The sequence below is a fragment of the Malus sylvestris genome, chromosome 10, assembly GCF_916048215.2.
Source record: "Malus sylvestris chromosome 10, drMalSylv7.2, whole genome shotgun sequence".
In the NCBI taxonomy this organism is placed as follows: domain Eukaryota; kingdom Viridiplantae; phylum Streptophyta; class Magnoliopsida; order Rosales; family Rosaceae; genus Malus; species Malus sylvestris.
The window spans coordinates 4,985,613-5,127,028 of record NC_062269.1 but is presented as its reverse complement, the minus strand read 5'-3'; the positions used below and the strand labels follow the sequence as shown (position 1 = coordinate 5,127,028).

At 38.9% G+C, this 141,416-nt stretch overlaps 10 protein-coding genes, 1 long non-coding RNA gene and 2 pseudogenes across 23 annotated transcripts; 8 read left to right on the top strand and 5 right to left on the bottom strand.

The window, feature by feature from the left end:
- Positions 1-4,256: 4,256 nt before the first annotated feature.
- Positions 4,257-5,423, bottom strand: LOC126587444 (uncharacterized oxidoreductase At4g09670-like; annotated as a pseudogene).
- Positions 5,424-32,782: 27,359 nt separating this feature from the next.
- On the top strand, positions 32,783-43,347 carry LOC126584171 (laccase-15-like). Its single transcript, XM_050248638.1, has 6 exons — positions 32,783-32,904; positions 33,015-33,166; positions 33,304-33,551; positions 33,883-34,011; positions 34,175-35,119; positions 42,855-43,347. Exons 1-6 carry the CDS (start codon positions 32,797-32,799, stop codon positions 42,980-42,982), a joined length of 1,710 nt encoding a protein of 569 aa, XP_050104595.1. The 5' UTR covers positions 32,783-32,796; the 3' UTR covers positions 42,983-43,347.
- Positions 43,348-50,989: 7,642 nt separating this feature from the next.
- Positions 50,990-54,641, bottom strand: LOC126586764 (uncharacterized oxidoreductase At4g09670). The gene is made up of 2 exons (XM_050251706.1): positions 54,044-54,641; positions 50,990-51,803 (listed from the first exon to the last, which is right to left on the bottom strand). Exons 1-2 carry the CDS (start codon positions 54,506-54,508, stop codon positions 51,186-51,188), a joined length of 1,083 nt encoding a protein of 360 aa, XP_050107663.1. The 5' UTR covers positions 54,509-54,641; the 3' UTR covers positions 50,990-51,185.
- Positions 54,642-55,323: 682 nt separating this feature from the next.
- Positions 55,324-73,455, top strand: LOC126586642 (uncharacterized aarF domain-containing protein kinase At1g71810, chloroplastic). 5 transcript variants are annotated; one of them, XM_050251554.1, is made up of 21 exons: positions 55,329-55,900; positions 55,986-56,030; positions 56,213-56,251; positions 57,086-57,256; positions 57,373-57,525; positions 57,764-57,799; positions 58,003-58,046; positions 63,850-63,940; positions 64,442-64,483; positions 64,596-64,704; positions 65,271-65,385; positions 65,474-65,523; positions 65,656-65,734; positions 66,349-66,399; positions 67,196-67,337; positions 67,478-67,522; positions 68,035-68,139; positions 68,252-68,293; positions 70,677-70,847; positions 71,762-71,881; positions 73,046-73,455. In XM_050251554.1, the coding sequence occupies exons 1-21, from the start codon at positions 55,529-55,531 to the stop codon at positions 73,148-73,150; spliced, it is 2,127 nt and encodes a 708-aa protein (XP_050107511.1). In that variant the 5' UTR covers positions 55,329-55,528; the 3' UTR covers positions 73,151-73,455. The 5 variants fall into 5 exon arrangements, 4 of the variants coding, with proteins under 4 accessions (XP_050107514.1, XP_050107513.1, XP_050107512.1 ...); XR_007610868.1 differs by lacking the exon at positions 73,046-73,455 and having other exon boundaries at positions 55,324-55,900; positions 70,677-70,971; XM_050251557.1 differs by lacking the exon at positions 70,677-70,847 and having other exon boundaries at positions 55,326-55,900.
- Positions 68,300-70,470, top strand: LOC126586643 (uncharacterized). The gene is made up of 2 exons (XR_007610869.1): positions 68,300-68,513; positions 70,137-70,470. It is a non-coding gene; the product is annotated as an uncharacterized LOC126586643 (long non-coding RNA).
- Positions 73,456-75,148: 1,693 nt separating the features above from the next.
- LOC126585072 (monooxygenase 1-like) lies at positions 75,149-77,492 on the top strand. The gene is made up of 6 exons (XM_050249461.1): positions 75,149-75,299; positions 75,682-75,828; positions 75,925-75,975; positions 76,273-76,441; positions 76,542-76,773; positions 76,872-77,492. Exons 1-6 carry the CDS (start codon positions 75,217-75,219, stop codon positions 77,408-77,410), a joined length of 1,221 nt encoding a protein of 406 aa, XP_050105418.1. The 5' UTR covers positions 75,149-75,216; the 3' UTR covers positions 77,411-77,492.
- A 1,568-nt stretch (positions 77,493-79,060) lies between these two features.
- On the top strand, positions 79,061-81,602 carry LOC126585073 (monooxygenase 1-like). Its single transcript, XM_050249462.1, has 6 exons — positions 79,061-79,233; positions 79,557-79,703; positions 79,801-79,851; positions 80,418-80,586; positions 80,693-80,924; positions 81,011-81,602. Exons 1-6 carry the CDS (start codon positions 79,151-79,153, stop codon positions 81,544-81,546), a joined length of 1,218 nt encoding a protein of 405 aa, XP_050105419.1. The 5' UTR covers positions 79,061-79,150; the 3' UTR covers positions 81,547-81,602.
- Positions 81,581-87,940, bottom strand: LOC126585070 (cleavage stimulating factor 64-like). Of its 2 annotated transcripts, none has more exons than XM_050249459.1 (10): positions 87,676-87,940; positions 87,375-87,453; positions 86,538-86,712; positions 85,989-86,022; positions 85,663-85,886; positions 85,509-85,586; positions 85,086-85,121; positions 84,454-84,984; positions 83,880-84,140; positions 81,581-82,178 (listed from the first exon to the last, which is right to left on the bottom strand). In XM_050249459.1, the coding sequence occupies exons 1-10, from the start codon at positions 87,704-87,706 to the stop codon at positions 82,029-82,031; spliced, it is 1,599 nt and encodes a 532-aa protein (XP_050105416.1). In that variant the 5' UTR covers positions 87,707-87,940; the 3' UTR covers positions 81,581-82,028. The 2 variants fall into 2 exon arrangements, with proteins under 2 accessions (XP_050105416.1, XP_050105415.1); XM_050249458.1 differs by having other exon boundaries at positions 84,454-84,990; positions 87,676-87,939.
- Positions 87,941-90,490: 2,550 nt separating this feature from the next.
- Positions 90,491-92,419, top strand: LOC126585067 (pentatricopeptide repeat-containing protein At2g17525, mitochondrial-like; annotated as a pseudogene).
- A 19,299-nt stretch (positions 92,420-111,718) lies between these two features.
- On the top strand, positions 111,719-114,016 carry LOC126585071 (plant intracellular Ras-group-related LRR protein 1-like). The gene is made up of 3 exons (XM_050249460.1): positions 111,719-112,816; positions 112,923-113,089; positions 113,175-114,016. Exons 1-3 carry the CDS (start codon positions 112,055-112,057, stop codon positions 113,815-113,817), a joined length of 1,572 nt encoding a protein of 523 aa, XP_050105417.1. The 5' UTR covers positions 111,719-112,054; the 3' UTR covers positions 113,818-114,016.
- A 5,264-nt stretch (positions 114,017-119,280) lies between these two features.
- LOC126585069 (NAC domain-containing protein 17-like) lies at positions 119,281-122,980 on the bottom strand. Its single transcript, XM_050249457.1, has 5 exons — positions 122,475-122,980; positions 121,310-121,587; positions 120,920-121,216; positions 120,009-120,606; positions 119,281-119,770 (listed from the first exon to the last, which is right to left on the bottom strand). The coding sequence occupies exons 1-5, from the start codon at positions 122,662-122,664 to the stop codon at positions 119,406-119,408; spliced, it is 1,728 nt and encodes a 575-aa protein (XP_050105414.1). The 5' UTR covers positions 122,665-122,980; the 3' UTR covers positions 119,281-119,405.
- Positions 122,981-127,343: 4,363 nt separating this feature from the next.
- LOC126585076 (very-long-chain aldehyde decarbonylase GL1-9-like) lies at positions 127,344-138,350 on the top strand. Of its 5 annotated transcripts, XM_050249476.1 has the most exons (4): positions 127,344-127,806; positions 128,052-128,404; positions 131,142-131,190; positions 137,449-138,350. In XM_050249476.1, exons 2-4 carry the CDS (start codon positions 128,174-128,176, stop codon positions 137,952-137,954), a joined length of 786 nt encoding a protein of 261 aa, XP_050105433.1. In that variant the 5' UTR covers positions 127,344-127,806; positions 128,052-128,173; the 3' UTR covers positions 137,955-138,350. The 5 variants fall into 5 exon arrangements, with proteins under 5 accessions (XP_050105433.1, XP_050105431.1, XP_050105429.1 ...); XM_050249474.1 differs by lacking the exons at positions 128,052-128,404; positions 131,142-131,190 and adding an exon at positions 135,153-135,505 and having other exon boundaries at positions 127,374-127,806; positions 137,400-138,350; XM_050249472.1 differs by lacking the exon at positions 137,449-138,350 and having other exon boundaries at positions 127,384-127,806; positions 131,142-132,078.
- On the bottom strand, positions 132,050-141,187 carry LOC126585068 (pentatricopeptide repeat-containing protein At1g34160-like). 4 transcript variants are annotated; one of them, XR_007610291.1, is made up of 3 exons: positions 140,650-141,184; positions 132,164-134,087; positions 132,050-132,122 (listed from the first exon to the last, which is right to left on the bottom strand). XR_007610291.1 is itself a non-coding variant. In XM_050249456.1 (2 exons), the coding sequence occupies exons 1-2, from the start codon at positions 141,121-141,123 to the stop codon at positions 132,831-132,833; spliced, it is 1,731 nt and encodes a 576-aa protein (XP_050105413.1). In that variant the 5' UTR covers positions 141,124-141,187; the 3' UTR covers positions 132,050-132,830. The 4 variants fall into 4 exon arrangements, 2 of the variants coding, with proteins under 2 accessions (XP_050105413.1, XP_050105412.1); XR_007610292.1 differs by lacking the exon at positions 132,164-134,087 and having other exon boundaries at positions 138,420-141,179; XM_050249456.1 differs by having other exon boundaries at positions 132,050-134,378; positions 140,941-141,187.
- Positions 141,188-141,416: the final 229 nt, after the last annotated feature.

Sequence of the window (141,416 nt, the reverse complement as noted above, 5' to 3'; positions counted from 1 at the left end):
TGCAGCGTTCCTTGTGGACAACAAGCACACGTATGACCAACGTGTAGAAGCGTCAACCAAAACCATAAAATATCTAAATGGTCCGCAGGGAGGTTGAATCGATCCATAAATGTCCCCCTGAATCCGTTGTAAAAAAATGGGAGGATTCGAACGAATCTTGTCATAAGAAGGCTTAGTAATAAGCTTTCCCATAGAACATGTTTGACATGCGATTTCATGGATCGAACCTAAGCTTCGGGTTAGTGGATGCCCGTGTGAAGTTTTGAGGATACGGCTCATCGCTATTCGTCCAGGATGTCCCAAACGATCATGCCAAAGTGTAATTTCATGCGCGGTCCCTGTGGTAGGGCCGGCCACATAGTGGCATTCGATGGGGCGTATGGTCGTAGTATACAGACCACTCGGGTTATGCTCCATCTTCTCTAGAATACGCTTCTGGCCATATTCGTAGGAAGTTACGCACAGAAATTCAACTCCGTTTTCTACGTGGGTTTCAGCGTGGTAATTGTTATCTCTAATGTCCTTGAAACTTAGTAACGTTCTTCCGGAACGTGGAGAATAGAGTACCTCAGCAATGGTCAAGATTGTACCATTGGACAACATTATACGTGCCTTACCGTATCCTTCTATCAGGTTGGATGGGCCTGAGAGGGTTGTCAGAGGTGCATTCTTAGGTACGAAGTTAGTGAAATAGATGCGTTTACGCAAAACAATATGCGTGGTTGCACTATCTGCCAGACAACTAACTTTCCCACTAGTCATACCGAGAATGAAAAATTAATTTGAATTGGTCACATGCATAAAAGTTTATAAAAACAAGTATCAATTCAAAATAATTTCATTTATTCAAGGATTAAAACTGAATATCCAAAATAAATCGCCAACTAATAATCCAAAACATAAAGGAAAATTGTTCAAAATCAACCAAAAAAAGGTGGGGTGCGGCTACTAAGTGGAATTCGGCCCCAATTGTCTTATTTCAACTAAAAAAAAGTCTATGTCTAAGATTCTAATCTTCCATAGGAGTGGTATCCTCCTGAAAGTCAGAAACCTCCATCTTTGTAGTCTCCGGTTCGTCCACTTGCATGAAGTTTGATTCAAACTTCTTACGACGAGAATGATATTCATCTACAACCTTCTTGGGAGCACGGAAAATATGGGACCAATGGTCCTTTGAACCACAACGATAGCACATATCGTCATTCATTGTGGCAGGTGCTTCGCCCTTATTCTTGAAGTTCGGGGCCTTGGGAGCGAGGTTTGGGCGCTTCTGGGCTTTGTTTCCTCCCTTGGATGAGCCTTGACTCTGTTAACCTTGGTGGGATGGCTTCTAGCCGCCCTTACCACGCCTCTTTTGGCGTTTTGGGTGCTGATTAGTGTTATAATGTGCTTCAGGCACAGCAGTAGCCCCAGTAGGTCGAGCTTGATGATTCTTCATCAACAGCTGGTTCTGCTTTTCAGCAAGAAGTAAAACAGAGATCAAATCCGAGAACTTAGTGAACTTCTGAGCTCTATATTGTTGTTGCAGGACAATATTAGAAGCAGAGAAGGTCGAGTAGGTTTTCTCCAAGAGATCCTCTTCAGTCAAAGTTTCATTGCAAAACTTGAGAAGTGATTGGATTCGACAAACTTCAGAATTATATTCATTCACAGACTTAAAGTCTTGGAAGCGCAAGTGCTGCCAGTCGTGTCTTGCTTCAGGCAAGAATATGTCCTTTTGGTGATCGAAACGATCAGCCAAAGCGACCCATAATGCACGTGGATCCCCCTCAGCAAGGTACTCAGTTTGCAAAGCGTCATGAATATGTCTTCGGATGAAGATCATAGCAGTGGCTTATTCAGCTTCGCCAACAGGTGCATCCATTGCTTCTTCAATAGCAGGATGCAAGTTCTTTGCAGTGAGGTGGAGCTTCACATCTTGAACCCACTTGAGGTAGTTCCTTCCAGAGACCTCTAAAGCGGTGAAGTCAAGTTTGTTCAAATTCGACATGTTCCTATCACAAAATGGATGGACAAGATGTGGTTAGTGTAATGGAGAAAAATCAATCCATCCGCATAGGAGTAGAACATACAGGTTCTAATAGACATGTATTGGTTTAATTTTGCATGAAAAACTTCGAGTTTTCATGGGTAATATGTTTTAAGAGAAAACTTCAGGTTTTCAAACAAGGCATGTTTATAAGAAACTTCGGGTTTCAAAGTAATTATGAACTTCAGGTTCATATATTCCTGCAGGCAAACACAAATATATATGCAAACAAATATGCAACAAATATATGCAAAAATATTGTATAATTATAATTGAATTAATTTATTTTTGGTCTTCGGGGCCAAATTAAAGCGTGGGTGAAAATATAAAAAACCCATATTATTTAAAAAAAATATTAAATAATAAAATCTCGGGGCCTAAAAATATAGGCTGAGAATAAATTTGCGGTCCAAAAGAAAATATGAAGCCATGGGTGGCTTGAAAAATTTGGTCCGTGAGACCTAGGCCCAAGAATTGGACTGGGGAGGGTCTCGGGTGTAGGCTGCAGGCCTACGGGGTGGACTGGCCTGCGTTAAGCAGCTAAAAAAAAAAACTTTTTTTTCTTTATGCACGGGCTGGGCCGTGACATCTCAAAGCATCAGCAAGCCCAAAGGCGCTGATGCAGGCCGAGGGACAGGAGCCCACTAGGGCTCGGGTTTTTTGGGATTAAACACCCCAGCGAGTGCTGGGTGTGTGTTGCCGGAGAAGAACACCGGAAAAAGGTGGACGGTGCCACTGCAGGTGGTCGTGGCGAGGTTGTTGGAGCTCAGAGTGAGTCACGGTTGTCGTGGACAACCACAGAGATAAGGAAATCTCAACGTATCAACAACTATAAAACCTTAAAAAAAAATTGAAATCGAATTAAAAAAATCCGACGAGATTCCGGTGAATCTCAGTTCAATTTGAAATGTGGGACGACTTCTAGTCGTCGACGACGTGAACCAGAGGTTCAAAGCAATGGCTGCAGGCCATGCCGTGGCCAATGGACACCATAAAAGGTGTCGGGGTTGGTTTGCTGGGGACGCGATGGGCGTCGGGCTCTCGGCTCGGGAAAGATAGGGGATTGGTTGGGCCATCGCAGGCTGCGGGCCTGGTGGCTTGCGGCTTGCATGGTGCAAGTGCACGGGTTCGTACAGAACCCTAATTCCCCAATTCCAAATTTGTTTCAATTCAATTATATACATATATAATTCAATGAATCACATATTTACTTTGATGCATATGAAAAATAATATTTTCAATGCATGTACATATGTAAGATTCAATTCATGGCAAATATCAAATTCACATAATTGTAGCAATTTTGGTGATGAAGCATACACAATTTATGTAGAATCTAAAATACGTTAAACGTAAAGTTGGGTCATGCATCATGGTAAATGTTCATGCTATCAGGGCTTGCAAAATATCGAGTTAAAAACCGTTGTTTGGAAAGAACCTGATTGCGTGATGATATGGATGAACTGGTTTGATGCAGAAAAAAAATCTCCAACATCAGATTCCTAAGCGCAGCGGTAGGAGCGTGCTGATAACGTGTTGTGGTCTATTTTTATCGGACAAAATAGAGAGGGCCGGCGGCAGTGGGAGAGAGAAGAGAGATGTGTGTTTGTAGAATTGTAGGGGAATGTGTGTGTTGTTATCCCTCCTACATTGTGCCTTTATTTATAGTAGTAGAGGGAGAGAAGATATTCCTTCTCCTCCAAGTAATACAAGTTGTAATAGGAAATGATAACTAGAATAAAATCTTATCTAGGATTTACACAATCATACTTAAACTAGGAATGTTTACAACAAAAAACACTTTCTTAATTTAAAACAAATATATGCAAAGAGAGTTAGATAAGAAGCTGAGTTTTAAAATCTCCGAGTGTTGATCCATGTAGTTGTTATAATGTGGAGTAATGATCATTTTGACTAATGAACTTCCATCTAAAATTAAAGGGTTTAAGGAGACAAAAAATAGATAGAATTTCTTCCCTTACCCTTCCTATCCCCTCTTATTTCTGTGATCATGGTTAAACCACATCAACATTTTATATTCTCATTATTTTTTGTCTTATTATTTTTATAAAAAAATCAATATAAAATGTTGACATATTTTAACTGTGACTACAGAAATAGGAGGGGATGGGAAGGGTATGGAATGGGGAGGGCAAACAATCCAGGTACCGGACTTTGCTAAGTAGATATGTAAAGGTTATCATGCATGCTGTGTTTCTGTTTGACCTTCACTCACACTCTGCGCCACGGCCATTTTATTTTACATTTAATTCATTTACCATACATTTCAACATTAATGTTCCAATACGATGAGTTGATGAGGCTCTGAGCCAATAAGGATCTTATTACTCGCTACAAGAACGCCCCAGGTAAAAGATAAGATGAAAAACACATACCAGATGAGTCTCGGTTAATATGCGATAACAATGGATTCAAAACCCTTGGCAATTGATGCCTTGACAGCATCGAGTACGATCTGTGTCTTCCTACTAAGGGTTGGCCACTTCTTCTCAGGTTTTGCACCATTTTTAATAGCCCCTACCAAACGAGCAAACTCTCTTACCATGAGGACCTCATGCGGAAGATCTGTGTGGTCACAATGTGACGACTTGGTGGTGGAACCCAACAGGTGACAAATTCATTAAATCCACTTTCTGAAGCTGCAGAAAAAGCGGCTTCTTTCCCTTCACGAGGGATAACAAAACCATCAACATGCAGAGTTCCCTTTGTACCGACAGCAGTTATATCCATCGTCAAACTTGATAAGAAAGAGCAGTGGAAGGTTGCCACTTTCCCATCCAATGCAAAGAAGCCCCACAAGATAAAATATAGTCACCTTATCGCACATATTATCTGATCTCTGCCACTGCAATTTGAATGAATATACATGCTGCATGTGCAGACTATATTTGTAGAATGCTCAACATTATAGTAACAACCAAAGCACCAATCCAAGTGTACAAAGTAAAACAAACAAGTTTCGTCATCAGCATTAATATAGTACTATAGTTTCTGGATTAATGTAATTGGGATACACAATGCACAAAACTGCACACGCAAACGACATTAATTACAATTATTTTATATGAAAATCGTCAAGGGATGTGATATCCACACACCCCATTTTATTTCTCACACACCTTTTTAATTTTTGGCCATCGGATCAGATGAATTGACGAAAATCAACGAACATAAATTATCAAGAGGTGTGTAAGAAATAAAATGGAATGTGTGGATAACACATCCCTTGCCAAAATACTTCAAGCCTGGGAGCCTGAAGCAAATGTCAGTACTCAGTAGCATGTCCTATTACAAGGCTAGTATGCACAGTCTTTAAATCACTGGATTTGGATTAGTAAAGCCTATACCCCTAACAATCCGAATCCAGTGTCATCGCAGTTATGTGCATGGGCTAGCCGAATAAACATTTTCGGATTTGGATCCTCTCATGAGCTAATGGAGAGGATCCTCTTGACCAAGTATTGTGGGCCGTTGAATTTTTATCCAACAGTTACAAACATAAAAGTCCATTTAAAGTTTAAATAATCATAACTGTTGGATTTTCATCCAACGGCCGACAATACTTGATCAAGAGGATCCTCTCCGTTAACTCAGGAGAGAGGATCCAAATCCAACATTTCCCTCTTTTAAAACAAAAATACGACTAGTCCCAGCCTTACTTTTCACAATGAAGCTAAGCTTTCCTTTTTTTTTTCTGGTTCCGAAGAATTCTAATCCCATCAGCTTTCTTTGAAGTATAGGCTATGGACGGCCTAAAAGGCTGAACAAACATCTGAAGTTAGGATGTTTGTAGATTAAAAGTAATATGCGCTGTATTCTGATTCGTGGAAAAAGCTGGTAAAGTGGCTCATGGATAAGAAGGCTGCGAGAGTAGATGGTCCACTTTCTGTAATATTACTTGATAATCAAGATGGTCTACTTTCTCCATCACATATCAAAAATTAATTTTGTAAAAAATCAACCGAATCAGAAAATCATTTAATTTAATTGTTAGACTAACGTTGTTAAAATCTCAGTTTTGAAGTGAGAAACATGGTTCGTTTATTCATTGAATAACCAATAGATGACTAAACGATTTTAAACATAATTAAATTTTTGCAAATATATATGATCTTTAAAATATGATCTAAAAAGTAGGCGGTTATAATTATCAAGCAACATTGTAGGATAAAAATAAGAGTCGAGAAGATCCAAATGAGAAGGTAATTACTAATTCTTTTTGGACCCTCTTGAAATTCAATGAGAATCATTAAGAATGTCAAACGTATATCAAACCTTTTCTATATTTCGTCAATGAAGAGAGTTTTACATTGTTCCAACTTATCTAACCTGAACAGTCCAAGTGCAGGAATAATACACTTTGTGAAAACAAGAACCGAGGCCGTGGGTCTTATCAATGGAGGCCCAATCCAAAATCCAAGATGAATTGGGGGTCCCATTCCAAAATCATAGCTTTGGATTTGCAAGATTAATTTTGGTGTCAATCCTAATATGTGTCAACTTTCAACTGTCAATATATATATAATTATTTTGGATTTTACTATATTTAATAATTGTACACATTACTTACTGTTGCGAGTTATATATTAGTTAGTGTAAATAGTAGTTTATTGTCCCACATTGGTGAAGTACATATGTAATACCAATTGTAACTCCTTTATATACTCCACTTTGGAGATTAATGAATATATAAGAAATTCCCAAATATTGTCATATATATTTTTGGTATTTACCATGTTTAGTTTAATATTGGTATTTACCATGTTTAGTTCAATATGGCATCAGAGCAGTTCGATCTTGGTGACCTGTGTGCTTTAATTTTGTGCCCACATTTTTCGTGATTTCCTTCGTAAAAAAAAAAAATTGAATAGTGGCGCGCTACAGTACAGTGCGTGAACAGTGGTCATTTACAGTGCCGTAAACAATGATTGCTACAGTGCCGTGAATAGTCTCTCTGCTACAATACGTGAACAGTGTTTTGCTACAATCTGGTAAATTGTTTTCATTCCGCTGCGTATTTTTTGTGCCTTTATTGTTCGTGATTTTTGTTCAATGACTCAATATAATCATAGTGTTGTTATGTATCTTGGTGGAATAAATAAATAAATAATAGATACTGGGGCCACTGAGCATGTGACTAGTAACCCTAGAGTGTTTGATGAATTATGTGACTATGTTCGTGATCCGTATATTACTAGTGCAAATGGAGCACATTCCCCTGTGAAGGGTGAAGGCACTATCTCTCTGACTCCAACCTTATCATTGGTCTGTGCTTTACTTGTTCCTGATCTTAAGTGCAATCTTTTGTCAGTAGGAAAACTTCTTGATACCTTATATTGTTCTGCTCACTTCTACCCTACGTATTGTTATTTTCAAGATATTCAAACTCATAAGATAATTGGTCATGGTAAAAGAATAGGGGGTTTGTACATCTTGACTATGGAGGATACGGTTGTTTCTGGTTCAAATAATCATCAAGTTTTAAGTGCTAAAGTGGATGATAGACATCAAATTTGGTTGTGGCATCGACGATTGGGACATCCATCATTCAGTTATATGAAACATCTATTTCCTTCTTTGTTTCGCACTTATAGTGATTCAAAGTTCAAGTGTGAAACATGTGTCATGGCTAAAAGTCATCGTGCTTCATTTCCTATAAGTGATTCTAAAGCTACTTTGCCATTTGATTTGATACATTCTGATGTGTGGGGTCCAACGAAAGTTACTTCTAATGGATTCCGTTGGTTTGTTACTTTTATTGATGATTGTACTCGGTTAACTTGGGTGTTCTTGATGAAGAATAAGAGTGATGTTCCGTTACTTCTGCAAGAATTTTGTACAATGGTGTTTACTCAGTTTCAGACCAAAGTTAAGGTCTTCAGGTCTGATAACGGGGGAGAATATGTGAATCACACTTTGGCATGTTTTTTTCGTGATCATGGTATTATTCACCAGACGATTACTCCGTTTACACCCCAACAAAATAGTGTGTCCGAACGGAAGAATCGTTAAATAATGGAAGTTGCTCGCTCCTTGATGTTGGATAAATGTGTTCCTAATCATTTGTGGGGTCATGCTGTTTTGGCTGCTGTGTATTTGATCAATTGTATTCCAAGTAGGGTTCTTGATTTTCAGACACCGTTCGATGTGCTACAACAACATGTTTCTCTTGTTTCTGTATCAAAGCTTCCTCCGAAAGTGTGTGGGTGTATTACGTATGTGCATGTCTACTCTCATCAGCAGAGTAAACTTGATGCATGTGCTCTCCGGTGTGTCTTTATTGGGTATGCTAACAATCAGAAAGGCTATAAGTGTTATCATCCTCCGACTCAAAAAACTTATATTACCATGGATGTCACCTTCCATGAGGAAGTTTCGTATTTTGCAAAGCCCTCTTCCAACTTTCCACTTCAGGGGGAGACGGGGAGTAAAGTGCAGATTCAAAGAGATTGTATGGATGATATGTTACAGGCAGAGTTGGGAAAATAACCTATTATGTTGTGTGATACTGATCAGTCGACTACAGATAGTGATCGGTCACCTTTTATTCCTAGAACTATTTCTATTGACGATAGATCAGATGTGCCCAGTGAGTTGCCTGTTAGTATGTCTAACGAATTGCCTTCTAATGATCGGTTGCATGCTGCTGATATGTCTAACGAGTTGCCTAATGATGGTTCATCCAGTGATGATTCTTCTAACAGTTTGGTACAAGATGGTGGCATAAATGAGGTAAATTCTGACGATTCTTCTACTTATCAGTTGCCTCCACGAGCTAATCATGGAAAACCTAAAGTACAATATGAGCCTGATAGGAGCATATTTATGCGACTGAGTTAGCTTGTTCTCATGCATTTATGTTGTTATTTCTTTAGTTAATTATGTATTTTAAGCTATTTTCGTGTGTTTGTATGTCCATAGATCTTATAAAGCAATAAGATGCATTTTGGTTTTTGGAGCAGTTTTGGACTTGGAATGAATAGCACATGCATAGAGCAAGGTGGATGGACGAAATTGAAGACTAAAGAGGCTAGGAATGTGTTAAAGAGAAAGAAGAATTAATGTAAGAAGGACAAAGAGCTCAGCCACAAAGGGATGTCACTCCACCATTCACCTTTCCATCATTGTCGTGCACCACCATTGCACTCCCTTTGGATTCCTATGCCGTGCATCATCATCCATGTTCCCTCCATTGACTCATTTGTTGCATCATTCCACTTCCTTTCCTTTGTCTACCAGGTGCACAATATCCTTTCACCTCCTTGCACTCATTGATTCACCACTTACTCACCTTTCCACCCATGTCATGCATAATCACCTTTGTCCCCTTCATGCACCAGATTTATTGCACTCATTTCATGCACCATTACACTCATTACACTTCATTGCCGTGCACCACCCTTGTTCCCTCCATCATTTCAGATTTCATGCATCATTACATTGAATCATTGCACTCAATTGCTACACCATTCCTTGTTCCCTCCATCATTTCAGATTTCATGCATCATTGCACTCAATTGCTACACCACTCCATGTTCCCCTCCATTGTCATGCACTTCCTCTATAAAAGGAAGTGTGTGTAACATAAATTTAGTTCAGTTTTTGCTTGATAATTCATCCCCATTTCGATACAACCTTCATCCAAACACTTCCATTCATCTTCACATCCATTCCTCCATACAACCAAACCTTCAAACACTCACCAACACCTTGTGCCGTAGCAAAGGAAGGGAAGGAAAGTGCTTGGACGTACTTGTTGTCCAACTTGGATCGTTGGAGCGTTTAGGTGTTTTCTTTCTTTTGTTTTCCATGTCTAAATTTGTTTATCTTTGCCTTGTAAGTATGAGGAACTAAACCCCCTTTAGCTAGGGGGAATTCGAAACCATGTTCATGCTTGCAATATGATTTGATTACTGTCAGTTGCGATTCATAAATTGTGAATTCAATTTACTTATCCATTTGAATTAAAACTTATTTGTGTATGTTGGTTGAGAGTGCACGCTTAATTTTCATGCATAAATCTGATGCGAGGATATAAGGGAGTTTCACCTAATTGTTATGAACTTATATTCACAAGTAGTAAAGGTTGCTCGTCACAACCGTGTTAAGTAAATTCTTGGCATAAGTTTCATGCAATTCATAGTTACAAGTGTTTCGTCAATGCTTATGATTTTCATAGAACTTAATGATTCTTGCTTGTATCTCTATTATGCAATTCATATAGGGAACTTGTGGGGAATGCTTTGGGTTGTTGTATGCAATCATCCAATTCAATGAAATTAGGAAAATTTGAGGGTTAATTAGTGCAATTCACAGTTAATCTGGGGCATTGAGAATTCGTAGTTTATTGAAAAGCAACTGGAAATCGTTTTGTTTGCAAGTGTGTCATGTGTGGAGAAGAACCTTCTAGCTAGCCTTCCATCCATAGTTTACCCAAATTCGTCCAAAATCTGTTTTAGTTTACAATCTATTTGTTTGTTTTCAAATTCGTCAAAATCAAATCCCCCATTACTTTAAAGTGTTTTATTAGTCAAAATATGTTTTGATTTGTTTTTTTAAGTGTCTTGAATCAAGTTAGAACCTAATTTCGTCCAAAACCATCCCTAGAGTCAGTTTAGAGTCGAATTCATTGTTTTAAGCGTTTGAGTCTTTTAAAACTAGTTTTGAGTCTTTTTAGTTTGTATTGCATCTTTTGAGTCTAGTTTGGTGTTTTAAACTTAATTTTACGTTTTTAAGTCAGTTTCGAGATTATTAGCAAGCCCTCCTAATCCCCGGTCCAGAACGATCCTTACTTACATTCTTTACTACAATTGATACAAGAGGGTTTAATTTGTGTGTTAAGTTAATTTTCGCATCAAATTTTTGGCTCCGTTGCCGGGGATTAGTAACATTGCTAATCCCTTTTTATTTCTTTTTTTTGTTGTTTATTTTTGTGTGTTTTTTTTTTATGTTAGTTACTGACCTTGTTTGCTTTCTTGTTTAAGGTACTAGTTTATGACTCGAAGTTCTCATCCGATTCGTGAGCATATCTTGGACTTTGACGACGATTTCGAAAGGACTTTGAGAAGGAATAGGAATCAGCAAGATCGTAACCCACCTATTCCTGAACCTGAGTTTGAAGAACATCCACTTGAAGAAAAAGAGGAAAATCCCAACATGGCAGCAGACAATCGAACAATCAAGGAGCTTTCTGCTTCGGGATTGGACAATGTCGCCCCCTATGCATCCAATACCCCATGGCTGCCCTAGGGAAGACGGACGAGTTCGAATTGAAATCAAGTTTGTTACACCACATTCCTAAGTTCCACGGGATGTCCATGGAAGATCCTAATAAACATTTGAAGGAGTTCGAGGTTGTTTGTTCAAGCATGACCCCTGTGAATGTTGATGGGAGCATTCTAAAAATAAAGGCTTTTCCCTTTTCTCTCTTGGAAAAGGCTAAAGATTGGTTATATGAGCTAGCCCCCGGAACTGTCACATCATGGGAGAGTATGAAACGGGCATTTTTGGAGAAGTTTTTCCCAACTTCTCGAGTCATTTTACTACGCAAAAGGATTAGTGGCATTCAGCAAAACCAAGGTAAATCATTTCCCACTTACTATGAGCGTTTTAAAACCCTTGTTGCTTCATGTCCACAGCACCAGATGAAGGAGGAGCTTATTCTTCAATATTTCTACGAAGGGCTTCTACCAATTGAACGCCAAATGCTAGACGCCTCAGCGGGAGGAGCTTTGGTGGACAAAACACCCATGGCTGCCAAGACCTTGATTGCTAACCGAGCATTGAATGCTCAACAATATGAAGGCGTTGGTCAAAGGGACACCCCACGGCAGCAAGTGAATAAGGTAAGTTCCACATCCAACATTCAATCGAATTAGCTAAACTTACTTCCATTGTGTCTCAGATGGCCGAAGGAATGAGGATGAAAGAACCAAGTGTATGTGATGTGTGTTCTATCCAAGGACATGCCTCTGAAAAGTGCGCTCAATTGATTGAAAATGGTGGATGGGAAAGCGCCAATGCAATTGAATTTCACGGCCAAAACCAGCCAATGAACGATCCATATTCTAATACGTACAATTCAGGTTGGAGAAACCATCCAAATTTCAAGTGGCGAGAGCCCCAACAACCCCAACAACAAGGAGGCTTTAGGCAACAACCTCCGGGCTTCTATACCAAGCAATACGCACCAACACAAGCCCCACAACAACCTGCCCAAAATACCTCAGGTACATCTTTAGATAATGAGACACTTCTTAAGTTACTCACCAATTTGTCTCAGGGGCAAGAAAATCAAGCCAAAGCAATGCAAAACCAAGACAAAAGGGTGGACCAAATGGATAAGCAAATTGGGCAAATTGCGGAGTTTGTAGGACAATTCAGAGAGCAAGGTAAGTTACCTAGTTCAACCGTCGTCAACCCGAAAGGAGGATTCGAATCTGCAAAAGCCATGAGTTTACGAAGTGGAAAACAAGTTGGATTTAATCCCCAACCGTCCAATTCACATTCCAATGAGGTTGAAGAGTTGATAATTGAAGAGGAGGAGCAAAGCACCCCGACGGAAAGGGTGGAAACACCTTTGCCGCAGGCCCCAAAAGCTCCTAAATCATCGAATTCTGCCAACAAAGGTAAGGAAGTTCCAATTTTGATTAATTCTAACGTTGTTCCTCCAAATGTACCCTTTCCTCGTAGGTTTATGCAACCAAAGAATGAGGAGGCTGAAAAGGATATTTTGGAAACGTTTAGAAAAGTTCAAGTCAATATACCACTGTTAGATGCAATTAAGCAAGTTCCAAGGTATGCCAAGTTTTTAAAAGAACTTTGCACAACTAGGAAGAGAATTTCAAGCAAGAAGGTTGTCAAGGTAAGTGAAAATGTCTCAGTTGTTTTACAACGTAAACTGCCCATTAAATGCAAGGATCCGGGTAGTTTTACCATTCCTTGTGTAATCGGTAATACTCGTTTTGAATCGGCTATGTTATACTTAGGTGCATCTATAAATGTCATGCCTTATTCAATCTATGCATCTATGCACTTAAGCGAATTGAAAAATGATGGTGTGATTATACAATTAGCCCATCGATCTAATGTCTATCCAAAGGGAGTTTTGGAAGATGTTTTAGTGCAGGTCAATCACTTAATCTTTCCGGCAGATTTCTACGTGCTTGAAATGGACGAGTCGAACCATTCCCCTACATTGCCCATCCTCCTTGGACGGCCATTCATGAAAACTGCCCGTACTAAGATTGATGTGTTTAATGGAACTTTGACGATGGAATTTGATGGGGAAGTTATCAATTTCAATCTTTCTGATTCTATGAAGTATCCTAGTGAGAGTCATTCATGTTTTTCTATTGATGTAATTGACCCTTTGGTGCAGGACCATCTTGACAAATTGAATAACGATGCACTTGAATTAGTCATTGCACGAGGAATGGACATGCAAAACATTGACACAGTAACCATGCATCCCCACGGCATGAATGATTTTTCCCTTGCCATGCCCCCTAATGAAGATGTGATTGAGATGGTGGCTGCCCTCGAATCATTGCCACTACAATCTGGTAAGTTTTTGGACCCAATTTCCATTTCAGTTTCGGCTAATAAGTTACTTCCCTCAGTTGTGCAGCCACCTACACTTGAACTTAAGCCATTGCCAAGCCATTTAAAGTACGTTTTCTTGGGCGATGATGAGACATTGCCCGTCATCATCTCAAGTACACTCACGGCACAAGCCACCTGCCACATTTCAAAGATGCATGATGAGCATATTTTCTGATTATGTTGAGAAAATTATTGAAGTTTTTATGGATGATTTCAGCATTTTTGGTGATTCATTTGATGGTTGTTTGCATAATCTCAGTTTGATCTTAAAACGATGTGTTGAAACTAACCTTGTTCTCAATTGGGAAAAATGTCATTTCATGGTTAAACAAGGCATAGTTTTAGGACAAATCATCTTTGAAAAAGGAATGGAGGTTGATAAATCAAAGATCGATCTTGTACGTCACTTACCCTCTCCTACTTCGGTTAGAGAGGTTCGTTCTTTTCTTGGACATGCAGGTTTCTATCGAAGATTTCTCAAAGGTTTCCCAACCTCTTTGCCGTCTCCTTAAAAAAGATGTGGCGTTTGACTTCAATAAGGAGTGCACGGCATCCTTCAAACAACTCAAGGAGTTGCTGACCACGGCTCCCATTATTGTTTCACCGGATTGGAGCCTTCCTTTTGAGCTCATGTGTGACGCATCCGATTATTCTTTAGGGGCTATTTTAGGACAAAGGAAGGATAAGAGGCCGCATGTCATCTACTATGCTTCACGGACGTTGAATGATGCCCAATTAAACTATTCCACAACGGAAAAAGAACTTCTTGCCGCTGTCTTTGCTTTAGATAAATTTCGATCATATTTAATTGGTACTAAAGTAATTGTTTTCACTGATCATGCAGCTCTAAAGTATTTGCTTTCCAAGAAGGAAGCCAAGCCAAGGCTAATTCGATGGATATTGCTTCTTCAAGAGTTCGATATTGAGATTCGAGACAAAAAGGGAAGTGAAAACATGGTGGCTGACCACCTAAGCCGTATGATGCATAATGAGGAGTCCCTACCCATTGCTGAAACGTTTCCTGATGAACAATTGATGTCCATTAAGGTGAGTGAACCTTGGTATGCTGATTTGGTAAACTTTTTGGTGTCTAAACAAATTCCAAGCACTCTCACTAGACACCAATGTGATAAGCTCAGAAATGACGCACGGTTTTATGTGTGGGGTGATCCATATTTGTGGAAATATTGCCCGGATCAGATTATTCGTCGATGTGTGCATGATTCTGAGTTTCATTCCATTTTAAGCTTTTGTCATACATATGCATGTGGTGGTCACTTTGGCACACAAAGAACAACACTTAAGGTATTACAATGTGGGTTCTATTGGCCTAGTATCTTTAAGGATGCTAGAATTTTTTGCTTAACATGTGATAAATGCCAAAGAACAGGAAATATAAGTGCAAGGGATCAAATGCCGCAGGTTTCCATCCTTAATGTTGAAATTTTTTACGTTTGGGGTATTGATTTTATGGGTCCTTTCCCTTCCTCACATGATTTCCTTTATATCTTACTTGTTGTGGATTATGTATCGAAATGGGTGGAAGCAAAAGTCACCCGAACTAATGATTCTCGAGTGGTCCCAGATTTCATTAGAACTAACCTATTTGCAAGGTTTGGAATGCCACGAGTAATCATCAGTGATGGAGGGTCTTACTTTTGCAATCGAACCATTGCGGCATTGTTGAGGAAGTACAATGTCAACCATAAGGTTTCTACACCTTACCATCCTCAAACCAATGGGCAAGCCGAGGTGTCTAATAGGGAGATCAAGCAGATTCTATAGAAGACCATTGGGCCAACAAGGAAGGATTGGAGCTTGCATTTGGAGGATGCATTGTGGGCATATCGCACGGCATATAAAACACCCCTTGGCATGTCCCCATTTCGGCTCATCTATGGCAAACCATGCCATCTTCCCGTAGAATTGGAGCATAAGGCGCATTGGGCCGTCAAAACATTCAACATGGACCTTGACGCCGCTGGAATTCATTGAAAGCTCCAATTAAATGAACTTGAAGAGATTAGGCATGAGGCTTATGAAAACGCCCGAATTTACAAGGAGAAGACGAAGGCTTTCCATGACAAGATGATTCGAGGCAAATCATTTTCCATTAGGCAGAAAGTGTTACTCTTTAATTCCCGCCTTCGCTTATTTCCTGGTAAGTTGCGTTCCAAATGGATTGGTCCTTTTGTGGTTACTAATGTTTTTCCTCATGGTGCAGTCCAAATTCAAAGTGTGAAGACGCAACAAGAATTCAAGGTAAATGGGCATCGTTTAAAGCCCTATTATGAGGCATTTGAGGAGCATGTCGTGGAGGACATACCCCTCCATGCCGTGGGCCTTGTTCAAGCTTAAACAGATGTATAATCTGGCTGGAAGACGTTAAAGCAAACGCTTCTTGGGAGGCAACCCATGTATTCAAATAAGGAAGATTTTTGAATCGCTCCACAAGCAGTTTTGAGTTTCTAAAAACCTTCCATTTTCTGCATTTTTATTTTGCCTGATTGTCATTTTTTTAATTTATTTGTTTGTTGCTTATTTAATTATTTTTTGGTTTGGATTTATTTTTGAGACATTGACAGATATGCAAGGTATTTTCAAATTAAAATTCGTGGAAAAGAAATACAAGAGGGAGCCTTCACAAAGGCTATTTGGGAGAAGTCTCAGTAGTCGGTGGAGTCTCAATAGTCGGCGGAGCCTCAGCAGTCGGCGAAGCCACAGAAGGAGGAGGTATCGGAGGTTGATCAATTGGAGCTTCACTACGCGGTACAGCCCGAGAAGACGAAGGCAAATGCTGTTGGAACAAATCCACAAACCTTTGATGATCAAGTAAAATCTGACCATCAGATTCCTGCATCTGGTCAATCTTCCTCTTCATGTTTGTAGCATAGTTATATGCAAGCCTATGCAACTATTTATTCTCTTGCTTGAGCCCTCTAACCTCCTGTTTGAGACTCATCACTTCAGCTGCCAATGATTCAACTTGACAGGTTCGAGCAAATAGGCGTTGGGCCATATTAGACATATAAGCTGCACACTGCACACTGAGAGCCAGAGAATCCTTAACAGCCAAATCAGACCATTTAGAAAGCAGTCTGTTATCTTTGGGAGTGACAAGGTTTCGGGCCAGCACCACAGCAGTCATATCATTCTTCATCACCGAATCCCCAACGGTAAGAGGACCAGCAGGGGATATGAAGGATGGGTGCCATATGCTGTCAGGAGAAGGCATGGCTGCCTCTTCATTGAGATTCAAGTCAAAACGACGGTCGGAAGGGCCAGACATTTTCAAAGGTGTTGAAGAAAGAAGAGATAGGACAAGTCAAGATCTTAGAAGTGCAAGAAGGGAGTTTCTACAAGTGCAAATTCAAGTGTGCTTTGAAATGAACTGCGTGCCTCTATAAAAATCAACACTCGACAGGATTTCAGATATCGAAGAGGCGAGCTCAGAATTCAAAGAGGCCAATTCAAAAATCGAAGAGGCGTTAACTTTCTCAAAAGTTGGGCTTGCTCAGAAACCACAGGCCATCTTCTTTTCCAGATTTGTCCACACTCGTCACATGCAACCTCTGCACTCGACGGAGCTCAGAACTCGAAGAGGCAAGCTCAGAAAGAGCCATCTGCTTTTCCAAACATGTCAGCAACTGTCACATGCACACTCAACCTTGCGGAAATTATGGGCAATCTGTCGAAGATTTCTGGTGAAGTAGAAAGCACGTGAAGTCTACTGTTCAATCATCCAACGATTGCCGACAAGAGTGAAAGAATAATACCGGTTATTATTTCCTATAAATGTCGACTTTCACCCCCCATTGCAAGGCAGACATACATAACCTTTCTTCATCTCCGAGAATGCCTTCCCAACAAAGCCTCTCGAGTCACTCAGTGTTCCTTATTCCTTGGGATACCTCTGCAAACAACTCATCGAAAGCAAAAATATTTCATATCATGAAGGTTGAAAGCAAGAGTATCTCATATCATGCTTTCTCCCTGTCCTTCTCCTTGTCTTTGTTTTCACCTAGGGACAAGGAGAAAGAGAGTGATCAGCCAGCATTTGGTATCAATCTTCCTATCTAGAACCAACTGCCTGGAAACCCTTCTTGATTGCTTACCTAACCTTGCTCCCGAGTACTCATTTTTTAACATCTTATGTTTCCTCTTCGTCTACCACATCTGCCTGGGGAACAGATAAGGGAAGTGAAGTTGATACCTCGAAGCATTTGGAGATAATGTGCTAATTCATCCTCAGCTAGGGACAAGGAGAAAGAAAGCAAATGGTCGGCACTTGGAAAGATTGAAAACAGACCATCATCTCTACCTCGTGCCTACCTGCCGTGCAGAAGAAACAAGCAGAGAAGAATGCTGCCTGCACAAGGAGTATGAGTTGAAACCAAGAGCTCGAGAAGCTTCAACAACATATGGACGCATCAGTCGCCAAAGAGCAAAGCCTCGCCGTACAATGCCATCAACCCACTACCACCAAGGAACTCTCCTATTCCTTACTCAAAATTCCAAACCAGTTCGAGATCAAAGCTGTGGAAAGTCAACAAGATCATCTATCCCCAAAACCAGATTTGCGTTCTTAAACTCTACTCTATCTAGTTTTTACTTTGCTATACTTGTCATGTTTATTCATTGTTTGTTTGTTTGCTTGTTTTTGGGTGAGTTTATGCTTGAAACATTGAGGACAATGTTTGATTTAAGTGTGGGGGGGTAACCAAGTTGTTTTGCATGAAATTCGTAGGAGTTTATCACCCTTTACTTCTAGTGTTGTTCCTTGCTGTTTTTAAGTATTTTTAAGCTGTTTTGGAGTGTTTTAGTGTGTTTTGACATAAAAATCCGAAAATCTCATAAAAATTTGAAAAAATTGTTTTGAAAAACCCAAAAAGAGTTATTTTTGTGTGTTTGTTTGTGTCTTAGGGTACCTTCCAACACAATGATGAGGATTTGGTTTTTAATTACATGACTGTTAAAGAGAGTTATAAACATGGATGAAAATTTGGTTTACTCTTTGGTGTATGCTTGGTTGTGGTTATTATTTATGAATTCACATGCAATCACAAAAGAAAAATCAGTTTTGCAACATGCTTGAAGAAAGAAACTCAAATTAACGCTACATCCCTGATAGACTTGAGCCTAAACGTTTATTTGGAAAGTTATTAATCTATGCATTCTTGTTTTCTAAAGTCGTTGCATGATCTCATTATTCTTTGCTTGGTTGCTACTTAGAATGCGTTTCATCATTATAGATCTAAATACTAGAACTCATGCCCGTTCCATTCAAAGCATGATATTGATTTGCATAACACATATTCAAGATGAAGTTATTTAGTGAACCAAAGCCAAATAGCCGAACCCATTTGTTTTGTAGGTTTAAACCCCGTTGAGCCTTGTTTAGCCTATTTTCTTTGTTAACAACCTCATCCCTACCTAGCCTAGAATAGGACTTTCCATACCCTTGTTCTTGAAGTATAGTGGAGCATGACTTAGAAGGAATTCCTTTTGGGTAACTTTATTGCAGAAAACAAGTGTGGGGGAAAGGTTTCAAATTGTATATTTTGTGTGCCATAAGGCACGGCAATAATGAGAAAAAGAAAAGAAAAATTCATGGAAAGAAAAAAGAAGAAGAAAAGTGTATGAAAAGAATGAAAAAGAGTTGAAAAATAAGTGAGAATGAACTCACATGTGTTGATTGTTGAAGAAAGGGTCCAAAAGTTTGAATTTGACCCTAAGTGTTGCATGAACTTTCCCTTTGTGTTTAAGTAGATGTTTACATACAAAAGTGAATTCTAAGTGTCAAAATCATTACTTTGCTCACTATTGCCTTAAGAACGTTTGTTTCCCCTTACCTTTCTTTGTTAATCAATACCTTAGCCCTGTTACAACCCTTAACTTCTATCTTGAGTGTTATGTGTTTCAATATGTGGAGTTTGGAATTGGTATGAGCATATGGAATCCCTAGTTCTCGCTTCTAAGTAGTGGCATTCCGTTCATGAGATCATATATATACATGCATTAATAATTCCAGAAAAGTGCTTTCTTTGCTATAACATATGTGAGTACTAGTTTTCATGTTTACATCAATCTTCTCACATATACCTAGTGTAGGGCGTGTAGTCAGAAAATTTGAGTGAAAATTGAGTGCATATCTAGTAAGGAATTGAGGGAATTCTCTAAGGTATGTTACTACATTCAAAATGTTGTTTTAATCGATTAAATGTGAGCTAGTGAATGGTGACTATGATTAAGTATGCTCGAGGTAAAGGATTGCTTAAATCTATGTGAGTGGTGATCTTTGACATGTCATGTTTCATTGGAAATCCCTGAGGTAAATGTTGGAAGGTTTAGATTTTATGTTTTGTTTCTTTTGTTTTGTTTTGCTCGAGGACTAGCAAAAGCTAAGTGTGGGCGAATTTGATAGGAGCATATTTATGCGACTGAGTTAGCTTGTTCTCATACATTTATGTTGTTATTTCTTTAGTTAATTATGTATTTTAAGCTATTTTCGTGTGTTTGTAGGTCCATAGGTCTTATAAAGCAATAAGATGCATTTTGGTGCATTTTGGAGCAATTTTGGGCTTGGAATGAATAGCACATGCATGGAGCAAGGTGGATGGACGAAATTGAAGACTAAAGAGGCTAGGAATGTGTTAAAGAGAAAGAAGAATTAATGTAAGAAGGACAAAGAGCTCAACCACAAAGGGGTGTCACTCCACCATTCACATTTCCATCATTGCCGTGCACCACAATTGCACTCCCTTTGGATTCCTATGACGTGCATCAGCATCCATGTTCCCTCCATTGACTCATTTGTTGCATCATTCCACTTCCTTTCCTTTGTCTACCATGTGCACAATATCCTTTCACCTCCTTGCACTCATTGATTCACCACTTACTCACCTTTCCACCCATGCCATGCATAATCACCCTTGTCCCCTTCATGCACCAGATTTCTTGCACTCATTCATGCACCATTACACTCATTACACTTCATTGTCATGCACCACCCTTGTTCCCTCCATCATTTCAGATTTCATGCATCATTACATTGAATCATTGCACTCAATTGCTACACCATTCCTTGTTACCTCCATCATTTTAGATTTCATGCATCATTACATTGAATCATTGCACTCAATTGCTACACCATTCCTTGTTCCCTCCATCATTTTAGATTTCATGCATCATTGCACTCAATTGCTACACCACTCCATGTTCCCCTCCATTGCCATGCACTTCCTCTATAAAAGGAAGTGTGTGTAACATAAATTTAGTTCAGTTTTTGCTTGATAATTCATCCCCATTTCGATACAACCTTCATCCAAACACTTCCATTCATCTTCACATCCATTCCTCCATACAACCAAACCTTCAAACACTCACCAACACCTTGTGCTGTAGCAAAGGAAGGGAAAGAAAGTGCTTGGACGTGCTTGTTGTCCAACTTGGATCGTTGGAGCGTTTAGGTGTTTTCTTTCTTTTGTTTTCCATGTCTAAATTTGTTTATCTTTGCCTTGTAAGTATGAGGAACTAAACCCCCTTTAGCTATGGGGAATTCGAAACCATGTTCATGCTTGCAATATGATTTGATTACTGTTAGTTGCGATTCATAAATTGTGAATTCAATTTACTTATCCATTTGTTGTATGCAATCATCCAATTCAATGAAATTAGGAAAATCTGAGGGTTAATTAGTGCAATTCACAGTTAATCTGGGGCATTGAGAATTCTTAGTTTATTGAAAAGCAGCTGGAAATCGTTTTGTTTACAAGTGTGTCATGTGTGGAGAAGAACCTCCTAGCTAGCCTTCCATCCATAGTTTACCCAAATTCGTCCAAAATCTATTTTAGTTTACAATCTGTTTGTTTGTTTTCAAATTCGTCAAAATCAAATCCCTCCTTACTTTAAAGTGTTTTATTAGTCAAAATCTGTTTTGATTTGTGTTTTTAAGTGTCTTGAATCAAGTTAGAACTTAATTTCGTCCAAAACCATCCCTAGAGTCAGTTTAGAGTCGAATTCATTGTTTTAAGCTGTTTGAGTCTTTTAAAACTAGTTTTGAGTCTTTTTAGTTTGTATTGCATCTTTTGAGTCTAGTTTGGTGTTTTAAACTTAATTTTACGTTTTTAAGTCAGTTTAGAGGTTATTAGCAAGCCCTTCTAATCCCCGGTCCAGAACGATCCCTACTTACATTCTTTACTACAATTGATACAAGAGGGTTTAATTTGTGTGTTAAGTTAATTTTCGCATCAGAGCCTGATATGCATGCCAAAGCCAACTATCCTATCAACAATTATGTGTCTACTCATCGTTTATCCAAACCATATGCATCTTACATATGTCAGCTATCTAGTGTATCCATTCCAACAAAATTGCAAGATGCCTTGTCTGACTCTAAGTGGGTTAATGCCATGCAAGTTGAGATGGAAGCTTTGGAAAAGAATTCTACTTGGGATTTGGTTCCTTTACCAAACGGAAAAAAAGTCGTTGGATGTAGATGGGTATTTACTATTAAGCACAAAGCATATGGTTATATTGACCGGTATAAAGCTAGATTAGTTGCTAAGGGTTATACTCAAACCTATGGGGTGGACTATCAGGAGACATTTGCTCCTGTTGCCAAACTTAATATTATGCGTGTTCTTCTGTCCTTAGCAGCAAACCAGGATTGGCCTCTGTTGCAGTTTGATGTTAAGAATGCTTTCCTTCATGGTGATCTTAAAGAGGAAGTGTATATGGATCTCCCACCTGGTATTGGAACATCTCCTGGAAAATTTGTTGTATGTAGGTTACAAAAGGCTTTGTATGGTTTGAAACAATCTCCTAGAGCGTGGTTTGGGAGGTTTACAAGTTCAATGAAGAAGTTTGGGTATATCCAGAGTCATTCAGATCATACTTTGTTTCTAAAGCGACAAAATGGTAAGCTAACTGCATTGATTATTTATGTTGATGACATGATAGTGACTGGTGATGATCAGAAGGAGATACAACGTCTTCAAAAGTACCTAGCTACTGAGCTTGAGATGAAAGAATTGGGTGAATTGAACTATTTTCTTGGAATCGAGGTTGCACGATCCAAGCATGGTATTTTTCTGTCTCAACGGAAATATGTTCTTGATTTGTTAGTTGAAACAGGTATGTTAGATTGCAAACCTGTTAATACTCTGATTGAGCAGAATCATCGTCTCGGCTTATTTCCAGATCAAGTTCATACTCATAAGGAACGGTATCAGAGGCTTGTGGGGAGATTAATTTATTTGTCTCACACTCGCCCTGACATTGCTTATGCAGTTAGTGTGGTAAGTCAGTTTATACACTCACCTAGTGAAGCTCATATGGATGCAGTAACCCGTATTTTGAGGTACTTGAAGATGGCTCATGGCAGATGCCTGTTTTTCTCCAAGAATGGTCATTTGAATGTCGAAGGGTATACAGATGCAGATTGGGCAGGTTCTATCACTGATCGACGATCTACATCTGGATACTTTACGTTTGTGGGTGGTAATTTAGTTACTTGGAGAAGCAAGAAACAAAAAGTAGTGGCTAGGTCAAGTGCAGAAGCTGCGTTTCGTGGTATGTCACATGGTGTATGTGAGTTGTTGTGGTTGAAAAAATTGTTGAGAGATCTTGGGTTTAACCCCAAGGATGCTATGAAACTTCATTGTGATAACATGACTGCTATTGAGATTGCTCATAATCCAGTGCAACATGATCGAACAAAACATGTGGAGATTGATCGACATTTCATTAAGGAAAAATTGGATGTTGAAATTATTATGTTTTCGTTTGTGAGATCTGAAGATCAACTTGCTGATGCTCTTACTAAGGTTGTGTCTAATAGTGTGTTTTCCAACTCGCGTTGGGCATGCGTGACATCTTTGCACCAACTTGAGGGGGAGTGTTGCGAGTTATATATTAGTTAGAGTGTAAATAGTAGTTTATTGTCCCACATTGGTGAAGTACATATGTAATACCAATTGTAACTCTTATATCTACTCCACTTTGGAGATTAACGAATATATAAGAAATTCCCAAATATTGTCATATATATTTTTGGTATTTACCATGTTTCGTTTAATATTGGTATTTACCATGTTTAGTTCAATACTTACCACATCATGTAAAATCAATTTGAGTTACAATTTTATTTTTATCTTCTTAATTTTACATCTCATCTATTAAAGATCTTTCTAGCCAACCAAAAAATATAAAATGCCCATTCCAAACTATTTTGCACATCCCATTATTAGAGATGCTTTGAAAATTTGAAGCTACCCAAACTTTTCTTGGCGAAGGATAATGTTCTCATAATATTTATCCATCATGGTGGAAGAGTACTCATAATTGAGAGCCATTTTCTAGTTCATCGATCTTGTTTGCATTGAGTAGAGTAATATTGGGAAGACTTGCAAGACTTGTAACGACTAGACAAGGAAATATGAGAAAATAATTAACTGATTTTGAGGGTCTACAACTGAGAATAAAAAGACGCCCAACCAAACCGTGCCCATATATACCAAGTCTTTCTTCTCTGGGAATGTTTGCTAAGGTTTCACACCGTGTTATATATGTCACAGCCCATCCCAAAGATATGTATTATTTTATTATCGGGATGTGAATTTACTATTTTACCCTCGGTTAGGAGCGTTGTGGTGTGTTATGTATGTAAGTCTTGTTCCAAACTTTTATTTCCCTAACTTTTGGAACAAAAATTAAATTGGAAATTTGGTTTGTGGTTTTGGTTGGTGACCACGTGGACCACTCACACACACAACCTCTTCCTCTCATTTCTCTCCCATGCTCTTTCACCCTCAGACTCACTCTCTCTCTTTCCCTCATGTACGGACAACATCAAACCCTGAAGGAAACTTACAGATCGAAGGTTTTAAGATCACCATTGTGTTCGTGAGGACCATACGAGTTCAAAGGTACCATTTTTAGGTAAGGAAACCCTCGAAAACTCATGAAAACTCGTGAAACGTTAAATCTTGTGTTTTTGGAAATTTTAAGCTCATAGAGAGCTTAAGGAGGTCCTCACGAGTTTAGGAGTGGTTCGTTTGATGATTTTGGACGTCGGAATAGCCAGAACGTTGAGTTGCAGGTTTGGCCGGAATATCGTGGAGTTTTTCGGCGAATCCCGTGGGTTTTAGGACTCAAAAAAGGTATGGTTTTGTTCATATTGATGAGATCTTTAAAATGGTTTAAATTTCATGTAATTTGGATGAAAATCGACGAAGATACAAGGTTTAGAAAATTTTCCAGTTTTCTAACGTCGGCGACGGTCGCCGGAGTCTGAGGTTGAAGACGACGGAATATTCCGTCAGGATTGACAGAATATTCTGACGTCGTCAGTTAGTTTGGACGGATTCCGTTAGGATTTAACGGAATATTCCTGACAGCGTTGACTGACGCCGTCAGCATGCTTGTCACGTGGCCGCACATGGGGGCGCATAGGTCCGTGCACTCGCCGGCACGTGTGGGGTCAGAAAATTATTTTAAAAATTTGGGGATGATCCTAAGTTTGGGTAGGTCACTGTGGTATATTCATATACCCAATTTAAGCAATATATAAGCAGTTATTACCTATTGTTGGTTATGTGCATTAAATAACGTTTATTCGGTTATTACGCCTATAGGTGAGGCCTATTCTCAGGACGTGTGTAATCAATCGAGGCTCGGGGGCTACGACCCATCGACATATCTGTGAGTGGGCAGTTATTTTCAATATATATATATATACTTGACGTTTTTCCCAAAAAACGTATTTAAAAGAAATGTGATTTAAATGCCATGCCATGAATGCCATGCATATAGTTTTGTAATTCATATATGATTTGATATGTGGTGTTATATATATATAAATGAGGTGATGTGGAGGCTCAGGTAAGCTCAGGTAAGTTATGTTTGGTTATGTGAATTGTCGATGATGTGATATGTGATTGAATAACGTTGAGCTCATAAAACTGCACCTAGGGTGATTGTGATTTAGCCAGAGATATGATACAGGCCTGTTTATTATGTCACCTCCCGCACTACATGCTCATATTGGATCCAATTTAAGTGCACAGTCTTGTCGAACAGACCTTATTTATGGTTCCGACTCGTAGGTGACTAGCGATTTATCGCCCGGCTATTATGTGAGAGTAGTATTGAGAATGATTATATTACACCCATTATTGTCGTACAGACCTCTGTGTTTGGTTCTTACTCTTGTGCAGTATGTTGCCGTATAGGTCATTGTAATGACTTCAGCTAGATTGATTTTGAGCTATGAATTTAGCTGTACAGACTACCACAGGGGTTCCGGCTAGCATGTTATATTTCTATGAATTTATTCTTACCTGAATTGCTTACTTTGTTATATTTTGGCATGGCATACATATGCTTATGATTAAGTGAAGCATGAATTGAATTAACATGAATTTATATATATTTATGTATATGCTTATATCTTGATATTGGGAAAAATTATACTTGTTTTACGGTGAGGGGTTAGTATATTCAAAGGAAAATAAGGTTTTCATGTAAATGTATTTTACTAACCCACTCAACTTTGTTTTTTGCCCCTCCAGGTCTTAGGTAGCAGAGTTGGTAGCCACAAGGAATCCAACGGTGTTCTGACAGAATCTGAATAGTAGGACTTACTTTAGGGTGATGTATCTTAGTAATTGTCCTACTTGACTACAACTAGATTTTCTTATGGCTCTGAAAGTGTATTTATACACTTAAACTCTCATTAGCATCCTTTCTTATCTGGGATTGCTAGTTGCTTGGTTTTAAATTGTTCATATTCCCTTACTCTTATTCGCTTTCGCTTTGCGCACATGGCTACGTCACTCTCACGTGACGGCCAGCATGTCTCGACTTCGGTCGGGGTGTGTCAATATATATATAGAACAATGTGTTCAACATTTTCGTTTTCAAATGTCGAAATCTGCACATCTCTTTCGACAATGTACTGGTAAAATATCGTATCTTGCTAATACAATGCGTATGTGTGTCTTATTGGATATATATGGTGTATACCTAGAGTATAGGAGCTCAACTACCTGCATAAGAAACTTGAACTCTTTGATTTTAATATTTTTCTCTTATTGGAAAATTAAGGCTTGGTGGCAATCCATTTAATTATCAAATCAACACACAAATAACATGGTATTTCAGTTTGGCCTAAATAGTTTTTCATTGGGTTGCTTTGCAAGAATAATCATTGAACTGGGACTTAAAAATAGCCACAGAATTATAAGTTGGAGTGAACCCCGTAAACCCTATTTGAAAGCGAAGTACAAGTAATTATTTGTTACAACGAGGTTCAAACTTATAAACCCGTTGTTTAGACATTTACATGTATTTTTATGTTTGTATTTATGAAACGAAAGGGATTTGGGCCACCTCATTTTGTCGTCAATAGTTGGTTGGGAATTCTGATAGAATTAACTTTTTGAAAGATAATTGGTCGAGCACGTAATTACAAGTGAATAGATTTCACCATTGGGCCGCATTGAGAATCCCTTGGACTAACAAGCAATCCATTTTGCTTCTTATATGCTAAAAAGAAAAAAGAAATATCCCTATTATAGTAGGGAGACTTTGTGTGCTATTGTCATTTGTCACCCCACTTCACTGGATGACCTTCTAAGTTTTTCGTGGCATAACAGTTCTTTAATCATTGAAACTAAAGTTGCCCAATAAAAAACCAATGAAAATAAAATGTCTCTGTGTTCACATGTATATTTTGAGAGAGAAGGGTTGGGATTTTGTCTTAACACAACCCACATTGATGAGAATGAGATAATACCAGAAATAAGCTCTAATTTGGAACATAACATACCAAATTAATTAAAGGAAAAATTAGGTTTTTATTCCTCATTTTCTCATATCACTGATTAAAACTTTATTCATTTTCAATTTTCGATTAAGGTTTTTAGTTTTTATTCATGTCATTATTTCAACAATAAAAGGTTTACACATCAGCATATTTAAATTTTTATAATTAAAAACGGTTCATTTGGTATATTTATACTTATGGCTAAATATTGTACCATATATGACACACCCCGACCCTAAAATCAGGGCGTGACGGCCAGCACGCCCTGATTTTAGGGTCGGGGTGTGTCAATATATTTCTACTTTTTAATTTCTACCTATTTTTTAATTTGCAACCATTTTTTTAATTTGTAACAATTTTTTTTTTACTTTTCATTTGTACCTATATATTTAATTTATATTTGTGCCCATATTTTTTAAGTTTATTTGTACCCATAATTTCTTTTCTTTTATTTGTATACCCATACTTTCTTTTCTTTTATTTGTACCAATAATTTAGTTATAGTGTACTATTCATATATTTATAATGCACCTCTTTTCTTTTATTTGTTAAAAATGTACCCTTTTTTTTTTATATATAATGTTCCAATTTTATTTTTAGTTTTCATTTGTACCATATATTTAATTTTTATTTGTGCCTATATTTGTTAACTTTTGTTTGCACCCATAATTTCTTTTCTTTTATTTGTAAAAAGTGTACCACTTTTTTATATAATAATGTGTACTCAAATTTTTTTGTAAAATGTACCTATTTTTTTAATGTAATATCTATATATTCAATTTTTTTTAACCTATAATATACCCATATTTATAATAAGGTTTGTATCTATTTTTTTAATGTAATATCTATTTATTTTTTTAATCTATAATATACCCATAATTTATTATAAAATTTAACCTTTTTCTTAATTTAAAACGTAGCTATATTTAAAAAATAAAACATTTTATGTTTAAAAAATAAAAAATCTAATCATATTTCACACAATTCAAATTTGAGTAAAAAGTAAAAAATCCGTATTTGATATTAATCTTTGCATAATTTAGGGAAAATTTATTAATATTGGTTAGTAAATTTTTAATTAGTACTAAAATTAACATTTTTTTCCTTCAATCAAAATATTCAAGTTAATAAGATTTTGAGCAATGACACCTTAATTAAAATTATTGGTGGTCAATCAATCGCGGTTATCCACTTGTTTAGACAAACTCCCATTTTCAGAGCAAAATACAATTCTAATCTTAAAATTAATACCTTAGCTGAAAATAAAGACTAAACTGAGACATGATGCTTAAATTGTATTGTGGCCATTTATAGTGTTTTACGTACTCATAGGTCGCAAACACGTTCTTTAAAACTTAGCTAGACTACAACTTGAACACGACAAATTAAGGCTACTTTGATGGCCTAGAACTTGTCAGTATATATGTTCAGCTAAGACGCTCTTTAAAACTTAGTTGAGCCATTCCAATTCCAAATATAGGCAAAATCGTCCTAGACATCTATTAGGTTGGGGCACTGACTAAATTCACCAACCAATAATTCCCATTGGTTTCTGTAATGTGTGTACCTATGATTTAAAGGAAAACTAATGAAAAAAGCTTGAAAATTTTGAGTTTTAACGATAAGGACAAAATAAAGGGTAAAGTAAATAGTACCATGATTGACTTTTTAGTGTAAAAATGTGGTTTTCGTTAAAGTGAACAGTACCGGAAGCTTTTCGTTAAAGTTTCCATGATTTAATCGTAATAGACTTTCCAAATTCTTCAGATATGTAGAAAATTATAAGTTTGTCATTCAAAGACTATATATAATAATTATTTTCACCAACTAAGAAAAGATCTATTAATTTTTAGGGAGTTTTATATATAGAGACAAAAAATTTCACTATATTTCAAAGAACTCCACTAGTTTTTAAACATGTCAATGAGAGATAAAAACATAAAAACAACTAAAGCTCAGCCTAAAAGCATAAAAACAATGTTTTAAAATATCAATCATACTCCTAAGGCTTTAAGGCTATTAATATAACACAACCCTCACAACTCTAACAAAATTAATAGGGAAATTTTATTTGAACCCATATTTTGTATCTCAACACCCAACTTACTTTTTATATCCACATTGTATTTGATTTATCTATCATTATCTATTTACACCCAACATTATTTCCGAAACCGCCTTTACTTATCAAAACTCAACTCAATCAAACTTCTTTTTACACCCAACTCAATATACTTAAAAATAAAAAATAAAACCCTAAACAGTCCATCATCTCCATGGAGCAAATCCCCTTCTCTCTCTCTTTAAAAAAATCCTTCCATCTCCCATGGTTGTCATTCTGCACCCCCATCTAGTCCTCTGTAGTCATCCAAACCTCTTCCTCTTCCTTTTATTCATCATTTGACATCTCTAAATTTCTAGAGCACTAACTAGCTTAATAATCGGTGTGGATGCAAATTTCTTCCTCCTTGTTCCTGGACAAAATTGCACCTACAAAACAAACAACACCTTAGGTCAAGGCCAAGAGCGTCACACGCCCATGATGAATTGGGGGGAGTGGGGCGCTTTGGCCGAAGAACCTCCAATGCCAAAGTTAGAATTTGAGGGAAAAGTGTTTGGAGAATTTAGAGAATTTAGCAAGAGTGTAGAACTTAGGTTTTTAGAGAAAATGGGGTGGTATATATAGGGCATGGCCGGTCCCCTTTGGAGAGATGGTGACCAGCCCTTTGTGGCATTTTTGGGTGTAATTTGTAGTTAATTAGCCAATTAATAGATTAATTAGGTAATAAATCAATTAATTGGCTAATTAATATAATTTTGAAAGGAATGTTTTGGGGGTTTACCTTGTGGAGAGGATTTGATGAGGATGGATGAAATATGTTTTGAATTATTACCTATTTTGGGCACTTTTGACTTGGTTGAGGGTTGATTGCCCACTACTCGCGTGTAAGAATCCGGGTATGCCTTGAGGGTAATTTTGTCCCTTTAACCCAAAAATTCATGTGTCACCTTGTGATTATTTTTGGCTCCACAATCGGTATGAGCTTCTGGTTAGAGTGTTTAATGAGTTTGGTATGTTTCAATTAAATGAGAATCTTCTAGCCTCTATATTCCTATCTATGGTAGAAAAATGGGTATGTCCATGATAACTTTTTGTCGAAACCATGAGAATCTTATAGCTATGCAGTTTTTATTGTGGAGCAAAACTTCGGGAATTGATCTAACATGGATGTGTAATTGAGTTTATGCATTCTAATGATTAAACTGATAAATATTTCAACCATATATGAATTTGATATCGTAGTATCTTTTAGCCTCTATATGCCACAAAAGTTGCGGAAAAAAAATTCACAATACATAGAACTGTGGTTAAAAAGTATATTGCATTTGCACGTTTTATAGGTGAACTCATAGGTAAGCAGTTTTATTGTTGACCAAAATTTCGGGAATTGATCTAACTTGAATGTATCATTGAACTTATGCGCTTTAATGATTAAATTCATAAATATCTCGACCACATATGAATTTAATAACATATTGTCTTTTAGCCTCTATATTGGTATTTGTGGCAAAAAAATGGGTACCTCCATGAGAAAATTTTGTAGATCGATGGATATTTTCAATCTAGATATTTATTAGATACCAAAAATTATAAGCCTATTCGTGAAAGTCTAAGTCAATGCCACATACAGTATTTGTTATGACATATTTAGGGAACTGTTATTAGCACTCCAAAAATCTCATTCTACTCTTTGCACAAGCGTATTTTTCTTTCTAATTATAAAAAGTTTGGAGTGCCAAATGAAATTTTTGAAGTGCTAATAACAATTTTCTGTATTTATACATTTTATTTTAGTTTGGAAGTCAGACTTCCTTTTTTTTTCTTTTTTTATCAAGTTGGGAGTATCATTGACTGTGACCCTGTGCAACTAGTTGTTGATTCGTTTTGAATAATCAACATTATTTCTTACAATGTCTTGGGCGTATGAATAACAGAAAGAAAACGGTCATGATACAAGCTTAATAGTAGTAATACTAATTAGTAAACAACCTGTGCATGATGTTTGCTTATAACCAAGTGGCATGAAGGGACAAATGTGTAGGTTTCATGCATGACTTAGAATAGTATTAGTAAATGCATGATGTGCATGATGTTTGTTTATAACCAAGCATGACTTAGAATAGTATTAGTAAATGCATGATGTTTGCTTATAACCAAGTGGCATGAAGGGACATATATATCCAAGTGGCATGAAGGGACAAATGTGTAGGTTTCATGCATGACTTAGAATAGTATTAGTAAATGCATGAAGGGACATGCATATCCAAGCTCTTTCCTTTTTCTTGTCACGAATCAAATCCATTGCGGCTTGCTTTTCGACTTTGATTACAACTTCAAGTTGGGCAAGGTGGGGATACATGTGAACTCGATCAATACCCTCCGGAGAATTGTAGGCCCTTGTCAAGCAAAGAATTGTAGTCGTTTGGGTATTTTTATAATTTACACTCTAAAGAAAAAAAAGGTCAATGATGTCATCTATTAACTTTTGTCTCTCCTTAAAATGTTAAAAACATGTTGTCTTAATTAAAAAATTAAATATTAAAGTATCCTCTATGTGTAATTTTTCCTTATTTTTATCACAAATTTTTTGATACAATCATATATATTTAAAGAAGAATGTTACCACATTTACGAAAAAGGGACAGTGGTCCAAATAGCTGTATAGTGAGCTGTATTGACTAAATTAACTTATTTCTTTGTTTTTATGTAAAAATAATAATAATAAGCAACATAGTAATATTAAAAAATTGAAATGTTCCGGTTCCACAACTTAATTGCATGAAAAACTGCAAAAAAAGAGTAAATATAGCGTCAAATAGAATAATATTTAGATACTCACTAGTTAGTACTTTATATACTCACATTTTGGATGTGGTCCAATAATATTATAAGGCGTGTTTAATAACTTTTATTGTTTAAAAAAAAATAGTGCATATGTTATTTAATTTTTCTTGGACTTTTAAAAACAAAAAACATATGACATATTTTGATTGAGCCAAATTAAAAAGTGAATATATATGGTACTAACTAGTGAGTACTAAAGTATTATCCCATCAATATACGTAAACTTTTGTAGGTGACCAATCCATGTACAAATTTTCATGTTTATCTATAACTTCACTATCATTGAGATAATTATAAAAAATGGAAAATACATTTGTTCTTTAACTTGATGTACTACAACTTCTATAAATTGACCAAGTGAATGCTTTCAGATGTGTTTTAAGTAGAAGCAAAAGCAGAATAAAAATTATGTGGTCTGGAAAGAGAGATAGTGCTGGAATCGTGCAAATTTTATCATTACTACTACTATACTTCTTCTCATTTGATTGTACTGCATCGAACCAGTATCATTGGGTGGTATGTACATGCTTTCTTCAACTTCAAGTGCATTCGTGCATGCCTATCTTTTATTTTTATTATTTTTTTGAGTTTTTCTTCAAGTTACTCTGTATATTTTGGATTTGCAGGTGAAAGAAGCTACGTATACAAGGCTGTGTAGCTCTAAGAAAATATTAACAGTAAATGGAAAATTTCCTGGACCAGTTTTACGAGCTCACAAAGGTGATACAGTTTATGTTAATGTCCACAACGAAGGCAGCCACAACATCACAATTCACTGGTAATATATAATTAACATGCAATATGTGACTTCCTATGTAATTTAACTAATTAATTAGTTTAAATTAAGTCTGTATATGGCTCAGTAAACAAATTGGAGCAAGAAGTTGTAAAATAAAATGCAATTTTTGCTCGCAGGCATGGAGTAAGGCAACCAAGGAATCCGTGGTCAGATGGCCCTGAATACATCACGCAATGTCCAATTCAACCTGGGGATAATTTCACACAAAAGATTATATTTTCAGAAGAGGAGGGAACCATCTGGTGGCATGCACACAGTGACTGGTCAAGAGCCACAGTTCATGGAGCAATCATTGTCTATCCAAAACGAGGAGCTAGCTATCCATTTCCTAAACCTGATCACGAAGAAGTGCCAATAATATTAGGTGCTTTTCTTAAGCAAACTAAATTACGGCAAATAATTATATAACGGAACCCCAGTCGATTGGGCTGTGTAATACATATTGGCCTCTCCAACTCATAGTTTACATGGTATCAAAGCCATTGTTTAAACGAGGAGCTACATATATATCAATTCCCGATCACCAAAAATAAGGACAATAACCCTAAACTCACCGGCTTACATATGTGGAAAAAGAAATAAATTTGAGCACAAGCAATCCTAAATTTACTGAGTAATTAAGTATAAATATAGGCATACGTATACTTAATAATGGAGTCTCTTGAACAAACAGCTTAAACTTGTTGAAAACGCAGGCCAGTGGTGGAAGAGCGATGTAATGGCAGTGTTGGAAGAATTCGTTAGAAACGGAGGAGAACCCAATGTTTCCGATGCTCACACCATAAATGGACAGCCCGGAGACCTCTATCCTTGCTCAGGTCCAGGTATATACAACTATTTTGCATCTCTCCGCAGCATGCTATTTTGAGTCAAGTCTTGCACGTGACCTACTTTCACTTTGTGGATGTGAACAACTATTAATTAAAGGCTACTTCGAGTAATTTAGACTTTTTCAAATTTCTTCAATCCACTTCTTTAATTTTGCAGATACATTCAAACTCTTTGTTGATCAAAACAAGACCCATCTGCTCAGACTTGTAAACGCGGCAATGAATAGCATTCTCTTCTTCTCAGTTGCTCAACATAACCTCACAGTGGTGGGAGTAGACGGGAGCTACACAAAGCCGGTGGCAAGAGATTATGTCACAATATCCCCAGGACAAACCATGGATGCCTTGTTGCTCACGAACCAACAAGTTGGTCAATATTACATGGCTGCTAGGGCTTACTCAAGCAGTCCTTCTATTGCCTTTGACAACACCACAACCACAGCAATATTACGATACAGTGGTAACTCCACTCCGTTTTCAACTCCAGTATTCCCTTACCTTCCGTACTACAACGACACAAATTCGGCCTTCAATTTCCTTGATAGCCTTAGAAGCCTTGCTAATAAAGACCACCCAATTGATGTCCCGTTAAACATCACCAGAAGAATACTCACCACAATTTCAGTCAACACATTGCCATGCCCCAACAATTCATGTGCTCCAAATGGCACCCGCCTATCCGCTAGCATGAACAATATAAGCTTTGTAACCCCCACAACAGTAGACATCCTAGAAGCCTACTACTATCACATTCATGGGGTCTACAAAATGGGGTTCCCAAATTCTCCACCGCTGGTGTTTAATTTTACCGGTGAAACCCTACCATTCCTAGTACAGATACCAAAGAAAGCGACAAAGGTGAAAGTTATTAAATACGGAGCAAATGTGGAAATTGTTTTTCAAGGGACGATTGTGACTGCACCGATAGATCATCCAATGCATTTGCACGGCTATAGCTTCTTTATAGTAGGACGAGGGCCAGGGAACTTCGACGAAAATCAGGACCCATTAAATTACAATCTCGTTGATCCTCCTATGAGGAACACTGCCACTGTGCCCATAAGTGGTTGGACTGCCATCAGATTCAAAGCCGACAATCCGGGTAAGTATTCCTAAAGTCAGTCATTAAATGATTAATCTTAATAAAATTAATTATCAGAGACTAATATTGCCAAATTGATGCTAACGTGCCAAATTTGGGCACAACTATATGGTAATTGTAGGGGAATGTGTGTTGTTATCTCTCCTACATTGTGCCTTTATTTATAGTAATATAAGGAAAGAGGATATTCCTTCATTCCCAAATAGGAAAGGATAACTAGAATAAAATCTAATATAGGATTTACACAATCACACTTAAACTAGGAATGTTTACAACACTCCCCCTTGAGTGTGTAAATACTCAAGGTAGATTTAGCATCATGCAAAAGTTGAGGAAGTCGACTCATTGGCACCGATTCTAAGGAATAACGCTTATTCTCAATAAGATAGGAACTTGCATAAGTAGTAAGTCTCACTAAAAAAACCCTAAGGCTATGGCAAAAACCCGAGGAGGGACAAAATCCATAGTCTAAGGAAAAATGGTGAGAAATGCAAAAGTCAAATAAACGTTTACGGGACGTCATCGGGGATATGACCAACCCAAAGTAAGTGTCTTGTTAAAACCTAGTTAGGTAGCAAAAACCCAGTGGGAAAAATGCTCCTAATCGTTAGGAAAAATAGTACATTAAGATCAAGCAAGTATCTACTCCCTCTGAGTTTGACATAATTCCAAAGAGAAATAGCAAAGTTACAACTCAGAAAGTTTACACATACCAATTCCATGAACAAGCTTCTGAAACGTCGTCTTCGGCAGTGATTTGGTGAAGAGGTCGGCCAGATTGTCTTGTGAACGGATTTGCTTGACCTCAATCTTCTGATGCTCTTGTTGCTGATGTGAAAAGAAAAACTTCAACGCAATGTGCTTGGTGTTGTCTCATTTGATGTAACCCTTCTTGAGCTGTTCGATGCAAGCTGCGTTGTCTTCAAAGATCGTCATCGAGACATCAACGGCGGGATGAAGATCACAGGAGCTTCGAATATGGCCCACTACTGCTCTCAACCAAAAGCATTCCTGAGTTGCTTCATGTAAGGCAAGAATTTCAACATGGTTAGACGAAGTGGCAACTAAGGTCTGTTTAGTTGACCTCCAAGAGATTGCAGTGCCTCCAACGATAGAGATATAACTCGTTTGAAAGCGCGCCATGTGCGGATCAGATAAGTATCATGCGTTGGCATAACCAACAAGGTGAGAATCAACTTGAAGAGCATAGGGTGCGGCACCATTCGAGGATTTGTAGGGATAGAACAAGCCCAAATTCGTAGTACCTTTAAGGTAACGAAAGATGTCTTTCACGCTAGTCCAGTGTCAGCGTATAGGTGCATTACTGTATCTTGCCAAAAGATTAACATCAAAGAAGATGTCGGGTCTAGTGCATTGAGCTAAGTACAATAAAGCGCCTATCATACTTAGATAAGGAACTTCAGACTCCAAAATCTCTTCATCATCCTCCTTCGGACGAAAGGGATCTTGTTTTGCATCTAGCGAACGAACGAACGACCATAGGAGTACTCGAAGACTTCGCTTTATCCTCATTAAAGTGGCGCAACATTTTTTGGGTGTAGTTCAATTGATTTAATAGAATTCCATCTGAACAATGCTCTATCTCGAGACTGAGACAGTATCGAGTCTTACCTAGATCTTTCATCTCAAATTCCGACTTCAGGTGTGCAACAGTTCTCGCGAGCTCTTCAGGAGTTCCAATAAGATTCATGTCATCGACATATACTACAACAATCGCAAATCTGGAATGTGACTTCTTAATGAACACACAAGGGTATCGTTTGTTGTTCACATATCCCTAACTACTCAAATACTCACTTAGACGGTTATACCACATTCTTCCGGATTGTTTCAAACCGTAGAATGAACGCCTCAGCCGAATTGAGAGTGTGTTCCGGGGTTTGGAAATATTTGAACCAATCAATGTAAGTCATTCGGGAACTTTCATATAGATTTCCGTATCAAGATCCAGATAGAGATACATGGTTACTACGTCTATCAGCTGCATATCCAATTTTTCGGAAACTACCAAACTGATAAGGTAGCGAAAAGTAATTACATCCATAACGGGTGAATAGGTTTCATCATAGTCAATCCCGGGGCGTTGTGAGAAGCCTTGTGCAACAAGACGAGCTTTGTAACTCACAATTTCGTTCTTCTCATTACACTTCCGAACGAAAACCCCCTTGTAGCCAACGGGCTTCCCATGTTGAAGAGTAGGAGCTACAAGTCCAAACACCTTACGTTTCACAAGCGAATCGAGTTTGACTTGGATTACTTGTATCCAGTTTGACCAATTAGTTCTACGTTGACATTCATCAACGGAACGCGGTTCAATGTCATCGCTCAACATGATCTCAGTAGCTTCTGTAAATGCTAATGCATCGTCGACAATCATCTCATTTCTACGCCACACATCATCCAAGCTAGCATAATAAACCAAAATTTCACGGTTCTTCAGGACCTTACCTTATGTCGTGGTTTTCCTCTTCCGAAAGTGTGAATCCTTTGAACCAAGGGGTCTGCCACGCTTTTGTGTAGGGGCAGATGATTGGCTAGCCACTAATGTACGTGGATCACCAAGATTGGCGTCTCGGGCTTCCAAAAGGGCAGTCTGTCGTACATTTGGTACATCCATCTTTGCAGGCGTATTCACAGTTGGAATATGTAATCTTGTCACGCGCGCTAGATTGGTGAAAGCATCTGGCATGCTCTAAGCTATGCTCTGGAGATCTAATATGCACTGCACTTCAGTTTCAGACTGAGCAGTGCGAGGATCTAAATGAGACAAAGTGGGAGTCGTCCACAATACTTCGCGTCTTTCTTCAAAAATGTTGACATTTTTATCTCCCCCTAACGACGAGAAGACTGTCTCATAGAAGTGACAATCCGCGAAACGAACAGTAAACAGATCACCTGTTAAAGGTTCTAAGTAACGAATAATGGAAGGAGAATCATCTTCGACATAGATTCTTATCCTTCGTTGAGGCCCCATTTTTGTACGTAAGGGTGGTGAGATCGGCACATATATCACACAAATAAAAACATGCAGATGCAATATGTTGGGTTCGTATCCGGTAACCAACTGAAGGGCACTAAATGGTTGTGTCACAACAAGTCTCAGGCGGACCAACTTTGCTGCGTGCAATATTGCATGACCCTAAGCAGCAATCGGGAGCTTAGTACGTAGACCAACGATCGAGCAATCATTTGTAAGCGCTTAATGAAAGCCTCTGCCAGGCCTTTATGGGTGTGAACATAGGGTACATGATGTTCAACTTCAACCCCAACCGACATGCAATAGTCATCAAAAGTTTTAGATGTGAATTCTCCAGCATTATCCAATCGAATAGATTTGATCGGATAATCAGGGTGGTGAGCCCTGAGCTTGATAACCTAAGCCAACAGTTTGGAGAATGCAGCAGTCCTTGTGGACAACAAACACACGTGTGGCCAACGTGTAGAAGTGTCAACCAAAACCATAAAGTATATAATTGGTCCGCAAGAAGGGTGAATAGGTCCACAAATGTCCCCCTGAATCCGTTGTAGAAAAATGGAAGGATTCGAATGAATCTTGTCATAAGAAGGCTTAGTAATAAGTTTTCCCATCGAACATGTTTGACATGTGATTCCTTGGATCGAACCTAAACTTTAGGTTAGTGGATGCCCATGTGAAGATTTAAGGATACGACGTATCGCTATTCGTCCAGGATGTCCCAAACGATCATGCCAAAGTGTAATTTGGTGCGCGATCCCAATAGTAGGGCGGGCCACATAGTGGTATTCAATGGGGCGTATGGTCGTAGTAAACAAACCACTTGGGATACGTTTCAGCTTCTCTAAAATACGCTTCTGGCCTTATTCGTAGGAAGTTATGCACAGAAATTCAACTTTGTTTTCTACGTGGGTTTCAGCGTGGTAATTGTTATCTCTAACATCCTTGAAACTTAACAACGTTCTTCCGGAACGTGGAGAATAGAGTGCCTCAGAAATGGTCAAGATTGTACCATTAGACAACATTATACAGCCTTAACGTACTCTTCTATCAGGTTGGATGGGCCTAAGAGGGTTGTCAGAGGTGCATTCTTAGGTATGAAGTTAGTAAAATAGATGCGTTCATGCAAAATTGTGTGCGTGGTTACACTATCTGCCAGACAACTAACTTTCCTACTAGTCATACCTAAAATGAAGAATTAATTTGAATCGGTCACATGCATAAAAGTTTATTATAAAAACAAATATCAATTCAAAATATTTTCATTTATTCAAGGATTAAAACTTAATATCCAAAACAAATCACCAACTAATAATCCAAACAGAAAGGAAAATTGTTCAAAAATCAACCAAAAACGAAAGAGGGGTTAGGCCACTAGGTGGAATTCAGCCCCAATTGTCTTATTTCAACTAAAAATAAGTCTATGTCTAAGATTCTAATCTTCCCTAAGGGTGGTATCCGCCTGAAAATCAGAAACCTCCATCTTTATAGTTTCCGGTTCGTCCACTTGCATGAAGTTTGATTCAAACTTCTTACGACGAGAATGATATTCATCTACAACCTTCATGGGAGCTCGGCAAACACGGGACCAATGGTCATTTGAACCACAGCGATAGCACATGTCCGCATCCATGGTTTCAAGTGCTTTGCCTTTATTCTTGAAGTTTGGGGCCTTGAGAGCGAGGTTTGGGCACTTCTAGGCTTTGTTTCCTCCCTTGGATGGGCCTTGACTCTATTAACCTTGGTGGGATGGCTTCTGGCCGCCCCTACCACTCCCTCTTTGGCGTTTTGGGCATTGGTGATTGCTATAATGTGTTTCAGGCATAGCAGTCGCCCCAGTAAGTCGAGCTTGATGATTCTTCATCAACAGATGGTTCTACTTTTCAGCGATAAGTAAAACAGAGATCAAATCCAATAACTTAGTGAACTTTTGAGCTCTATATTGTTGCTGCAAGACAATATTAGAAGCAGAGAAGGTCGAATAGGTATTCTCCAAGAGATCTTCTTCAGTCAAAGTTTCATTGCAAAACTTGAGAAGTGATCGGATTCAATAAACTTCAGAATTATATTCATTCACAGACTTAAAGTCTTGGAAGTGCAAATGTTGTCAGTCGTGTCTTACTTCAGGCAAAAATATGTCCTTTTGGTGATCAAAACGATCAGCTAAAGCAACACATAGTGCATGTGGATCCTCCTCAGCAAGATATTCAATTTGCAGAGTGTCATGAATATGTCTTCGAATGAAGATCATAGCAGTAGCTTTTCCAGCTTCACCAACAGGCTCGTCTATTGCTTCTTCAATGGCAGGACACAAGTTCTTTGCAATGAGGTGGAGCTTCACATCTTGGACCCACTTGAGGTAGTTCCTTCCAGAGACCTCTAAAGTAGTGAAATCGAGTTTGTTCAAATTCGACATGTTCCTATCACAAAATAGATGGACAAGATGTGGTTAATGTAATGGAGAAAAATCAATCCATTCACATAGGAGTAGAACATACAGGTTCTAATAGACACGATTTGGTTTAATTTTGCATGAAAAACTTCGGGTTTTTATGGGTGATGTGTTTAAATGAAAAACTTCAGGTTTTCAAACAAGGCATGTTTATAAGAAACTTCAGGTTTCAAAATAATTTTGAACTTCAGGTTCATATATTCTTACAAGCAAACACAAATATATATGCAACAAGAATATGCGAAAAATATAATTTTAGGTTTATAATTATAATTGAATTTATTTGGTCTTCAGGCCAAGTTAAAGTGTGGGTGAAAAAATATAAAACCCATTGGGCCTAAAATAATTAGGCAAATAAAATTCGGGGCCCAAAAAGAATACATAAGCATGGGTGCCGAGGGGTCCAAGCCCAATCTGGGCTGGAAATAAGTCGGGCCGAGACAGGGCAATAAGCCCGTATGCATAGGGTTAGGCTGCAGACGTAGGCCCAGGTGGCAGAGGCCCAAAGAAGGCCTCAATCGTTTGAATCACGATGCAGCGAAAGCACAGCAGCTGCACGGGCTGGGTTCCGCTGCAGCGCTAGGCACGGGAGAACACCAAAGCCCATTTGGATTGGTGTGATGCAACGCTGGGCCGAAAAATGAGTGGGTCGAACTGGGGTTGCAGTGGCGAGCCCAAAAGAAAAAAAACTTTATGTTTTTCAGCCTGAGTCAAGGCCAGGCCCAAAAAATTTGGGGTCAGGCTTGATCCAAGAAATCCTAGCGAGGCTAGGTGATTCCACTGGAGAAGGTGATTGGTGCCGCCACTACAGGTGGCCAAATCTTGGACGGGAAGACTCGGGGGTACCCTTTCGGGGTGTTTTCAACTATGATTACAACTTGGAGATATTAAAATCTCAATCGTTTCAATCAAACCCTAGAAAAATTGAATCAGAATTTCAAAAAAAAATTCTGACAAGATTCCAGCGAATCTCAGTCTAATTTTTTTTACGTGGGACGACTTCTGGTCGTCAGCGACATGAACCAAAGGTTCAAGGCAATGGCTACAGGCCATGCCATGGTCGAGGACACCATGAAAGGTGTCAGGTTTTGAGACTCGGAGCTTCTGTCTCCGTGGGTTTTCTGGGGAGAAAGAGAGTTGCAGGCTCTCGGCTTGGCTTGGGGAAACCCATCTGCAGGATGGTGGTCACGGGTTCGAAAGAACCCTAGGTTCCCAATTTTTTTTTTAATTCATATATAATTCAATTATATGCATATTCAAAACAATAATATGTTAATTGAATTCAATTTGATGCATATACAAATATATTTGATGCAATTCATAACCACTATCAAATTCAAAAAATTCAACAATTATGATTACGAGGCATACACAATTTATGTAGAATCTAAAATTCGTAAAACGTGAAGTTGGGTCATGTATCATGGTGAATGTTCATGCTATCAAGGTTGCAAAAATATCGAGTTAAAAACCGTTGTTTTGAAAGAACCTGATTGCATGATGATATGGATGAACTGGTTTGATGCAGAAAAATTCTCTAGCGTCAGATTCCTAAGCGCAGAAGTAAAAATGTGTTGATAACGTGTTGTAGCCTATTTTATCTGACAATATTTAGGGTGGTCGACGGCAAGGAGAAGAAGAGAGAGAGATGTGTTTGTAGAATTGTAGGGGAATGTGTGTTGTTATCCCTTCTACATTGTGCATTTATTTATAGTAATATAAAGAGAAAGGATATTCCTTCATCCCCAAGGAATACAAGATACAATAGAAAAGGATAACTAGAATCAAATCTAATCCAGGATTTATACAATCACACTTAAACTAGGAATGTTTACAACATGGTGACATTTTTTTGTATATGTGTGATTTTTTTTGGAAGAGGATCCTCTCCTGAGCATTGTATGGGGATCCTCATGACCAGATCATCTGGACCGTTCAAATTTAATCCAACGGTTGCAATTATTATAACTTTTAGAGAGTCCCCCTGTTTGGAGCCATTGGATTAAATTTGAACTGTCCAGATGGTCTGGTCATGAGGATCCCCATACAATGCTCAGGAGAGGATCCTCTTCCATATTTTTTCACATTCTCACACGTTCCTACACTTGTGACGAACTTTTATGTCTAACACGTCAACAACAAACATAAGTGACGAGAATGTGGCCGCATGCTTTTTTTTTCTTCTCCTAATCTCATCGACAACTAGTTAACATTTGTTTAATATATGGGATTGATAAATTTTTCATCCTAATTTTCAATCTTTCTTTTCTGAAAAAAAAAAAATGCAGGAGTGTGGTTAATGCATTGCCATTTGGAGCGTCACTTAACCTGGGGAATGAACACCGTTCTCATTGTAAAGAACGGAAAACATGAGGAAAAGTTGCTGCCGCCGCCACCCAGAATGCCACCTTGTTAAATTTGATATAAGTTCTATAAATTATTCACTATATGATCCCAAAAAATTAAAATAAAAAAAGGGAAACAAACACAAACGAAAAAACAAAGAACGTGTATGTGGGCATGATCTAGGCCTGGCAAACAGGTCGTGTCAATCGTATTCGTGTCGTTTTCATGTAACACCTGTTATCTTAATGGGTCGTGTCGTGTCACATCTGTTATCTTAACGGGTCCTTAACAGGTCGGGTCACTTTACCCGACCCGTTATGACCCATTATGACCCGTTAAGAAAAATATATTTTTTTTCTTAAATTTACACATACCACACATTGTCACATAAATATTAGTTCAAAACATTAAAACACATTTGTTGCTTAAGTACTACATCTACACTCGAAAATAAGAGCCTCATAAAAAATACATCCATACACTACTAATCTATTACAAATATTAAATGTGCAAGGATATGCAAAATGAAAGTGTTTTTGTTTTCAAGGTTGTGAAGCCTTTCTCAAAAGTTTAAACATTGCCAATAGAACTCAAAGCTTAATGAAAGTGACCCACTAGTGTGTTTATTCGTACTTTCATTAAGTATAACATAAGATTTTGAGGTATTCACTAGTGTAAATATTTTAAATTGAAGATCGAATTCAATCATTGTATTCATATAGGGTCAAGGAGTGTAGTTGTAAAAAATCATCAAAATCGGAGTTAAAATAACCGTTAAATTATGATTTTTCGTTTATAACCGTCGAAAAGTTGTGTCCCGTTACTTAATCTTTAAATGTTTTTTTTTTGCAATTTTTGGCGTATGCGATCTCGAAGCATATACAAACAAGTATGACGGTTAGATCGTTGAAACTAGTTTCGTAGAATGCGTATCGCATCAAAACAATAGATTCACTAACACTTAAAAGTTTATTCTTACTTTAATTAAGTATAACATAAGATTTTGTGGTATCCACTAGTGTAAATATTTTAAATTGAAGATCGTATTCATTCATTGTATTCATATAGGGTCAAGGAGTGTAGCTGTAAAAAATCATCAAAATCGGAGTTAAAATAACCGTTAAATCGTGATTTTTCGTTTATAACCGTTTAAAAATTTTGTCTTGTTCCTTGATCTCTGAATGTTTGTTTTTTGCAATTTTTGGCATATGCAATCTCGAAGTATATACAAACATGTTTGACGGTTGGATCGTTGAAACTAGTTTCGTAGAATGCGTATCCCATCAAAACAATAGATTCACTAACACTTAAGAGTTTATTCATACTTTCATCAAGTATAACATAAGATTTTGTGGTATCCACTAGTGTAAATATTTTAAATTGAAGATCGAATTCATTCATTGTATTTATATAGGGTCAAGGAGTGTAGCTGTAAAAAATCATCAAAATCGGAGTTAAAATAACCGTTAAATTGTGATTTTTCGTTTATAACCGTCGAAAAGTTTTGTCCCGTTACTTGATCTCTGAATGTTTGTTTTTTGCAATTTTTGGCATATGCAATCTCGAAGCATATACGAACAAGTTTGACGGTTGGATCGTTGAAACTAGTTTCGCAAAATGCGTATCTCATCAAAACAATAGATTCACTAACACTTGAGAGTTTATTCATATTTTCGCTAAGTATAACATAAGATTTTGCGGTATCCACTAGTGTAAATATTTTAAATTAAAGATCGAATTCATTCATTGTATTCATATAGGGTCAAGGAGTGTAGCTGTAAAAAAGTTTCAAAATCGGAGTTAAAATAACCGTTAAATCGTGATTTTTTGTTTATAACCGTCAAAAAGTTTTGTCCTGTTACTTGATCTCTGAATGTTTTTTTTTTGCAATTTTTGGCGTATGCGATCTCGAAGTATATACAAACATGTTTGACGGTTGGATCGTTGAAACTAGTTTCGTAGAATGCATATCCCATCAAAACAATAGATTCACTAACACTTAAGAGTTTATTCATACTTTCATCAAGTATAACATAAAGATTTTGTGGTATCCACTAGTGTAAATATTTTAAATTGAAGATCGAATTCATTCATTGTATTTATATAGGGTCAAGGAGTGTAACTGTAAAAAATCATCAAAATCGGAGTCAAAATAACCGTTAAATCGTAATTTTTCGTTTATAACCGTCGAAAAGTTTTGTCCCGTTACTTGATCTCTGAATTTTATTTTTTTTGCAATTTTTGGCGTATGCGATCTCAAAGCATATACAAACAATTTTGACGGTTGGATTGTTGAAACTAGTTTCGCAAAATGCGTATCTCATCAAAACAATAGATTCACTAACACTTAAGAGTTTATTTATATTTTCATTAAGTATAACATAAGATTTTGTGGTATCCACTAGTGTAAATATTTTAAATTGAAGATCTAATTCATTCATTGTATTCATATAGGGTCAAGGAGTGTAGCTGTAAAAAATTATCAAAATTGAAGTTATAATAACCGTTAAATTGTGGTTTTTCGTTTATAACTGTCGAAAAGTTTTGTCTCGTTACTTGATCTCTGAATGTTTGTTTTTTGCAATTTTTGGCGTATGTGATCTCGAATTATATAAAAACATGTTTGACGGTTAGATCGTTGAAATTAGTTTCGTAGAACGTATCCCATCAAAACAATAGATTCACTAACATTTAAGAGTTTATTCATACTTTCATCATGTATAACATAAGATTTTGTGGTATCCACTAGTGTAAATATTTTAAATTGAAGATCGAATTCATTCATTGTATTCATATAGGGCCAAGGAGTGTAGCTGTAAAAAATCATCAAAATCGGAGTTAAAATAACCGTTAAATCGTGATTTTTCGTTTATAATTGTCGGAAAGTTTTGTTTCGTTACTTGATCTGTGAATGTTTTTTTTTTGTTATTTTTTGCTGATGCGATCTCGAAGCATATACAAACAAGTATGACGGTTGGATCGTTGAAATTAGTTTCGTATAATTCGTATCCCATGAATTTCAATGGTGTGTGTGTATATATATATATATATTTATTAAGTAGATTTAAATCTATTTATTTTGTATGTATAATTATTATAGTTTTTAGGGGTATAAAATTTAATATATATATATATATATATATATATATAAATATAACTATTATAGTTAATATTTTGGGGGTATAATTATTATAGTATATATAATTATTATAATTATTATAGTTAATATATATATATATATATAATTATTATAGTTTTTAGGGGTATAAAATTGTTAAATTAATATCTATAATCATTATAGTATTTTTTTAGGGTTATAAAATTATTAAATTAATATTCTGCTTATCGTGTATCGTGTTACCCACGTGTATACCCGAACCAACCTGTTATCTTAACATGTGCTTATCGGGTTACCCGATAACGACCCGTTTCGTTATCGTGTCGACCCGAACACCTGTTAATTTCGTGTCGTGTCGTGTCGGGTTATCGGGTCGTGTCAGGAATTGCCAGGCCTAGTGTGATCCCTGACCTCCAAAATCATGTAGAGATAAGAAACAAAAATAAAAGGTATTAAAAACTGTAATAAATTTATTGCGTTAATAATGATTATTTCTTTTATATTGTTAGTTTTTGTTGGATTATATTATGGATCAAAAAAATTGGGACAAGTAAGGTTTTACCTTTTTTGAGATAATTTTGTTTGTGGGGATCGGATTAGGACCTAAACTCTAGATACAATAGATAAATAAGTAACTTGGGCCCAATTGTGCGGGCTCGCGCTAGCACTCCCATAATTTTGTCGATGGAACATCAATGTTCAATTTGTTGGGTAAGTTATGATATACTCAGTTGGATCCTTATTAAGAACATATGCAAGTTGATCTTACAACTTCATGAATGACAAAAAAAAAATAATCCAGCTTCTAATTTGACCTTGATGAAATATCTATCAAGCATCAACTTCAACATGTTTATTCTGATCACATTGAACTGAAGTGTGTGCAACCACGACTTTATTATCATAATAAAATTTCATGGGACTTCCAAGTCTAAAATCCAACACAGATAACAAATTACAAATCCACAATAATCATAAATACCAAGTGGCATACCCTGTAACTTAGACTTAACACTTGGTCTTACTACAATATTATGTTTCTTGTTTCACTAGGTACAAATTGCATAAACAAATATGAAATAACCTGAAGTAGGACGTCTATCAATGAATGAGTCTACGTACCCAATCTACATCTATGTATCCAATGACATTTAAATGTCCATGTCTTGGACTTAGAAACATAAGCACTAGGTTAGTGCAGACCTCATATATTTTAGTATGTGATTGACGACCTTATAGTAAATACTAGTAGCACGCATGTAGTTGTTGAAAACACTCAGTATTGTACATAAATATCATGGAAGATCTTCTCCGTCCCCGGAGGATTCTTCAATCTTGGCCATTCAAAAGAAAATATCTTTAATCTTAGCCGTTCAAAAAAAAATTTTGAACGGTCAAGAAAATGTTTGACACCATCGGAATAGGAAGTTGCAATGGCAGCAGCGGCCATCGTATCCTTTGCATCAAGGCCCCAACAATGTGTTGACGGTGGGAGGGGTTAAGAGGGGGGCGGAGGTGGAGGAGACAATGGCATCGTCAGGATCAATGGCTTCGCAGTCCTATTCGAGGCAAGGTTGCGATCGTCGCTTCACAGACCTGTTCTAGGAAGAAGAAGCTGTGATGGCTTCACAACTGTGCCGGAGGCAAGGCTTGCAGCCAATTTTCAAGATTCGGAGGATCCAGATGTAAGGGATCCGAAGAGTATCCTTTCCCTGCCTCATGAGGAATAAGTATATATTAATCTTCTCAAAAGCGTTGTTGTTATTTGGTACCTAATCTTCTTGCTCACACAATTTTTTTATCCATCTCAATCAGAGTATTGTGGATGCAAAGTTTGTATGGTTGGATTGATGAAACCACACATACAAAATAAGAAGCATTAGTAGCCTAATTGATGAACTCTTAGAGAAAATGGGGGAGGGTGTCCGAAAAATGGTCTTCGATGCCCAAGCTAGAAATAGTTGAAAGAAACTATATCATCATAGAGAATTATAATTAGTAAGTAAAGATTACCTATTTCTTTGTTTAACCTGGCTATTTATAGGAGAGATTTTTGCAGGCAACTAGGAAGTAAGCTCACATGCCATACTAGGTAGGCCTCTATGTTTTGCTAGTGTGGTGCATACCACACCCCGCTGGCATCTACAGGAAGTACCTAATGGTAGGCCTCTAGCATGTTGATGCGCCAGAGTGCACGACACGATTTTGAAGAGTTAACCTCTGCTACATTGAGATAGGAAAGGCATAATGGCAGGAATGGGGATATCATAAGCCCAAAGGACGTATTGATTGCATATGAACCCAAAGGCTCATGACCTATACAACAGCCATAAGCTTTGCCCTTTAGAGCAAGTCCACCGGGGACTTTTAGGCCGGCACCCAGCACCCAACCTAAGCTGGTCTCTAGGCGCGTGCGAAACATGCACACGTGGCCACGCGCCCCAACAAGAAAACGTGAGGGTGGCAGCCAACGTAGGCACACTTAGGGATTTAATAGGGAGGCCACATGTTTGTTTCTGAGCTGTTGGATTTCCAACAGCTAGTTTTCTGGACCGTTGGATTTCCAACGGTAAAAAAAGTTTGAATTTGACATCCAACGGCTAGTGACGTGGCTTGATCTGGACCGTCTGATCTAGAGATCAATGGTCCACGTTTATTTTTATTTTTTTAAAAAGGCACAACAGTCAGAATTATGACCGTTGGCCACGTGTCAACGTATAGGCTGTTGGATTTGAATCTTTTTTCATATCCAACGACCCAGATTAATTAACTAAATTAAAATTAATAAACGAGAAATGTGGAGTAAAATTACAAAAGCGTTTTGCGATGTACATGGAAAAGACACCAGAAGTAGTCAAGGTCTTCAAGGTCGTTGCAAAAAACTCACGCATCCTTTACTTGTTGGAAAAACGCTATCTCTCATACTTCGGGTAATCTGCGTAGTGGTACAAGTATAGCAGATTAGGTCACAATATTTTTATTTATTTATATGTATTCCACCCGCATCAATATTTTAATTTATTTATTTGTGTTACACCCGCATTTTATAATATTGTCTTATCCCACATTTATAGACACTACAAGCACAAGCATTTTACAATGCGAAGAACCATAACAAATCATTCAACAAATGGGAATGTTGGCAAATTGTCAAAGATTGTCCCAAATACAGAATTGTGGCAACCAGTCCATAAGGTGTCATGCACGACATGTGTCTACACAGTTCGTTAAAAGCAGACACGGTCGAACAGGAAGAAGACACGACCGCATATAAAGAATACACATTTGAAGAAGTGTCGGAAGGGATGCCCGAAGAAGTGACGAAGACCTAGGCGACTCGTTAGTCCTTAAGGCCTCAAGGTAAGAAGGCGGCAAAGAAAAAAGGGAGTTCTTCCAAAAATGACTACATAAAATATATGGACGAACCTGCGCGCCAAGGTGAACTGAACATGGCGCGGGAAGCGGCTAGAGATGAGGAAAAAGTTGCTGCTATGGCAACAATATTAGCAGCTACTGAGAGACGTGATGCAGCGGCTAAGAGACAAAGAGAAATAGTTAATCGAGAAAACGAGATGATTAGAGAAGCATTTAATTGAGAAAACGAGATGCTTAGAGATGAAAGGATGGCTCAAGCAGATCGTGACACTATGAACAAGCCTCTAGTAGGATTGTCTCCGAATTCAAAATATTTTTGGACATCGGAAAAAAGAGATATGGTACGAAGGAGGTGTGCAAAAGACGTGGAAACAAGTCGAGGGGGTTTTAGCTACACAGATCCTAGCACCACACATCCTAGCTCCACAGACTTTGTATAATTTTGTATTTATTTTTAGTACTTTATTTAATTTCGTCTTAATTTTTAGTACTTTATGTAATTTCATCTTTATTTAATCCTATCCGAAATTAAAACTATTTTTTATTTATTATTTTATAAACAATTTAATAATAATTTAAATGGGTTTGGTGCCAGCGCTTTTTGTAAGGGTAAAGATCGTTTGTGACAGCGCATTTTTTAGAGGTGGATATGCATTTGACCTATTACTGTTCATTATGATCTATCACTGTTCACTGAGTGGATTAAATGAGCTGGGTGCTGATGTATTTTTTTAGAGGTGAACTTGCTCTTATGGTCGGATATGGTCTGCTATTGTAATGTAAACGCATTTTGTATCAAGCTTCTTACATTTAAGTCAAATTACAAAATGACAATTCGACGTACCACCTAGTTGGCCGACGTGACATGCAGGTAGATTTGATTTAGTTTAGGCCTAAAATGTTGTCAGTTCCTTCCTAGCTAGGAAGATGTTATTGTTTCTAGAAAATAAAAAAAAAGCCTTTCTTAATTTAAAACAAATATATGCAAAGAGTGTTAGATAAGTAGCTGAGTTTTAAAATCTCTGAGTGTTGGTCCCTGTAGTTGTTATAATGTGGAGTAATGATCATTTTGACTAATGAACTTCCATCTAAAATTAAAGGGTTTAAGGAGACCAAAAAAAAAAAAAGTAGAATTCCTTAGTTAAAAAACCTTTACTCCACCTCCAATTTTCTCTGACTTGTTCTTAAAAATTATTGTAGCCCGGCTAAGTAGGCTTTTGTAATCGAATCACAAAAACACACGCTCTGACTAGATTTCAAAGAGTACCAAAAACAAGAGGGGATGGGAAGGGTATGGGATGGGAATGGCAGACAATCCAGGTATCGGACGAACCTGGATTGTCTGCCCTCCCCCACCTCATCCCCTCATATTTATGTGATCATGGTTAAATCACGTCAACATTTTATATTCTCATTATTTTTTGTCTTATTATTTTTATAAAAAAATCAATATAAGATGTTGACGTGGCTTAACCGTGATTACAGAAATAGGAGGGGATGAGAAGGGTATGGGATGGGGAGGGCAGACAATCCAAGTACCGGACTTTGCTAAGTAGATATGTAAAGGTGATCATGCATGCTGTGTTTCTGTTTGACCTTCACTCACAATCTGCGCCACGGCCATTTTATTTTACATTTAATTCATTTACCATACATTTCAACATTAATGTTCCAATACGACGAGTTCATGAGGCTCTGAGCCAATGAGGATCTTATTACTCACTACAAGAACGCCCCAGCTAAAAGATAAGATGAAAAACACATACCAGATGAGTCTCGGTTAATATGCGATATCAATGGATTCAAAACCCTTGGCAATTGATGCCTTGACAGCATCGAGTACGATCTGTGTCTTCCGACTAAGGGTTGGCCACTTCTTCTCAGGTTTTGCACCATTTTTAATAGCCCCTACCAAACGAGCAAACTCTCTTACCATGAGGACCTCCTGCGGAAGATCTGTGGTCACAATGTGACGACTTGGTGATGGAACCCAACAGGTGACAAATTCATCAAATCCACTTTGTGAAGCTGCAGAAAAAGCGGCTTCTTTCTCTTCATGAGGGATAACAAAACCATCAACATGCAGAGTTCCCTTTGTACCGACCGCAGTTATATCCATCGTCAAACTTGATAAGAAAGAGCAGTGGAAGGTTGCCACTTTCCCATCTTCCCAATGCAAAGACGCCCCACAAGATAAAATCACGCCTGCTTCATTAAGCACAGGGTCCCGCAAAGCAATTACAGTTTTTGGCAGTTCATAGTTATTGGCCCACAAAATTGCTCTTATACAGTACCACCCTGCATCCCCAAGAGCCCCATGAGCATCAAGGTCTGGCTTCACCCGGATATCATTCTTGAAAAATTCAGGATCACAAGGAAATGTAAAGACAGTGTGTATCTGTGGCACACAAAGAGAATGTTTTCAGAACAATATCCGAACCAAATTTCAAAAATACAAGTCAAGGGGGTGGCACAAACAAAATATAGTCGCCTAATCGCACATATTATCTGATCTCTGCCACTGCAATTTGAATGAATATACATGCTGCCTGTGCAGAATATATTTGTAGAATGCTCAACATTATAGTAACAACCAAAGCACCAATCCAAGTGTACAAAGTAAAACAAACAAGTTTCGTCAGTCAGGATTAATATAGTACTATAGTTTCTGGATTATATGTAATTGGGACACACAATGCACAAAACTGCTCACGCAAACGACATTAATTACAGTTATTTTATATGAAAATTGCCAAAATACTTCAAGCCTGGGAGCCTGAAGCAAATGTCAGTAGCATGTCCTATTACAAGGCTAGTATGCAGTCTTTAAATCATTGGATTTGGATTAGTAAAGCCTATACCCTAATCAATCCGAATCCAGTGTCATCGCAGTTATGTGCATGGGCTAGCCAAATAAACATTTCCCTCTTTTAAAACAAAAATACGACTAGTCCCAGCCTTACTTTTCACAATGAAGCTAATCTTTCCTTTTTTTTCTGGTTCTGAATAATTCTAATCCCATCAGCTTTCTTTGAAGTATAGGCTATAGAGGGCCTAAAAGGCTGAACAAATATCTGAAGTTAGGATGTTTGTAGATTAAAAGTAATATGTGCTGTATTCTGCTTCGTGGAAAAAGCTGGTAAAGTGGCTCATGGATAAGAAGGCTGCGAAAGTAGATGATGGCAATGTAGTTAAAGTGTTAAACTAATAAAACCTTATGCAGGTTCAACAAAAAAAGGTTATCAGTTAGATTGGCAACTATAAATAATAGATAGGTTTCGGAACAAAAATATTATGAGAGCAATGCAAAAGGCTAAAACCATGCAAGTTTACTAATCAACGAGTTTCAAAACGCGCTAAGCAGGAAAAAAAAAACATTAAAGGAATTGGCAGTATCATTACAATGCCTAATGGTCCGTGACACTACCACTCCACACAATGGAACAATGATGCATTGCATAACAAAATGCTAGTTGAAATTTGAAAACTAAATACTGACTCTTTTTTGTGGTAGTGGAATAAAGCATTCACCGTAGTCCTCAATTAAAGAGCTACTGCATATTACTGCACTCAGTTTTAATAATCAAATACTTGACCAATCTGGACAAACGCGCTGTCACTAGCACAATGTTCTTTCATAAAAGTCCGCTAAATACCCATGTGTTCAACACTTGCGGCATTGATACACAGATTATTCCAGTAACCAAAACATACTTTGTGTCGTCGCATCCGTAGTCTTCAAGGAAAACAAGTGAAAATTTGTTTTAATGGACGTCCAATTTCAACATCTGAGACGTCCAATTTCAACATCTGAGAGTTAACCTCTTTCTGTTAACGAAAACATGAGAAAAAAAGGATTTATCAAGAAAGATCATGCAAAGTAATCAAATTTCAAGAACCACTGGTCCATCAGTGCGAATACAAATCACTTGCAAATGAGACAGTCATCCAATCCCACTTAACAAATTGGGGAATCGGGTTTAAAAACCCCATTATGTGGTCCTTTAACTTATGGTGATTAATCAAGGGGACATCACATGAGTATGTTATGAATCCATAAAGCCAAAAAGGTCTAGGTGGTGACCCTTATCCTATTCTGTTGTCCAGACTCAGACCTAAAAAGCATATACTATAAGTCCTAGATAATGTCCTCGTCCATCCACGCGTGCTGCTCTCAAGTTCCCAAAAAATCCTGTATGACAACATCCTCATTTTCGGCATATATTAGTACAGGTATGGAAATTTACGAACGCAAGTCCATATATTGACATCCCCACTCTCCTTCCCAGCTACATTTCAAACAACTAAAACCCGACATATCTTCCACACCGTCAGCCCTCAAATTATCCAACAAAACAACCAATAATTTCTGGAAATGTTCCCTCTCTACCTTCTAGGAAATCCGACGGCCCGTTTTGCTTCAAAACCATCTCTCATTTTCAATATAACCTTCTTATTTCAAATCCGAAATTCTTCGACCAGGACTACAAAATTCCAAACTTTCTCGACTAGACAAAGCAGCTAATCGAAAACAGAAAACAAGGACAGAGATTTATAAAAAAACTGCAATAGCAAATGGATCTTTCTATCTTTCTAGGATCTACAATTTGATGCAGTCCAACAAGCAGAAAGGCATACCGTTCTGAGCTGACCAAAACGGTTAGCATCGGCGAGAAATTCGGACATCTTGGCAGTCCTGGGGTGGTGCATCCACATGGTACCGTCCATGATCTGCACCCCATTGGATTCGCACGCCTCAGCGATCTTGTCAAACTCCGCTACGTTGAGCGCCACGGGCTTCTCGAGCAGGATGTGCTTCTTCTTCTGGGCGGCGAGGACGGCCCACTTGATGTGGAGGCTGGTGGGGAGCGGGACATAGACGGCGTCAACGTCGGGATCGTCAAGAACGGCGTCGTAGGAGCCGTAGATCTTGGCAGTGGGAGGGAAATTGTTGGCCTTGGCGAACGCCGTAGCCTTGTCGATAGAACGGCTTCCGACGGCGTAGAGTGTTGCGTTTGGGGCTCGAGTTATGGCCCGCGACACTTTCCGGGCTATTTCGGCGCAGCCCACAATTCCGAATCGGATCGGCGTTTCGGCGGACATTTCAGCGGAGGCAGGCAGCGGCAGCGGAAGTGGATGGGTAGCGTAGGTGTCACTCTGAGCGTGGTATATTCTGCTGGTTTTGTTTCCTACTGATACTCCAGAAACTTGTTTCCTACTGAATATTAAAGATTTCATTTATTTTACACGTTTTAGGTTCAAATCTTTACGAATTTGATATTAAATTAAATTGTTTATTGTTCGGCTTATCTAAATACTCAAAATATCAATGTATTAAAAAAAACGACTTACAACATTTTAAGAGAAAATAATATTTTGGTTTACAAAAGCACTGCTTTTGCCAAAAAACATCAGTTACGCTATTCTTAAGTGTAATAATAAAGTAACTCTTCAAAGTTCACTGCTCTTTTGCGAAGGATAAGGGGTTGTGGTGCTTTTAAAAAAAATTTGCTTATTAAAAAATATAAAACACCAAATATGTTGGTATAAAAAATGCTTTTTTAAAAACTGTTGTCAATAACAGTAGAAAAATATAGAAAATCTAGAAAACCAAATATGTTTGACAATATTAATTATTATGTCACATTTAATATCATATCATTTTAGTTATTTAACATATCTACCTAAATTTTATATAAAAATTTATCAAACATTCAGACATTTTTTTTGTTAAACGCACTTTTACAAAATAGGCTTACCAAACATACAACCTTATTTTACAAATATTTATTTTTATAATATAGCAGAAATAGTTTTAAAATATATATATTCTAAAACTATTTTTACCTTTTTCGCATGTATTTCGGCCTAAGTACGGAAAACAAAAGGCTCATTATCCAAAAAAAGAAACGGCCGCGAAATGCAACGTTCGCTTGCTGACAAACATTCTTCAACATTGATTTATTCATTCAATTCATACACGACTGCATAACACGAGTGGTTCAAATTCCACAAAACCTCCTCTCCAAATTCCAATCCGCCATCGGCTCATTTCACACACCACACCACTCACTTTCCCACCATTCCAGTTCCTCCTCCACTTCTTCGCTTCCCTTCCGGAAAATGATTCTCCGCCTTCCCTCGCCTTCTCTCCCCTCCTCCTCCCTTTCCCCTTCCGCACCCAACCCCCTCCGGCGGTTCTCTTCATCCTCTTTCCCCCGCCCCCGCCGTCGTCGCTCCATTCTGCGATGCGCCGCCGGAAACGACGTCGTCGAACTCGACGCCTTCACCAAGAAGTCGGGCTACATCTTCGAGCTCAGCGCCCCCGAGGCCAACTCCATAGCCGACTACGATATCTCCAAAATCGGCGCCATTTACCGGCGGAAGCCTCTGATTCTTCTCCGCCGACTCTCTCAGATTGCCTTCACTTTCGGCAAGTGGTTCGCGGTTCGCTACATTGATAACCTGACGGAGCGCTCTGACCGAATGTTCGAGGTCAGTCTGTAATTCTGTTCTTGTTCTGAATTTGTTATTACGTTTACAGTATTAATTAATGATTGGTTAATTTGTTTTGTTGCAGGTTAGAGCTGCCGAGCTTCGGAATATTCTGGTAGAACTCGGACCGGTGCGTTATGCATACTTCTTCCCTCTGTTTCACTTACAATTACAATAAGCTTCTCCTGCTGAATTTACTTTGATTATCCTTTTCATGGACTTCAAAAATTCAGTTGATTACATTTGTTAATTATTTGTGATTTGTTGTTGTATTAAGTTTCAACTTTTTTATGTTTTTTCTTAATCTTATAGGCATATATCAAAATTGCTCAGGCCATCTCATCTCGACCGGTAAGTTGCTCATACTTTACAGTTATTGCAGCATGATGTTCTTCCTACCTTGGTGAAACGTCAAATTACATATTCCTTCAGAATGTCTGCCTTCACTTTTAATATGTAATGCACTTTTCTAAAATTAATGCTTTTAAGGCCTCATGTGCAAATTGGATATTTCAGAATGCCTTGGTGACAGTTTCCCGTCGCATACAAAACTAATTTTCAGAGTAATTCTCATGCATCCCCAAGATCAGTATGCTTATAGGCCAGCTTCTGTAGACATTCTTGATGAATTCTCTAAGAAATTTATCCATCCTTATACATTTCATGTCTTAGTGTTTTAGTCGCCAAGATATTGGCATTGTTTCCAAAAGTAGTTCTGGGGTTCCATAGAGCCACTTATCCACGAAAGTGTGTCATCTCTTAGCTCTGAAGCAGTGATTGTGCATTTGTAAACAAATAATTGATGCCTTGAGTCCTCTCTATGGATGTTAAATTTTCATTGATTTCTCACTGCAAAGGAAGTTGATGTGTCCTGCCCAATTATATTACAGTACTTCAAAAAAATCGTTGGAGACTAAAGAGAGTAAGGGATCATTTTTTCAGTTTTTTTTTTTTGCAGAATGTTAGGGTTGTTTGGTATACTTCTTGGATCCTTTCTTTCTTTTTTTTTTTTTTTTTTTTTTTTTTTTTTTTTTTTAAATGAGTATTCAGTAATTTAGTTACATTCATCATTTCTGAAAAACAAGAAATTGAATCCAAGAAGGATAACAAATAGGCCCTTAGATTTATGGGTCTATCTCATCAGTAGCTTTGGTTTTCCTATTAACTTTGCTCTTTCTTTTTAAGGACTTGATACCACCGTCATACTTGGATGAGCTCTCACTGTTGCAAGATCGAATATCTCCATTTTTTACGGAAGTTGCTATAAACACAGTAGAACAAGAACTCGGTTTACCGATAGAAGAGCTTTTCTCAGAGATCTCACCGGAACCTGTAGCTGCAGCTTCCCTTGGACAGGTTTGATTTGTTTATGCTTTGTTCTTGATCCTGTAACTTAGGTTTTGGCATCTTCAGTCTTCATTTTTATCTTGAAATTCAAATTCATAAATCTTCCTGTGTCTCTCTAATGCTAGGTTTATCAAGCCAGGCTTCGCCGTACGGGACAGCTTGTTGCAGTAAAAGTGCAAAGGCCAGGAGTACAAGCTGCTATTTCCTTAGACATATTGATCTTGCGTTTTCTAGCAGGTCTACTTAGGAGAATAAGAAAATTAAACACTGATCTTCAGGTAATGTTGAAACATGTAACCTAGTTTTGCACCACCCATCTAGTATAGTGTCAATGAGATAAAAATTTACGCATCCATTATGGCATTGATGATGATTTTAACTATACAAACAAACATTAGTACATACCAATGTATGATACAATGTGTATGCGCATATTTTTGTTTTATTTTTATTTTTATTTGTATCTTTTGACACCTTCTTGGCTTTTCATAACATCTACGTGAACTTGACATGCAGGCAGTTGTTGATGAATGGGCATCAAGTCTTTTTCGGGTAAAAAGTGACCCCTATATGCTCTTTGTTGATTTATTGGCTTGCTACTTATAGCAGCATACCTTCAATTTGTCATGTGTTATCACTTGCTTCCCTTTTTTCATTCCCTCAATATCATTCTATTATCTATGATATCATTTTGGCTGTATAAGGTTTAGTCTTAGAACTTTAAATTGAATACAGGTAAATCATATTGAATGCAGGAGATGGACTACAGAACTGAAGCAAATAATGGTATCAGATTCAGGTAAGAACAGGGATTTCAAATTCACATTATCTTAGTGATTGATAGTTATGTAGGAATTAAATTCAAAGCATAATAAATAGAGCCCATCTAAACACAAGAACATATAATTGAAAGTTCTGTCTACTTTTTTTATGCAGCAATACAATTTATGCATGTATATGAGGTTCATTGTCCTTTCTCTCTGTCACATGATTAATGTCTCAGGTGTCATAAGTTATACCTTTTAATATTTCTGAGTGCATTAACGTGGGTCTTTCCAGATTCCTGTGCCAATCACCCTATAACAGGGGATACTTGATAAATGCTTTAGCAATAATCCCCAGGATTGTTTTGCCTGCTTCAATTTGTCACTTTTCTTTCTCTTCTCTCTCTGAGCTGAGATGATATTATTTTCCTCATCCTTTAACACAATGCGTTGAAATGAAGGAAAACTTATTTATTGATATCCCCGATAAGCTACAAATATGTACATATACATGAGTCAAAATAAACACACAAGAGGGAGCCTTCACAAAGGTTGCTTAGGAGAAGTCTCAGCAGTCGGTAGAGCCCCAGAAAGAGAAGGCACCGGAGGGGGATCATTTGGAGCCTCAGTACTGGACAGAACCCTAGAAGGAGGAGGCATCAGAGGTTGATCATTTGGAGCTTCATTACGCGGTACAGCCCCAGAAGACGAAGGCAATAAATGCCTTTGGAACAAACCCACAAATCTCTGATGATCAAGTAAAACCTGACCATCAGTTTCCTTCATCTGGTCAAGCTTCCTCTTCATGTTTGTAGCATAGTCATGTGCGAGCCGGTGCAACTGTTTATTCTCATGCTTGAGCCCTCTAATCTCCTGTTTGAGACTCATCACTTCAGCCGCCAATGATTCAACTTGGCGGGTTCGAGCAAATAGGCGTTGTGCCATATTAGACACAGAACCTGCACTCTGAACACTGAGAGCCAGCGAATCCTTAACAGCTAACTCATCAGACCGTTTGGAAAGTAGTCTGTTATCTTTGGGAGTGAGAAGGTTCCTGGCCACCACCGCAGCGGTCATATCATTCTTCATCACGGAATCCCCAACGGTAAGAGGACCAGTTGGGGAGACGAAGGATGGGCGCCATATGTTGTCTGGAGAAGGCGGGGCTGCCTCTTCAACAAGGTTCAAGTCAAAACGACGGTCGGAGGGGCCAGACATTTTCAAAGGTGTTGAAGAGAGAAGAGGTCGGACAAATCAAGATCTTAGAAGTGCAAGAATGAAGCTTCTACTGGTGGAGATTCAAGTGTGCTTTGGAACTTAATGTCAGCCCCTATAAAAATCTGCACTCGACGGAGCTTCAGAAATCAAAGAGGCGCCTGCTCAGAAATCGAAGAGGCGTTTGCTTTCTCAAAAGTTGGGCTGCTTAGAGATCACGAGGGTTGATCTCAGAAATCGAAGAGCCGTTTGCTTTCTCAAAAGTTGGGCTGCTCAAAGACCACGAAGGCCGATCTCAGAAATCGAAGAGGCGCTCGCTTTCTCAAAAGCTGGGCTCCCTAGAGACCACGAGGGCCGATCTCAGAAATCGAAGCGGCACCTACTTTTCCAGCCTTGTCAGCACCTGTCACACGCACACTCAGCTTTGCGGAAATTATGGGCATTCTGTCAAAGACTTCTGGGGAAGTAGAAAACACATGAATCTTACTGTTCAATCACCCACTTCCCACACGCAACAATAGCTCATGGGTACCACAGATAACTTTGCCAAAGTTCTCTGCCAAAGTTGAGCACGTGAAGCTTGCAGCTCCCACTACATCGCTCTGACCAAGAAGGGTAAAAGAATAGCAAAGAAACAGCACTAACAAAGTTTAGACCCATAAATTTTGAAGGTCTAGCTACCATATTATTACCCACAAGGGTAAAGGAACAGTACCACTGCTGGATAATTGGAAAGTCCATGTATGTCAACCTCTGTGCTTCGTGGCAAGGTAGACTAGCAAACATGCCCAACCTTTACTCACATTCGAGAAAACACTCCCAATAAGATTGCTTGCTCCAAAATCGAAGAGGCACCGTCCTCCGAATCTAAAGAGCCAGACTCCCAACATGACTACTTTCTTAAAAATCGAAGAGAGGGTAAAGGAACAGTACCATTGCTGGATAATTGGAAAGTCCCTGTGTGTCAACCTCTGTGCTTCGTGGCAAGGTAGACTAGCAAACATGCCCAACCTTTACTCACATTCGAGAAAACACTCCCAACAAGATTGCTTGCTCCAAAATCGAAGAGGCACCGCCCTCCGAATCTCGAGAGCCACTCTCCCAACATGATTACTTTCTCAAAAATCGAAGAGACACTGCTCCCCGAATCTCGAGAGCCAGACCCCCAGCATGATTGCTTTCTCAAAAATCGGTGAGGCACCGTTCTCCGAATCAATCGAAGAGGCGCTCGCTTTCTCAAAAGCTGGGCTGCTCAGAGACCACGAGGGCCGATCTCAGAAATCAAAGAGGCACCTACTTTTCTAGCCTTGTCAGCACCTGTCACACGCACACTCAGCTTTGCAGAAATTATGGGCATTCTGTCGAAGACTTCTGGTGAAGTAGAAAGCACATGAATCTTACTGTTCAATCACCCACTTCCCACACGCAACAATAACTCATGGGTACCACAGATCACTTTGCCAAAGTTCTCTGCCAAAGTTGAGCACGTGAAGCTTGTAGCTCCCACTACATCGCTCTGACCAAGAAAGGTAAAAGAATAGCAAAGAAACAGCACTAACAAAGTTTAGACCCATAAATTTTGAAGGTCTAGCTACCATATTATTACCCACAAGGGTAAAGGAACAGTACCACTGCTGGATAATTGGAAAGTCCCTGTGTGTCAACCTCTGTGCTTCGTGGCAAGGTAGACTAGCAAACATGCCCAACCTTTACTCACATTCGAGAAAACAGTCCCAACAAGATTGCTTGCTCCAAAATCGAAGAGGCACCGTCCTCCGAATCTCGAGAGCCAGACTCCCAACATGACTACTTTCTCAAAATCGAAGAGAGGGTAAAGGAACAGTACCATTGCTGGATAATTGGAAAGTCCCTATGTGTCAACCTTTGTGCTTCGTGGCAAGGTAGACTAGCAAACATGTCCAACCTTTACTCACATTCGAGACAACACTCCCAACAAGATTGCTTGCTCCAAAATCGAAGAGGCACCGCCCTCCGAATCTCGAGAGCCAGACTCCCAACATGATTACTTCCTCAAAAATCGAAGAGACACTGCTCTCCGAATCTCGAGAGTCAGACCCCCAACATGATTGCTTTCTCAAAAATCGAAGAGGCATCGTTCTCCGAATCTCGAGAGCCAGATACCACAGACCACTTTTTCAAAGTGCTCTGACAGAGTTAAAACATGTGAAACTGGCAGCTCCCACTACCGTGCTATGACCAAGCAGGGTAAAGGAATAGCATTACTACTTGTTGTTAGGGAGACTCCTATATATGTCGACCTCCATCCCCAACGGACAGGCAGACCTGCAAAAATGCTCAACCCTTCATCATATCTGAGAGGGCACTCCCAACAAAGCCTTTCGAAATATTCAGCTTTCTTTCCCCCCGATAATACCTCTGCAAACAAGCTATACTAGAGCAAGAATATCTCATATCATCAGGGTTAAAAGCAAGAGTATCCCATATCATGCTTTTTTCCTGTTTTTTCTTTTGACCTTGTTTTTACCTGCAAGATAAGGAGAAAGAGAGCAATCAGTCAGCACTTGGAATCAAGCTTCCAGCCAGGAACTGACTGCCTGGAACCCCTTACCTGATTACTTACCTGGCATTGCTCTCGAGTACTCATCTTCAACATCTTATGTTTCCAGGGAAGATTCCGCATCTGCTTGAGGAACAGATAGGGCAAGTGCGAAGGATACAAGGAAGCATGTGGAGACAAGCGTAACAGCACACGTGCCGATACATCCATTACTCTGTCAAAAGCAAAAGTATCCCATATCAGCAGGGTGGAACGTACTCTAGATTTGATGGACTTGTTTTGACCCTCAAATTCTTCAGTCGGCCTTATACTCTGGAGGAAACCAGAAAACCCTCCAGCTCAGTTCAAGAATAAGCCTGTGGAAAGTTACTTCTTCAAAAGCAAAAGTATCTCATATCATCTCTTCTCATTTTTCTTCTCTTTATCCTTCATGCTGCTGCAAGATGGGGAGAAGGTGAACAATCAGTCGGAGCTCTGATTGCTTACCTTGTCTGTCACCTCTTTCAGCAGACCCCCTAGCTCGGCGACTTGGGGGACTCCTACTACATGGTTTGTATCGCGCTTGACCAAGCCTGAAACTACAAGTAAGCTTCAAGTGAAATTGATACATTACCTTGTGCATCTCCACCAGTTAAAGATACCACCCCTGGATGGAGGAAGAGTACTTCCAGAGAAGATGCCACATCTACCTATGAGACAGATAAGGCAAGTCAAGACGACACCACACTCCGATACTTAGAAGTTTCGTGATTACGAGATCATTCTCCCACAATATTTCCTAATGTCATTTGTACTAAATCATTCACTCGTACTCACTAAAGGAGAGCTTGAACCTATGTACTTGTGTAAACCCTTCACAATTAATGAGAACTCTTCTATTCCGTGGACGTAGCCAATCTGGGTGAACCACGTACATCTTGTGTTTGCTTTCCTATCTCTATCCATTTATTTACTTATCCACACTAATGACCGGAGCAATCTAGCGAAGATCACAAAAAGCGACCGTTTTCGTTACCTATGATCTATCTTGCAAGAGAACGGAGAATTAGATGGAGATCTCAACCATAGAATATGAGCTGGATGGAAAGAGTGCATCCGGCGTGTTGTGTGACCGTCGTAGGCCACTGAAGCTCAAGGGAAAATTTTATAGGACGGCAATAAGGCCAGCGATGTTGTATGGCAGAGAATGTTGGGTGGTGAAGCATCAACACGTACACAAAATGGGTGTAGCGGAGATGAGGATGCTTCGTGGGATGTGTGGGCACACGAGAAAGGATAAAATTGGGAATGAGGATATCCGAGGTACAGTAGGAGTAGCCGAAATTGTAGGAAAGATGAGAGAAAATCGGCTCTGGTGATTTGGACATGTGCAAAGAAGGCCGACTGACGCTCCGGTTCGAAGATGTGACTACGGGACAGAGGTTTAGGGCCGAAGGGGTAGAGGAAGACCTAGGAAAACTTTGGAAGAGACTCTAAGAAAAGACTTAGAGTACTTGGATCTAACGGAGGACATGACACAAAACCGAGCGCAATGGCGTTCTAGGATTCATATAGCCGACCCCACTTAGTGGGAAAAGGCTTTGTTGTTGTTGTTGTTGTTACATAATTGATATATTGTTATTAATTTTGTTTCGTTGAAAGGTTACTAAGCTTATAGGTTAACTAATTTAAGGTACCTCGTTTCTATCTCTTGAAATGTTATACTTTATACTCTAAGCAAAGAAGTTACTGTGAAATTTAGATTATGAATTGTCTCATGATCACCTAAAAGCTTCAATTTGTAAGCTTTATCCTTTGGAACTAAGTAATAGTTCTATGCTCTTATCTTGATTCCTGCCTGATGCTTCACTAGTTAAATATGATAATGATGCTTGATAATATTCTCTAAATTTTAGAGATGAAAAATTGTTTCAGCTGCAGTAACATTTTTTGGCATTGACCTTACAGTATCATCATGAAATTTTCAAAGCATCATTTTACATTTTCTTTCACTTCCTTGATAACCTTAAATCCTTTCCACTTGTTATCAATTTTATGATTCATATTGAACTTAATGTCTATATTGATGCTCTAATTGTGATCAGACAGCTATACGGTGGTATACCTGACGTTTTGGTTCCGGAAATGTATCTGGATTACACAACTCGCAGGGTTCTTGTGATGGAATGGGTAGAGGTAATTGCTATTGCGGTTTTTGTCTTTATTCACTAGTCTGGATGCCAAACCCTAGAAAGGACAACTTCAAATGGCTTGGTGACCATTCTATTTAAATTATTTCATTTAATTTGAGTGCATGAATGTAAATTACGAAACCACTTTAGATTCAGGACTCCTATGAGATATTGTAACTAAACAATATTAGAATTTATTTTGTAACTATTGCACTATTAAGTTCTAAGCTCAAGTTTTGATTCTGAATTTTTATTTGTTTCTTTGTAAACAAAAGATCCTTAAATGCTGGGTATCCATGGTACAACTTTTCTCTCTCCCATTTCTTTTGCAAGTTAAGGCAAAGTTCTTAAGTAAATCACTCCTGAATATCATATGAATTGCAACTGGTAGTTGTATGTGACCTAAGTACTTGAAATATTTTCCTTAAAGATGTATTTTTATGTACCGTTTAGTTGTTGATTTCGTCTCAACTTATGTTTTTATTTTTGTTTACTTATATACTAGGGGCAGAAGCTGTCAGAAGTGAATGATCTTTACTTGGTTGAGGTCATGCGCTAAACAAACTTTAATTTTCAGCATTACTGAATTTATTAATTTCTCTGATTTTTTTTCTTTGTATAAGTGCTAAATAAAATGCCTTCTTCTTGGTTCTGATTAGGTCGGGACGTACTGCTCATTCAATCAACTTCTGGAATGTGGATTCTACCATGCAGATCCACACCCTGGAAATCTTCTTCGTACATTTGATGGGAAACTTGCTTATTTAGGTATGAGCCTTGCGCACAAGTGCCATTAACTGTACATGTTTTGTACATAACAAAAGGAAATATGTAAAAATGGAGGAATAATAAATCGTAGTTGCTGCTGAGCAAGAAAGAATAGTTACTTATGAATGACGGTGGATAGTAGGAGCCTGTCTCAGACAAAAATTTTGTAGTTGCTGGCAAGCAAGAAAGAATAGTTACTTATGAAGGACGGTGGATGGTAGGAGCCTGTCTGAGACAAAATAGGCCTCTTATAATAACTTTATTTTATAATCGAGTAGTAGGTTTTCTAATAAAAAAATTTGTTTAAGGAATTGATGAATTTATTTTACACATACAAAGTCATTTATAATTTTATATTGAATGAATATAACTGAATGATAGTTTTTTGGTCACTTTTAGGCTCTCCTTAATCAATTTGTGTCTCATTGATTGCTTATATGTTTGATTTATCCGTCGTACTATGTTTGCACACTATGCCTATTTAATTACTGTTCCTGTTATGTACTTACAGATATTGTATATCAATCAGATTTAACTTTTAATGTCTTCCACGGTTCCACCACCAGATTTTGGTATGATGGGTGAATTTAATCAAGAACTCCGCATTGGATTTATTGAAGCTTCTCTCCATCTTGTAAACCGTGATTTTGGTGCATTGGCTAAGGACTTTGTTACTCTTGGGTATCATGTTTGTCTATTTCTTCAATTTCTGAAAATTCTTGTTGTATTTGCTGGTAGTTACTTGGTAATTTTCTGACAAACTCTTCAGATTTATTCCACCAACTGCAGACAAGGAAGCTGTTACAAAGGCTTTAACAGGTTTCTTTCTGTGTCTTCTTGAACCTATGGATTCAGTCTGGTTTGTTGGGATTAAAAGTTTAAGTTAGTGAACTCTTTCTGTGGAGGGGCTCCATTAACTGGTCTGATAAGACCTTTATTGCTGTTCTTTAGGTGTCTTTCAGAATGCTGTTGACAAAGGGGTGCGAAATATTAGCTTTGGAGACCTATTAGGAGATTTAGGAGCCACCATGTAAGTCATTTTTCATTTCATTTTATCCCTTCAAAGATATATCCTATACATTTATAAATGAAAAGCCAACTTCAGTGGCATCCACATCATTCCCGTCATTATTATTGTTATCACGACCTCCATCACCACCACCAACATCAGCATCTTCCCTTTGATTTTGGGGAACAAAGCCCTTCAAGTCCAGTAAGGCACATGTGTTTCATCCACATTGTGGCAATGCACCTAAGATCCAATATTTCGAGCTGGCTTCCATGGAAAATTCAGACTTTCTTTTTTATGCTGGCAAACAAGCAACCATTCTAGGGGCTGTCGACGTATGAAAAACTTGTTTAACTTAAGCTTATAGAACCTCTTGTCTAAGTGGAATTTCTCTTGTAATTGGTGTAGGCAAAGTTGTGCAAAACCACACAATATTTATAACTTATATTTCTCTGTTTGCCCTACTTCTGATGATATCCAAGGAATCTTTGCCTTCAAAAAGTAACCATTTTCTGTCATAGTTCCTGAAGATTGGAAGAATCTACTGTTATATTGAAGTTGACTTGTGCAACCCTAGTGCTTTGGGTATTATTTTTCATTAATGACTCGATAGATTTTCTCTTTGTTTGTTTCAGGTACAAGTTCAAATTTCGTATACCTTCTTATTTTTCTCTTGTCATTCGAAGGTACATTTGGGTTTCCACTTTCCAAAAATATAAAATGGACCTCTTGCACTGTCAAGTTATATTTGATTATGATACTCAAAGAGAAGTAATCTGTGACAAGTTAAATCCACTTAACCTGATCATCACATAACTTCTTTATTTTTTTGCGACTACAATCCTTTACCAAAATTGCAAATTGTAGGGTTCTCCACTTTTAGGTTCCTTGATGAATCATCTCTGCCAACATTGACCAAGTTAGAAATCGCTTAGTCATCTGGTTATCATCACATCATTTTATTGAAATAAACAGTGCTCTTCCGTCTGTTTGATGACAGCTAGATGACTAAATGGTTTTCTATTTTTTTTTGGAGGATAATACTTCAATGGCATCTAATATAGGGACAGTTTGTATTATTGAATTGGATGGAGAGCATTGCCCACATGTGATCCCTTTGTTCTTGCTGTCTTTTTTGCACATAACACAAATGTGGAGGTGAACAAATATACTTCTTTTCTAAAGCATATCATGAATATTGTTTTTTATCATAGGGCACCAAGGGAAAAACTTATAATTTAGTGGGTACATTAGGCTTACAAGTCATCTATATGGCTCAAAAATTGGATCGGCAAGATTTACTTTGAAAACCTTTGGAAGCATGAACAGATCAATATATTTTGTAATACCTGGACTCAACAAGACATTTTGGTTGGATATGATAAATCTGGAATTTGTGAGAAGTTCTCTCATTTAAGTGCCTACCAAATGTTAAACAGTGGTGTTATTTTGTGTTGTTTAATACTCTTTTACATCTCTCAGCCTTGCTGTATTGGAGGGTGTTGCCATTGGGTTCAACCCAGATTACAAAGTTTTAGGTAGCACATACCCATGGATTGCTCGAAAAGTATTAACAGACAGCTCAATAGAGCTCAAGTCCTCCCTGCAGGCCCTTCTTTATGAGGTAAAGGTTTCATACAATGTTTTTCATTTTTAAGCATTTGAGTTATGTATCTTTGTTCGGTTGCTTCATTAATTTAAAACTGTCTATGTGCACCATATCCTTTGTACCACAGCCTTAATTCCTAAATCCTCCCTTATCAGGATGGCGTTTTCAATATCGACCGTCTAGAGTCTTTACTTTCTGAGGTAATAACTACCGCTTCCTATATTTTCTTCATTAGTCTCGTTTCCCAATTTTATGATTGAGATGTAGGTTTCCCGGTCTGTTTCTTGTGAAATCTCCATTACAAATGGCATGTGATTTAGATACTTGATGCATTTTGGCTCATACTATCTCAAATCTCAATACCTTGTTGAGAGTATTTGCCCCACATGGGACATGAAAGGCTTGCATTAGTAGTTTAAGATCTTGGGCCTCTACACCAATTGCCAATTAATTGTGTTGGATGCTCTAGTCATAACATGATAGCAGAAAATGCATTCCACATTTTTGTCCAAACGGCTACATGTACTCCTGGTCCATAGAGAAATCTACTCTAGGTTGACCTTGAGTGTACCTCAGCTATTACCAGCTTCAGAACACGAGTAGCCTTTCTAAATTCCCCTGGTTGCATGTTAGCTTTCTAATCTTGTCTTGTTTAGCTTATGCAGAAGCTCACATGATGTTTGAATAAATGTCAATTACTGTTTTTTTGTAGGCTCTCCGTGCTAGAACAGAGAAGGTTGTGTCGAGAAAGCAAGAAGATGATGCTAATTCTAGGGTAGTTGTCAAACAAGTCCTTTCTTTTATTTTGGCAGAGAAGGTACTAATATTTACGTACTTATTTCCTATTCATCTTCAATCTGGGAAGCCCGAATCATAAAATCAATTTCATATCTTTCTTTATTTGTAATGATATAATAATGCGATTTCAGGGTGCATTTGTGAGGGATCTACTTCTTCAAGAATTTGTTAAGGTAGAATTATTCGTCATATGCCTGTTATTTTAGTTGTAATCCACAGTATAATGGTGAAAGCATTTAAGTCAGTCCAATTTTGAATTTCTTCTTGTTGGGTTTTTTCCAGCCCATGATTAGTTGTCCTAAGTCTATTGGGAATTAATAGTCTTAGAGGATTAAATTGTTTTCCCAATTGGAGTTGTTTTCCCAATTGGAGTTGTTTACCCAATTGGAGTTAGTTTCTCAATTGGAGTAGGATTCATAACTATTCCAATTAGGATTAATAATCCTTATTGAAGAAGACCTTTATTATGTCTATATAAAGGGGCTATTGTACTAGATTTGAGGGGGGAGCAAAACAATAAATTGTATACCACTCAAGGGATTAGAGAGAGAATATTGTAAACTGTGTGCGAGAGAAAAGAAAAGAGATAGTGTATTTCTTGTTCTTGTTCTTTCAGGTTTTTTGTCAAGTCCTAGTTCTAGAGATTTGGCAAGATTATTTGTTGTACTCATTATTGATATAGTGAAAGATTGTTATTGCTGTCCCGTGGACGTAGGCACATATTGCCGAACCACGTAAATTCTTGGTGCTATTTATCTTGGTTATTTGTTTTCGATTTCTAGAGTTTGTTCTATTTTTCCCATTCTTAAATGCGATATTCTCAACAAGTGGTATCAGAGCCAGGTTCGGCTAATATCCGTTTAGAATGGAGGGTTCAATTATGATGAAACTCACCCGCTCCAACTGGGTTATGTGGAAATCAAGAATGGAGGACATGCTTTATTGTAAAGATCTCCATGAGCCAATTGAAGGTGTTAGGAGCAAGCCAGAAAATATGTCTGATGCCAATTGGACCAAGATGAATCGTAAAACTATTGGTACGATTAGACAATGGGTGGACGAGAGCATATATCACCATGTGTCTAAAGAAACTGATGCGCAAGCTCTTTGGAAGAAGTTAGAATCCCTCTTTGAGAAGAAGACCGTTGCCAAGAAAGCATTCCTTATCAAAGAGCTTGTCAACATGAAGTATGCGGAAGATGTTAGTGTAACCGAGCACTTGAACAACTTTCAAAACGTGATCAATCAGGTAGCCACTATGGGTTTGAATATTGAAGAAGAGCTGCTAGCACTTTTGTTGCTAGGATCCTTGCCAGATAGTTGGGAAACCTTTGTCGTAACTGTAAGCAATTCGGCTTCTAATGGTGTACTGTCTATGGATGCCGTTAAGGATAGCATGTTTAAAGAAACAAGGAGAAAAGCTTCATGTGCAAGCACTGGACAACTCTTTGTCACAGAGAAAAGAGGCAAAAATTTTGGTGAGACGAGATTCAGAGGCAAAAATTCTGGTGAGACGAGATTCAATGGCGACTGCCACTATTGTGGGAAAAAGGGTCACATGAAGAAGCATTGTTGTAAATGGAAAAAGGAACAAAAGGATGGGAACAATACTACAAGTGTTGTGACTTACGATGAAGAGCTTCTTTAATGCAGATGATTGATGGTTTTCTGGCAAAGAAGTCTATAATTACCTTTGCCAATGACGATGGGTGTTGCGATCAGGGGGAGCCTGGTCAAGAGAAATCTAATCAAGAGGGTCTTGGTTAATGAGTAGTTCGATCAGGGGGAGCTTGGTTATGGGTATTTCGATCAGGGGGAGTTTGGTCATGAAAAGTTCGATCAATGGGAGTTTGGTAAAGAGGAGCAATCCTATTATGGTATACCTTCCTCATGGTCTGGGAGGGGAGATTGTTGGGTTTTTTCCGGCCCATGATTAGTTGTCCTAAGTCTATTGGGAATTAATAGTCTTAGAGGATTAAATTGTTTTCCCAATTGGAGTTAGTTTCTCAATTGGAGTAGGATTCATAACTAGATTCCAATTAGGATTAATAATCCTTATTGAAGAAGACCTTTATTATGTCTATATAAAGGGGCTATTGTACTAGATTTGAGGGGTGAGCAAAACAATAAATTGTATACCACTCAAGGGATTAGAGTGAGAGAATATTGTAAACTGTGTGCGAGAGAAAAGAAAAGAGATGGTGTATTTCTTGTTCTTGTTCTTTCAGGTTTTTTGTCAGGTCCTAGTTCTAGAGATTTGGCAAGATTATTTGTTGTACTCATTATTGATACAGTGAAAGATTGTTGTTGCTGTCCTGTGGACGTAGGCACATATTGCCTAACACGTAAATTCTTGGTGCTATTTATCTTAGTTATTTGTTTTCGATTTCCAGAGTTTGTTCTATTTTTCCCATTCTTAAACGCGATATTCTCAACACTTCTTTCAGGTTACAAGTCCAATTTTTGTAATCAATTTATTTTAGTCGTTGTTCTTGCTATTCTTATTGTTTGGTAATTTTTTTTTTCTTTCCTATTTCCTTCCACAACTGATGGTAGGGATTGGATGCACTTGGGCTGGCAACCTTGGACTCTGTTAGGACAAGTATACCTTTCGCTGCTACCTTTTCCATCTCAACAATGACCAATGAAGACAAAATCAACTTAAGAACACTCCGTCGCCTTCTCCGATTGCTGTCAGGGTTGCAAAGAAATGAAAACTCCAAACCAGTAAGATTTTGAGCTTGTTTGGCATGGTGGAGTTGGCGTGGTTTCTGGTTGTGGTATAGCTTAGGACTTTCCTCGGAAGCTTCTAACAGTAGTCTGGTGATGACACTTATGTTTTGATATGCAAGTATGTGGAGTCTAGATATGTTAGTAAATCTAAGTTTTGATCAATATGAATATCAACTATTATTTTCTTCTTTATCAGATGGTTTATTTTTTCAAACAGTTTTCTGTGTGACAAAATACAAAAATATCTATTGATAGGTCATTTTGAGTGTTGGAAGTTCTTTACAGATTGTCTCCTAGATTGGTGTTAAGGCTCTTTTTCAAATTCTTTGGCCTAAATGTAGCGGCCATTCACTTGAGTTCAATTAATAAATTAATTACTCTGATGACATCGACAAACAAGAGTAGCTATTTGGATAAATGGAAAAGATGGAGGCAAAGCAGCTTTGGGGTTCAATTTAAACAACCTTCTAAATATTTGTGAATTGGAACCTTTAAGGGGAAGATATCATTTTCAGAAAGTTACTTTTCACTTGGACTTACCATGTTCTAGTATGTTCTAGGCAATTTTGTTGCAATAATGTCATTTTATAGTATGTCCTAAGAGTTTGGTCTAGCTGTCAGGTCCTTGGTTTGCTCCCATGTGGTCTGGGGTTCGACTCTCTCCCACAGTACCCACCTAGCAAATGCTAGAGTTTCTCGCTCCCCAAATGTTGTGGGGTCAGGCCGGGGGCCTAGCGATTAGTCTGGTCAAAGACTCAAATACACTAGAATAAAAAAAAGTAGTATGAGTAAGCTTTGTTGCTAATTATTTGCATTCATTTTATTTATCACTAAAGCATGTGACTTTTTCAGTTGGCAAGTAATCTTAAGATTGCTAGTTACTGATCAATATCAACTTTGGCTTGTAGGTAATTAGAGACGATACCCCTTACAAGAATCAGAAAATGAACTCAGACGAAGCAGCATTAGTTTTCAACCAACTTGCATCCGTTCAAGAAATTCTACCTCTCCTTTCTGTTCTTCCTGAGGTAAGGAACTAATTTCTGTTGGAACAAACTTGTTTTTGCACCTGTGCACTCGTTTGGCACGATGGTTTCTATAATAACGATAAGAGAAAACGCTAATTTACATCATTTTAATGAACATCATATTGTACACATTACACGGTACAAATTTAGGACATCTCTTCTATTATGACAATGAAGTAATCAGAACAAACTTGTTTTTGCACCCATGCACTTGTTTAACATGATGGTTTCTATTGAAGTACACATTACACATGGCACAAATTAAGGACACTGTTCTATCATGACAATTAAGTAATCAAAATATTGTTATACTAGGAAATAGTGTTGGTGAAAGACACTTGTTGATTTGTTGACATGTTAAAATACAAAATTACTCTCTTTCTGTTCCAGCCATTGTAGTTCTGGAATAACTTGATTGCTCAGGACATCGTTAGTGTTTGGATGATCATTCATGTCTCATCAATATTTTCAGATTCAATAGGACATAACAGTAGTCCTAGAGACGATGGGTGTTATTTCTCAGCAATCTCTGAGGAGTCTTCACAGAATAGGGTTTCAACTAGGATTTCAGATTTTATTATTAGAAATGACTAATTTTCAGGCAGTGGCAAAATAGCTGTTAAAAGTTTTAGGCAATAGATGCTTGTCTGGATTTAGTGATTATTTAGGTCAGAAATTGGCTCGTCTGCATATAGTTTTGTTCGTATATCTGGGCCTTGTAGTTGTCTGGATTACTGCAAACGTATGCCACTCATTCCCTGATATTTGATCGCGTATCAGTGTGGCAAACAGATTATACCTTTTCACCAGCTGGTACATTATGTTTTTGTATCTATAGCACCTGCGGCGAAGCCAGGATTGAGAAATGGGGTTTAATGGGTGGGTGCTGGGGCGTAGGAGGTGAGGGCTGTAGATGGGGTCGGGACTTGTGGGGTGCTACCGTGCTAGGAAGTTCAATTTATTTTTTGTCACATTCAAGTGCTTGCATCACCGGGCTTCAGGGGAGGCATCGTTTTATTACAATGAATTGAAAGCATCATCGGTTGTTTTCTTAAACTTAACTTTAGAAACAAGCCTTGAATTTGTGCCTAAAGTTAATTTGATACTCTGTTAATATGAGGATTACATTTTACATGCTTGCTGATTGCAATTTTACTTTGGCAGCTTCCACCAGAATCACAACAGCAGTTGCTTAATCTCCCAGCTGATCTTACCGGACGATTAATTTCCCGTGCTGCTGCAAGGACAATCCGAAGGATTGTTTTATGATTTCTAAATGCATTTTCCACAGCATGCAAAGTCGCTAGCTTATTCGTCATGTGATCTGTACAGAAATTCGAAAGCACACGATACAACTGTGACAAGCGGGAACTCAGAGGGTTCCAATACCTGAGAAACTATTTTGAGCTCTTTTTTTTTTTTTTCTGGATTTTATGGGCTGTATTTGTTCCCACGAAAATTACATAGGTATGGACGAGTTGTGCAAAGGTTCAAAGTGATGTCTCAAAACAATGTTTAGACCTCCCTATGAATTTAAATAATTAAAGCTAGAGCTAAAGCTAAAATTTCTCTCATTTTATTGTCGACGTTGATTCTCCTTTGGTGATCTCTCTCATTCATGGTTCTCCTAGCTTGGAAATCATATGTTCTTACTCGGGCAATAAGAACCTAGAGTTTTTTTTTCTTTTTTCTTTTTTTTTCAAAGAGAGATACTTTACACTCTATGTAAGGGTTCCACCGAGCGTGCCGATTTGTTTGCCCAATATATTCGCAATGGGCCTTGCGGGTAGGCCGAGAACTCACTTGAACATGAGATTGGAGATTGTCAGCGTGCCACTACTAGTTACTACTAGTAGATGGATTTGCGTAAGGAGATTGCATTGTTTAACTTATAATCGAAAGATTATGCAACTGGGAGTGGCTCAATTTAGGTTCTTCTTTTCCTTGTATGATAAGAAGTTTACTTATATAGAGAATTCAATCACAATATATAAATAGTAAAGAGAACGATGAATTGCTTACGTGCTTTGTATTGAAATGACAATAACAATTCACATAGAGAACTTGTATTGAAATGGAGGAATACTTGTAAAGACAACAAATCTATAATGAAATCAGAGAGCTTTGAAATGAAAAGAGTACAGCTGTTGGTTTTCTAGAGAGAGATTTGTTTAATTGTTTGAGTAACCATAGTACAAACACAAAGCAACTTGATGCAGATTCTACCTCCCCCAAATCCACCTCCTTAAGAAATGATATTAAATGAAGCCACATGCTACATTATACCAACCAACCTTACTTGTATGAGAAATATCTCTAAACATATATCAATATAATAATGGGTACCACTTTGATATCTGTAAGCTAAACACGTGTCACTTGATATAAGTCTAATCTAATTTTACAATAACCCCACAAAATACCATAATTTGACTTTAGTCAAAAAGAGTGAAATTTGCCAATTTTAAGTACAAACAGAACCTAAGGGGACCTCTTGCGAGTCATGAACTCGTATTGATGAAATTGCGAACGGAAATTAGACGGATGTGCCATGTTATGGTACAATTTAACAAAAGTGGAAAAGAATGAGTCATTCATGCAATTTCACCTCTTTTGAAATCGAACCATTGTTTTTAAATTTTAGGGTAAATTACACTTTTATACCTTAAGTTTAAGGTCTATTTCAATTCCTTACAACATCTTCAAAACATTTCACTTTCATACCTTAAGTACTAAGGTATAGTGGTTTTTTTTTTTTCCCTCCCTCTTCTTGTTGTTGCTGGGTTAGGGTCGCTGGTTTCAATGTTGTTGGTTTTTTTTTTTTTTTGGTTGAGAAAATTCAGGTTTTAAAAATAAAATAAAATAAAATTTGCCACGTGGCATATATGGAAAATGTAACGGATGTATTATTTTGAAATAAAATAGCACTCAAGGTATGAAAGTGAAATGTTTTAAAGATGTTGTAAAGAATTGAAATAGAGCCCAAACTTGATATATGAAAGTGTAATTTACCCTAAATTTTAAATGAAATCATTACTTGATATGATAGCAAAAAGCCACAAAATAATGTAGTTTTATGTACCAATCAGACAAAGGCGTTACACAATCAACCATATACATATATGGAAAATGCACGGCATTATGAGTAGGACCCGATTGCCATTTGGCAATTTTCAACAGGACACTTCACCAGGTAAAGGGTAAATAAATAAGACAAAATAGGTAAAGCATATTTCAACCAAAAACTCTGTGTGTGTGTGTGTTTGAGAGGTGTGTGTGTGTTTGAGAGAGAGAGAGAGAGAGAGAGAGAGAGAGAGAGAGAGAGAGAGAGAGAGATGGAAGTAGGCGATGAAGAGATAGGGATCGCCATTGTTGGTGGTGGAATCTGCGGCCTCGCAACTGCCCTTGCTCTTCATAGGTTTCATCTTTCACTACCACCTAGTTCATTTGTTCATTACAAATTTATGCTCCATGTGAATGGTTTGTTTTTATATTTATTTGTTATTTCAGAATTTTACAGAGCTATATATCAGCATAGTTATTTACATGAATACATACAGATATATGTATGTATGTTTATATATACACACACATACATACAGTCTCCTTCCTTCTGTTGAGGTATTCCTCAAATAAGCTATTTTAGGATCCTTGTAGGGCCCACCACACTTCATATCCAGTCGTCCATTTTTTAGATCTTTATTCAAGGATCATCTCTACAATCCGAAATTAGTTGACCGTTAGATTAAATGGCAGTTGTAGCAGTGTATATGAATATATATTGTGCATATATCATGCAGAAAGGGGTTTACAAGTGTAGTGTTGGAAAGATCAGAATCCCTACGTGCTACCGGAGGAGGTATCACTATTCGGGCAAATGGTTGGCGAGCCTTGGATGAGCTTGGTGTGGCCTCAAAGCTCAGACAAACTGCCCTACCACTTCAAGGGTACATATGTCTATATATTCGAACATTGCTCGGCTCCTTACATTTTTTGTAAACATGTCTATCTGATACGAAATAACTTACTCTTGTCTTGTATAGGGCCCGCGACATATACCTTCATAATGGCAAGCAACAAAAAATATCATATGGGTAAGTGAGTATATATGACCCCCAATTAATTCAAATAATGCTAGGAAATGTTATTAGCACCAGGAAAAAGACATTTTGTATCCCATGCATATGATAATATACAACAGGAGTGTGCAAAATGAGATTGTTAGAATGTCAAGAATAGCTCTCAAATAATATCTGATTCAATAATGCTAGTCATAAAATGTTTTACTCAAATTTGATCATCAAGTGATATATTAGTTCTTTAATTTCGTTAGAAATAAATGTAAGTTTGAAATCGGTTAATAAATGAAATAATATTAAGTCATTTGATAGAGGCGCGGAAGCACGATGCTTGAAACGGAGTGATCTGATCACAACACTAGCAGAGAGCTTGCCAGTTGGTACCATACGCCTTGGATGCCAAGCAATCTCTGTTAAGTTGGACTCGTTAACTTCCTATCCAACTCTTCAACTCCACAACGGAAGCACCATCAAAGCCAAGGTACATCTACACTACAACCCGATCGCTTCATCTCTTCTCTCTATCGTTACAATTTTATCAGTTTTCTAATATCGATTAATGGTGTTAATTACCAAATCAGGTTGTGATCGGATGTGATGGAACAAAATCAGTTGTTGCAGATTTCATCGGGGTAAAACCATCAAAGCCGTTCATGTTATCGGAGGTTAGAGGTTTTACAGTTTACGCAGGTGGTCATAATTTTGGAAACGAGTTTGTACAAGTTAAGGGTGACAAGAACACAATTGGAAGACTTCCAGTTCATGATAACTTGGTCTACTGGTTCGTCTCTCACCAAGTGCATGGCGGACAAGGTGCATTCTTTTTCTTTTTCTTTTTCTTTTTCTTCTACAAAATTGTATCCCTTGTTATGTGAATCGTGACTACATCAAAGAAATTGTATGTGTAGCAGATCCGTCGAAGGTTTCAAAGGATCCAGAGCTCATTCGACAATTTACATTACAATCAATACTCGAGGAATTTCCTTCAGAAATGGTAGACATGATAAGAAAGAGTGAACTAGAATCAGTATCTCACGTGCGCTTGAGATATCGTCCGCCATGGGAGATAGTAGTACAAAATTTTCGAAAAGGAAGCGTGACGGTGGCTGGAGATGCCATGCATGTGATGGGGCCTTTCATCGGTCAGGGAGGCTCCGCAGGCATCGAAGACGCCATTGTTATTGCTAGAAGCTTGGCTCCCGCATTGGCCAAAAATTACTACAAAAAATGGAGTGGAAGGAATGGAATGATGGTTGAAGTGGGAGAGGCTTTCGACAAGTATGTGAAAGAGAGAAGGATGAGATTGGTGATGCTCTCTACACAAACTTATCTACTTGGTTTGCTGCAACAAGATTCAGGGTCGATGCTTAAATTTGTGTGTTTAATCTTGATGGCTACTCTATTTAGTGATGTAATTCGTCACACTCGATATGATTGTGGACGTCTTTAAAAATATGAATTCCGTTAGTTGGTTAATGTCAGGCGTGGTGCCTTGAAACCAAATTTAAATTTCATTCCCGTAAATTTGATTACACCGCTTTGTCATAAACCACGGCCACATTGCAAGCAAATTTGTAAATGTTCTTTTTCCATGTTCGCGAGGCATCGAGTCATACACCCTCAAGACTTGAAGTAGCACATAAATAACTGTAAATAACAAAATAACTGGGAAGAAACCTATTGGCGATACAGATGATGAAGCGATCCAAGAAGCTTTCGTTGATGAAACGATACAAGAAGCTTTTGTAGTTTTTTGAATATACCTCAAGCAAAGTACACAGCGTTTGGAGCGAAGGATCGTCAAAAGTTAAGTGAACATACTGTTACAAACAATCAAAATCGATTGAATCGATACCATACCTTTTGTTGCTTTAGTAAAGCAAGTTGGTGCTTGCACATGTAACAAACTACACTTATATTATCTCTCTTAGGCAGACATCATGGACCAAACCGAAGGAACCTGTTCGCCCCATAAATTCGCCATGGTCCTTGTGGGTGTGCTGGGAATTTACTTCAATATGAGATTGAAGATTGCAAGCGTGCCACTATTGGTTATTGTTGGTAGACGAGATTTGAATGATGAAAATTGCGCTATTTAACTTCTAACTAAAAGATTGTGTCATTGAGTGGGAATGGCTCAACTTAAGTTATTTACTTATGTAGAGAATTCGATCACAATACGGGACTGGTGAAGAGAAAGAGAAATTGTTTAATGCTTTGTATTGAAATGACAATACCAAATTTGAAGAGAGAACTTGTATTAAAATGGAGGAATACTTGTAAAGACAACAAAGCTGTAATGAATTGAAAGAGCACTTTGACTTTAATTGAAAGAAATGAAAGAGCACATTGACTTTAATTGAAAGAAATGAAAGAGCTTTCAATGAAATGGAAAGAGTGCGGCTTTTGGTTTTCTAGAGAGAAATTTGTTTGATCGTTTTGAGAGTCCCCTCTTTCTTCGTTGGCTGCAAATATGTAGAGAACAAACCATAGTGTTAACGCAAAGCCACTTGATTCAGATTCTACCTTCTTCAAATCCACCTTCTTAGGAAATGGTATTAAAAGAAGCCACTTGCTGCATTCCACCGTCCAAACCTCACTAGTATGAGAAATATCTACAAACATATATCATAAAATAATTAGTGTCACTTGATATTTGTAAGCCAAACATGTGTCACTTGATGCAAGTCTAATCTAATTACACAATAACCCCACTAGATACCATAATTTGACTTTACTCCCAAAAGAGTGAAATTTCCTAATTTTAAACACAAACAAAACCTAAGGGGACCTCTTGTTAGTCATGAGCTCAATATTGATGAAATTGTGAAGAGAAATTAGACGGACTTGCCGAACAATTGAACAAAAGCCACCTCTTTTGAAATAGAACCATTTATTTGTTTTTTATTTATTTATAAATGAAGACATTACTTGATATGATAGCAAAAGTCCACAAAATAATATAGTTTTATGTGCCAATCAAAGGCATTTCACAATCAACCACATATATAAATATGTGTGTGTGTGGAAAATGCAATGCAATATTAGTAGGACTCGATTGACATTTGGTAATTTTGAAACAGCACGCTTAACTAAGTAAAGGTTAAACGAAGGAGACAAAATATATAAAGCATATTTCAACCAAAGACACAGAGAGAGAGAGAGAGAGAGAGGAGAGGAGAGGAAAAAAATGGATGTAGCAGATGAAGAGTTAGAGATCGCCATAGTTGGTGGTGGAATCTGCGGCCTCGCAACTGCCCTTGCTCTCCATAGGTTTCATCTTTCACTACCTGTTATATCATTAGTTCATTACAAATTTATTCTTCATGTGAATGGCTTATTTTAAATGTAGTTGACTATCAGCATGATAAATTACATGAATACATACATAGTCTCCTTCCGTTCAGGAATTCCTCTAATAAGATGTTTTAGGATTATTTGTGAGGTTCACCTTAATCATATCTAACACATCTTTCAGATATTCTCTCAAAGATTATATCTACAAATAATCACTCAAATCCGAAAATATTTAACCGTCATATTCAATAGTAATCATAATAGTAACACTGTATATGTTATGTATATATATCATGCAGAAAGGGGTTCACAAGTGTTGTGTTGGAAAGATCAGAATCCCTGCGTGCTACCGGAGGAGGTATCATTATTCGAGCAAATGGTTGGCGAGCCTTGGATGAGCTTGGTGTGGCCTCAAAGCTCAGACAAACTGCCCAACCACTTCAAGGGTACATATGTCTATATATTCGAACATTGCTCGGGTCCTTACATTTTTTTAAACTTGTCTATCTGATACAAAATAATTCACACTCTTATCTTGTATAGAGTCCGTGAGATATACCTTAATGATGGCAAGCAACAAGAAATGGCGTATGGGTAAGTGAGTATATATGACCCACAAATTAATTCACATAATGCTAGAAAATGTTATTAGCACTCGAAAAACAACATTTTGTATCCCTTGTATATGAAAATATATGGGACAAAATATACAAGAGGATATATGGAAGAAAATACACAAGAGGAGTGCATGAGCTCGTTTGGAAGTGCTTTTGAAATGACTGAAACCGTAGTTGGAGAAAGAAAAAAATCGGGTTCCAAGAGCACTTGTGCTTCCTACAAGAATGACTAGTTATGTGCTTCCTATGAGAAGCACTTCAAGTGTTTTGCATTTTTACTAAGGATTTGTTCCAAAAAAAAATATTTTTCAACAAAAGCATTGTTATTCATTTTAGAAATACTTCCAAAACGAGCCCAACATTGTTAAAGTGTGAATAACAACTCTTATTAAATAATTATCTAATTCAATAATGCTAGTCATAAAATATTTTCATTAATTTGTTCACCGAGTGATATGTTAGTGAGTGTCAGTACTTTAATTTCGTTAGAAATAAATGAAGTTGGAAATCGGTTCAATAAATGAAATACTGTCGTGTCGATAGAGGTGTGGAAGCACGATGCTTGAAACGGAGTGATCTGATCGAAACACTAGCAGAGAGCTTGCCAGTTGGTACCATACGCCTTGGATGCCAAGCAATCTCGGTTAAGTTGGACTCCCTAACTTCCCATCCAACTCTTCAACTCCACAGCGGAAGCACCATCAAAGCCAAGGTATATCTACACTACCACTCGATCGCGATCGTTTCATTTCTTCTCTGTATCGTTACAATTTTATCAGTTTTCGAATATCGATTAATGCTGTTAATTATCAAATCAGGTTTTGATCGGATGTGATGGAACAAAGTCAGTTGTCGCGGATTTCGTCGGTGTAAAACCATCAAAGCCGTTCATGTTAGCGGGGGTTAGAGGTTTTACAGTTTACCCAGGTGGTCATAATTTTGGAAACAAGTTTGTAATGGTTAAGGGTGACAAGAAGACAATTGGAAATATTCCAGTTCATGATAACTTGGTCTCCTGGTTCGTCACTCACCAAGTTCATGGCAGACAAGGTGCATTCCTTTTCTTTTCTTCTACAAAATTGTATCCCTTTGTTTTTCGAATCGTGACTACATCAAAGAAATTGTACGTGTAGCAGATCCATCGGAGGTTTCGAAGGATCCAGAGCTCATTCGACAACTGACATTACAGTTAATCAAAGAATTTCCTTCAGAAATGGTAGACATGATAAGAAAGAGTGACCTAGAATCAGTATCTCACGTGCGCTTGAGATATCGTCCGCCATGGGAGATACTGGTAGAAAAATTTCGAAAGGGAAGCGTGACGGTGGCTGGAGATGCCATGCATGTAATGGGGCCTTTCCTCGGGCAGGGAGGCTCCGCAGGCATCGAAGACGCCATTGTCATTGCTAGAAGCTTGGCTCCGACATTGGCCAAAAATTACGATAGAAGATCGAGCGGAAGGAATGGAATGATGGTCGAAGTGGGAGAGGCTCTCGACAAGTATGTGAAGGAGAGAAGGATGAGACTGGTGATGCTCTCTACACACACTTATCTACTTGGTTTGCTGCAACAAAATCCAGGGCCGATGCTTAAATTTGTGTGTTTAATCTTGATGGCTACTCTATTTAGTGACGTAACCCGTCACAGTCGATATGATTGTGGACGTCTTTAAAATTGTAAAAGTTGGTTATGTCAGGCCCGACGCCTTAAAACCAAATTTGAATTTCATTCCCAGTAACACAATGCAACTAAGAAAACAACTATGGAGAACCAAGTGACGATACAGATGATGAAGCGATCCAAGAAGCTTTCGTAGATGAAGCGATCCAAGAAGCCTTCGTAGATGAAGCAATACAAGAACCTATGAACGAACAAATTTTAGCAAGGGAACGTAAATTTAAACGTTGTGATCCAGACAAAATTTTCCTATTCTAACTAACTTACGGACTAGACTAAAACACAAGCTGGCCTAAGCTTTCATGAATACGATAGTGCTCCACCGCGGATCCTCTGATCTAACTCCTTAAGTGAACATTCTGTTACAAACAATCAAAATGGATTGAATAAATACCATACCTTTCGTTATTCTAGCAACCAAGTTGGTGCCTGCACATGTAACAAATTCCCGCATCAAAACCGCCATTTATGACTCTGCTACGATGGCTGAATCTGATCTCGCCGAAGCATCTGTTGGAGCTTTATTACTTCTTGTTGCTGTTCCGGAGACAATGAACTCAGTTTTTCAGGTGTTAAGCTCAAAACTTGTTGTAGTAGAGCAGACTCTACTCCAGGTGGAAGCTGAGACTGAGAAAGATTAACCATGATATCAGATACTCATATCAAATGGCAAATTGGCAAGCAGCATCTCTTGCCTAGTTGTTTTTCTAAAAGAAACAAAACTTTTCTTATAATAAACATCAACCATACGTAGCTGGAGACATTAACTGCATCCTTTTGTAAGTTTCCATCAAGATTCTGGAGCAACCATCTTTCTGAGACAAAATTCTTAAATACGAAAACAAGGAAATGAAACTACATGCACTCACAAAGACCAAAGCGTAAACTCCATGCATGTGTTAGATATTGTCAATATGAGCTATTCTTAACTTTCTTTTGGAAATCAACACATAAAAAGCTACAATTCCAGAAAAGCGCAAAAAAGTAAATTGCTAAATTCCCATGAAGACCTTCCAATCCTCACTTCCACCTCTTTATAGTAATTCAACAAATACCCTCGTTCCCAACTAATTGCTGGTTCCCGTTACACCAAGCTATCCCCATCCCCTGAACTTATTCCTAGCATCTGCATTATCAATGTGTGAAGAAAGTGACTGTTGCTACATTCACAAAACCCACCTTTCATATCCCCCTCACCTCCCTATTCTATCCATCTATATCCTAGGTATATCATATGGACTGATCCTAGGCGTCAGAGTGAAACTTATCCATTATTCTGCTCCATTCCACAATGGTACATGGATCATTGAAAGGCCCTAATTAATACGCTTAGGAATTCTAAAGGCACAATTCATGACACCTAAGACATTGATCATGTAACATAGAGAGGGTCAAAGATAATGAACATAGGAAATCCAAAACAATAGACCCAGAGCACGAGTGTAAATTATATTAAGTACAGGTAAAAACAAGCTGTCAATCATGTAGTTCTTGGATGGGCGTATCAATACTAAAAAATTGACTCTTGCATCAGTAAATCACTTCTAAATTCCAATAAGTCTTTATGTTATATACACTAGTTCATCAAGAACCCACAAGTAAAATCCTTCGAGATGTTGATTAATCGCTACAGATGATTTAAACCAATAGTTCATTATCTAACTGATTTTCTTTTCCAAACCTCCATCCACTAGTTAAGAGAAAATAATTAGTCACCAAATGTTATATAGAAAATCCCCTTTATCAGAGAAAATTTTGCAATGCTTAAGCTACAAAAATGTGTGGAATGTCACAAAAATTTTCCCCAATTCGCTGAGAATATAAACTCCCGCATTGTTTTCTGTCTATCTAACATTTGAATTTATAAAAGCCTATGCCTTTGGTTTGCACTTGGCTTTTCTATTAAATGCTATACAAGCAACATGATATCAGAACAAGCAGTTCATCAGGTGTCAGGCCTAATTTTGTAAAATGTGCTCCACAACACAATATAAGTGAAAATATATATTCATGTGAGCTCATATGTGACGGGATGTTTTGAGAATATCAATTCTCACATCAGTAAAAGTAAGCCTTACATTTCAATGTATAAGATTTAAGGATCTCCACCCATTGGCAATTGGTTAATACTTTTCAGTTGGAGGCACAGGCCTTAACATAATCTTAATAACAATTTGCCAGCAATTCATGATACCAAAAAACCAAAACATTGTCACCGATCATCAAGACAACTTTTCTTTTTACACAAAAATTTCCAGTTTCAAGACCAAACTAGCTGCGAAAATATGAAAAATATACTGGAATAGTAATCACCAGGGAAGACATTACCTGAGAAATCTGTTTCTCAGAGCGCTGTACTTCTTCTGACTTATGAACAGGCTTCGCAGGCAAAGCATGGGGCAATACGGATCCGTTGGCAAGAGGCACATTAAGACCCACTCTTGACAAAGTGCTACTACTTCCATCATCCAATTTCATTAGCTTTGAAGGGCGCTTAACTGATTCTACTGAATCGTTAACCGCTTGAAAAGATCTTTCAGCATCCTTGTTGATTGCCTGTGAGATTCCCGAAGACATTGAGGGACCAGGCTGTAACAAAGAAAGCAAGTTGGATAACACAAACAATGAAAAAAACTAAAAAGATAACTAAAAGCACCAAACGATGGCGGTCAGATAGTTTTTTCACACCCTAGTCATCTGAATTTTGTAAACACAGACCAACAACGTTCATTCAGAAATTTTATTAACAGTCAACTAAAATACAACACAACAAGCATAGTGCATTATGTAAGTTTCTGTTCAGCTTAACTAATCATTCTATCCGCCTATGCAACTAATCCTCTTTTTTATCAAAGGTAGACATCAAACTCGAAGAATTATGACAAGTACTATAAATTGGCACCTGAAAGCTGGCTTCAGATAGAGGACGAGGTAAAGAAGAATGCTGTACGGTAGCAATTGGATTAACCATCCGAGTGTTATGCCCAAAGTTGGCACGTCCAACCTGACCCGGATGCTGTATCAGAGGAGGCTGCATTTTCTGGTTTGAACTAGAAGAATTCATAAGCTGAGTTTGGGGTCGAAAGGACAAACCACTTGAAGACTGAGGGTGTATGGGAGGAAATGTTGGAACTCCAGATTGCCCCAGCAATGGGGCCTGTTGCAAAAAGTGGTGGTTTACATGTTGTGGAAGCTGCATTCGAGGCTGCATGGGTTGCTGTTGGGGTGCAGAAAACTGGCTTCTACCCAATGGATTTTGAGGTGCAGCTGCAAATTGGCCTTCTTGCAGATTGGGCACCAACCCAGACTGCAACTTATTAGTTGCAGGAGGGGGCAACTCAGCGTGGGTTTGAAGTGCAGGTGACTGAGCCTGCTGGGCCTCGTTGAATGGAGGCTGTGAGGTATGACCTGAAGCTTGCCTGATATTTGGCATCTGCAACTGAAGAAGGAAAGTCAATGTCTTACCGTTAATAAGTTAAACAAACACAAGTACTTAACAATATTGAAATGACAGTTCCAGGTGGAGAAACAAACCATTTGTGGGCTCACCATTCCGAGCATTATTTGTGCCTGAAAACAAAGTTAAGATATCAACACTTTAACGATTAGAAAAAGAAACAGGCTACAGCACAAAAGCACAAGTGAAAAAGGTTATGGATATGTTGGCCCTTCAAAAAGGGTACAAAGAGGAAGTAGACAAAAGAGAGGGGAAAACAAAATTCTGTCGAAAGCATGTCCGAAGGACCTTGCTGAACAAGGAAACCAGAACTATACAGCTCAATCAAATCTACTCTTCCGGGAAGTTTATGGACAGACATCAGGAAAACCTCTCAAATGAAGTTACATATTTACAAATGAATATGCATGAAAGCTACGACGAAAGGGTAGTATCAAAAAAGAAATTTAATGGTTGAAATCTGTACCACATAAACACTATTACAAAGAGTCAAAATTTACCTGGAAGAGGGCTTTTGGCAACTGTGGCCTTGCAAGCAATAGTTGACAAGCTAGCTCTTTGTTTTGTGTAGCAATTACCTATAATTAAAAAAAAATATGAGAAACATACCAAGACGGATCCAAAACAAAGAAATAAGCATCTTCAATTGCTCACCTTGAGCTCTGACATTATTTGATTCAACTGACCCCTAGACATTTTGGCCAGATGAAGTGTCAAGGGATCATTTGGTGATGCCAATTGATTCTGCAAACCAGACTGAGCACCACCTAGAGCTCCTGCCATGGCAGTAGCTGCAGTAATAGCTTTATGGAGACCAATTGGCTGATGTTGAAGAGATTCTGCATGAACAGATGGCCCCCCTCCTTGCTTTTGAGGGTCTATGATGTACCCAAAGGAAAAAAGATAGCACAATTTCAGATAGCTCTTATGTCAAATAATAGAGCAGAAAAACAAGAAGGAAAAAAGAGAAGAAAACTAACCAACATTAGCAGTCAGTCCTGGTCCACCACGACCCTGCAAATGGAGAAAAAAAATACTTTAAGCTTGCAATAAAACTAAAATTTATATGCACCAAAACATACTCAATCCTGGCATAACCCCCTATTCAACTGTCACTAGCATTTACATATCAAGATGATTTATGTCACTCGTTTGGTTTATTGACTGCATTTCCTAGGAAACAGCATGCAGAACATTTAGAAACAGGGGGATATGCAAACAATCTTGTAACAGATTAACCAACTGAAATGTCTGAAAAACCAAAGAAAACAGCAAAATATAAGTGTAGTCCAGCCCTTTTAGATACTATTAATTCCAAACCAATGGTCAATATTAGACAATCCAGGTCAGACTCATCATCCAAGAATTTAGCATCCACAAAATATCCTTCAAGCTTGGTCAAGCAACTTCTAATACAAGAGAGGTGACAATAAAAGAAAATAAACTACAGCGGTGCAAATTACATTTCAAAAAAAAATTGAAAAGCCAGAAAATAGGGATAACATTACAACTAAAAGTCTCCTAGTCACCTGATCTCGACTTCTATCAGTGCCTTTGTCATTTTCAGCAAAATCCACTCGTAATTGCCTGCCATTGATCTCATAACCCTGAAGATTACGACGAGCACTTAGAGCAGTCTCCTCATCCTTGTACTCACAAAACCCGTAACCCTTTGGTTTTCCAGTCTCTCTATCAATAACTAGTCTGAAACAAAAAAGGATGTATAGAAAAATAAATTAAAAATATTCGCCTACTTCCAGACACCCAGAATTTTGGATATTTACCATACAGTACACCTACTTCATAACCAACAGAATATTGTAGCATCAGCTAAACGAAAATAGCTAGCTAATAGGACTTCGCTTCTAAACTCACTTCAAAAACTGAAGACACTTTTTACGTACAAACATCCTAGAACATATAGCTTCACTAGCATAAGAAAAACAACTCATTTAACATCCTTTAAAATTCAACTGCCTCTAAATTTTGCAAGTAAAGATTGTATATTTTCTTCGGAAACAACGATAAACCAGTCTCTAAGTAAACATAAAAGCTGAATTAGAATTCAAAAGGACAGGACAGGAAGAAGAGGGTTTCCGTAAAATTGTAAATTTGTGATTAAATTATATTGTTTTTTTTTTCTTCGGAACAACGATATATCGGTCTCTCCATAAATGGGATTAAGGCTAGCCGACATTCACCTCTCCCAGACCCTGCGTAAAGCGAGAGCCTTGTGCACTGGCTACGACCTTTTTTTAACGATATATCGGTCTCTAAGTAAAATATAAAGCAGAATTAGAGTTCAATTTTAGGGTTTATGTAGAATTGTAAATTTGCGTGATTGGGAAGTGAATCAACTGACTGACCTGAAAGATACAACAGGACCAACCTCCTGGCAGATTTCTACAAGCTGTTCCTCAGTGGCATCATAAGGTATATTCCCCACTGCATCACCAAAAATGATATTTAAAAATTACCCATAAAATTTCAACCCAATTTCCGTAAAACCCTTAAAAGATTTAAGAATTGGCATTCGTACTCGATTGAACTCATTGCAATCGATTTCGAATCAAAATCGACGCCGCAAGATTTACATAATTTTTCGACGAATTTTCTAGGGAAGCAAAACAGATAATGAATGAATGAATGAGAAAACGGAAAGAGTACCAAAAACGCAGCGGTGCTGAGAAGCGGCCATGAATCTCAAGAGGAGGAGAAGAAGGTGAAGCGCTGCTTCATCTTCTTCCTCCTTACCATTCTTTCTGTTCTTCGGTTTTCTTTGGAACTCCTCTCCTCGAGACGGGATTCGCAGAGACGGTTGAGAGAGAGAGGGGGGAGCGAAGTCGATCGATTTGGTGGACGAAAACAGAAGAAGCAAGAAACTGGGGTTTCGAATGTTTTTGCCTTTTATTTACTTAGCATGCCATGTCCCATGTCTGAAATGTTTCACTTAGTATGCCATGTCTCATGTCTCACCAAAAAATAATTAAATGTGTTATTAATGGCATATTTACCTCTAGGAATTAAACACTGAAATTATTTTAGGGCATGTTTATTTGTGGGAGAGGAATTTGAATAAATTTAACTGATGATGTGAACAATATAGACTTTACATTTTTGTTGATATGGATCCACTAAGAGAAAGAGTGAGTTTAGCCTCACAATAAGCTAACAATAATATGGTTGAAACTCGTCTTTTGCGATAATCGAACATAAGATATCTCATTTACAAGTGAAGAGGAATAACACTATATTGTAGTACTAGTGAATATCACTAGACCGTAATACTAAGGCAGCACGTGAGCATGACTTAGACACAAATTAATTTTTTTTCTTAATTTTAAAAAATATATAAAATAAGAACCCTAATAATGATAGGAGCTCCTGCGCCCCACACCCCCTCTAATCTCTCCCAGTAGCTTCCCACCCCACACCCCTTCTCTTTCATTGGATCTAGACTTCTAGAGCATAGAGACTTATAAATCATGAATTAAATGTGACTCGATCAAGTTTGTAAGGGGTTTCACTGGGAATTGTTGGTTGCATATGGAGATAATAGGAGAATGGGATCATAAGGTGAAGGAGATTGTTATAGCTAGTCTAATATAAGGCTTCTCCCATCCGTGTAGGAAATATCATTTATTTAAAAAAAATGTCTTAATAGTAGTGATAACTATTTATAAGGAAGAAAAAAAAAATTAACGAAAAACTCTCGTTACTATTCATTTTAACGAAAATCCACATTTTTATACTAAAAAATCAATTATGATATTATTCATTTTACCTTTTATTTTATTCTTACCATTAAAACTTAATTTTCCTAAAAAAAACATTAACAAAAGAAACGTGGTTGGTCCGCTCCACTGGAGCAAAACGTGGCTTGACCCAAAGACAAGCAAGACGCTCCGTTTCATTTAAGTGGAAGGACCAAAACGATGTCGTGTAGATCCAGGGTTTTTAATTTTATTTTTTCTTTCTTTTTCATCCTCTCGCCGTTTCTGCTGCCCAGTTTGCTCTGTGTCCCTCACCCTCACCCTAGCCACCACCTCGGAGGTGGTGGCTGTAGTTCCATATATGGAAATCTCTATGTTTTCTTTATTCGAGCCCCTTTCCTTTGCAATTTGCATGCACGATTTGTTGTAAATTATAATGATTTAGTTTTTAGTCCTGGAGACGAAATCCAAGGGTAGAAAGTTTCCTTGGCGTTATGCATACCAAGTGTTTGAGGAAAGTCCTCAAAGAAAAACAAAAATTAGTTAATTAGGAGCTTAAATTTTGGAAATATGTTACGTGTTAGATGTTTAAGCTCAAGGGAGAGGAAAAGGGTTGTTCTGTTCAGTGTTTGGTTTCGACTAGACAAGAAAACCAAAATTAACATTATTTGGTAAAAGAAAAACTCAATGCCTACAATTTTGTTTTGTTTTATAGCTACTTGTGGTTAGATACTGCCTTTTTTCTTCAATAGTCCGGACTACTTAGTGATGTGGGAAATGAACGGTCATGATTGAATTGAAGAAATAATATTTTTGCTTACTTGCCAATCTAACGGATATAAAGCCAGACTACCTAGTAATGCGAACTATTGATGACTTATCCCTCCCCCCCCCCCAATAATGTGTTAAAAGTGTTTTAAACTTGGTTTATATGTGCACGCCTTGTATGTTATTCACGAATCAAGTGTCTTTAAATGATTCCTCAAAGGATGTTCGAGACCTGGAAAGTGTTGCTGAGTTGGTGCTTTTAGGAGGATGTTGGAGACCCTAAAATACTATGCGGACTCTGCTCATGTTTATATTTTCTGTATCGTATTTTGAAATATGAATATCTGGCTTATTTTGGATATAATATTTTTTTTTCCGGTTACAATAATAGTGGTTTCTTTGAATTCCATGGCTTATGTGAAAGTCAATTTAACCGATGTACAACCTTACATGCAGTAGCTAAATGGCTTGGTTAAGAATGCAATTGTAACTTGACAGTTACGAAAATTTGTGATCATTGGTTAGGGACCTTGTTAGTTAGTCTAAGACAGCCAGTATCTTACAACTTATAATGCGGACTTAGGGACCTTGCTAGATTTTGTTAGAATGTGAATTATGATCGGCTTGGTCCCCTCAGAGGGTATGTAGGCAATGTAACCCAAAAGTTAGATGCAGCCGTAGAGTAGAATAAACGCTACCCTCTGTCATGACTCAGGGTCCGCAGCGTGACAACATGTGCTCTAGACTTGGGAGTTTTTATGGCAGTTGTTATCAATGGTGATCTTTGAGCAAATGATTCATTGGGGTGAAAGCTTACTTTTGGTTGTTATTTGTTTTAGTCTTGAGTCATAGAATGAAGTTTGGTATAGGTGCTTATGGTTTCAATTTCATAAAAGTGGTAAGCGTATTTAAAAAAGTAGTGATGGTGTTAAGTTCTTTTAGAGTTTTTGCATTCTTGGCCATTCTAATCAGCCCATAAAACATGAGGTGAAATTATCATCTCTATACAATGCCAATAAATTGACTCGTTGCTAAGAAAAGGCAAAACAAGTGGATGCTCAATGCCCCCAATGTGAAGGTTTCAAATGTGGGTCGTAGCCTTTTTATTGGAGCCATGTCAATGTTGTCTCTTTCGTCATCATCAGTTGCAACTCCATCCCATGAGCACATTGCCCATTTTTATTAGACCAAAAGTCAGCAGCCCAAGCCCTCGAAACCTTCAAATGGGCCTCCAAACTCCCCAAGTTCAGACACTCTCCCTCCACATACCGAGCTCTCATCCACAAGCTGTGCACCTTCCACCGCTTTGACACCGTTCACCAACCGCTCGATGAAATGCCCACATCAATTGGACAACCACCCCCCCCCCGGATGAAGACATCTTTGTCACCATCATTCGAGGTCTTGGCCGTGCCCACATGGTAAAACAAGTGATCAACGTGCTTGATTTGGTTTACAAGTATGACCAGAAACTTTCTTTGAAGGTATTCAATACAATACTTGATGTTCTTGTGAAGGAAGATATAGATATAGCTAGGGAGTTTTTTAGGATGAAGATGATGGAAAGTGGCATTGAAGGCGATGGTTATACTTTTGGTATCTTAATGAAAGGACTTTGCTTGACGAATCGAATTGGTGATGGTTTCAAGCTTTTGCAAGCAATGAAGACTCGGGGAATCACCCCAAATACTGTGGTTTATAATGCGCTTTGCAAGAACAAGAAAGTTGGGAGAGCGAGAAGCTTGATGAACGAGAAGGAAGCGCCGAATGATGTGACTTTTAATATTTTGATAACTGGGTATTGTAGAGAAGAGAATTTAGTGCAAGCTCTTGTTCTCCTAGAGAAGTGTTTTGGTTTGGGGTCTGTGCCTGATGTTGTCACTGTAACTAAGGTGTTGGAAATTCTTTGCAGCAATGGCCGTCTAATGGAGGATCTCAAGCTTATTGAGAGAGTGGAGAGCAAGGGAGGACTGGTGGATGTGGTAGCTTATAACACCTTGGTTAAGGGTTTCTGTAGATTAGGCAAGGCGAAACTCAGTCTTCGCATTGTGGAGGAAATGGAGAAAAAGGGATGCCTTCCAAATGTTGATACTTACAATGTCTTGATCTCTTGTTTTTGCGAGTCTGGGATGTATAAGGAAACACGGTTCTGGAGGCCAAATTTCTCCTTATAATAGTGTGTTATATGGGCTGTATAAGGAAAATCGTTTAGGCGAAGCGCTTGAGTTCTTAACCAGTATGGGGAAACTATTTCCCGGAGCTGTCGATAGAAGCTTGAAAATTTTAGGTTTCTGTGAGGAGGGCGCCACATTGAATGCGAAGAAGGTTTATGATCAGATGATTACAGAAAACGGAGTTCCAAGTACTATAATCTTTCACTGTCTAATCCATAGATTTTGCCGAGAATGCACTGTTCGCAAATCTTTTGACCTAATGAATGAGATGATTGGTCATGGTTACTTTCCTCTTGCATCGACGTATAATCATGTGATCAATGCGTTTTGTGACAAAGGGAAAGTTGGCAGTTTACTGAAACTTGTGGAGGACATGGCCGAGCGAGGTTGCTCACCCCATAGCGGAAGTTGTAGTCCGTTGGTAACTGTTCTTTGCCGGATGGGGGATTTTCAGAAAGCTTTGAGACTGGTCTTGCAGATGGTAGAAAAGGGCATCATTCCAGATTACCGGACATGGAACTCGTTGCTTGTTTGTTTTAGTCAAGAGACTGTATGGTTGAAGGGAAAAAGTATAATCGATGTAAATAACAAGTTACACTATATTATTGAGAATTAAATGCATGCTAGGGTCGACTTTTGGTTCATGTCTTCTTGTACTCCTAGTGTTTGCAAAGATTATACAAATAAAAGATTTGCATGTGAATTGTATTTGACTCGTTAAACAATCACGACAAATTAAATTACAATGTTCTCCTCCTTCTACTTCTTTTTTATTTATTTCTGTAACACATGTCTTCATTTTCTCTCTTCTTGTACGCGATTTTATTGTACACACCAAATGCCCGACAAAATACCGCAATTGACAAGCCTTGACAGTCTTCAACATTATTCCAAATTTTCTGTAGCCATCCTCAACAAGCCTCTACAGAACAAAAAATGAAACCAATAAATAGTGCAACCTAGAACAAATAACAAAGTAAATAAAGGGTTGTGTGTATAGAGGCTTGTTGAGGGTGGCTACAAAAAATTTGGAATAATGCAACCAAGAACAAATAACAAAGTAAATAAAGGGTTGTATTATCCACCATTCATTTTTACTTCTCACAAGCCCTATTAATTTTCGACCGCCAGATAGAATGAATTGAAAATATCAATAGATAAAAATTCATAAAAATATGTGAAGGATAAAAAATGAAGTGTGAAAGCACTATCCTAAATGAAAATGACAATACTAATGCAACTAACAAATAAATATACAAATAAAGAAATGAAGATTGGATAAGAATAAATACATCCGACTCCACCATCGCAATCATGGAGACGTAACCAGGATTTGTTACTCACTTACGCTCTATCCTAAGTTAATATTTTGCTGAAATTTTAGCCCAGTTGTATTAATTTTTTCACTTTTCTAATTTTACTGGTATTAGTTAAAAAAAAAGTTTAGTGGTATTATACTTAGCACTAGTAATAGGTTTTTTATTTTGCCAAATTTTTTTTGTGATCTTTGTGGTGATACCTTACTTTTAAATAGACCCCTGTGGTGAAAAAACTATTAATTGTAATCCTGTGATGAAATTCGTTATCAATCATAGTCCAATTTGGATTTTTTTCTCATTCTTCTGTCATTTGTATGGACAAAATTATTATTTTCGTTTTTATTGATTTCATCAACCAATCATAAAGCGCCATATTGACATAAATTTTTTTGGGTAAAAGACTGTTTACGACCCTCATGTTTCGTGGTTTTCAACATTTAGTACATCAAGTATTTTTGGTCTTCTTCTTCTTCAGCCACATTTTTTTTCTTTTTCTTCTTCTTCTTCTTTCTTTCTTCTTCTTCTTCTTCTTTGACATAAAATTTTTTGGGTAAAAAACTGTTTACTACCCTCATGTTTCGTGGTTTTCAACATTTAGTACATCAAGTTTTTTTCGTCTCAGAGTCATACATAAAGTGTAAATTTTGGGACAGTCTCATACATCCGTTAGTCAAACTGTTAAATCTACCGTTAATTGTGACGTGGCGCCTATGTGGACAATGACCGGGCGCCACGTGTCAGCCACGTTTTTTTTTTCTTCTTCTTCCTCCTCCTCCTCCAACTGCTGCACTCCTCCTCCTCCAACTGTTGCAACTTTTTTTCTTCTTCTTCTTCTTCTTCTTCTTCTTCTTCTCCTCCTCCTCCTCCTCCTCCTCCTCCTCCTCCAACTGCAACTTATTTTTTTCTTCTTCCTTCCCCTTCTTCTCCTTCTTCCTTCAAGAAGAAGGAGGAAGAAGGAGGAGAAGAAGAAAGAAGAAAAAATAAGTTGTAGTCGGAGGAAGAAGAGGAAGAAGAAGAAAGAAGAAGAAAAAAAGCCGAATCTGGGCAGATTCGGAGGAAGAAGAAGAAGAAGAAGAGGAAGGAGGAAGGAGAAAGAAGAAGGAGGAAGAAGGAGAAAAAAAAAACTTCCCCAGATTTGGAGGAAGAAGAAGAAGAATGAGAAGGAGAAGGAAGAAAGAGGAAGGAGGAAGAAGAAGAAAGAAAAAAGAAAAAAAAAACCAAATCTGGGCAGATTCGAAGGAAGAAGAAGGAAAAAGGAAGAAAGAGAAAGAAGAAGGAGGAAGAAGAAGGAGGAAGAAGAAAAAATAAAAAAACTTCCTTAGATTCGGAGGAAGAAGAAGGAAAAGGAGAAGGGAGAAGGAAGAAGAAGGAAGAAGGAGAAGAAGGGAAGGAAGAAGGAGAAGGAGGAAGAAAAAAAAAGTTGCAGTCCAGGAAGAAGAAGAAAAAAAAGAAGAAGAAAAAAGAAAAAAAAAACGTGGCTGACACGTGGCGGCCATTCATTGTCCACATGGGCGCCACGTCACAATTAACGGCAGATTTAACAGTTTGACTAACGGATGTATGAGACTGTTCCAAAATTTACACTTTAGGTATGACTCTGAGACGAAAAAACTTGATGTACTAAATGTTGAAAACCATGAAACATGAGGGTAGTAAACAGTTTTTTACCTAAAATTTTTATATTTAAAACTTTTAGAGCTACAATAAAAGAATAAATAAACAATAAAATTACAAGGTTCATATTATCAGACTTTCTCATTTCGAGATAGCCAATAGCCCAAATTCAAGATTTTAAAAAGGGTAAATTACATAGTAGCCCATCAGATTTGAAGTCTATTACAATCTCATACAACATCTTTAAAACATTTTACTTTCATACCTCAAGTACTATTTTATTTCAATATAATACATCCATTACATTTTCCATCCATTGATTCATTAAGTGTTGACGTGGCTGCCACATTTATGCTATGTGGCTGCCAAATGTGTGCCGCATGGCAAAAAAAATAATTTTTTAATTTTTTTTTAAAACCTGAATTTTCTCAACAAAAAAAAAACAAAACAAAACAAAAAACAAAAAACTGAAACCCACCTCCCGCAACCTCCCACCCCTGCAACCAAACCTAAAAACCTTGCCTCCTTCCCCCCTGACCCACCTCCCTCTCCTCCACTATCTTCACCTCTCTTTCCATAAAAAAAAAACCCAGCAAAGCCCCACCCCACCCTCACCTTCCCCGATCCCTTTCTCCTTTTCACCCCCACCCCCTTTCTCCTTTCTCTCATCTGCAACCTCACCCACCCTCAGCAAACCTAACTCCATCCAAACCACCACCAACCAAGCACTGAAAAATTCAAAATTTGAAGGACAAAATTAAACGCATACCTCGTTGTCGGAGCCGACCGACTCGCCGACGAGTAGGATTCGAATGGGAAAGAAAGGTGCGTGAGAGTTGCAGAGAGGATAAAAGGGTGTGGGTCGGGTTTTGGGTGAGCTGGGTCGCAGGGGGGTTGGGGTTCTGAGTGAGGTACGTTGCGCGTGGGTGAGGGGTGAAATGGGGTGACGCCGAGAAGGAGATGAGAGGGTGACGTCGGGGGGGGGGAATGAGGGGAGAGGGTGACGCCAAGGGGGAAGGAGGGGAGAGGATGACGAGATCTGGGTTGGGTATTTTTGTGGGTGAGGGGGTTGCGGGCATATGTAATGGATGTTTTTTTTTTTTTGAGAAAATTCAGGTTTAAAAAAAATTAAAAATTTTTTTTTTTTGCCATGTGACACACATTTTGTCACAGCCCGTTCCGGAAATGTACATTATTTTTTTATCGTTGGTGTGAAAAGATTAAAAGGCCCTCGAGCGTTTGTGGCATCGTGGGACTAGGTGTGGTTGAGGACCAATGTGTTATGTTCCTACTATTTTGGACCCAATTGGAAGTGAGAATTTTATTGGTTGTGATTGGTGTACATTTTGGAACCACAGACCCACATCCATACCCTTTCTCTCTTTTCTCTCCCGTACTCTCTCTTAGACTCACTCTCTCTTCCCTCTCCTCTGTACAGACAAGGTCGAACCAAGCCAAATTGTGACGGATCGAGGACGTTGAAGGTACCATCGTGTTCCTTGCAAGCTCAGGAACACATCTAGACCATTTTCAGGTAAGGACATCTTCGTTTTCATGTCGAAACCATAAGGTACTGTTCATGCAAACGTTAAATCTCGTGTTTTTTGAAATTTCAAGCATTTAGGAAGCTTAGTGAAGTCCCAAGGAAGCCCGGAGTGCTTCGTTTGAAGGTTTTGGACGTCGGGATCGTGAGATCCCGTCAATTTTAGAGCTTTAAAATGGTATAACGTGATTGTAGATGTCTTTAGCTTCATTTTGGTATAAATTTCATGAAAAATGGTTGAGAAACGAGTGAGAATAGTGGTTTTGAAATTTTACCCAGAAACCGGCGAAGTTGCCGGCGACCGGCGACTCACCGGAGAAGAAAGGGGAATATTCTGTCAGTTTTGACGGAATATGATGACGTCGTCAGTTAGGATTGACTGTTACCGTTAGGTTTTAACGGAATATTCCTGACGCCATTTGTAGGATCCGTCAGGATCCCCTGCGCGTGGCGGCGCTCATTGCCATGCCTTGGCCGGCGCGTGGCAGCGCGTGCGGGGTCAGAAAATTATTTTGAAAATTTGGGTAGGTTTATGGAGTTGTGTAGATCTTTGTGGTATATTTATATACCCATTTTGAGCAATGTATGAGAAGTTATTAACTAGGTTTGCCTATGTGCTTTAAAATAATGTTTTTTATAGTTAATTTGCATATGGGTGAGACTTATCCCGAGGACGAGCGTATCCACGAGCGACTCGGGGGTTACGACCCGTCGACATATCAGTGAGTGGGCTTTTTTTTCAGTATATAATTATATACTTGATATATTTCCCAGAAATGTGTTTTAAATGAAAGTATGCTTTGAAATAATATGTCAAATGCCTTCATATTCTGAATATGCATTTCATGGTTGCATATATATATAATTGTGGTGCTATGGAGGCACAGGTAAGTTCAGGTAAGTTATGTTTGGTTTGGTGAACTACGAACGGCTTGATCCCTATTTAGGGTACGTAGGCAGTCTAACGAGAGGTTAGATACAACCATTCACTAAATGAGTTGAACATGTTGATTGTCTATATGAGATATGATTGAGAAACGATGAGCTCATAAACCTGCACCCCGGGTGATTGCGATTTAGCCAGAGAGAGTTGGCACATGCCTGTATATTATGTCACCTCCCGCACCATATGGGCACATTCGATCCAATTAGTTGCATAGTCTTGTCGTACAGACCACTATAGGTGGTTCCAACTCGTAGGTGACTAACGTATTATCGCACAGCTAGCATTGAGAGAATAGAATTGAGCATAATTATATTACACCCAACCTTGTCGTACAGACCCTTTTTAGTGGTTCCGACTTATGTGCAGTATGTTGCCATATAGGTCATAGTAGTGACTCCGACCAGATTGAGTTTGAGCTATGAATCCAGCTGTACAGACTACCACAGGGGTTCCGGCAAACATATCATACTTCTATGAAATCATTCTTACCTGGATTGTTTACTTGTTATATTTTGGCATGGCATACATATGAAAATGATTATCTGAAGCATGAATTGAATGGTTATGATTTCAGACATATATATTTATATGCTTACATCTTGATTCTGGGAAAATAATACATGTTTTACAGCGAGGGGTTAGTTATGTTGATAAATGAAATGGTTTTGTAAAAGCTTTGTTTTTGCCCACTCAAGTTTTATGTTTTGTGCCCCTCCAGGTTCTAAGTAAGATTGATGTTGGTGGCTCAGGATCTTCGGCAGTTCTGACCTAGTTGATTAATAGTACGACATTCCCGGTACTGTGTAGTTAGTACTTGTCCTACTAGACTGCACCTAGACTTTATGCTCTGAATTATGAGTGTTTACTGTTGTAATTAACTCCTATCACTTTCTGTTTAGTAGTGCACTCAAATAATCTGGTTTTTAATTATTCGTATATTTGCTATCTTTATCGCTTCCGCACTGTGCACATTGCTACGTCATTCCCACGTGACGGCCAGCATGCCTTGACCTCGGTCGGGGTGTGTCACATTTGGCAGCCACATGGCATAAATGTGGCAGCCACATCAGCACTTAACGGATCAATGGATGGAAAATGTAACGGATGCATTTTATTGAAATAAAATAGTACTTGAGGTATGAAAGTGAAATGTTTTAAAGATGTTGTATGATATTGTAATAGACCTCAAACCTGATGGGTTACTATGTAATTTACCCTTTAAAAATAACAAAGTACCTCATTGCATTTAGATTAGAATATAAGTTATTATGAAAACATTGAATTTAGTTTCATTTTAAGAAGAACAGTAGTGGATGGGATGGCTAGGGTTATGTGAGAGAGATGAGGGAAGGTGGTGGGTGGTTGCGTGGCTGTGGCTAACAAGGGTAAGGATTGGGGAGGGATTTCTTTTTTTTTTTCCTTCTATTTTTGTTAATTATAAAAAGGGAAATTTTATTCAGACCTATTTATGACACACCTCAATCCTAGAATCAAGGCGTGCTAGATTGTAACATCCCACATCGCCCAGGGGAGTGATCTTTAAATGTATATTTTCATCCTTACCAAGCACGAGGCCTTTTGGGAGCTCACTGGCTTCGGGTTCTATCGGAACTCCGAAGTTAAGCGAGTAGCGCGCGAGAGCACTCCCATGATGGGTGACCCACTGGGAAGTTCTCATGTGAGTTCCCAGAAACAAAACCGTAAGGGCGTGGTCGGGGCCCAAAGCGGACAATATCGTGCTATGGTGGTGGAGCGAGCCAGGAAGTGATCCGCCCTGGGCCGGGATGTGACAATTGGTATCATAGCCAATCTCTGGCCGGAAGTGCCGACGAGGACGTCGGGCCCGTAAGGGAGGGTGGATTGTAACATCCCATATCGCCAAGGGGAGTGATCCTTAAATGTATATTCCCATCCCTACCTAGCATGAGGCATTTTGGGAGCTCACTGGTTTCGGGTTCCATCGGAACTCTGAAGTTAAGCGAGTAGCGCGCGAGGTCACTCCCATGATGGGTGACCCACTGGGAAGTTCTCGTGTGAGTTTCTAGAAACAAAATCGTGAAAGTGTGGTCGGGGCCCAAATCGGATAATATTGTGTTACGGTGGTGGAACGGGCCCGGGAAGTAATCTGCCCCGGGCCGGGATGTGACAATTTATCCTCTTTTTATACCCAACTTATAGTTTTTAATCTTGAAATTCTGAATCTGCCCAACAATTTTCTTTCTACACCCATAATGAAAAAGAACAAAAAAATAAAATATAAAATTCCTACACTATAAATCCCAGGCCATGCCATCACTCCAAACCCTAACCACCCCCAAATTCTACCTCTCCCCAACCCCCCCCCCCCAATCACCATCTTCTTATCACCCACAATGAAACCCCCAAAGATCTCAGCCATCAATGTCCATTTCCCGACCTTTCGCTTGCCACACAATAACTCTCTCTTTCATGCAGTCCTTCTAACATGTCTGAATTATGCCGAAATTGTCGACCTGTCAAATCTAATTGTGTTGGACCATATGTTAATAATACCATTAATTTTTCCTAAAAAAGAAAAAAAAACATATATTGACATGTTTCTTTTGGGTTTTTTAATCGGGGGTTGTTGGGAATAATGTTCTAATTTCCAAATTGTTGTGGGTGGTAACGGAGGTGGCGGTGGGGAGTTGGGGAGGTTAGAAACTGGGTGGCTGAGGTTTGAAAAGATAGGGTGGCTGGAGTTGCCTATTGCTAAATTATTATTATTTTCTTTTTGTTCTTGTTGGATGTAGAATGAGAATTATTGGGCACATTTGAATTTTCAAAATAAAAAAATAATAAGTTGAGTATAGAAAAATGATAAATGGGTTTAAATAAAATTTTTCTTATAAAAAAGTGGAATTACCAAAAAGAAAAGAAAAAAGAATGGAATGACCTTTTTACCCCTGCATGTGGATGAGATTTTGACAAAAATTTCAATTTGGACTTGTTGACCCTAAAAACTACCAAACCTACGTGGCGCGTAAGCCGAGTAATATATAAGCTAACTACGTCTTTCGGTGAATGCGGAGCGTGCCAACTCGTCGGTCGAGCTCGGCCGAGGAGTAAATTTGTTGATCTTGCGTTGGGCGCGCGACTGACTTCTGCGTCTTGCGATTGCGACCGAGGAAGGAACACTTCTCGGCCTCTTGGGTTTTTGAACCTGAAGACAAGGCTACTATTCTTACGAAGTTCACGAATCGTCGTTGTCGGATTCGGTCACAGTGATGTTATTCGTCAGATTAAACTCATGCCGAATCGACACCAAAGTGTAAGGGCACAGATACTCAAAGCAAATATAAGTCTTAATAGTGAACGTGGTTCAGCCGTCTGAATGCCGAACTTTAAATCCCACTTGAGAGTATCCAATCATAAAATAACTCGGTGTGCAATGCGTCGAGCTCAGTAAACTGTAACACCTTACTTCGCCGAGAAGGCTAATGAGATGACCTCAATCAATAAGGATTAAGAAATCCTTCTCGACCGAGACTTAGATAGGTAACCAACTGTCCTCGCGCGCAGTGTTGTTGATGCCAACGGAAGATGCTGCGAGATCGGCTGATTCTACGGCGACAGAGCTATCTATGCCGACTTAAGATATCACTGGTTGCTTTCACAGTGCTGTTGATGCCAACGGAAGATATGTCAGTGAAAAGAGAAAATAAAAATCTCAAAGTTGTTGAGAGAGTTTGCGCAGGGCAGTTGTGTGTTGAATTGGAGGAGACCTTGAATGATGCACAACCTCTTCTATTTATAGCACTGGATACCTTTAAGGTCGAGTTAAAACCCTACTCGGACTAGGTCTTCTTCTCCTGATCAAACACCAACTCGACCAGTCCTATTTTCACTATAATTATGAACCTAGTCCTTTATCAAGCCGGATTCACTTCCGGGTTATTAATCCTGCCGAGACTCCTTATTGCGCCAAGACTCGACTTGTCTTGCAGCATGACCTAACCGACCTAGGTTTGGAGGCCCACGCACTAAACGATCCATGGTACCCTTGTCGTAACGCCTTCCAGGCTGATAATGATTCTATACTCAGCCCAAACTAATATTCTGGGCCCAAACATTGCCCCCTTGCTTCTGAGGTCCTCGACCTGAATTCTTTGGTCGAGTTTCGACCTTGAAGAAGCGAATCTAACACTCAGGACCCAAATACTGTTTCCAAGGCGCATTTATTGAGCATAATTGCATGATCTTGATCCTGCTAACCAATACACCATGTGGCACCCTTTAACACGGTCAATCTCTAATAATGACGTCTAAGGCGTGCGACTCCCTGAACCGTTATGCTATCATGACCTTGTTGCTAAACATAACCATGCCCCCTCAATCCGCGAGTCATTCGTCATCGTGCAGACGCCAAAACGTCTTTCGCCATAAATCTCGCATCCACACGCAATCGTGCGTCCCTAAAACACGAAACCCTCGGTCTTCTCAACTGGATTCTCTGAATGTTCATAATGATCAGCGAATTCTTCGGTCGATTTTACCCTTCATTTTGAATTTCGAACGATTGCCCTTCCTTCCACAATTCTATAAATACCGAAATTCTCTCATTTGTACTTTACGTTTTCAAATTTTCTGAATTTTTTTTTCCATCGCTCTCCGGTGCATCTCTTCCTTCCAGGTCTTCGTCTTCAATCCTTAACCTAGAAAGTTCTTTTCTTGTCATCCCTTCAAATCATTCACTATGGCCTCCTTTATCTCCAAGCTTTCTAAAGAGTGTGACCAATGTCAAAAAATCATCGATCGGAGTTTAATCAAGACCATCCGATTTGAGAGTGACATGAGTACCCCTCATCAAATCTTGGGTCCTCTCTTTAAAGCGGCAGTACCATCAACCGTCACTGGGCTTCTTCAGAAGCACTGTCTGTCACCCTTGCTACAAGGGTTTGAATGGCCGAAGTGGGATGTGGCAAAGCCCCAAGGCTTTTGGCCCTCGACCACTACAACCTGGGCAGCCTGGGTTGTACGAATGGAAAAGCTCTTCGGCGAGCAATGGAAAGTCCTCGACATTTACGACGCCATTCATCTCTCGTCCATGGAAGTCATCCTGGACAAGGAGCTTCTCCTAGCAGCCTTATGCTTTTGGTGTTCGGCCACCAACACCATGGTCTTCCCTCTCGGCCCCATTGGCCCCACCATCCTTGATCTCACTGCCATCTTGGAGACTTTTCCAACTGGAATCCCAATCGATGTTGCCCTCTCTGGGTACCCGTCGAACCTCAACTTGAAGGTGCTATTCGACAAGCGGGCTCTTGAGATGCTAAGCGATGAAGGCCAAATACCTTCGAAATAAGAGGTTCACAAGCTTCACAAGAACTTCTTCAACTATAACACCCTCTATCTTCATTTTGCCAGCCGAGGAGAAGAGGCTCTGCGAAAAGGAGAACACGAGGCTTTCCTCTTCTATTGGTACAACAAATTTATCTGTTGTACCAAATCTAATAAGTGTCTGGTCAAGAATATGCCAGTGGCCGAAGCCCTAGCTAGCGATTACACTCTAGCACTCAGCCCGGCCATTCTCGCCCATCTCCTACGCTGTTTGGCCAAAACGACCCTAGATAAGGTCGATCCGCTGCAGAATGGTCCCCTCTGGGTCTTCCAACTCTGGCTGCAGGTCTACTTTGCTCCTCTTCGGCCAACGATTGCCGATTTCTCGCCTAAGGAAATGCTCGGCCCTCAGCTGGCTTTTCGGCCAATCCTCCCTCACCAAGTCGAAGAAGTGTTCAGATACTTATTCGCTCTTGAAGACCTTTCTGATGACGAGTTATTGATCTGTCGTCGTTGAGAATACCCTTCGTCAATCAGACTCCCTACATCAGCGTGGAGCATGGACGAAGATGTTGACCTTCGTCAATCTTGGGGGTCTGTCGTGCTTGCTCGCGACCTGCCTCTCGGCTATGAGGGTCGCCGAACGAGTTGGGAAGTGTATCATCCCAACTTCCTCGCTCGGTAGCTTGGCTACCTTCAAGGTTGTCCAGTCCCCCTTCTCTCCTCACGGTCCGTCCTAAGTCGCGGACGTGAACCTGGCTCTTCAGAGAAGGAATGCAACGACTCAAAAGAGAGTTCCAGGAGTGGTGCCAAAAATTTCGTCTTCGACCGATCACTCCAGAACCTCTTTGCACTGACACCTTCGGCGATTGGTGGGAAGAGTATACCCAACAGTTTTTTGGTGTTCCGGTCGAAACCGTTGTGAACAAAATCTTCGGTGATCGACCTAAAAAGGCTCATGCCTCCCAATCCCAAGGTAACAGTTTATTTCTACCTTTTTCCTTCAATTTTGAACTACTGATCAGCTTTGCTGATTTGCTTTTACTTTTCCAGGCAGTCGGCCATTGAAAAAGGTGGAAGTGGTCGCTGCGACCGAGGCCGAGAAAAAATCGATCGTTTCTAAGAAGGCTAAGACTGCTATGCAGACTGTGCTGAGCAAACGGCCTCGTCAAGAGGTCAAGCCGTCCATCGAAGCTCTTCGGCCCGCTAAACGGGTCAAAAAGCTGGCGAAGAAAGGGGAACGGGAGATTCACGTTATCTTTAGTCAAACTACGGGGGCGACGACTCCTAGTGTTTCCCCTTCTCCCCTTATCACCCAAGCTTTGGTTGAGAAGCGGTCCGTTCCGACCGAGGAAACAGTCCAAGTAAGACCTGTTTCTAAAGTCGATAAACCAGTTGTTGTTCCACCGGTCGAGGCTGCACCCGTCCCGGAAGAGGCAATCCCTGTGACCGAGGGAACTTATCCTGGAAATCCAAAACCCTCGGCCTTCGTTCTGGAAGAGAGCGACGGAAACGACGAGGTTCCACTGGCGAGTCGCTTTCGATCCCGCTGTCAACCTCCTCCTGTGTCCGAGGCGGCTGTCCAAGTCAACCCTTCTACGGCCGACCGTGGCACATGACCTACCGGAGAGGTAGAAGCGGCGACGGAAACGCCCCTTCATCCGCAGGATCAGGATCTCAATATTTCTCCGCAGGAAGCCACTTCGGCCTTCGTAAGTACCCCCTACCGCATTTCCTTGGTTATTTCTCTACCATAGAACTCTAAACCAGGAAAATACTAAATGTCAGATGCCTCCTCCTGTGTCCGAGGCGGCTGTCCAAGTCGACCCCTCTACGGCTGACCGTGGTAAACGACATGTAGAAGAGCCAGAAGTGACGGCAGAAACTCCCGTTCATCCGCAGGACCAGGACCTCAATATCCCTCTGCAGGAAGCCACTTCGGCCTTTATAAGTACCCTCTATCGCCTTTCGTTGGTTATTTCTCTGCCATGGAACTCTAAACCAAGAAAATACTAAATGTCAGGTGCTTGTACACTCTTTTCATCGTAAATTTTATGCGCCGAAGGGTGTTATCTATATTTCTTGGTCGCTTCTGTGGCCCTCGAACGTAGATAACCTCCATCGGCCGCGTGAACTGAGAAGCAATCTAAGATACTGGGCTCAGCCATTAAGTTCTTTAGGTTCGAGCAACGATCCTGAAGACATGGTCGAAGTCTCCTCCCGGCAGGTTTAAAAACAAAACATTCTTGCTACATTTTTCGTGATTTCCTTGAGCTTAAACTGATTTTGTGTGCAGGCTTCATGGGAAGTCGAGTTCAAAGCCCTCCTATCAAGTACCGCTGTAGCGGCTGGCCCTTCGGCCCCTACAAATGGCCCCACCGATTCAACTGCTCTGGTTCTGGTGCAAGAAGTTTTGTCTCTCTCTGCATCGCAAGTCTTTGAATGTAAAGGCCTCGATTTATTGGGTGCTTGCCTAAACGACCTCGGCCCAGATGGTCAAATGAGCGCCGAAGCCATCGTTCAAGCGTCGTCTGCCTTAGAGCGAGTTCAGGAGACTTTTAGTATCCTTGAGAATGTTTTTCGAGCTGAACAAAATCTGAAAGCTGCCATGGCCGTCCAAGATGCTCTTCGTCCGAAGATTGATGCTTTAAAGGCGAAAGGGGAAGCTTTGGCCGACCTCAACCGTCAAATAGCCAAACTGGTAGAACGAAGGTCGGCTATTGCTTCCGAGATTGCGAAAAACTTCGAGTCGGGAGACAGAGATTGTTTGACTGAGTATGCGGCGAGCGCAAAATGAATCGAGCAGTTGAAGATGGACAAGAAGAACCGACAGGCCGAGGTCATAATGGGCGAGGTGCGGTGGCTGGAGCTTAAGGCTCTTCTCGGCACTCTTCTTCCTTCTTCGCCCTGAATTTATTTAGATGTAAACTGATCGACCAATTCAATTTGTGTTATTCGATCTTAATGAAATGAATTTCTATTCCCGCATTTCCCATGTGACCGGATAGTACTTCTTTAAAAACTTCCCATTGATTGGCAATTTGTGAACTAAACCAGTCCGGTTTCTAAGATGATATGCGCCTTTGCCAAAAACCTTATGTATGACGAAAGGCCCTTCCCAAGTCGGCGACCATTTACCGAACCTAGGGTCTTTAATTCCTACGGGCAACACCGTTTGCCAAACTAACTCTCATTCGCCAAATGTTTTTTGTCGAACCTTTTTATTGTATGCTCGCTCGACAATCTGTTTTTGTGCCACCAGCAAGTTATAAGCGTCGAGTCGCGTTTCTTCTAAGTCTTCTAACTCCTGTCTCATCGACTGATTATATTCGGCGCTGAACAGACTACTCTGTTCAATTGTTCGTAACAAATTTATACTTAGCTCGACTGGTAACATTGCATCGTGTCCGTAGGTTAGTGCATACGGGGTTGTCCCAATCGCCGATCGGAGTGATGTTCGATATGCCCATAAAGCCTCATTTAACTTTAAATGCCACATGTCAGGCCTCTCTTTTATCTCCCTCGGCGAGGAACTCGACGAGATTAACGCCCAAATTTGGTTGCTTAGATATAGTATACCAATGAGCCAGCAGTCGTTCCATAGTATATGAAACCGCGGCCCGACGTTATTTCTGATCGGTGTCAAACATCGGGGTCAGGGATGAAGTTAGCTAAACCGAGTCTCGTTGAATCCTGGTGGACAGTTTCGACGCCAACCTCGATAGCTTTTTGAACAGAAATTCGAGTCGGTCGTCCTTCATCATTGAAACCCTGTAGGGTGATGTAGCCGATGTGGTCATCATAATACCGTGCTTGGATCATGTTAGCTTCGAAGGGCTGACTATTAGCCGGGTGAACAATGACCGATTTGTCGTCCTAGAAAACGAGCACTTGATACAATGATGAAGGAATACAACTGGTTTGATGAATCCAGTCGCGACCGAGCAGTGCATTATACTCGGTCTTGGAGTCGACGACAAAAAAGGCGATCATGTGATTACGGTCGGCAATGTTTACCGCTAAAGGAATCACCATTTTGGTGTGGGATTTGTCTCCGACGAAACTGCTCATGGTGATCCCGGAGGGAATAAGTTCGTCATTGGAGCGACGTAATGCCTTCATGAGATTTACAGGCATGATATTGACAGTGGCTCCACAGTCGACAAAAACTTTGGAGACTGGATACCCTTCGATTTGGGCCGTTACGTACAATGGCTTCAAATGATGAAGTTTGGCAGATGAGGAGCAAGGAAACAATTCAGCCAAAACTGCCTTGAGATTGTCATCTTTTGTTGTTGACTCGACTTCAGCAATGGTTACAAAATCAATGTGACCGGCTTCCTCGGCAACTACGTCGCCATCGAGGAAATTTGGTTGAGCTGTGCTCGACTGAAAATCAGCGGGCAAAACATGGACCATACTGATTTCCATGTTATCCAAGACTAACGGGCCCATCGGGTTGCGATCATCTTCTTCAGCCTCTTCTCTTTCTGGGTCACCAACTGCGGCATCCGCTTCCGTCAGAGTTGTACCAAGAGACTTATCTGCTCCTTCAATAGTTTGTGCCCTTGGTGTCTCTTCGTCAGCTTGTTGGTTCTGCGTAGGTGCCTCAGGTGAGTCTGAGCTCAAAAGTGTGCTTAGGATTGGGAATGTTATGCCCAGGCTGAAGTTTGATGATCTTCGCTGATAGCAATTGATTAAAAATTGCATCGGCTTTTGTAATATCAAAAGTATAGACCTTTGATGTTTTCATTGTTTCTTCAGGGGCCGAGCGGGTTTTGGCTTCCTTGGAGTCAATTTTAGTCAGTGCCTTGCAAACATATGGCTTATCTATGATTATCTCGGTTGCATCCACGCTAACACATTCACATTCGGCCGATGCATAACTGACGGTGGGATTTTTGTAAATTGTCCCTCTGGACGGAGCTTTCGAGATCTTTTCTTCACAGAGCAAATAATCATATTGCTCGACATGCTGGGCTAGTTCATACATATCCCGAAAATTTGCCGCCAAGAATTTCATTTTATATTCTACGTCAAGACTATTCAGAGCAAGTCTGACGAACTCGACTTCAGGGAGAGGTACTCGGCACCAATTCCTGGATGATTTAAATCTGGTAAGATAATCCATTGGTGATTCGTCGGATGCTTGAGCCATCCTTGCTAACGAGGATACTGACATTTCCATCCCTGGCCGATAAAACTGTTCATGAAATTTCTCAACCAACTCCTCCCAGCTTTGGACAGAATTCGGTGGGAGGTTGATATTGTTGGAAATGTGCCCTAAAGCCAATCATATGATGATACTTTACGGACATTTCACATGTTAAACTAATCTAGTTTTACATATAAAGGGCAAAGATTATTGTTTGAGCCGTCTCATATAAATGTTATATGCTTAAACGATAAAGTCCAAGGAATATGTGATTGGGAGAATGTAATCTAATGAAGTTAGATTCATGAGACAATTCTTTCGTAGACACATCCTAAATGTTCCTGATCATAGGATTGTCAATTGGGCATTGACAGTCCGTAAAGATCGGTACGTACTATGTCTTCTCTCAGGGAGAGTGATTAGTCTCGAGTCATTGGTGTGTGTGACATCAAGACAAGTACGTAGGTGCTCAATAGAGAATGAGTACACTGAACGTGATCAACGAAGAGTTCTCATATTCCATGTCACATAAGAACTCATGGTTGGGATAATGCAAAGTAGTCCTTTGACCTGAGGCATCACAGTTGTCTTGTGGTTAAGTCCTTGATCTTTGATTATGTCAAAGTCACCCCCTCGGGGTGTCCACGGCATCGTTGGGGTTAAGCCACTTAGCTATGGAGACAAGTGAATGCGCAACAAGGGATCTCTAACCTTCAAACAGTTGAGGGAGAATACTCTATGATATGATTTGGAATCTCTGGCCAGAGTATGAATGAGATTAGGGAATGTGTTCCAAATCACATTCAAGGAAATCATATAAGCAAACGATTCACATTGGATAGTAGACATGAGTAAATAAACTATCATACCAAACAATGTGGTCAAGAGTATTAGATTAGAGAAAGACCGTATTGCATTTGTAATCCCGAACTGAATAGGTTCTCTATCCTCTTCTGATTAGCTTGGGTAACCATGATATGCTGCTAGGTGTCACTCATGGTTTGTGGAAGCCCTAAACGTGTGTAATCACTAAAGGGAGAATTGAAAATAGTTTCAATTCACAATCGATGTAAAATGGTTTTAATCGCCCACTACCTCGCTAAAAGGAACCTAATGGATCGCACACCATAAAAGGTGGAGATTGAAGATTAAACGGAGATGAGTAAGAATGATTAAATGGTTTAATCATTTATTTATGGCAATGATTAATTAATATGTTAATTAATCAAACGAATAAGTTCGTTAAAGACCTCGGGATAGTTATGGACCTTAAGGTCCAATGGGCTTCGAACATCAAGCCCATTGACTTAAGTTGTATGACAATTTAATGAATAAAGATTCACAAAGGCCCAAAAGCCCAAAAATCCCAATAAGGCCGGCCATAGTAGATGAATTAGGGTTTTGGTTCTTTAGGTCACTTATTTGAAGGGACTATATAAAGGACTTTATAACCAAAATTCATTAAGGGTTTGTTTTTGGGGAAAATTGGAGAGAATTGTATCTCCATTTCTCTCTAAAGAGGCCGGCCCTTTGGAGTAAGAATCTAGCAATCCTAACAACTCCAAAGTCACTCATTTCTTCTACAATCTAACCTTGGTGAAGAGACTTAGAGGTTCTCAATTTTGGGAACTTGGAGAAACCTATTCTTCCAACCAAATCCATAGATTTTAGATGCAAGGAATGAAGGCCCTCTCTTTGGGTGATTAGCCTTTGCTTATGCAAGGAGGAATCTACAAAGGTAATAATTTCAACTCACTTTGTTTTGAGTTGATTAATGGTTCACCAATCTACTAGGCTTTGAATTTCATGGTAATGTTTTGTTTTGAGTACATGCAAGCATGATTCCGCCTTTAATTGTTAATTGCATGCCATATGATGTTGCTCAAATGAACATGTTTTTCAAAATAAATCCTTCAGATATACCAAGCAAATGCTGAACTGGTCAGCGAAAAGTTGAACAGTCGCAGCTTGTGAAAGTCGCTATTGACATCTTCGCATTGCGCGGTGAAACGAGCCACATGTTCCAACGAGGATAAGGATGATTCTCCAGCAAAAAGGCTAAAATCTGGGATTTTGAAACCTCTAGGGTATTCGAACTGTTCCACATAAGCCGGATACGAATGTATAAATTTAGGGAACTTCGGCCCTTTCTTCATGGCCGAATCGATCATCCGTTGGACCTTAGTCATATCGACGGGTGTTGCCTCCGCCCGCTAGTCGAATCCTCCTCCTTTTTCCAAGTTAATTGGTTTGAGTTGAACAAGGGTTGACTCGGCCAGTGCAATTGGTAATAGATTATTTTTTGGTGGCAAGTGCTGGGCAAGATCGAAAGACCTACCGTCGCTAACCTTACTAACCAGTATTTCAAGTAATCTGGTTTGTGCCTCACTGGTATTGCGTATCACGTCATGAAGTTTATCGATTCCTCGACTAAACGTCTGTTCAACCGTCCGAGATTGCTCGTCAAGTCGTTTGCGAAGAAACGATCTTGTTGGTGATCAGTTCCCTCGCCACCATCCTCCATTATCCCTTCATTGAGAACGCAAGTGTTCCTGTTAGGGACTTCAAGACTGCGCGACTGACCGCCGAGATTAATTTCTCTTTCTCGACGAATCGCACTTGTGGACTCAGGTACCACGGCGCTAATGGGATTCTGCACCTGCGGCACACTTTGTCCTATGTTTTGAATTGGCAAATCGGCTGTTGACTTTCCCATAACTGTTTTCTTTTTTATCAATTGCGTTTCAATTGGCATGAACTTCGTAGTTTAGCACTAGGTCCCACTGGACGTGTGAAAATGTTAACCCTTAAAACTACCAAGCCTACGTAGCGCGCAGGCCGAGTAATCTATAAGCTAACTACGTCCTTCGGTGAATCCGGGGCATGCCAACTCGTCAACTGAGCTCGGCCGAGGAGTAAATTTGTTGATCTTGCGTTGGGCGCGCAGCTGACTTCTGAGTCTTGCGATTACGATCGAGGAAGGAACACGTCTCGGCCTCTTGGGTTCTCGAACTTGAAGACAAGGCTACTATTCTTACGAAGTTCACGAATCGTCGTCGTCGGATTCGGTCACAGTGATGTTATTCGTCAGAGTAAACTCATGTCGAATCGACACCAAAGTGTAAAGGCACAGATACTTAAAGCAAATATAAGTCTTAATAGTGAACGTGGTTCGGCCGTCTGAATGCCGAACTCTAAATCCCACTTGAGAGTATCCAATCATAAAATAACTCGGCGTGCAATGCGCCGAGCTCAGTAAACTGTAACATCTCACTTCGCCGAGAAGGCTAATGAGATGACCTCAATCAATAAGGATTCGGAAATTCTTCTCGACCGAGACTTGGATAGGTAACCAACCGTCCTCGCCGCAGTGTTGTTAATGCCAACGGAAGATGCTGCGAGATCGGTTGATTCTACGGCGACAGAGCTATCTATGCCGACTTAAGATATCACCGGTTGCTTTCACAGTGTTGTTGATGCCAACGGAAGATGTGTCAGCGAAAAGAGAAAATAAAAATCTCAAAGTTGTTGAGAGAGTTTGCGCAGGGCAGTTGTGTGTTGAATTGGAGGAGACCTTGAATGATGCACAGCATCCTCAATTTATAGCACTGGATACCTTTAAGGTCGAGTTAAAACCCTACTCGGACTAGGTCTTCTTCTCCTGATCAAACACCAACTCGACCAGTCATATTTTCACTATAATTGCGAACCTAGTCCTTTATCAAGCCGGATTCACTTACAGGTTATTAATCCTGCCGAGACTCCTTATTGCGCCAGGACTCGACTTGTCTTGCAGCATGACCTAACCGACCTAGGTTTGAAGGCCCACGCACTAAACGATCCATGGTACCCTTGTCGTAAGGCCTTCCGGGCCGAGAATGATTTTATACTCGGCCCAAACTAATATTTTGAGCCCAAACATGACTACAATTGATAACGAACTTTACCACAGGATTAAAATTAACATTTTTTTCATCACATGGGTCAATCTAAAAGTAATGTCTCATCACAATGATCAAGAAAAAATAATTTAACCTTTTTTTTTTTTTTTTGAGAAAGCGGACCGCTTAGCGGGTTTGCCACAATAATCACCCTTTGCAGAAGCTGGAGGGGTATTTTTGTCCCGGCATGATCACTATCGAGAATCCCTTGGCATCACTTGACCACCCGTAATAGTATAGTATTCTATTTTATCCAGAAGTAGATAGAAGAATTATGACATCACATGGCGTCAAAACACTAGAAGTGTTCGACCTCGTCAGCTCCGACATCCATTCCGTTGTTCACGCCCTTCTCCAAAATTCCCAAAACAAAACCACAGACTCGGACTCAGACTCAGACAGTACCACAGCACTAGCCACCTTCTTCTTCGTCGTCTTCTTCTTCCTAATCCAATCCAATCCAATCCAATCCCATCCCATAAGCCACCACTCGCACAGACAGAACCACCACCCACTCTCCGTCTCCGTCTCCGTCTCCTCGATCCCATCCCATCCCATCCCGTCCCATCCATCCAATGGATCCCAACCCCTCCAAATTCCCCATGCTCTCATACGTCTTGTCCCGCCTCCCCTCCTTGGGTCCCGGGCCGTCAAAACCCGCCCCCGCCGCTCCTCCTGACCTCTGCGAAATCCGCATCGACGGCCAGCCGTCCGACCAGCCCCCCATCCTTAACCAGATGCCCCACCTCTCCGACCCCAAAGTCCTCGCCGCCATGCAACGCGCCGTCTCCGACGTCTCCCAGACCCGTTCCGTCCTCAAAATCCTCGGCGACCGACCCGACCACGAGCTCGTCGACACCGCCAAGGCCAGGCTCGCCGAAATCGACTCCGTTTTGGCCAAGAAACTAGAGGAGCTCGTGCTCTCCCCCCGCCCTCCCGACTTTGACAGGCTCCAGTGGCGGGTTCACCTGGCCGACAAAGAGGCTCAGTTGCGCGAGCAGGCGGACAAGGACAAGCAAGGTTACAAGGCTATTGTGCAGCTCGATGAGTTGCACTCCGCTTACGACAAGCTTCTCAAGGACGCCGAGCAGAGGCTAGTCAAGATTTACGAGTCGGCCATGGCCGGGGTCGTGGAAATTGAGGAGGAGGAGCAGGGCGGCGATGAGGGTTTGACCAACGGCCAAGTCCCCGAGGAGGTGGCTGGGATTCTGCAGGAGGCCTCCGGGACCACTCTGGATCGGGTCAACCTCTCGGGTCGGCAGTTACAGTTCTTGCCCGAGGCCTTCGGCTCCATTCGCGGTTTGCTCCTGCTGGATCTTTCCAGAAATGAACTCAAGGTTTGGTTTGGTTTGGTTTGGTTTGATTTGTTTTTATTCGGTTCGATTAAGTTATTGAGATTTGAGATTATGATTAGATTAGGAATTAAAAGAACATTTGGGGCAGGTTCTTCCTGAGTCAATAGGTGGATTAGAGAAACTGGAAGAGCTAAACGTGTCTTCAAATTTCTTGGAGTCATTGCCGGAATCAATTGGGAGGTTGCAAAATTTGAAGGTTCTGATTGCTACTGGGAACAAGCTAAGTGCCCTTCCCGACTCTATCTGTCAATGCAGGTAAAGAAGTTTATATGTTTTAATCACTCGAATTTCGAGTGAGGAATGGAATGATTAGTAATTTGGGTTTGTGAAACGTGATTAGGTCATTGGTGGAGTTGGACGTGAGCTTCAACGGCCTCACGTTCCTGCCAACCAACATTGGTTATGAGTTGGCCAATCTACAGAAGCTTTCTATCCAGTTAAACAAGATTCGGTCCCTTCCTACCTCTGTTTGTGAGCTGAGGTCTTTGCGCTACTTGGATGCTCACTTCAATGAGCTCCGCGGCCTTCCTCTAGACTTTGGTCGGTTGACCAATCTCGAAATCCTCAATCTCGCCAGTAATTTTACCGATCTAACTGAGCTCCCCGAGACCTTTGGTGATTTAACCAACCTCAAGGAACTCGATATCAGCAACAATCAGATTCATGCTCTTCCAGACACCTTTGGCCGCCTTGAGAATTTGACTAAACTTAATGTGGACGGGAACCCTCTTGTGATTCCACCCCCGGACGTAGTTCAACAGGGTGTGGAAGCTATCAAGATGTTCATGGGCAAGAGATGGTTGGAGATACTGGTGGAAGAAGAAAGGAAAAGCATGCTTCAGGTTCAAGAACAAGAAGGAGCAGGATGGTTGACACGCAGCACTTCCTGGTTGAAGGATTATGTGTCGGGTGTTTCCGAGTATCTGGGATCTCCAAGATCTCCAAGAACTCCTAGAGATCCTGTTCTTGACCAACAGCTATGATTTCATGCAATGCCTCTTTGATGCGCATAATGTGTGCTTACTTTCTGTTTCTTTGTTTATTTCGTCGTACTTGCATTTCCTGTATCTGTTGTAGCTTGGAAAAGGTGGAAGCCTCAAAATTTTGTTCTTTCTGTACAATAGTTGAACTTTCTGTAACATATATTGAATCTTAAGCGTCTTAAGCGTCAAATGTTGTCAACATTGTCTCTTGGTCTGCTGCCATGCATCTTTGTTTCTTAGCTGTTTTCCACTCGTTCAATTGTTCAATTATTTAGCTGCATGCATCTTCTGTATTGTTCAATTGTTTCTTAGTGATATATACGACGACGTTATACGGTGTTTTTAGTCATTTGGGATAAGAATGATTGAGAAATTCTACCAAAATCTACGCTCTTTGAATTAACAAAACTCACAATCCATGTAGGTTTTTCGTGCAAGTTTCATTTGAATTCATTAATCTTTCATCAAAGCATATTGCGTGTAAAATTTATTTACAAACTTTTCAACACAGTCCAGCACCAAAATCGATCAACCACGCAATCAAATTAATTCAAAACAATGATGGATGTTTAGGGATTTTTTTGTTTTTGTGGTTTTCTGTTTTGGGCTCTTCTCTCGGATTAGGCTCTTGTTTGGTGCCTGCCTTGGGGTTTTTTATTTTTTTTTATTTTTTTATTTTTGGTGCTTTAAAATGTATTTCGGCCTCCATGTATGTACTTGAGCTCTCTTGGTAATGAAATTTACCTTCGACAAAATAAAAAACAATGAGGATGTATAGCAACTATCAAGTCGAAAGACAATCGAAAAATCGTCGGATTTGAGAAATGTATGTGAATGTGAGTTTTATTGGCAGTCGGAAATTCAAAAATTATGAAATTTATTGAGAAATTGAAGGTGAGTTAATGAGAAAAAAAAAAGACAGATCAAGATAGGTGTTTCTTCTAGATATGGTTAGTGTGGAGCTAAAAACAGTCCCAAAAATTCAGAAGGCAACACGTGTACTTTTTTTTCAAGAAAGACAATATTCCTCTTATTAAATGGGCATGCTTCTCAAATACTCCTACACGCTCAACACCCCTAAAGGTCCAAGCAGTTGAATACGACTGCTCAAAGCTCTCATGCTTGTGGCATGAAAAAGTCAAATGCATTAAAGATAAGATTAATTACTAAATCATATCTTTAATACATTCCCAATTGAAGACCAACTCCATATCTATCAAGTAAGGAATCTCTACCATAATCAATTAGGGATATTCCCATCATCATTCCAAAATATTATCTCCTAATTAATATCTTGAAAATATTTTTTTTCTTGCGCATCCTACAAATGACATTACTTGGCTGATAGGATGACACTATGTGTAGGACAAAACCTTAACCTCATGGCCGACCACCTTGTCCTATAAATACCTCCATCTTCTCCAAATTTCTGTAAGCTTTTCGCTATACAGAACACTCTAAACACTCACTTTTTTCTATCAAAGGAACTAACTTAGACATTGAAGTATTTGATCAAAGGTATTGATTGTTTTATAGGTACAATTTCGTCAAAACTGAAGACGGCAAATTTTTGCTATCATAGTTAGGAACAAGTATGACCTTTTTTACTACTTATAAACTTTAATTTTGTTTTGCCCGCGTCTTAAAAACACAAGAATATCAAAAATAAAATTTTATACTCTCAATTTTACACTTGTTTTATATATTAATGTTTTGATCACTTGTTTATCACTTAGTAATACATCCCTTAATATAAAGGTTTTTTTTAAGTCAAAATGGTCTCTGAGATTGGCATAGCTCCTCACTTTAGTCCTGGAGATTTGGAATCGATAAAAGTGTTCCATAAGTTTGTCTATCATCAATCATTTGAGCTATTTCGTGAAAATCTCCATTAAATAAGGGAAAATGACAAAAATACCATAATTTTTTGTCAAATCATTTTGACCTATTGTTTATTAAATAGATAGTATTTTTGTCATTTTAATCCTTATTTAATAAAAAAATTCATGGAAGGACAAAAAAATTTGTCATTTTGACAAACTCAGGAACCATATATATCAATTTTAAATCTCAGGAAACAAAGTGAAGAGTTATGTTAATCTTAGGGACCATTTTTTACGAAAAAGCCTAATATAAATATATCATTATATCATAAGAAGAATAACTAAAGGGCGTTATATCTTTTAAAACATGATGGTTACATGTATGCATTCAGGAATTGGAAGCTTTACTATTTCTGTTTGTGCTGAGGACACATTAAATTAGGCCTTTCCAAACCAAGAAAAACATTTATGGTGTGTTTGTTGCACCGGAACTGGACTAGCTTTAGAACTAAGCTAGACTGGCTTAGAATTGACTAAATTGAACTAACTTGGAATTGACTAAGCTAAACAGATTTGGTAATGAGTTTACTAGAGTAAGAAGCAGGATAATAAAAATAATAAATTTCTTTTTGAAGTAAAGAGTAGTGCATCTATCTATGGCACCCCATGCATTTCAGAAACAAAGCAATTCTTACAGTGGTTTGAATATACATACAATCCCATTGAATCAAAAGATCAATTAAAGTCAGAAAACACACTGATTAAATCCCAAATCAACCACAATTTAGTTCTAACACAATGTGAATCAAGTGTAACGGAACGATGTACGCCTGACAACAAAAAACCCCAACTTTGACAAACAAATGGAGAAACCACACAAACATCATTTCATAATTTTTCAACTTAGGTAAGATGGTCCTCCTCAAGTTCATTGGACTTGAGCTTTTCAGTAAAAGTTGTCTTCCGTGAATCCAGCGGGGTTCCTGCTATCAAAGTCCATGACCACGCCAATGAACTTCGCAATGTCTTCCTCATCATCCGAAGCAGCAGTATTTGCTAAGAAACTACGCTCCCTTGTACCTGAAAAAGTAGGATCTAACTCAAATCACAACTCCCAAACTCCACAAATTCCACAACTCCCACATCACACAACACACAACTCAAAAATTAAAACCCAAAATCCGATCCAAACAACACAAAACCCTCCGTTTCGAAAAACCAAAAATCAATCCATAAAACTCAGAATCCTCCATTTACATAATCCAGAATCCAATCCAAAAACTCAAAATCCTCCATGCCAATCGATCTCTGCAAATCGACTTGGCCCAAAAATTCATAAAACCATTAATTAGAAGCAAAAATGGAGACGACGATCGAGTTAGAAAGAGAAAGAGGACGCGGCGGGAAGGGTCGGAGATGACGAGTCGTCGTTGTATATGACGCAATCGAGCACGACTGCGACGCGAGAGAGAACGGTATTAGTAGTTCCATGGTTTTCGGTGATCACGCTAAGGACCGTTCAATGAAGGCTTTAGCATAGGCAAGTAAAAGTAAAATTAGGGTGTATTCAGTTGGGAATTTAAGGGTCTATTTGGTATCTTATTTGAAAATTTTATCATTTATCAAAACATTTCTTGAAAAAAAAAATTCTTTAAGATTCAAAAAGGTGATTGGTCTGTGATTTAAAAATTTTAAACCTTACGACTTAAACTAGATAAAGAGATCTAAAAGGAAGGAGTCGCAAGAGAGGGAGAAAGAGGAGAGAGAAGGGAAAAAAAAGTAAGAGATGATTGAAGAAAAGAGAAAGAAGGAAGAGGATCGGACGAGATAAAGAGGAAGATGAGTGAGAGAAATAACCAAGAGAATAAAGATAGCAGATTAGAGAAGAGATGAAAAAGGTAAAAAAAAAAGAGGAAAGAGAAAGAAGAAAAGAGAGAGATAGATTTGGAGTGGAAGAGGAGAAGGGAGAAAAAAGAAATGAGTGAATTTAAGTTTAAAATCTCAAAAAACTCAATTTTTATGTTTTTAGAGAATATACTATATTTTTAAGTTAGTATTGAGTTCAGTTTTTGAAAATAGTCATACCAAACAAATTTTTAAGGCCTAAAACTTGAAAATTGTTTTTGAGTTTAAAAAGTTGGATTCAAGTAGAGTACCAAACAGGCCCTAAGGGATTTTAATGGATTTATAAATTCATGAATTTTTATAGAGGTTAATTGATTTGTAGAAATTTCATATAAATTTTTTATTCAATTCCCTTGAAATCTTATGAGAATATAGGAGAGATTTGTAGATACTTAAAATACACTACAAAATCTCTTCAATTCTCTTTAATTCCTCAATTTTTTGAAATTCTTCAAAATCAAATTCTAATTGAATACACCTAAAATGTTATAAACTTCTTCCAAATCCTAATTGAATACAGCCAGATTTCTAAGGATTTTAATAAACTATCTTAAAATTTTGATTCAATACATATTGAATTTCAGTGAATCACTTAAAATCCTATTTGAATACTCCTAAATTCAAAATTCCAATTGAATACACCTCTTAATTTCATTAAAGTTAGCCCGTGTGAGTAACAAACACGATTTCACACAAAATTTAATCCAATCCAGTCTAGTAAAACTTAATTAAGGCAAACAAAAACACCCCTCTTAAAAATTAAAAAACCAAGTGCCTACGTCAAAACGCCTCTATATCTCCGAAGTTGAAACCATAATTTTAAGGAGAAAGCTTGGCTGCTGAAAAAATCAGCAGCAGCTCCTACTGCTAGCGAATAACAGGTGGGCACGTGTCCAAGTTGTGATTATAAAATCAATTACTTAGATACATGTCCACCTATGATTCGCTAACAGCAAGAGGTGCTGCTAATTTTTCAACAGCCAAGCTCTGTTCTAATTGTAATATTCAATTTCCGCTAGTAAAAGGAAAGCAAGAAATCGACAGTACTATACACAAATAACACTGAAGCCTTTTTTTTTTAAACTACTATCACTGTTCTCCCTTGGATACTACTTTGACAAAATTTCCCTCGGTGGCATGTCAACATATAGGCCGGGAGGGATCCATATTTCTGAAAAAAATAATAAAAATTAATTATCGAATTCACTCCACATCGAACTTCAACTATCTGAATAGTCTATGTTGTAAAGCTCAATCTATAGATCATCCTTACAAAAATTCAATTCAATCCAGAACTATTTGACCATTCAGTTGTCACGATAAAATTTCAATGTTTCTTATAGATTATATTGTTCGTCAATTTCTTTTAACTAAATTAGATATCTCAAATATTTCTGATTTGGTTGATACTTTACATGGATGATCTATGAAGTGCAACTTAAAAAATAGACGTTCAGATCATTGAAGTCCGATGTTGTTTGGCCTCACAACTAATTCCAATTTTTAAAAAAAAATGGAGACCCTTGTGTCAATATTCTTAGACCTGTACATTTCCAAGAGACGAAAAAAAGAATAAAGACAAAGTATATGTGCTTGGTAAGCAGCAGCAAATAAGCGAATGCGTGCGACGGTGCAAGTTTGTGCACGCTAATTAGCGACCCAAAAACACATAACCTAAAAATTATATGTTGAACTTTCTATTTACAAAAAGTAAAGGAAAAACTAGGCAACTTCATCATTTACAACCAACATTCATATAGATATTAAAAACCAATGTAAACATAATGGTTTCAAGTTACTTCCCATCAATTTTCCGATGGCGAAAATAATATATAGCAGCAAAACTTCCCACTTACAGACTCAAGTGGAGAGGGATCTCCCCCATGGTCTGAGAGTTGCAATCAAAACCCAAAAAACGGCACATAGTGCTACAAGAACCGGAAGGAAGAAGAATCCCCTCTTTCTCCCTGCCCTCCTAGTTTCAGAATCATTACCTGCAGCCACTGTTGTACTTGCCGTATTAATTCTCAACCTGCTGAAGCTAGACATCCGTTCAAAAGCACGATTCACCAAAGCATTCTCTGAAGCCGATGCAGGGGTGGTAGGTATGGACTCCACAAAGGCCCAAAGAGCAGAAGAGAACTGACTTGTAGCACCTGCAGCCTCATTGCCACTTTGATTTTGAGTTGCTTGGGAAGGAAAATTTGAAGATTCATATACCACACCTAAACAATACCAGATACAAATCGCCTATATTAGCGACTACTTACAAGATTTTATAGGGACATTCCAATTTACAACAAAGGGAATGCCAACATATAACTAGAAGTGAGTCATGCAAACCACTGCAATCAATAATACATTCATAGAAACCAGCTTTTAGAAGAGTTTTGAAGCTGGAAACCTGCACTTAATAATACATGAGCAAAAGCATCGACAATTCATCGTCACTGTTATATGTACCTGGGGTTGAATACGAGAGAGATCCCTGATTTGGTTCTGCTCTTTCAGTGTTTGTCCACATCTGATTGTTAATCTGAGTTGATTCTGGATTCAGCAGATGGTTAACCTGGTTTTCAGCTACTGGATTGGGTTGTAAATGGTATTCAAACTGGTCTACTATATTATTCCCCTGAGAATTCATGTACTGATGATGAGCAACATTTCCTTCATCAATAGGCCCCAAGTCATGAAGAAACATGGCTGCATCATGATAAAAGTCGAATTCACTTAATCCATCTAGCTCTCCAAACTGCAAGTCATCTACAGGGTTCACAGTGTTTGGTACAGTAGGTTCAGGACCAAGGAGATCATCCATCTCCAAGAAATCCTCTTCATGCAGTGCAGGAGGGTCCTGGTCATAAATGTCAGGAGCAGCTGTGGTGACTTCAGATGCCTCGTAAGATTGCATTTGGGAGGCAGATGACTGCGTGAAGTCAAAGTTAGCATCCACATTGCGTTGCTGCACATTTGGATTGAACTCTCTGACAGGTTCTGCACAGATAACTTCCCTGGAGTACAGATCAACCAGAGTACTTTGGGTATCTTCTTCGCTAAGAACCTACAAAATGAAATTGTATAATGTTAATTACATGTTCGCAGTGACAGAGATTTAATACATGCAAGACTAAAATCAAGCAAAGAAAATTTAAAAGTACAAACTTTCTTTATTTATGCAATCATCCTTTATCAGGATTAAGCATTTAAAATACTGATTGTGGGGACTATTGTGGTAACACCTAAACCAGATCCATCAGCCTCTACGATATAAAAATCTTATTTTAGCCATATTTGCCAAATACTCTGCAATAGCAATAAACAACTAGCCCTGCAAGAAAATAAGGGAGTACAGTAAGTAGAGAGAAATTACCAACCTGGGGTGCTGTGTAACCGTACCCATTCATTTCAGGCAGCACAGCCTCATCAGCAATCTGTTTCATGAACTCCTCGATATCATTTAGTGCATAATGGACATCCCCATTGACTTTCACATTATCAATAGAAACAACATCTACAGCTTGCTTCACTGAGATTTGGTGATCAGCAGCAGACTTGATTACTGTGGATTCATCATCAACCCAGTCTTCTTCCCTAAATGGTGCCCCATATTGCTCGCCATTTTTGGGACCAGGTCCACTTTTTTTGTAAACCTTGTAGAGAGCATAGTATTGCTAAAACAAAGGAAGAACAAAATGGTCAGTTTTAGCTTACAGAATAAAAGAAATTCAAGAGCATATTGAAAAGGATGTTATTCCAATTAATACCTGTACATTCTGGCATCTCTTGAGCTCTTCCTCATCCAAGGTATACTCATGCATCACCCAGTCGGTGCGCTCCCCACTAGGTGCACGGCCTTTGTAATAAACTAAGGTCTTCTTCAATCCAACAGACCGTGAATAGCATACAATGGTACGATCCTTTCCTGTAGCTTTCCAATACCCGTGTCTGGTTGCCCTGCTTGATCTTCCTCCATTAGGGTATTTCCGATCTCTCGGACTGAAAAAGAACCATTGCCTGTCTCCAGTTTTCAACAGAGATAGTTCTGCATATCACATTCACTAGTTAGTAACCATATTCAATCAACAAAAAATGTGAAAGGTTAAACAGCAAAAATTGTGAGAGGCTAAACAACAAAAATTGTGAGAAGTTAAACAGCTATCTAATACATAAAACTAAGATTAGCAGATGAATTAAAATTAATGAAAATCAGAACCATTCAAAACCATTTCCATCCCAAACGCAACCGGATTAACAGACACATATACTTGGCATTTTAAAGTTGGGATTTATAAACCAAGGGCTAAGAACAAATATTAAATTACTTTACTCCTAAATGCGTAGCTTTATATAGCACAAACTACTGACATTATAGTAGTTCATTTTATTAGATCATAGAAAATATCACCACATAGCATCCTGCAAAATTCGAGGAGTGTGTGTCGAAACAAATCTGAATAGGAATGAAAACCCTGTTAACCAAACCCATCAACAATAACCAAAGTATAAGCCAAACCAATCCAAATCAACATGGCGAAATCCAGTCAACAAAACAAAAAATACTCCGAAACCCATCAGCCAATACACAGCAAGAAGAAGCAAAGCAATCTAAAAAAAACCCAAAATCCGCAATGATCCCAACAGTTAAAATTAGGGTTTTAAGAATTAATGCACCAATTGGACTTTGATCCAAAGGGTTGACCCGACGATCAAGACTCTTCTCACTTGTTCTACAGCAATCAATCATCCACACAAAACTTTTGACTTACACAAAAACCGATTCAAAAAACCAAAACAAATACATAAATTAATAACCAAACAATCAAAACCCACAAGCCCCAAATCCAAAATCATACTAAAAATCAATGCTTTCACAAAAAAAAACCTCCAAAACCCACAAACCCCATATCAAAAATCATACGAAAATCATACCAGGAAGTTCGTCAGGGTCCCACTTGTAGACGTCGGTCTCGGCGATGACGTCAATCTTGAGCCTCTTCTTACAGATCTTCCGCTTCAGATAGTAGAGGACAAGCTCCTCGTCGGTGGGATGGAACCGAAACCCCGGCGCGGCAAAGTGGCCGTCACAGAAAAGCGCGGCTGAATCGTCCTCCGTCACCATCGCTTCCCCAACAACAAAATCAAGACCGTCGAAGAAACAAAAACCGAAAAACTTCAACCGATCAAACACAACAGAGAGAGAGAGAGAGAGAGAGAGAGAGGGATGTGGATAATTGAGAGAGAAAGAAGAAAAGTCCTACATAAACACAGTAGGACTCTCCTAAGGCAGGAGAGAGAGAGAGAGAGAGAGAGAGAGAGTGGATGGAGGTGGTGGTCAATGCGAATAGTCAGAGGAGGAATAGGGCGGATGAGGAGTTCTGTAGTGCAAGAGAGGGGATGAGAAGTTTCCTTGTTATTTTCGAAGGATTTTGCTCCCTTTTGTGTGTGTGAAAGCGTGGCGGGGACGTAAGCTGGGCGGGTTTAAGGTGTTGCGCGGTTGGATGATTCGCTACGACTCTCGCTCTCGCACTCACACTCGCACTGTGATTTGTGCACTGGATCTTAAGATATTAGGGGGCCCGCTTGGTGGTTTCCATGATTTGGTGGTACTTAATTTTTGTCTTGATTGATATTTTTCTTCTTGAATTTAATTAAATTGGCTAAAACGATGTATTTTGCATTCTAAACCCAAGTTAATTTTATTCATCGTAATTTAAATGATTTTTAGATCAATTTAGCTAGTTTTACATGTACAACAAGATATGAAATACATAAACAGAAAAACGATATAATCATCTGGAAATCTAATAAATAATTCTTAAATAGTATGTGAACTAAATTAGTGATTAGCATCATATTAATTTACTAACTCATTAGCACTTTGTACTCATGAATATATTAACAAAAATTGAAATAACAAATAATGGATCGTCAATACATCTGCTATATGTGAATAAATTTCTAAAGTCAACGAAATTATCAATGGTTAATAAGAAGAACTAATGTCTTTACTAATAAACTCACGAATAATAGCATTTAAGTTAGCTCATATGTTAGAGAGATTTTTCAGCGTGACCGACACACTGGGTGGTACATCACGTGTCACTATATAAATGGAATGATATATGTGTTAAAAAAATAATAACTTATAAAATAAAATTTTTCACAACTTACATAAAAAAATCTTTAAGAATGAAGGCGAGCCAACATCGAAGGACTAAAACATTTAATGAGGCCACATTAAATAATTATCTTGCCTTTAAATTAAATTAAATTAATTTAGCATGTAAAATATTCGTTAACTATCACCTCATGATTGACTTTTAAGACACATTTTTAATAAAAGGGGAATTGAGCACCCATGAACCCAACAACGCAATGTATTACCCTTGTTAATTTGTCTGGACTCCTATAGCAAATTTGTAGGTGATTTTTGGCCCTTTTTTTAGTTGTCTTACTCCACTCCAAGCTCATTTTATCTCAGTCGTTCTCCCATTTGTAGCACAACAACTCTTTGTTCTTGTATTTTCTTCTTTCTCTCCTCTATCTCTCTTTTTCTCTAACTTAAATTAAACCTCTATTAAACGCAATAACCCAACTAAATGCTTATGATTTATCTTATAAACTGAACTCAATCTCCCCTTGAACCTTGTAAAAAAACTAAGAAAGAACATACGACTCACTACACTTTTATTAAGCATGGTTAAAATCACTCTCCACATTTGACAAAAGATTTCCTCTATTCTTCTTTATTGTGTGTTTAACTCATAGTCTTCTTTTTTGGCTCTATATTAGTAATTTTTTCCCATTTTCTCTTTGTGTAATATGACGTTTCTTAAAATATGAGAACACATCATTGACAATATAAATGAAAGTATAATTACTTTTTTGGAGCTTAGATTATGACCCTGTTATTATAAAATCTTGGCTCCGCCACTAGCACCACTACTATCTCTTCCCTTAATTTCCAAAAGTTTGGATCCCGACGGACTTTCATTATCACACAAACTTCAAGAATTAAAAATAATTGTCACTTAGTACTACGGTACAATGGTCTTCATCTTTATTTGTAAGTGAAAATATTTAAGTTTAATTCTCGCCAAAGATGAATTCAAATCAAATTATTGTGGTTAGTTCATTGTGAGGCTTAGTGCACTCATCCACCACTTAATATAGATAATCTCGTATGTGTTCCAAAAATCTCGTATGTATTCCAAAAATAATAATAATTAAAAAATATTGATCCCTGTACACCACATAAAAATGTCATTGTATTATTTTCAAAATAGAGCTGTAAACGAGCTGAGCCAAATAAAATATCATTGTACTCAGGTTTAGTTTGATTAAGTTTTTTTCGAGCTCGAGTTAAGCTTAGCTTGGTTCTTATGCGAGTCGAGCCGGAGCAAGCTTAAAAAAATCGAGGGTGAATTACACAAAATTATCTCAATTATGGGTCGAACGATACTATCATACCTCATCTTTTAAAAATGATGATATTATATCTCATCTTACGAATTTGTTCCAATGTCAGACCTCCGTCAGTTTTTTTTGTTTATTTCTCTGTTAAGTGTTGACATGACTAAAGACCATGGAAGAAAATATCCAAAATATCGGCTCGTTTTTTTTAGTTACCGATATTTTAATGAGTATCTATCGATAATATCGCGATATTTCTCGATATTTCTTATAATATCGCAATATTAGTCCAAAAATTCCTGAAAATTTGGAAAAGTCTCAATTTTGAGCATAGAGGGGTTCGAACCCCTCCCACTTAACTCCTTAACGCCTTAACCACTATATCACTTATGTTGTTGTGATAATATGCTACAATATTTATATATATGGTTTTGTTTTGAATTCTTTTTACAAGAAACAAATTTGCACATATTCCAAATTTTTTGTGGTATTATATTTTAAATTGTGTCAATTAATTACTTAGTTAATGGCATGTGGTTTTTAATTTTTCTATTTTTTATTTGGTCACTTACATGGTAGGGTTGGAAAAAATTCCGGAAAATCCCAAACCAAACCGAAAAATCTCAAACCAAAACCATCCTGAAGTTTGGGAATCCCATCCCGAAAAATACCGAAATTTTCGATATGGGATTGGTTTCCAAATCCCATTTGTTTGGTAATCTCGAAAAATACCGAAGTATTCGGTTTCCTATTGACTTTTGGGTTTTGGTTCTTGAAAACCATTGCCATGGTTGCTAACTACTCTTCAAAATACACTCACTCTACACATACAGATGATGAAGATAGTGAAATTTTTTAACCTCATAGGAACTCTATGTGGTACTAAGTCACTTATGTATCTTACCATGCAATGTATAAAGTGTAAAATATTGTACTAATTCATTATATATAAATGATTATGGTGTGTTTAGACTTCTTTCATTAATTTCTACATATTTTCTACACTCATAATGTTTGTCAGCTCGCTATATAATCAACTTGATAATGTTAAATCCATCATGCAATGCATTTCCTTCCAATTTTTTGTGATAAACTAATAGATAATTGACTAAATAAACATCCTGCAAAGTTTCAATAAAAATTTGCAAGTTTTTCTTATAATTTCCGTGGTTTCCATGTAATTTTTATCGATATCGATATTATCCCGATATTTCCATCGATATTTCCGTGTTTTCGGACTACTGATATTTCCGATATTACCGATATTTTCTTCCTTGCTAAAGACGGGTCCACTCACTAATTCAACTGGATTAAAAATAATTAAATATATTTTTCATAATTAAATATTAAAAAATTAAAAATAAAATTATTTTTTCATATAAAATTGTGGGATCCACCCTATCTCTCCTCTCTCTCTCGCCTATTTCTCTTCTCTCTCTCTCGCTGGGCACCTATATCCCTAAAATCCCAAAACCCAGAAACCCTTCCTACCCATCCCCCCAACCTTCCTTCACCACCCTCTCTCTCTCTCTCCCTCTCTCTCTCTCTCCCTTTCTCTCGCCTCTCTCTCTTCTCTCTCTTTGGGCACTTGCATCCCCAAAATCCCAAAACCCAGAAGCCTTTCCCACCTGTCCCCCCTAACCTTCCTCCATCACCCTCTATCCCTCTTCTCTCTCTCATGTCCAGCGTCGTCTGCCACGGCAGCGTTGTTGGTGGCGCACAACCCATGTGGGTGACGGAGGATGACATTGGAGCCGAAATCGACCCTCGACCTAAGCAGAAAAGTTTAAAATAAAATAATTAAAAAAAACCCAGTTCGTCCCCCCTACCCCTTCTCCCTACTCGAGCCCACCCCCAAATCATAACCACTTATTCTCTTTCTCTAGTCCCTAATCCCAAATCAGATACACTTCCCCTCTTTCTCTAATCCCTACACCATCTAGATAGGAAGGGTGAGGTCGAAGTCGAGCAGGGTTGCCTTCTCGAACTCCTCCGCCAAGGACGGTGGCACCAAGGCTAGCGAGGCGATGACGATGGCAGAAAGAGAGGAAGAGAGGGATACCAACTGGGGCTTTGTGAGCTTTGGGAGGTTTTATGGGATTTTGGGTTTTGAGATTTGTAATGGGATTGTGGGTTTTGGGATTTTGGGGATGCAAGTGTCCCAGAGAGAGACAAAGAGAAAATAGAGAGAGATAGGAGAGAGAGAGGGTGGTGGAGGAAGGTTGGGGGGGGGGGACGGGTGGAAAGGGTTTATGGGTTTTGGGATTTTGGGGATGCAGGTGCCTAGAGAGAGAGAAAAGAGAGAGGCGAGAGAAAGCAGAGAAAAAGGGTGGATTCCACAATTTTATATAAAAAAATAATTTTATTTTTAATTTTTTAATATTTAATTATTTTTTAATCTAGTTGGATTAGTGAGTGAGCCACGTCTCTAGCCACTTCAGCACTTAACAGAGAAATTAAGAGAAAAACTAACGAAGGTCTGACATTGGAACAAATTCATAAGATGAGGTATGACATTGTCATTTTTAAAAGATGAGATATGATAGTATCGTTCGCTCATAGTTAAGGTAGTTTTGTGTAATTTACCCAAAATTTGAGTATTTTTAAACCAAGAGTTTTCTGTTTCTTAGAAAAGAAAATAGTCGTAGCTATAAAAAGAGAATGCAGCAGGGAAAGAGAGAGAAAATTCAAACAACATTAATTTTCTCGTCTCCCAAACAAGATCACAGAACCCTTTTTCCTACATTTTAAATCCGTTTGAATCTCACAACTGCCAACGGCAAAAGAGAGTTTCTGCATTGCTGTGCGCCAACAGGGCCTTAGATCTGAATGAGAACCCACATTCTCTGTAAGTCGGTCCAAACCCCTATTTCTTCTTCTGCTCTCAATTTGATTACAATGTCTTTGTGGTTTTTTATGTATTTGGGTAAGTAAAATTCTTTCTCTGCTCTGTTTGGTTTCCGAGAAATTCCAAAAGGAAAATTTGAACACTTGGAGAATGGTAACTTGTGCATTGTTGATTGATTACTATCAGGAAACAATCAGAAACTCAGGCATTTATTCCTTTATTATTCCTTGATTTTTAATTTTCAGGGTTCAGAGAATGCGCATTCATATTCTAGATCTTCAACCGTAAATGTAGTGGATTTTGTTTGGGGACTAATATATGATATAAGCTTCAATTGGATTCAAATTTCGAAAGAAGAACAAAAACAATGGTGTTCTGGGAAGGTTATGTGAGTGATGAGGTAATGGGGACTTTTGCCCCAATTGTGGTTTACTGGTTGTATGCGGGGGCTTACCAGTTGTTGCCGCCCTTGGACAATTACCGGTTGCATACAAGAAGAGAGGAAGATGAGAAGAACTCAATGCCTCTCCCCTCTGTCGTTAAGGGTGTTTTGCTTCAACAGCTCGTCCAGGCCACCGTTGCTCTGGGGCTCTTCTTGGTCAGTTACTTCAACTTCTTCATCATCTCAATTATGCCAGTTTATGCAGAATGTGCTTCATTTTCATTCATGTTCATAGATGTAAATAGATATAGGTATGTGCCTGCATAACTATTGGAATTAGTATGGAGTGACGGCTCTTAAGAATTAGACATGATCCAATTGCACGCTGTTTGAGAATCGCCTTCAGATACACTAATGTAGAAAGTTGCTTAGTGCAATGTACCAATCTTTCTCCTTCTATTTTGGGTTTACCATGGACATGTTCCAGACTCTTTAGTCACAAGCTACCCTACTTGAAGTCTCTGAGGGCTTCACGATGTCCTGATCTTGTCTTGGTTGTCTTGGTTCCTTGATTCCGTCTAGATTTTGGCTTTAAACTTGATGCCTTCTCAGTCTCCAAGTTTCCCGCACATTTGATGTCTTTGTTCATGTATATCATTGTTCAGTACAATTGCATGCCGTGTAATTTGCGATCCTACAATCCTAGATTTTGTATTCACCTGTATTTATTGCATTATTTGGTGAAGCACTTTACGACCACCTTTGCCAATGGGTTCTTCAAAAAAGAAAACAAAAGATAAATAATCAAACCATTGACAATGAGCGTCTTCAAATACCAGCTACCTTCCATACCTACCAAATGAGACTACTGAAGAGACCTGTTAATTCTACCGTTTCTAGTAATGAGACAGTGAAACATGGAAATGAAACTTAAAAATGTCTGATAGGATGCCCATGTTTTCATGTGAGACATTCTTTGAATTCATAACAGTTCCTTGGTCAAGCTAAATTGATGTACAAATTTATCTTTAGCATGTTGATAACTAAGTCGGGATTTTGAACAGTACTTCATAAGGTGTCATGTGTCCTATATACCATCAATCTTGCTGTTTCCTTCTAGTTAATGCTGCCAGGCAGAAGGATGGCATGTTAATCTTTGAATCATGGTGCCACTGTCGCATATTGTCCTTTTAGAGAACAGGGTTCCTCTGGTTCAATTATGCCAATTTATGCGGAATGTACTTCATTTTCATCCATGTTCATAGATGTAAATAGATATGGGTATGTGCCTGCATAACTATTGGAATTAGTATGGAGTGACGGCTCTTAAGAATTAGACATGATCCAATTGCAGGCTGTTTGAGAATCGCCTTCAGATACACTGATGTAGAAAGTTGCTTAGTGCAATGTACCAATCTTTCTCCTCCTATTTTGGGTTTACCATGGACATGTTCTAGACGCTTTAGACACAAGCCACCCTACTTGAAGTCTCTGAGGGCTTGACAATGTCCTGATCTTGTCTTGGTTGTCTTGGTTCCTTGATTCCTTCTAGACTTTGGCTTTAAACTTGATGCCTTCTCAGTCTCCAAGTTTCTTGCTCATTTGATGTCTTTGTTCATGCATATCTTTGTTCAGTACCATTGCATGCCGTGTAATATGTGATCCTACAATACTACATTTTGTATTCACCTGTATTTATTGCATTATTTGGTGAAGCACTTTACAACGACCTTTGCCAATGGGTTCTTCAAAAAAATAAATAGATAAATAATCAAACCTTTGATAATGAGCGTCTTCAAACGCCAGCTACCTTCCATACCTACCAAATGAGACTACTGAAGAGACCTGTTAATTCTACTGTTTTTAGTCATAAGACAGTGAAAAATGGAAATGAAACATAAAAATGTCTGAAAGGATGCTCATGTTTTCATGTGAGACATTCTTTGAATTCATAACAGTTCCTAGTTTTAGCTAAATTGATGTACAAATTTATCTTTAGCATGTTGATAACTAAGTCGGGATTTTGAACGGTACTTCATAAGGCGTCATGTGTCCTATATACCATCAATCTTGCCGTTTCCGTCTAGTCAATGCTGCCATGCAGAAGGATGGCATGTTAATACTTTGCATCATGGTGCCACTGTCGCATTTTGTCCTTTTAGAGAATAGGGTTCCTCTAGTCCAAACATAAAAAGGAACAAAAATTGAAATATGAAAAACAATTTGTACGTACCTAAAAGCATAGTGAGGGTGGGCTTTAAAAAGCACTAGGAATATTACGAAATCTAGGCTGGGGATGATTATAGTTCCTTAGGTAGTCTGCTGGTACACTGTGATATTCGTGTGATGCATGCTTTTGAGATGTTAGATCTAGGTTATAAGATATGTTTTAAAATCTGGACAACATTGATGTGCAGAGTTGGATTCGTTGTCATCACTGAGCTTTGTCATATACTACTGAAGACTTTTATTTATACTAATCTTATATGGCTTTCTTTTTTTTATATTTGTTTTACTTGGGGTTTTCCTTTCTCTTTTTGTTTAGAAGGTGAAGAGTTTTTAACTTACAATTGTGTATAGTCAATGCGGTTGATCTGGCAGTGCTTTGAGATTGAAAGCCTTGGTTGGTTGATGGGTGGAGTCAGTAGCTTTACTATCTTACATGAGGTGTACTGTTTACCTTCTCTGCAATTTGGACAAGTGATGTAGAGTAGGCAGTTGTACGTTAACCAATCCATATTTCGTTACAATCTGTGACTCATAGTAGGTCATTATTCGTAGGAGTGTCTAATTCCCCCCAATGATGGAAAAGACCAATACATTTGTTTCCAATTTCTGTTCTCTCTCAACTTGCATTGATTTCATATCAATATTTGTAACTTTATGTCCAATTTGGAAGGTCCTTTCTATCAACTAGTATTCTGACTAAAAAGTTCATGCATTTTTGCTACAGTTGACCTCGAAGGCAAATATCTCCGGGGTCACAATTCAGCCCTCGATACCTGTGCAGATTGTCCAGATTGTTATCGCAATGTTAGTAATGGATACATGGCAGTACTTTGTGCACCGCTACATGCATCAGAACAAGTTTTTGTATCGCCATGTCCACTCTCAGCACCACAGACTCGTTGTTCCATATGCAATTGGAGCCCTTTATAATCACCCACTTGAGGGTCTCTTGCTCGACACTTTTGGCGGGGCGCTCTCATTTCTAGTCTCAGGGATGACAGCACGAACGGCTGTTATATTCTTCTGCTTTGCTGTGATTAAAACTGTCGATGATCACTGTGGGCTTTGGTTGCCTGGTAATATATTCCATCTTTTATTCCAGAACAACACTGCTTATCATGACATACACCATCAACTTCAAGGCTTGAAGTACAACTATTCCCAGCCATTTTTCCCGATATGGGATAAACTTTTTGGCACCTACATGCCGTATAATCTTGTCAAGAGACCTGAAGGGGGGTTTGAAGCAAGGGCAATGAAGGCAATGAAAGACAGTTGAATCACAGCAGTTTACTAATTGAAGCTCACTTCACGCTGAGAAATTATTTTGCTGAGGCGTCGGTCGCTCATGGAAATCTGAATTAGAATCGTGATATCGAGGCTCTGTTCTAGTCTCTAGCAGGAGGGTTTGGTCGTTCGGGTTAGTCCTTTTCTGGTTGTGACAGTAATTTTCTCTTTGCTTGGTTGTGTTAATTCCACCAACCTGCCTTATGCATTGTAATTGTGAGATTCTGGCTTTCTAATTTGTAGCATATTTTGTTCATTGTTATTCAACACTGGTTTTAAGGGGCATAAGAGGCCTTTCCAGACCTCATTGATGTACTTGTTTGTATGTGCCTTCAAAGAATTCAATTAAACGAACGAACACGATCTCAAGTTTAGCTTGATTGCAGAATTCTTCTTACTATATCAGAAATTAGACACACTTGTTTAAAGTATAATGCTCTATTTTCGGACAATTTCAACGTGTTATGTTATCAGACTGCATCATCATCACTGTTGGTCAAGTATAATTACAACTGAAGCCTGAAGGTGTGATGAACATTTCCGGCCTGTCTTTGATCGCGATCCTAATCTCGGCCTCCTATTTGAAGTAATTTAAGGTGGTACCATCTTTGCAACTCACATCCGTCATGCACTTCATAATCAACAGAAAGAGCAGGCTTTCAGAGGAGAAAAAGGTACCATCATACAAATCCTGGTAAGCCTCATTGCACAAGCTGATAGAACGAATTGATCAACAACACGACGCTATCCACGCATGAATAGGAATCACAGTATGTTGGCACAACCCTGTCCGAACACTAGGTGTAACGCACACTTCAGCGCCAAATGCTGTGCACGCTAAGCATCATGATCACCCGAGACAGTTACAGTGTCTCACCAATCATTAGAGAAGGCTTAATGGCAGTGGCGATCCATTCAAACTAATCTTCCCTGAATCCTTGGGAATAAAGTGTACAACTAATGACTGATTTGGACTAAAACAAATTAAAAAAATTACTAACCGTCACTGGAACAGTATCAAAACACCAGAGAACGGATATGTTCTTTCAGAATACCTCTTCAAATTAACTGGAAATCACTTATTTCGAATCTCCAGTTTGCTTTATAAGTTTATAACATATGAATGTCACCAATAATCTCTGCAAGAGCATAATCCTTCTTTAAATCTGTGAAACCGGGCTCGATCCCTCACAATTATTTCCCTGTTATAAACCTTCGAAATAAGTTTGATCACAACATGGCAATCCTCACATATTCTTAGGTTCTTAATCACTTGAATCGGGGTCCCCTCATTGGTACTAATCAAACCAAACGCCACAGCCAATTTCTCGCAGTGGTAGCTCAATGCATTCTCTTTTTCCTCCTCCCCTATATCATGCAGCACATTATTAGTCTTGGCCGCATATCCATAGGCTTTAATCCTGAACATTATCTCATCCAGCTTTGCATAAATCTCACGCCAATTAGTATGGCTTTGATCACCATTAACGAACTTGTGTATCACACCTTCCACTTCTATGTACCCAAAACCCGGTATCTTCTTCACATCCCTTTTCTTCATGGCCTCCCTCACCCTGCCTACATCATCCCATCTCTCATGAGCCGCGTAAACATTTGATAACAACACGAAATCACCACAACCCTTAGACCCCAACTCAATCAGTTTCCGAGACGCCAGTTCTGCCATCTCTACATTCCTATAAGTCTTGCTAGCACCAAGTAAAGTTTGCCAGAGTACCACATCGGGAAACATAGGCATAGAATTTATAATCTCGTAAGCCTCTTGAATACGCCCAGCTCTTCCCAGCAAATCAACTACAGTTCCATAATGCTTAACATTAGGGGCAACCCCATGCCCGGCCATCGAATTAAATAACCTGACCCCATCTGCCACCAGTCCGGCATGGTTGCAGGCACACAAAGCAGCAAGATACGACACTGCATCTGGGCACACCTCACTTTTATCCATCTGTCCGAAAAGCTCAAGTGCTTTGTCACCATTGCCATGCATAGCAAACGCCATAATCATCGTATTCCACGTTATTAGATTCTTCCCACATTTCATATTCTCAAACACCCAATATGCTTTGTCCTCAAAGCCGCATTTCGCGTACATATCTATAACCGCATTGCAAACAATGACGTGAATATCAAGCTTCTCATCCATTATATAGGCATGTATTTTCTCTCCTCTTTTGAGTGCACCCAATTGCGAACAGGCGGAGAGCGCACCAAGAACGGTGACTTCATTAGGCTTCAAACCCTCTTCCTCGCTCATTCTCTGAAACAAAGCTATAGCTTCAGTGGGTCGATTCCCCTGAGCCAACCCAGAAATTAAAGCATTCCAACAAGCAATATCTCTTTGACCCATTTCATCAAACACCTTCTGTGCAAACTCCAAATCACCCACTTTCGCATAAACGTCCAGCAAAGTAGTTCGCAGCAGCACGTCGGCTCCAAATCCGAACTGTACAATCTGAGAGTGAATCTGCATTGCCTCAGAGAAAGCCAATGCACGTGCGCACGCCTTTAGAGAGAAGGAGCACGTGAGGGCGTCTATTTTCTGGGAAGCTTGGGACATGGTCTTGTACCATGCGATGGCTTGGGTGGGTTGGAGGCTCTGGGCGAGGCCTCGAACGACGGCGTTCCATTGATTGGTGGAAGGGTTTTGGAGGTGGCGGAAGAGGGCTGTGGCGTAAGGGAGGTTGGCGACGGGGGAGAGGGCGCAGCGCTCGAGGAGTGTTGTGGTAAGGGAGGGGTAGAATTGGAATTTGCCACTGGTTAGAAGGTGGGCTTGGAGCTGTTTGATGCTCGCGAGGGAGTTGCATTTCTGTAACAAGGACTCCAAGCTGGCCATTTTCCATGCCCATGACAGTCAGTAGGAGCTGGGAAGCCCTTTTGTATCTACGTTTTTTGCTTTTTGGGAAGAAATTTTTAGTTGACGGAACATCGTATGTTTTAATACAAGTGGTGGAAAATTTTAATTTTTAAGTTATTAATCTTTTAACACGTATAATCCATCATTTATATAGGGACATATAATATGATGTACCACTTCATAACGATAACACTAAAAAATCTAGAGGGTTGGGTAGAACTTCCGGTTAATCGGCTTTTAAATATAAATTTGAGATGGAAAAGAGAGTTTCTGCATTGCTGTGCGCCAACAAGGCCTTAGATCTGAATAAGAACCCACATTCTCTGTAAGTCGGTCCAAACCCCTATTTCTTCTTCTGCTCTCAATTTGATTACAATGTCTTTGTGGTTTTTTACGTATTTGGGTAAGTAAAATTCTTTCTCTGCTCTGTTTGGTTTCCGAGAAATTCCAAAAGGAAAATTTGAAAACTTGGAGAATGGTAACTTGTGCATTGTTGATTGATTACTATCAGGAAACAATCAGAAACTCAGGCATTTATTCCTTTATTATTCCTTGATTTTTAATTTTCAGGGTTCAGAGAATGTGCATTCAAATTCTAGATCTTCAACTGTAAATGTAGTGGATTTTGTTTGGGGACTAATATATGATATAAGCTTCAATTGGATTCAAATTTCGAAAGAAGAACAAAAACAATGGTGTTCTGGGAAGGTTATGTGAGTGATGAGGTAATGGGGACTTTTGCCCCAATTGTGGTTTACTGGTTGTATGCGGGGGCTTACCAGTTGTTGCCGCCCTTGGACAATTACCGGTTGCATACAAGAAGAGAGGAAGACGAGAAGAACTCAATGCCTCTCCCTTCTGTTGTTAAGGGTGTTTTGCTTCAACAGCTCGTCCAGGCCACCGTTGCTCAGGGGCTCTTCTTGGTCAGTTACTTCAACTTGTTCATCATCTCAATTATGCCAGTTTATGCAGAATGTGCTTCATTTTCATTCATGTTCATAGATGTAAATAGATATGGGTATGTGCCTGCATAACTATTGGAATTAGTATGGAGTGACGGCTCTTAAGAATTAGACATGATCCAATTGCAGGCTGTTTGAGAATCGCCTTCAGATACACTAATGTAGAAAGTTGCTTAGTGCAATGTACCACTCTTTCTCCTTCTATTTTGGGTTTACCATGGACATGTTCCAGACTCTTTAGTCACAAGCTACCCTACTTGAAGTCTCTGAGGGCTTGACAATGTCCTGATCTTGTCTTGGTTGTCTTGGTTCCTTGATTCCGTCTAGACTTTGGCTTTAAACTTGATGCCTTCTCATTCTCCAAGTTTCCCGCACATTTGATGTCTTTGTTCATGTATATCATTGTTCAGTACAATTGCATGCCGTGTAATTTGCGATCCTACAATCCTAGATTTTGTATTCACCTGTATTTATTGCATTATTTGGTGAAGCACTTTACGACCACCTTTGCCAATGGGTTCTTCAAAAAAGAAAACAAAAGATAAATAATCAAACCATTGACAATGAGCGTCTTCAAACACCAGCTACCTTCCATACCTACCAAATGAGACTACTGAAGAGACCTGTTAATTCTACCGTTTCTAGTAATGAGACAGTGAAACATGGAAATGAAACATAAAAATATCTGAAAGGATGCTCATGTTTTCATGTGAGACATTCTTTGAATTCATAACAGTTCCTTGGTCAAGCTAAATTGATGTACAAATTTATCTTTAGCATGTTGATAACTAAGTCGGGATTTTGAACAGTACTTCATAAGGTGTCATGTGTCCTATATACCATCAATCTTGCTGTTTCCTTCTAGTTAATGCTGCCAGGCAGAAGGATGGCATGTTAATCTTTGAATCATGGTGCCACTGTCGCATATTGTCCTTTTAGAGAACAGGGTTCCTCTGGTCCAAACATAAAAAGAAACAAAAATTGAAATATGAAAAACAATTTTTCCGTACCTAAAAGCATAGTGAGGGTGGGTTTTAAAAGGCACTAGGAATATCACGAAATCTAGGCTGTTTTTGAGATGTTAGATCTAGGTTATAAGATATGTTTTATAATCTAGACAACATTGATGTGCAAAGCACAATGTGAGTGATGACATTTATCGTTTTCAATGTGGATGAGATTAGAAGCAGTTTCTCTTAATAAATATTCAACCTTACCTAGCTGGTTGGATTCGTTGTCATCACTGAGCTTTGTCATATACTACTGAAGACTTTGATGTTGTCAGTATGCTGTAGTATGTGATGACTGTTATCTACCAGTGCTTTTATTTATACTAATCTTAGATGGCTTTCCTTTTTTTTTTTTTTTTATATTTGTTTTACTTGGGTTTTTCCTTTCTCTTTTTGTTTAGAAGTTGAAGAGTTTTTAACTTACAATTGTGTATAGTCAATGCGGTTGATCTGGCAGTGCTTTGAGATTGAAAGCCTTGGTTGGTTGATGGGTGGAGTCAGTAGCTTTACTATCTTACATGAGGTGTATTGTTTACCTTCTCTGCAATTTGGACAAGTGATGTAGCGTAGGCAATTGTACGTTAACCAATCCATATTTCGTTACGATCTGTGACTCATAGTAGGTCATTATTCGTAGGAGTGTCTAATTCCCCCCAATGATGGAAAAGACCAATACATTTGTTATCAATTTCTGTTCTTCCTAACTTTACCATCCCAACTCTCTCAACTTGCATTGATTTCATATCAATATTTGTAGCCAACTGTTAGGACCTCTATGTCCAATTTGGAAGGTCCTTTCTATCAACGAATATTCTGACTAAAAAGTTCATGCATTTTTGCTACAGTTGACCTCAAAGGCGAATATCTCCGGGGTCACAATTCAGCCTTCGATACCCGTGCAGATTGTCCAGATTGTTATCGCAATGCTAGTAATGGATACATGGCAGTACTTTGTGCACCGCTACATGCATCAGAACAAGTTTTTGTATCGCCATGTCCACTCTCAGCACCACAGACTCGTTGTTCCTTATGCAATTGGAGCCCTTTATAATCACCCACTTGAGGGTCTCTTGCTCGACACTTTTGGCGGGGCTCTCTCGTTTCTAGTCTCAGGGATGACAGCACGAACGGCTGTTATATTCTTCTGCTTCGCCGTGATTAAAACTGTCGATGATCACTGTGGGCTTTGGTTGCCTGGTAATATATTCCATCTTCTATTCCAGAACAACACTGCTTATCATGACATACACCATCAACTTCAAGGCTTGAAGTACAACTATTCCCAGCCATTTTTCCCGATATGGGATAAACTTTTTGGCACCTACATGCCGTATAATCTTGTCAAGAGACCGGAAGGGGGGTTTGAAGCAAGGGCAATGAAGGCAATGAAAGACAGTTGAATCACAGCAGTTTACTAATTGAAGCTCACTTCACGCTGAGAAATTATTTTGCTGAGGCGTCGGTCGCTCATGGAAATCTGAATTAGAATCGTGATATCGAGGCTCTGTTCTAGTCTCTAGCAGGAGGGTTTGGTCGTTCGGGTTAGTCCTTTTCTGGTTGTGACAGTAATTTTCTCTTGGCTTGGTTGTGTTAATTCCACCAACCTGCCTTATGCATTGTAATTGTGAGATTCTGGCTTTCAAATTTGTAGCATATTTTGTTCATTGTTATTCAACACTGGTTTTAAGGGGCATAAGAGGCCTTTCCAGACCTCGTTGATGTACTTGTTTGTATGTGCCTTCAAAGAATTCAATTAAACGAACGAACACGATCTCAAGTTTAGCTTGATTGCAGAATTCTTCTTACTATATCAGAAATTAGACACTTGTTTAGAGTATAATGCTCTATTTTCGGACAATTTCAACGCGTTATGTTATCAGACTGCATCATCATCACTGTTGGTCAAGTATATAATTACAACTGAAGCCTGAAGGTGTGATAAACATTTCCGGCCTGTCTTTGATCGCGATCCTAATCTCGGCCTCCTATGTGAAGTAATTTAAGGTGGCACCATCTTTGCAACTCACATCTGTAAGAGCAGGCTTTCAGAGCAGAAAAAGGTACCATCACACAATTCTGGTAAGCCTCATTGCACAAGCTGGTAGAACGAATTGATCAACAACACGACGCTATCCAAGCATGAATAGGAATCACAGTATGTTGGCACAACCCTGTCCGAACACTAGGTATAAAGCACACTTCAGCGCCAAATGCTGTGCACGCTAAGCGTCATGATCACCCGAGATACAGGTTCTGGTATGCCTTCCTTTCTTTTGCAGTCATAAGCTTCGAAATGAGACTTACAGTAACGAAAAGCAAACGTCCAGAGGGGCATCTGAGAGGCGTCAAACCCGCAATCTCATTCCTCTACACTTGAGAGCACATGCTGGTGAGTTCTCATTTTGGCTAGACAATTTGTCTGCCTCATACCATGCCATACACTGGGTACGTATGATCAAACGGAGTAAACTCTAACTTTCATTGCAGGGTTTTACCCCCCCCCCCCCCCCCCCCCCAAAAAAAAAAATCTGAGACAGCCATGTATAGCAAAAGTGTGTTTATGCGGTGCTGCAGTTACAGTGTCTCACCAGTCACTAGAGAAGGCTTAACGGCAGTGGCGATCCATTCAAACTTATCTTCCCTGAATCGTTAGGAATGAAGTGTACAACTAATGACTGACTTGGACCAGAACAAATTAAAATAAAATTACTAACCGTCACTGGAACGGTACAAAACACCAGTGAAGGGATATGTTCTTTCAGAACGCCTCTTCAAATTAACTGGAAATAACTTATTTTGAATCTCCAGTTTGCTTTATAAGTTTATAATATATGAATGTCACCAATAATCTCTGCAAGAGCATAATCCTTCTTTAAATCTGTGAAACCGGGCTCGATCCCTCACAATTATTTCCCTGTTATAAACCTTCGAAATAAGTTTGATCACAACATGGCAATCCTCACATATTCTTAGGTTCTTAATCACTTGAATTGGTGTCCCCTCATTGGAACTAATCAAACCAAACGCCACAGCCAATTTCTCGCAGTGGTAGCTCAATGCATTCTCTTTTTCCTCCTCCCCTATATCATGCAGCACATTATTAGTCTTGGCCGCATATCCATAGGCTTTAATCCTGAACATGATCTCATCCAGCTTTGCATAAATCTCACGCCAATTAGTATGGCTTTGATCACCATTAACGAACTTGTGTATCACACCTTCCACTTCTATGTACCCAAAACCCGGTATCTTCTTCACATCCCTTTTCTTCATGGCCTCCCTCACCCTGCCTACATCATCCCATCTCTCATGAGCCGCGTAAACATTTGATAACAATACGAAATCACCACAACCCTTAGACCCCAACTCAATCAGTTTCCGAGACGCCAGTTCTGCCATCTCTACATTCCTATAAGTCTTGCTAGCACCAAGTAAAGTTTGCCAGAGTACCACATCAGGAAACATAGGCATAGAATTTATAATCTCATAAGCCTCTTGAATACGCCCAGCTCTTCCCAGCAAATCAACCACAGTTCCATAATGCTTAACATTAGGGGCAACCCCATGCCCGGCCATCGAATTAAATAACCTGACTCCATCTGCCACCAGTCCGGCATGGTTGCAGGCACACAAAGCAGCAAGATACGACACTGCATCTGGGCACACCGCACTTTTATCCATCTGTCCGAAAAGCTCAAGTGCTTTGTCACCATTGCCATGCATAGCAAACGCCATAATCATCGTATTCCACGTTATTAGATTCTTCCCACATTTCATATTCTCAAACACCCAATATGCTTTGTCCTCAAAGCCGCATTTCGCGTACATATCAATAACCGCATTGCAAACAATGACGTGCATATCAAGCTTCTCATCCATTAGATAGGCATGTATTTTCTCTCCTCTTTTGAGTGCACCCAATTGCGAACAGGCGGAGAGCGCACCAAGAACGGTGACTTCATTAGGCTGCAAACCCTCTTCCTCGCTCATTCTCTGAAACAAAGCTATAGCTTCAGTGGGTCGATTCCCCTGAGCCAACCCATAAATTAAAGCATTCCAACAAGCAATATCTCTTTGACCCATTTCATCAAACACTTTCTGTGCAAACCCCAAATCACCCACTTTCGCATAAACGTCCAGCAAAGTAGTTCGCAGCAGCACGTCGGCTCCAAATCCGAACTGTACAATCTGAGAGTGAATCTGCATTGCCTCAGAGAAAGCCAATGCACGTGCGCACGCCTTTAGAGCGAAGGAGCACGTGAGGGCGTCGATTTTCTGGGAAGCTTGGGACATGGTCTTGTACCATGCGATGGCTTGGGTGGGTTGGAGGCTCAGGGCGAGGCCTCGAACGACGGCGTTCCATTGATTGGTGGAAGGGTTTTGGAGGTGGCAAAAGAGGGCTGTCGCGTAAGGGAGGTTGGCGACGGGGGAGAGGGCGCAGCGCTCGAGGAGTATGGTGGTGAGGGAGGGGTAGAATTGGAATTTGCCACTGGTTAGAAGGTGGGCTTGGAGCTGTTTGATGCTCGTGAGGGAGGTGCATTTCTGTAACAAGGACTCCAAGCTGGCCATTTTCCATGCCCATGGCACTTGGGAGATGGGAAGCCCTTTTGTATCTGCGTTTTTTGCTTTTTTGGGGAAAAAAATTTAGTTGTGACAGAACATGGATGATACACTACGTATTTTTATATAAGTGGTGAAAATTTTTAATTTTTAAGTTATTAACCTTTTAATACACATAACCTATTGTTTATAGAGGGACACGTAATGTACCATTTCGTGTAACGGTCACATTGAAAAATCTCTCCTTTTGGAGGGTTGGGTAGAACTTCCGGTTCATCGGGTTTTAAAATATAAATTTGAGA

What these genes read in the sequence shown, in the direction of transcription:
- LOC126584171 (XM_050248638.1), top strand. Translation starts at nt 32,797, where the DNA reads ATGTGGTCTGGAAAGAGAGATAGTGCTGGAATCGTGCAAATTTTATCA. An exon ending in CACAACATCACAATTCACTG is followed by an intron (nt 33,167 to 33,303) that starts GTAATATATAAT and finishes TTTTGCTCGCAG; the next exon opens with GCATGGAGTAAGGCAACCAA. An exon ending in AGAAGTGCCAATAATATTAG is followed by an intron (nt 33,552 to 33,882) that starts GTGCTTTTCTTA and finishes TTGAAAACGCAG; the next exon opens with GCCAGTGGTGGAAGAGCGAT.
- LOC126586764 (XM_050251706.1), bottom strand. Translation starts at nt 54,508, where the DNA reads ATGTCCGCCGAAACGCCGATCCGATTCGGAATTGTGGGCTGCGCCGAA. An exon ending in GTTTTGGTCAGCTCAGAACG is followed by an intron (nt 51,804 to 54,043) that starts GTATGCCTTTCT and finishes TGTGTGCCACAG; the next exon opens with ATACACACTGTCTTTACATT.
- LOC126586642 (XM_050251554.1), top strand. Translation starts at nt 55,529, where the DNA reads ATGATTCTCCGCCTTCCCTCGCCTTCTCTCCCCTCCTCCTCCCTTTCC. An exon ending in GCTCTGACCGAATGTTCGAG is followed by an intron (nt 55,901 to 55,985) that starts GTCAGTCTGTAA and finishes GTTTTGTTGCAG; the next exon opens with GTTAGAGCTGCCGAGCTTCG. An exon ending in AGGCCATCTCATCTCGACCG is followed by an intron (nt 56,252 to 57,085) that starts GTAAGTTGCTCA and finishes TTTCTTTTTAAG; the next exon opens with GACTTGATACCACCGTCATA.
- LOC126585072 (XM_050249461.1), top strand. Translation starts at nt 75,217, where the DNA reads ATGGAAGTAGGCGATGAAGAGATAGGGATCGCCATTGTTGGTGGTGGA. An exon ending in CAACAAAAAATATCATATGG is followed by an intron (nt 75,976 to 76,272) that starts GTAAGTGAGTAT and finishes GTCATTTGATAG; the next exon opens with AGGCGCGGAAGCACGATGCT. An exon ending in GAAGCACCATCAAAGCCAAG is followed by an intron (nt 76,442 to 76,541) that starts GTACATCTACAC and finishes TTACCAAATCAG; the next exon opens with GTTGTGATCGGATGTGATGG.
- LOC126585073 (XM_050249462.1), top strand. Translation starts at nt 79,151, where the DNA reads ATGGATGTAGCAGATGAAGAGTTAGAGATCGCCATAGTTGGTGGTGGA. An exon ending in CAACAAGAAATGGCGTATGG is followed by an intron (nt 79,852 to 80,417) that starts GTAAGTGAGTAT and finishes TCGTGTCGATAG; the next exon opens with AGGTGTGGAAGCACGATGCT. An exon ending in GAAGCACCATCAAAGCCAAG is followed by an intron (nt 80,587 to 80,692) that starts GTATATCTACAC and finishes TTATCAAATCAG; the next exon opens with GTTTTGATCGGATGTGATGG.
- LOC126585070 (XM_050249458.1), bottom strand. Translation starts at nt 87,706, where the DNA reads ATGGCCGCTTCTCAGCACCGCTGCGTTTTTG. An exon ending in CTGATAGAAGTCGAGATCAG is followed by an intron (nt 86,023 to 86,537) that starts GTGACTAGGAGA and finishes CTCCATTTGCAG; the next exon opens with GGTCGTGGTGGACCAGGACT. An exon ending in AGGACTGACTGCTAATGTTG is followed by an intron (nt 85,887 to 85,988) that starts GTTAGTTTTCTT and finishes GGTACATCATAG; the next exon opens with ACCCTCAAAAGCAAGGAGGG.
- LOC126585071 (XM_050249460.1), top strand. Translation starts at nt 112,055, where the DNA reads ATGGATCCCAACCCCTCCAAATTCCCCATGCTCTCATACGTCTTGTCC. An exon ending in TTTCCAGAAATGAACTCAAG is followed by an intron (nt 112,817 to 112,922) that starts GTTTGGTTTGGT and finishes CATTTGGGGCAG; the next exon opens with GTTCTTCCTGAGTCAATAGG. An exon ending in GACTCTATCTGTCAATGCAG is followed by an intron (nt 113,090 to 113,174) that starts GTAAAGAAGTTT and finishes AAACGTGATTAG; the next exon opens with GTCATTGGTGGAGTTGGACG.
- LOC126585069 (XM_050249457.1), bottom strand. Translation starts at nt 122,664, where the DNA reads ATGGTGACGGAGGACGATTCAGCCGCGCTTTTCTGTGACGGCCACTTT. An exon ending in AGAGATGCCAGAATGTACAG is followed by an intron (nt 121,217 to 121,309) that starts GTATTAATTGGA and finishes CCTTTGTTTTAG; the next exon opens with CAATACTATGCTCTCTACAA. An exon ending in TCTCTCGTATTCAACCCCAG is followed by an intron (nt 119,771 to 120,008) that starts GTACATATAACA and finishes GGTATTGTTTAG; the next exon opens with GTGTGGTATATGAATCTTCA.
- LOC126585076 (XM_050249476.1), top strand. Translation starts at nt 128,174, where the DNA reads ATGGTGTTCTGGGAAGGTTATGTGAGTGATGAGGTAATGGGGACTTTT. An exon ending in TTGCTCTGGGGCTCTTCTTG is followed by an intron (nt 128,405 to 131,141) that starts GTCAGTTACTTC and finishes TTTTTGCTACAG; the next exon opens with TTGACCTCGAAGGCAAATAT. An exon ending in CACAATTCAGCCCTCGATAC is followed by an intron (nt 131,191 to 137,448) that starts CTGTGCAGATTG and finishes AGCCTTCGATAC; the next exon opens with CCGTGCAGATTGTCCAGATT.
- LOC126585068 (XM_050249456.1), bottom strand. Translation starts at nt 141,123, where the DNA reads ATGGCCAGCTTGGAGTCCTTGTTACAGAAATGCACCTCCCTCACGAGC. An exon ending in CGACAGCCCTCTTTTGCCAC is followed by an intron (nt 134,379 to 140,940) that starts CTCCAAAACCCT and finishes CTCTTCCGCCAC; the next exon opens with CTCCAAAACCCTTCCACCAA.